This window comes from Ylistrum balloti, unplaced genomic scaffold (assembly GCF_031769215.1).
Source record: "Ylistrum balloti isolate Yb309-2 unplaced genomic scaffold, AGI_CSIRO_Ybal_v1 Utg370800, whole genome shotgun sequence".
Taxonomy (NCBI): domain Eukaryota; kingdom Metazoa; phylum Mollusca; class Bivalvia; order Pectinida; family Pectinidae; genus Ylistrum; species Ylistrum balloti.
Window position 1 is genome coordinate 1,119,053 of NW_026782466.1, and position 120,854 is coordinate 1,239,906.

At 36.5% G+C, this 120,854-nt stretch overlaps 1 protein-coding gene and 1 long non-coding RNA gene across 2 annotated transcripts; one reads left to right on the forward strand and one right to left on the reverse strand.

The window, feature by feature from the left end:
• Positions 1–6,829: 6,829 nt before the first annotated feature.
• LOC132558637 (mRNA-decapping enzyme 1B-like) lies at positions 6,830–106,153 on the reverse strand. The gene is made up of 11 exons (XM_060223235.1): positions 106,034–106,153; positions 93,556–93,596; positions 29,898–30,025; positions 13,974–14,037; positions 12,790–12,946; positions 12,499–12,628; positions 11,981–12,107; positions 10,496–11,003; positions 8,064–8,208; positions 7,425–7,540; positions 6,830–7,120 (listed from the first exon to the last, which is right to left on the reverse strand). Exons 1-11 carry the CDS (start codon positions 106,151–106,153, stop codon positions 7,043–7,045), a joined length of 1,614 nt encoding a protein of 537 aa, XP_060079218.1. The 3' UTR covers positions 6,830–7,042.
• LOC132558629 (uncharacterized) lies at positions 15,204–18,483 on the forward strand. Its single transcript, XR_009554557.1, has 3 exons — positions 15,204–15,437; positions 16,629–16,721; positions 17,440–18,483. It is a non-coding gene; the product is annotated as an uncharacterized LOC132558629 (long non-coding RNA).
• Positions 106,154–120,854: the final 14,701 nt, after the last annotated feature.

Here is a 120,854-nt window from a genome sequence, read left to right on the forward strand (position 1 = left end):
ATTTCATAGAGACAATGGAAGTTTACCATAAATAATACTGTGACAAACACATTTAGGCTGAATATTATATGTATGTATAATATTTATATTTTATTATAAGAATATCAGCCCATTTTCATGCAAAAATTAGTCAAAACAATTATCACTTTGACAGCTTAGAATTAAGTTTATCCCTGTAGCCCTGTTTCTTACACCTCCCCAGTAACCACCTCCCCCTCCCCACACCCAGAAAAAAAGCAGCCCTTATTTTTCTTTTGTAATGTATTAAGTCTATCTTGATATTTTTTTCTAATTTGCATAATAAGATAAACCATCCCCCATCACCAACCCCTTCCCCCCTCCCCAAAAAAAAAACATAAAAAAAAAAAAAAAAACACAAAAAAGCAGCCTTTCATGTTTAAACTGTCCAATTTTAAAAGCTTAATATCAATTTTGTGATTTTAGTTCTACTGCATTCAATTTCAATAATCTTTTTTCAAAAGTCATGACATGTAAATAGCAATATATCACCTCAATAGTTTTACACCATATGTACAAATGCATCAAAACTTAGTATAAGTAGCATTGAAAACTTCAAGGAATAAAAAAAAATGGAAACATTATATTAAAATTGTCAATCAGTTTTAAATGATTATGTTTCCAAAACTTAAAAAATATCTCAAACTCACTGAAAAGTCTGCTAAAAAATCAAATGTTCTATAGTCAATGACGTAAACTCCTACATAGTATATTTCTAACTGGCTGTGATGGGATATAGACTGCCTTCAGCAGTTAAAATCATATTTTAAAAAAAAGTATCAAAAAAGTTCATAATCATAATCATAAAACAGTTTGTAATTAATTATTTAGGATGTTAATTAACAAGATGATTAAATGAACACAATTCCAACCAATTTTCAAAGTATTTTGAATGTCGGAGTAATCTCCCTTGGTACTAAAATGTAAGCGTACTGTAAACACTCATGCAATCTTGTGATTAGATATCTACCAAACATTTTTCCAATATTGTCACAATTTTCCAGCTTTCACATATCTTTCCATCAATGAAATCTCTAAATCTCTTAGCAAATATAAAACTTTTCAGTCTGCACTTACATGTATTACCAACCTACTGTCACATTTTCTAGTCAAATGTAACCATGCCTTTACAACATACAATTAACAAACCACTTTACATCCGTTGGTAGTAAAAACACTTCTCACACCCACCTATCATATACAAAATTATGTACTTCACAGACTCCCTCCCTACTTATCACAAACATCCTCCTGTACAACACAATCCCCCTCCCTACTATCACACACATCCTGTACAAAACAATCCCCCTCCCTACTATCACACACATCCTCCTGTACAACACAATCTCCCTCCCTATTACACACATCCTCCTGTAAAACACAATCCCCCTCCCTATTACACACATCCTCCTGTACAACACAATCTCCCTCCCTACTATCACACACATCCTCCTGTACAACACAATCTCCCTCCCTACTATCACACACATCCTCCTGTACAACACAATCTCCCTCCCTACTATCACACACATCCTCCTGTACAACACAAACTCCCTCCCTTTCATCACACACTTCCTCCTGTACAACACAATCCCCCTCCCTACTATCACACACATCCTCCTGTACAACACAATCCCCCTCCCTACTATCACACACATCCTCCCTCCCTACTATCACACACATCCTCCTGTACAACACAACACTATCACACACTCCTCCTGTACAACACAACTATTCACACACATCCTCCTGTACAACACAATCTCCCTCCCCTATCACACACATCCTCCTGTACAACACTATTACACACATCCTCCTTTCCAACACAATCCCCCTCCCTTTCATCACACACTTCCTCCTGTACAACACAATCTTCCTCCCTACTATCACACACATCCTCCTGTACAACACAATCTCCCTCCCTACTATCACACACATCCTCCTGTACAACACAATCTTCCTCCCTACTATCACACACATCCTCCTGTACAACACAATCCCCCTCCCTACTATTACACACATCCTCCTGTACAACACAATCTTCCTTTGGTCATTCACCAACTAATGGGTACACAGAGAACCATTGTATGTATAGATTAATTTGGAAGCAGTAATACAGTGACTCCACACTTGCAGGAAAAAAAATCTGCTCTACTAAAAATCTACAGCTTACAGAAACATATTACAACATACCACAAGGAAAATAAAAGGTGTTTTGAAATTAAACAGAACTAAATGAATGCTATGATGGACATCTTCCGCCACAGGTAACAATCGTTTATTTACAAATAAATAAGTGTAAGTGTGGCTTGGGGTTGTGGAAGTAAAATTGGTGATGAATTCATATTCGGGAAGATCACTGACTGTGACTAGTACCAATACATAATCAATATATTTGATTACTAAACAACATTATAATGAACACAATATCACCGAGATATAATTCAAATTTTTACCAATCATCCTTTGATACTTTTTGTCTGTAAAACTGATATCATGATTGAGATACAGGTGAAATATCTATAAAACTGTTTACATACACTTAATGTTCAATACACGAAGAAAACTTGTCAAATATAAAAAGATATGTGTTCACTAATCTTACACTCAACAATTCCCAGGATAATTTAAGTGTATTCGGTATGCAGATCTAAATCGTATTCAGAAAAAAGCATGATAGTAATTTATTGTTCCTATTTTCATAACTTTACATGCATGTAGAACAATTTTTAACTTAATTTAAAAAAAAAAAAAAAAAATTTACACACACATTTTTCTCTCAAGTAAATTGGAATATTTTGAAGATTTGGAAAAAAAATTAATTAAAAATATGTACATATCTTCTTCATTCAAGTAAACTGGTAAATTTGGAAGATTTCGAAAAAGAAAAAAAATGTACATGCCTCTTTCTTTCAAGGAAATTGGCAAATTTGGAAGATTATGGTGAAATCATTGGATTATTTGAATAGGAAGACAAAGGTGCTACTATCAGGGTGGGCATGTTGTTAAGATTGAATGCAGTATACACACACATTTCATCATACAATCAGAAACATTTCAGTAAAACATATATTGGACATAATTCAGAACACATCATATGTCATTTGGGCAATACAATTTAGATATGTAGGGAAGCCATGATACTGTCACAGTGTGGTGAAAGCTAAGTAAAATATACCAGTCACAACAACATTGCCACGTCAAGAGCTCAGCTCAATCATCATTTTTAAATGACGTCTGGAGGAGTTATCCCCCTTGTTAAGGATTAAAAGTAGTCATCTGATTGACATGACTGGGAGACCAAACACAACCTTGTCCTCCTGAGACCTCCCATAGGGTAAGGATTATCAGGTTTCACATTGTAGACGTCTTTTTATCTCCACTTTGGGACATAGATGCTAAGAAGTCTGAAAATCTCTTCACCAGTTCAGAATTGATAAATAAACGGACTAGTGTATAATCAGATCTTTGAAATCAATGACAGCTGTAATATTTAAGACTCTCACACTCTCTAATTCAATAATTCCAACTACTGGTAACTTTGATTGCCATCTTTCTGAAATTTGATATGAAGCACAGTGACTGGTGGATCTAATGAATGAAACCATGAAAACAAATGGACACTCAGATATACTCACACACACTTTTGATTTACACTTCAGAGAAAATTTAAATATTAATGAAATAGCACAAGGGACTGAAAAATGATGGAACGAGGAACATACAATAAACACTAAGGTAATACAGTCAAAGGTGATAAAACAACACATGTGACAGATAGATACATCACGGGACATTAACAGGTATCTCCTAGAATAAAACAATGAATATTCAACAACAAAGAAAAAACTTTAATGCTTATTCAAAGATGGAAGGGTTATCTCCCTTCCAGTGACAGCAGCCAAAAAATGCACACCTGTACAACTTATTGCAACTACTTATGTGAAGTATTATCTTGTGGAGTTACCTGTGTGACATAAAAAGACCTATTCCAGTCATTTATAGAAAAGTAATACTTATCCTCTTATCTCTGTAAATTAGCCATAATACATTAAGGTGTTATGTGCTTGTGCAAAGTAACTTCTTGAGTGGTTTTGAGTAGTAATAATGTGTAAAAAAACACCTTTTGTACTTACTAATGTGCAGTAATGTTTTATGCTGTTACTTGTGCAAAGAAACATCCTGAGTGTTTATCTGTTTGATGGAACTAAGTGAAGTTACTTGTGTGCAGCATTACTTAATGATTTGACCTTTGTGTACCATGTGATGCTGACATATTAAACAGATGCAATGTCCAGTTACGGATGTTAAAACTGACCAGAAATGTTAGCGTATGTTATCAAAGACTGGTGCATAATACAGAAAATATTGCACAACTGCTAAGCTTTATTGAATAAGACAAAATTCTATTGATATATATATATCTACTTAACTGATAAACCATGTGTCATAAGTCCTGTTTCTGATCCTTTATAAGCAGTTCCTGTATACAAGGATCCACACAGTTCAACAGTCTGTCATCATGATATCACAGTAAACAAACTTGGGCTGTAACATTAGCAGATTCTGATCATGGATGCAATAAAAACAGATTTTCTCACATATCTCTTATAAAGATCTGTTGTAGCAATGCTCAATGATTGTCCAGCTGATATTCAGAGTAAAGCTTCAACATTATCTGGCCTCAGTGAAGGCCAGAGGATTACAGACCAGTGCACTATCACACAACAAGATATGCAGGAAGATTACACTGTTTCTGTTAAGGATAGTAAGCTAGGTAAGCTAGGTAAACAAGAACAGATGACCACCTTAATGTGGGGTTAATATGAATGAAATTTGTTGAGAGGTTCTCAAGATATTATACCAAATCAAGAAAGGGACATGAGGGGATGGACGGACATGGGTAACACTATATGCTCTCCCTCCCCTTTACGATAGTGAGGGCATAAAAACATGATTTCATTCACAATTACATAATTATTTCTTTAGTTGAAAATGTATTTGATTTAGAAATCCTGCTGATTTGATACTTACACTTTGGTTGGACTAGATATCTGGCAAAGATGTTTAATATACCTCATCTGAACCAGATCCCATTCTAAAGGTACATATTCACCACTGTCGTTGTAACAGATAATATAGAAATAATAAATAACGATTATTATTATGATCTCTGCTGGGTTTACATGAACACATTCATGGCAATACAATGTCAATAATCAGAAGTGCATTTATTTCTGTAGTAGCACCTGTGTGTGGAATACGGCAGACACATGCAAGGACATTGACTAGTAATGTTTAAAACTACAGCTTTTCTCATAACATCATCACATCACCCCCATCCCCTCCCACAAAAAAAAAAAGAGTATATATTACTGTCGTAAAAGTACTATCCCTCAGTCAGTATATAGGGTATTTGTATCTAATACACATTTATGTAGCTTAGTCAATATCATATTACAACTTGTCATTATAGGCGAAAACTGCTACAGATAATGGTATCATCTGCTAATCAGTACATATACTGTTATGTATATGGGGAGCAGTAATTTTTCAGCAGTGCTTAAACTTCTACCCTAATCAGCATATATACCATTATATATATGGGGAGCAGCAATTTTTCAGCAGAGCTGATACCACCACCCTAATCAGTATATATACTGTTATGTATATGGGGAGCAGTAATTTTTCAGCAGTGCTTAAACTTCTACCCTAATCAGCATATATACCATTATATATATGGGGAGCAGCAATTTTTCAGCAGAGCTGATACCACCACCCTAATCAGTATATATACTGTTATGTATATGGGGAGCAGTAATTTTTCAGCAGAGCTGATACCACCACCCTAATCAGTATATATACTGTTATTTATATGGGGAGCAGTAATTTTTTAGCAGTGCTGATACCACCACCCTAATCAGCATATATACTGTTATGTATATGGGGAGCAGTAATTTTTCAGCAGAGCTGATACCACCACCCTAATCAGTATATATACTGTTTTGTATATGGGGAGCAGTAATTTATCAGCAGAGCTGATACCACCTCCCTAATCAGTATATATATACTGTTATACATATGGGGAGCAGTAATTTTTCAGTAGAGCTGATACCACCTCCCTTATCAGTATATATAAGGGAGTTGTGAAGCAATACACTACATCAATTTTAAGCAAGAAGCCATGATAAAAAAAATCACGAAGAGATAAATGGCTTTCAGGAAATACAATAATCACTGGCTGATGACCATCATATCTATAAAACGTTTTTCAATATTTCCAACATCAACAATGCCATAAATATAATCTGATATTTTTTGAGTATTTACACTAGCTACCAATTCAACTCCCAGCTCCTTCCTCCTTCCCGTCATCTGAAGTGGACTCGATTGATAGAGATGGGTCCAACATAGCAGAATACAAGGTGATCAGATCGGTCTGGGCAGTACCACTATATATGGTACAACATGTATTCTTTGGCAAGTCAAAAGTCATACTTTACTGTCATGACACCTGAACAAACATAATATTTATGTGTCTGGGTTGTCTCCCTTCGCACCAATCAAAAACTACATAAATAAAATACACAGCAATATTTTTTCGAGACATCAATATAACAGTTTTCAATAAAAGACAAACATGATGGTATTCTACGACAACCTATTGCCATGATGACTAAGTGTCACATAACATCACATAGCCCTTAGCTAGTCAGGTTAGAACTGCAAAACAGTAAACACTACAAATATCACAAAAATATAGCTGTCAGTAAAACACTTCATAATCACATTATGACTTACAAATGTCCATTAAAAGTCCAGAAGAACGCAAATTAAAAGGTAATTTGCAAACCCCTAATTTGGCCCCTAAAATCGAGTAGATTTGCTGATCGGACCATCAGCTGTCAGTAGCACTTTGTCGTTGCAAACATAGCACCACTTTTTCCACCCAGACTTTATGTTGCTATGCAACACCGATACTAGAATCTGTTCAGGGGAGGTAACTGAGATAACATAATCAGCATCAGGGTCGTGATCCTGCTAACTCTTTGAGGCTGCTGAGGTATCCTTCATGTAGTATGTTGAGAAAATTGGGGTCATTCTGTAAAAATGAAAAATATAATTATTTTTTGGCAGATAATGCAAAACTGATAAAAAACTGTTGGTCAAAACTACTATTTTTAACTTGTTAGAAAGAGTCAAAATTCCTTGCAGGTGTCAGACTTGAAATTAAGAAAAAGCATATATCGAACTTTATATAAACAGACATTAAAAATTAAACATATGCAAATTGTTTTAGTTGGGAAGGCTGTTGGTCAAATCACTGTCTGTTCTACATCCTAATTTCATATATAATGTATAATTCATATAATAATGTATGTCCTTGACCTACTAAAAGTACTGACCTTGAGGAGATACAACATGGCCTGATGAAGCTGTTCCTTGGTAAGAGCTGCCACAGGGACAGACTCAGAGCTACTGGAACCCCCACTTCGATCTAGGGGATTACTTTCATCTGAAGCTGGAACCAAGAGCAGATGGTATAACATGGGTTGGAAGGTATACAGATAGACACAATAATACACCACCAGTTATAACAGGAACTGCTATTTCACAGTGGTACAGCCAAACAGAAAAACATTTTACAGTTTGGAATTAAAATATGACCTCTTCCACTCGTGTAAAAAAATCACCATCACAGTATATAGCCTGTATGATAATATAATGTTAATATTCCTTGTAGTGAAAAGATGTATGATGTCACTGCACTGACTGTGAGATGACTAGAGTCATATTTAATTGAGCTCCAGTGTTTCACTTTGTCATTCATAAGAATCCCAAAAAGACGTCTGTCAAAATGTTTCATAACACTGAACGATTTAACACTATATAATTATGTAATGTCAGTACAGTAAGTACCTGTCCTGACAGACATTCACATTAACCATGTAGACACATATACCTCGTCCTTCTAAATCCATTTACAATTACCACAAAAACCTTCTATTTTCCTTTATTATGATTGTTTGCCAGTAGGTATTCACCTGATGTTGTGTTGAGCGTTGAAGTAGGACCAGGTGATGCCTTTGTCCCTGGGAGTGGTACCGAGGCAAATGCCATGGGTGTGAGTAGAACATCTGACCCCATGGGTGCAACTGGCCCTTGGGGGAGGGCACTGCTGGCTGACCCCTGAAATTTAACACATCAATGATGAAATCTCCTCGTGGAGAACGGTAATATCCGAGGCATCTATATGTGATGTTGTAGCAATAGTTTTCCTTTTACATAGGATCTAGACATGACAAGAGATCTTGTGGGATCTTAGCATCCACTATTGGATGATGTTTCTTCTTGATCACACGAATCATTTCTCTTCTCTCTAAAATCAAGTACACACAATCAAGGGGAACAAATACCAATTGTCAACAATCTGAGAAAGCTGCCTGTCAGCCATGTTTTCTTCAAATCAGTCCAAACATGCAGAATGTTCAAACAGAACGAAATCTACTTCATAAAAAACCCATCCAGAAATTAAGAAATAGCAATAACAAATTTCCATTGTCAAAAGAAATGATAGCCTATTGTAAGTTATTATTTTTTTTTTTTTAAACCTTTTAAGCCTTTTAAGTTCCGAAATAAAAAAGGAATAATTACAGATAAATGGAAGCTTCGTATGAGATTTGAGAAAGATCCATCCAGCATATCTCAAGAAAAAATGATAACAAGATTGGTATAAGGATGGATGAGAGACAAAAGGGTGGGTGGTGCAGCTGTAATGCCTTTTACTTAAATGCTGAAGATTTGATTCAAGGAATGGATGTGAAAAGGTATGGGGTCACCTGTCTGACCAAATGGGTTTTCACCAAGTACTCCAGTTCCCTCCCCCTCCCCAGTAAGACCCCTTACATGCTTCCTTTGGGACCAACAAGAGTGATCAATACGTGTTTCGCAATGGTCATAAAATAAACGAAGTTATTTGAACATTAACCATCTCTGGATCGTGAGCTAAAATAGATTCTTACAAAGACAATGGTTTCCTGTGTAATATATGTAACCCTGACCTCACAAAAAATTTTTAAATAACCACCAGTATACAGTAGTTTGCTCTGAAATAATGCAAAATAGGAGCAAATGATATTCGATCATGTATTTATATGTCTAGTGTGTCTTATATCATCTACAAACATTTTTTTATGGTTTGAATTAAAACTATTTCATGCGAAATACAGGTCACAAAAAAGTGCTCTATATCTCTGATATGTCAACGGGTACAAACACATGTAAAAGATACAACATGCCTGGTGCTCCTCTGTTTACATACATCAAAGTTAATATCGTTAGGTCCTAACGCAAAAATAACAGCCATGTTTACACTAAAAATAGAGATCTATGATACACCACAAGAACAAAGTCGTGGAGGCGTCATAGTTATAATTACATTAGATGGACAGCGTTACAAAATTACTAGGGGAAAATTTAGTACTTTCACTTTTTGCTTGTTTCTTCTTTTTATTTAAATAGTCAAAGAAATTGACTGAACAAATTGCATTCTTTTTAAACAGCACTAGTGAAATACAGTGCATTCAGTCATGTGTCTGTTTTGGGAACATAAATTCTAGTCTGCTGATGATGAGGTGTCTAGCTCCACTCTACAACCTTAAAACACCTCATCAAACACCTAATCCATCTAACTTGTATTAATTTGAAATGCATCTTCCCTAAATATTCAAGGCGTAAAACATAAAACAGATCTTGGTATTAAATAATTCAGAGGTTTTTTATCAATTTATTGGGTTGTGTTCGAGGCATGCTGTGAAACCAGTCATTTAGCACTAGGTGATGAACACAACACATGCCTCAGTTTACACCTAGATGATATGGCCCTTTTACAACATGTTACATCACTATCTCAGCTTTTCATGTTTTTGTCACAGGAGCTTTTGTTTTTTGTGGTATATATATCATAGCCAACATAACTAGTACTTTACCACTCAGAATACTGATATGCTATATATGGTCTCTGAGAAAAGAGACTGCTCAGTCACACAGGTTACATAGACAAATGACCACCCTGTCACACATGGTCACATTAAAACCTGACCAGTCACACTTGGTCACTTAGACAAATAACCAATCACACCTAGTCACTTGGACAAATGACCAGTCACACCTGGTCACTTAGACAAATGACTGGTCAGTGATACATGGTCACTAAGACAAATGACCAGTCAGTGACACATGGTCACTTAGACAAATGACCAGTCAGTGACACATGGTCACTTAGACAAATGACTGGTCAGTGACACACGGTGACCTAGACAAATGACTGGTCAGTGACAAATGGTCACTTACACAAATGACCAGTCAGTGACACTGTCACTTTGACAAATGACCAGTCAGTGACATAAGGTCATCATAATGATAGTAGTATAGTACGTGGTGTAGGAGAAATACAGATTACACAGAGTAGACCTACCACATCTGATAATGATGGGACGCCTGCTGTCTTTTGTTCTAATGCTGCAGGTGTTAAAAGTTCACTACCTAGATGAATGGGAGCAGAATCTGTATCAGCAGAATGTTTGATTCCAGGTGACACAGATTTAGTCTGTCTTTTTGGGGTCTTTGACCCACTAGATAACAACTTTTGGATAACATCCACTGACTGAGCATCTCCATCATCCTGGTATTTGTCTTTGAGATCACTTCTCCCCCCTCGTGGGGACGTTTTGCCCTCCCTTCCATGGGGTTTTGAGCGTTTTGGTTCGCCCCTGCCATCTTGGGCTTTTCGACTGACATTCGGATCCTCAGCTCCAGAAGACACATGTCTAGAGTCAGGTCCTGCAGGATCCACCCACTGTTGACGTTCAATATCCTCTACCATGGAGCTTGATGACATGATCTGGCGCAGAAGTGGGGGAAACGTCTCCCCTGATGATGGCTGACTGGTCATATGTCGCTCAGCATCAGCTACTGACATGGACCTGCTCGGAAAACAGACAGTTAGCAAACATCATAACTTGTGTAAAAATCATCAACTTATGAAAGATCAGATAACTAAGAATATATCCTTACCTTTATTTTAAATCAGATAGCTTTTCATGTTTGGACATTTATAAGAAGAGGTATATTCATATGTAAAGAGTTAACATTTAAGCTTCATGTTCTTATATACAAAATTTACAGCAGATTTAATATTTACAAATAATTAGAGTTTACAAAAGGAACAATGGTTTCTGGTTCGAAAAGTTGTAAAATCAAAAAAATTTTAGGATTTAATTTGAATAAACTTGATGTTTCTTAACATCACGTAATTAAAAGGAAGAAGAAATCTTGTAGTCGGCATTCACTTCTAAATTTATGACCGTGAAAATATTTCAATTTTTCCTTTGGAAAATGTTTATTTCTGGAATATCAAAACAAAAGACCCAATGGACCTGTATTGCTCACCAGGCATTTGATGATTTTCACATAAACATGTAACACGGACATTCAAAGTGCATCAACATCAAAGTCAATTAAAAAATATTTAAACTGTTTACATTACAAGGTGAACATTTGTCTGGAGCTGATGGATCCTTATGTTGATCACATCAGTCAATGTTATTTATAAGCAGGTGAAGCCATCGGAGTGTTTTAACAAATCTGACAAATCATGATTCTAGGCCATTTAGTAATCAAGGAGAATGTTTTGACAAATTAAATCTAAAAGTTTAAAGATCAAAAATTTAACCTGTTGAACTGTAATGATTCTGTGATGTTTTCAGAATTTATTTGTTGAAATGTGATGTTATTGGGATGCTGTCGGTGATGTTTTTAGGATGCGCTCAGAACTTACTTAAGGAAATGTGATATTTTTGGAAAACTGTCAGAAGTTACCTGTAGATAAGTGATGTTTCTGGGAGGCTGTAACAAGTTACCTTTGGAACTGTGATGTTTCTGGGAGGCTGTAATAATTTACCTGTGGAACTGTGATGTTTTTGGGATATTCGGAAGGTCAGCCTGCTGAGTTTGCTGGAGACTGGCCGTCCTGAACAAAGTCTCCAAAGTGAGGGTGGCCGTGGGTGTGGTCGCAAGCTGGCTTTGTTCTGTCAATGTGAATATACTGAACTTAAACACTGGACAGTAAATTGATAGTTTGATACAAGTATTTATATAATATATCTTCTTTACGTAGTGAATACTACTGAATATTTCCATTCTTCCCTTGCCCTAGAGATGAGATAAGACACTCCTATGATCAATGATTGAGACTTTGTTAATAACCTCCCCTGTGATCACACTTACATCAGGGACTAAGAACAAGAAATTATTTGTAATCCTTTTATCTTTTTCTTCCTCCTCCATTCCTGTCCCAGTACTTCATAGCATTGTTATTTATTTTTGTAACCTGTGTCCACCTCTACCGTTTCTGTCCTGTTTTCTGACCTTCTATATCCTTTACCTGTAGTTTTTAGGATTATAACTTATTTTTCTTACCCGTGTCCTCCTCCTCCATTCCTGTTCCAGGAATCTTGAGGGGTTTTGGTTTGATGAGGTTTGAAGCCTTGGTGGCTGAAGCATTTGGATTGTCTATGAATGGTTTCGGATCCCCTCCTGGCACCTTACACTAGAAACAGTCAATGTTAAGATATCATGTAAATGTTTCAATATCTTTGACTATAGACAAAGAATATATCAATCTTGTCATCTGTGAATCTGTCTATGTGTAGGAAAACTGGCTGGTTAAGAGGTATTTTAGGGGAAATGGAAATGACAGAGTTGCCTTACCTTGTCATACTCATGCTGGGCCTTGGACAAAAGCTGCATGATGTCAACATTCCTGTTACCCATGGCGATGGCAGGTGTGGATGACATAGCTTTTGGTGTGGTAGTTTCCAGGGTCTCTTCCTTTGCCTTCTTGCTGTCTATTACCTGCTGTAAGAAGCTGTAACAAGCAGGAGAAGGGAGATAATTCATGCAAGGGAGACAATTAATGTTTCACAGTGAAGTTAGACAACTTGGGACCATCCCATTTATGGGTTTACCCTTCAATAGCTTTGACTTTGCTGTGAATCAGAGGAATTATTTACCACACTTAGGAATGACTGATACATAAAAATAAAATTTTACACTCATAACTTCAGTGATAACTAGAATCTCATTACACATGAATTATTCTATACAGGGTCTATATGGTCATTTTGTGATTTTTATCCTTGAAAAGAGTGAAAATTAGATTACCTTTAAAATAACAGCCTATACAGTATATCACATGACATTATTTTACTTCACAGGCCAGTACAAGGCAAGTAACGACTGCTATTTAGAGTGAAAAGTTAAAGTGAAAGTTAAAGTGAAAAATAAGGAATTGTCATGACACGAATATTCAAATACTAAATCAGATGTATATTCAAATAGTTCACTGGGTACTTTCTATCAAATTCCCTAGAACCTACACATTAAGTTTCAGAATTATACTTCCAGTACTTCTCATGAAATAGCGATAACAACCTTTAAATGCCAAAATCCAAGATGGCCACCTGTTAGCCATTTTGTTTTTCTGATGTGATTTGAACAGGCATATCTAAGGACCAAGGGGAACCTACACATCAAGATTATGAAATACCCTTTGAGTATATCTCAAGAAATAGTGATCACAATTCTATAGTGGAAATTCAAGATCGCCTACAGTTGGCCATGCTTTCTGGATCAGTCTTAAAATTAAATGGGCAAATCTTATGGACCTAGGGGAAGTTTGAGGAATCCAATCTTTCTCAAGAAATAGTGAAAACAAGAATTGTGTACAAATGGATGATGAATGATTGACCACAAACCATGGATGTAGAGTAATTTGAATAACCCACTATCTGATGATGGTGGGTATAAAAAGCCGGGCATTTAACAATTGTTTTCTGAAGGTAGCATAATGGAACCCTCTTGCTATGATTAATAAGTCTATCAACAATATGTACCTGTTCATCAGCTCACCAATCCGAGTACATTCTTCTTTGTCATAAAACCAGATTCCAAATATGGCTGAAAAGTTAAAAAGTACAACAATAAATTAAGATGTAATTAACACCAAAGATTTCTGAAATATATATTCATTGGTAAAATCAAATCAAATTAATTAAGCTCTTCCATGGTTATGTGGATCCTGATCACACTTGATATAACCTTGACTCCTCATTCCTGCTGATATAACCTTGACCCCTCATTCCTGCTGATATAACCTTGACCCCTCCTTCCTGCTGATATAACCTTGACCCCTCATTCCTGCCGAAGTAACCGTGACTCCTCATTTTTCTTGAAAAAAAACTTGACTTCTAAGTCCTCCTGAAATAGTAGCATTGACACCACTTTCCTGCTGAAGTAAACTTGACCCCTCATTCTTACTGAATTAACCTTGACCTCTGTTTTCTGCTGAAATAACCTTGTTCCTTCACTTCTTCTGAAGTAATCTAGACCATTCATTCTTGTTGAAATAACCTTGACCCTTTATTCTTGTTGAAAAAACTTTGACCTTTCATTCTTGTAGATGTAACCTTGACCCTAGTAAAAGAAGATGCAACCTACATCTCATACAATTTTGTAGTACAGCCATGTATTAAGCTGAAGCACTGTTGGAATTCTAATATATGAGCAAACAAATACTTAAAGCCTATTTATTAAGTTGCTATATTATAAAAAAAGAATTTATATCAACCAAATTTTTCTTTATTCAGTCTGAATCTTCTGTAAAATAAATTGTCAAAGCCTTAAATTTTGTTAATTTCCAAATTTTTCTATTATAATTTGGTTTATGAACTTTCCCCAAAGTCAATTTTAATTCCTCGGTTACATAAATGACGTTTTGCTAATGATTTAAGTGGTAATAGAAGGTGCTCTGTCGGCGGGAGGTAGGACAAATCCCCTACATCTAGTACACTCAACCCAAATAGTGCCAAAATTCTCATGTTTTTTGTAGACTTTACGCTACTGTCAACAGTTCTAGGTACACAGGATCAGTCCCAAGCATTATGTAATACTGCCAGCTCCAGCAGACTGGGGAAGTTAATGCTGCAATCAGCTGGATACAGATCTCTAAACCATCATCATCATAGACACTCTAATGAGGCTGCACTACCCATGTTCACTGGCAGCATACCAGATAAAACATCCAGGTCTGTCTTGTTGTCCTTCGATTAACATCCACAAACACATGTACAGATGCAGAAGTGTAAGAAATATTGAGGAATGTAAAAACAACCTGTCACAGGAGAAAAATAACAAAAAAACGCCATGGATAATTCAAAGAAAACATAAAAACAAATTTCCAGTGCTGATTACATATATCTCAAGGTTAATTTATCCTTCAGTTGACTTGTCTGGAGTAGCAACATCAAACATCATTTTAACAAGACTCTGTCTACAGGAAATTACACACAGGTCTAAAGGTAGGATCAAAGATCTAACACTTAATTGCCAGATTCTAATGATCTCATGGCAACATCCCAGATTATTTCTAGATCTTGTTTTCACAGATCTCCTGATCTGTGAAAATACTACAGATCTCTTGGTGAGATCAAAGATCTGACATTTTTACATCCAGATTCTTCAAATCTCTTCGTAAGATGATAGATCTGACATTTCTACCTCCAGATTCTACAAATCTCTGGGTGAGATCATAGATCTGATATTTATACCTCCAGATTCTACAAATCTCTTGGTGAGATCATAGATCTGATATTTATACCTCCAGATTCTACAAATCTCTTGGTGAGATCATAGATCTGATATTTATACCTCCAGAATCAACAGATCTCTTGGTGAGGTCATTGATCTGAGCTTTCTACTTCCAGATTCAACAGATCTCTTGGTGAGGTCATAGATCTGAGCTTTCTACCTCCAGATTCAACAGATCTCTTGGTGAGGTCATAGATCTGAGCTTTCTACTTACAGATTCAACAGATCTCTTGGTGAGGTCATAGATCTGAGCTTTCTACTTCCAGATTCTACAGATCTCTTGGTGTGATCATCGATCTGATATTTATACCTCCAGATTCTACAAATCTCTTGGTGAGATCATAGATCTAAGCTTTCTACCTCCAGACTACTCCAGATGCCTCAGATTCAACAGATCTCTTGGTGAGGTCATAGATTCTACAAATCTCTTGGTGAGATCATAGATTATACCTCCAGATTCTACAAATCTCTTGGTGAGATCATAGATCTGAGCTTTCTGCCTCCAGATTCTACAAATCTCTTGGTGAGATCATAGATCTGAGCTTTCTGCCTCCAGATTCTACAGATCTCTTGGTGAGGTCATAGATCTGATATTTATACCTCCAGATTCTACAAATCTCTTCGTGAGATCATAGATCTAAGCTTTCTACCTCCAGATTCTACAAATCTCTTGGTGTGATCATAGATCTGATGTTATCACTGTAATTGTAAGATATGTGCCAAATCACTTCAATATCAGTTATACAAACATATTACACATATACTGTATTAAACTAAGAAAAGTAAGATTGTCAATGAAACTGATGAATACCTTAGAAAACAACTTTAATGGACACAAAATTTTATCATTTGGTATACTACACATCATCTTATTTATGACCAATGTATACACTATGTTTCAGATCCTTGCTTAACTTTGGGGCAAAGTTATGCTTTGTATATCTCGGAGAGCATAGAAATATGAATAACACATTACTGCTCCAAATCCCAAGCGTGTAAGTATCACCATTTGATTTTTGCAGAAATAGTTTGTTGGGTGGGTGTGTAGGTAAGTGAATGGATGGATGGTTAGATGGATATAGATTTAACTATCTACATGCCCTCCTCTCCCCTAAAATGGTGAAGGTAGGAAAAATCTAGCTTGTAAATCATAACAAGATTCATTTTTATATCAGGGGTGGGGGTTGGGGTGGGGGTTGGGGGTGGGGTTAGGGGGTGATATAGTTCTATATGATCAGTGTGGTAGGATGATGACAGACTAGAACAAATATCATACAGACAAGACACTGTGATATTACATCATACAGCCTCACACGATCAACTCGAGTCTAGAAACAGAGGTGACCCAAATTGACATTTACCATAAAGAAATATAAAATGTTAAGTGGAAAATTATCAGCTACATTCCCCCTATGAATAGAGAGTTGAGGAGAGTTGATTAATGGAATTGTAATTCTGTAGAAATTCCTTTAGAGATGCTATTGTTTATAACAGTACAGCAGCCACGCGCTCTTGTTTGTTGTAATATCAGTCAGCAGGAGCAATATTACTTCTCTAATCTAAGTATGATAATCGTTACCCTGAAAACATGTTTCATTTACCATGCAAAGTCAATATGTGTGTAACCTCAACATGTCTTGAGTAACGGCTATATAATTTTGCTAACAGGAGAGGGACAGTGCACAAGTTGGTTTATTTACTGATTTTTTGTAGGCCTTCACACAGAACCACATATGCAAGACCCATTGCAAGCGCCTTGCCCAAGGATGTAACCCTGTCAACATACTAGTCGTTTTGTCAGCTTCAAGTGAAACACGATCTGCCATGGCTAGGGAGCATCACACTGTACACCTAGGAGATTCACCAGGGGTTATGTAGGCCAGCACTCTACTGACTAAGCTATCAAACCCTCCTCACACAATGCACAAGTGCCAGACTTGGATTCAAACTCGGGACCTCTTATGTTATGGAGATAAGCCAAAAAGTGTACAATATCTACCAATAAATAACCGACTTGGCTACCTGGTCACCAATAGTCAGCCTAACAAGTCCCACATCTGGGATCTCCTTGTCAGAAATCTTCAATTGTGCAGTCTGACAGTCATTTTTATTACTGATGTGTAAAATTGTACTAAATTGGTATGGTATTGTCGGATGTTTCCGAAAACGCTTCTTCAAATTGAACATTGCTCAGTGTCACTCAGATCACAGCAGATATTCCCTTGCAAAATGAAGCACAATATCGCTTTATAAACAATCAGAATTTTTATCGAGTTTAGTAATTACAGACATGGTTACTTTCCTTTCTAGACTTTGCTTTTTTGTGGTTCATACACCTTTTGGGTCCACTTCTTTTCCATTGACTGTATATGGGTAAACATTCGCTCTGGACTTTCTTTCATCCTCAAAGAAAACTTTTCATATACATCCAATCTTAATCTTGCCCATAAGTTTATTAAAGTCATACTTGCAGGTTTTCTAAATCAAACTTCAGCACACAGCTTATTTTTGCTATGTTGATAAAATTGTGTAATAGGAGAAGTGTACCTGTATACAGCATCTCAATTTGTCTCTAATATTGGTTTCCATCAGTAAACTGTACCTGTATACAGTATCTCAATTTGTGTCTAATACTGGTTTCCATCAGTAAACTATACCTGTATACAGTATCTCAATTTGTCTCTAATACTGGTTTCCATCAGTAAACTATACCTGTATACAGTATCTCAATTTGTCTCTAATACTGGTTTCCATCAGTAAACTATACCTGTATACAGTATCTCAATCTCATACTGGTTTTCAGTAAACTATACCTGTATACAGTATCTCAATTTGTCTCTAATACTGGTTTCCATCAGTAAACTGTACCTGTATACAGTATCTCAATTTGTCTCTAATACTGGTTTCCATCAGTAAACTGCTATTATTTATCCCTTTTAGTCTGTTTCCATGGGTCTCCTCATTTAATTCTGTGTGTTTTTGTGTTTGTTTCCAATGTGTCTAATAATGTTATTTTCAACTGTCAAGAACGGAGGCTTCGATTGGCTGTAGTTTGTGTTTTCTTCTCTCTTCTTTCATTGGCTACAGCTTGTGCTGAGTCCCAGAATTCCCTTTTGTTTACAATGGCAACGTGTGTCAGATGAAGTGTCAGCAATAATTAGTGAGTAGTCACCATGGTAAAAGTATTGAAAATCTTTTGAAAACGGTTTATTTCAAGTACTTTTTCAAACAACTGGCCCAAGTTTTCATGTGATATTGAAAATAAAGGACACCTCAAGTGTCTGCTTGAATCAATCCCATTTGAACTGAACAGTATTGTTCTAATTAAAACACCTGCAATGTTGTAGAATAATGTACAAATGCATGATGTACTACAATGTAGCAATCGCTGAATAAAGACAGTTGAATTCTTTTGTGAAAAACACAAAAAGAACTTTACAGGAACATCTCATGGTAAATAAACATATCAGCCAATCAAAATTAAAGGATTGATAGCCCTGACCTGTTGTATTTTCGAAGTGAAGACTAGTGAAAAGTAGAAATACTAGGTCTGACTATATAGTCTATATCCTATCAGCCCCTTCTCTTCACTATCATTCCCCTCCCTATCTAATTAATCCCTTCTCTAATCCATCAGCCCCCTCCCTATCTAATTAATCCCTTCTCTAATCCATCAGCCCCCTCCCTATCTAATTAATCCCTTCTCTAATCCATCAGTCCCCTCCCTATCTAATTAATCCTTTCTCTAATCCATCAGCCCCCTCCCTATCTAATTAATCCCTTCTATAATCCATCTGCGCCCTCCCTATCTAATTAATCCTTTCTCTAATCCATCAGCCCCCTCCCTATCTAATTAATCCCTTCTATAATCCATTAGCCCCCTCCCTATCTAATTAATCCCTTCTCTAATCCATTAGCCCCCTCCCTATCTAATTAATCCCTTCTCTAATCCATCAGCCCCCCCTCCCTATCTACTTAATCCCTTCTCTAATCCATCATTCCCCTCCCTATCTAATTAATCCCTTCTCTAATCCATCATCGCCCTCCCTATCTAATTAATCCCTTCTCTAATCCATCATTCCCCTCCCTATCTAATTAATCCTTTCTCTAATCCATCAGCCCCCTCCCTATCTAATTAATCCCTTCTCTAATCCATCATTCCCCTCCCTATCTAATTAATCTAATAATTCCCCTCCCTATCTAATTAGTCCTTTCTCTAATCCATCAGCCCCCTCCCTATCTAATTAATCCCTTCTCTAATCCATCATTCCCCTCCCTATCTAATTAATCCTTTCTCTAATCCATCAGCCCCCTCCCTATCTAATTAATCCCTTCTCTAATCCATCAGCCCCATCCCTATCTAATTAATCCCTTCTCTAATCCTAATCTAATTATCCCTTCTCTAATCCATCATTCCCCTCCCTATCTAATTAATCCTTTCTCTAATCCATCAGCCCCCTCCCTATCTAATTAATCCCTTCTCTAATCCATCAGCCCCCTCCCTATCTAATTAATCCCTTCTCTAATCCATCATTCCCCTCCCTATCTAATTAATCCCTTCTCTAATCCATCATCGCCCGCCCTATCTAATTAATCCCTTCTCTAATCCATCAGCCCCCTCCCTATCTAATTAATCCTTCTCTAATCTCCCCTCCCTATCTAATTAATCTAATCCATCAGCCCCCTCCCTATCTAATTAATCCTTTCTCTAATCCATCAGCCCCCTCCCTATCTAATTAATCCCTTCTCTAATCCCTCATTCCCCTCCCTATCTAATTAATCCTTTCTCTAATCCATCAGCCCCCTCCCTATCTAATTAATCCCTTCTCTAATCCATCATTCCCCTCCCTATCTAATTATCCTTTCTCTAATCCATAATCCCTTCTAATTAATCCATAATCCATCTGCCCCTCCCTATCTAATTAATCCTTTCTCTAATCCATCATTCCCCTCCCTATCTAATTAATCCTTTCAGCCCCCTCCCTATCTAATTAATCCCTTCTCTAATCCATCAGCCCCCTCCCTATCTAATTAATCCCTTCTCTAATCCATCATTCCCCTCCCTATCTAATTAATCCCTTCTCTAATCCATCAGCCCCCTCCCCCCCTCCCTAGCTCATTAATCCTTTCTCTAATCCATCAGTTCCCCTCCCTATCTAATTAATCCCTTCTCTAATCCATCATTCCCCTCCCTATCTAATTAATCCCTTCTCTAATCCATCAGCCCCCTCCCTATCTAATTAATCCCTTCTCTAATCCATCATTCCCCTCCCTATCTAATTAATCCTTTCTCTAATCCATCAGCCCCCTCCCTATCTAATTAATCCTTTCTCTAATCCATCATTCCCCTCCCTATCTAATTAATCCTTTCTCTAATCCATCAGCCCCCTCCCTATCTAATTAATCCCTTATCTAATTAATCCTTTCCTAATCCATCAGCCCCCTCCCTATCTAATTAAATCCATCAGCCCCCCCTCCCTATCTAATTAATCCCTTCTCTAATCCATCATTCCCCTCCCTATCTAATTAATCCTTTCTCTAATCCATCAGCCCCCTCCCTATCTAATTAATCCCTTCTCTACACTATCAACCCCCTCCCTATCTAATTAATCCTTTCTCTAATCCATCATTCCCCTCCCTATCTAATTAATCCTTTCTCTAATCCATCAGCCCCCTCCCTATCTAATTAATCCTTTCTCTAATCCATCAGCCCCCTCCCTATCTAATTAATCCTTTCTCTAATCCATCAGCCCCCTCCCTATCTAATTAATCCCTTCTCTAATCCATCATTCCCCTCCCTATCTAATTAATCCTTTCTCTAATCCATCAGCCCCCTCCCTATCTAATTAATCCTTTCTCTACACTATCAACCCCCTCCCTATCTAATTAATCCCTTCTCTAATCCATCATCGCCCTCCCTATCTAATTAATCCCTTCTCTAATCCATCATTCCCCTCCCTATCTAATTAATCCTTTCTCTAATCCATCAGTTCCCTCCCTATCTAATTAATCCCTTCTCTAATCCATCATCGCCCTCCCTATCTAATTAATCCCTTCTCTAATCCATAATTCCCCTCCCTATCTAATTAGTCCTTTCTCTAATCCATCAGCCCCCTCCCTATCTAATTAATCCCTTCTCTAATCCAAGCCCCCTCCTTATTAATCATTCCCCTCCCTATCTAATTAATCCCTTCTCTAATCCATCAGCCCCCTCCCTATCTAATTAAGACCTTATTTAATACTTGTTCACAGCCGATATCTAATTAATCCTTTCTCTAATCCATCAGCCCCCTCCCTATCTAATTAATCCCTTCTATAATCCATTAGCCCCCTCCCTATCTAATTAATCCCTTCTCTAATCCATCAGCCCCCTCCCTATCTAATGAATTCCTTCTTTAATCCATCATCCCCCTCCCCATCTAATTAATCCCTCCTCTAATCCATCAGCCCCCTCCCTATCTAATTAATCCCTTTTCTAATCCATCAGCCCCCTCCCTATCTAATTAATCCCTTCTCTAATCCATCAGCCACCTCCCTATCTAATTAATCCCTTCTCTAATCCATCAGCCCCCTCGCTATCCCGTTAGTCATTTTCCTATCCAATCAGCTCCTTCTCTACACTATCAGCCCCTTTTTAACCCATTAGCCCCTACCCTATCCCACTAGCCCCTTCTCTATACTATCAGCCCCTTCTTTAACCCATTAGTCCCTTCCCTATCCCACTAGCCTCTTCCCTATGCTATCAGCCCCTTTTTAACCCATTAGCCCCTACCCCACCATCCCCTTCTCTATGCTATCACCCCCTTCTTTAACCCATCAGCCCCTTCCCCATCCTGTCACCTCCTTTCCTATCAGACCCACCAGTTACACAAATCTGATTAAAATCCGCTCAGTTGTTCCTTCGGGATGCTCAATCAAATTGTCTCAACCAAATCCTTGTCTCTTTGACCACTGTAATGAAAACTTGCTTCGATTTATAGGCTGGCCATTGCAGCTTGTCTAACTCCCTTACTTATGTATTTGTCTTATTTATAGAACATTACCAAGTCAGTGTCAAAACAATTATGGCCCTAAAGAACAAAACACGCAACATTCAAGTATGATTGTCAATGATAGGTGGTACGATGGAGGAAGAAGAGGAGACAATGAATGTCACCAGAGTTGGAGAGATAATTATTTTTACTGCAACTGTGGATTCAAAATAGTGTCACAGAACTCTATTGGGAATCAGAGAAATAGAGGTCATATATGGTAGGCAGAGAGGCAGTACTTGTTCTTGTTTATGTCAAAATTAGACATCGTTGTAAATATGGAAAACACAAACACTTGTACCTACAAACCTGATGACATTTGTGATCTTAAATTCCTTTGTCAGGACCTTAGCTTCTTTACCTACAACTCTGAATTGTCCATGTAGCATCAGACTTAAGGACACTGACCTCTGTACCTACAAATTTGAGGACGTTTGTCCATGTAGCAAATTTGAGGACGTTTGTCCATGTAGCATCTGACTTAAGGACACTGACCTCTGTACCTACAAATTTGAGGACGTTTGTCCATGTAGCATCTGACTTAAGGACACTGACCTCTGTACCTACAAATTTGAAGACGTTTGTCCTTGTAGCATCTGACTTAAGGACACTGACCTCTGTACCTACAAATTTGAGGACGTTTGTCCATGTAGCATCTGACTTAAGGACACTGACCTCTGTACCTACAAATTTGAGGACGTTTGTCCATGTAGCATCTGACTTAAGGACACTGACCTCTGTACCTACAAATTTGAGGACGTTTGTCCATGTAGCATCTGACTTAAGGACACTGTAAATATGGAAAACACAAACACTTGTACCTACAAACCTGATGACATTTGTGATCTTAAATTCCTTTGTCAGGACCTTAGCTTCTTTACCTACAACTCTGAATTGTCCATGTAGCATCAGACTTAAGGACACTGACCTCTGTACCTACAAATTTGAGGACGTTTGTCCTTGTAGCATCTGACTTAAGGACATTGACCTCTGTACCTACAAATTTGAAGACGTTTGTCCTTGTAGCATCTGACTTAAGGACACTGACCTCTGTACCTACAAATTTGAGGACGTTTGTCCATGTAGCATCTGACATTAGGACACTGACCTCTGTACCTACAAATTTGAGGACATTTGTCCTTGTAACATCAAACTTGAGAACACTGACCTCTGTACCTACAAATTTGAGGACATTAGTCCTTGCAGGCAAAGAAAAAAGGAAAGGACTGTTACATACCAAGTGTACTTTTCATTTTTTTCATTTTTTTTTTCATTTGATATCTTAAAGAAAATATTGAAAGAAAAGCCTTATAATCATGGTACACTTGTAATTAGCCACCAATTAAGAACTTTTTCCTTTCTTTACATTATTACTGAGAAGACTAGTTCATGTTTACTTGGCCATTGTTTGAATAGTATTTGTGTTACAGGAGCAGATGTCATCACATATTCACCTCAGGTAGGCAGTACACATTGATACAGTGTGACATCAACAGCCTGTTTCTTGACTATCTCTTATTGCTACACCTGTAATGCTACTTAAACTGTCTCTGCTTAACAGAACAAGCTAGATCTACCTCACTAAAATCATTATTGTGAATGAGGTGTGTAAGTTCAGGCTGCTGGTATCAAGAACTGTTACAGGAAATTCCAACACCAGATAACACCCCAAACCACTTAACAACAAAAGGCCCACATTCAAAGACCTATATATGATACAACAGCATTATTAGTAGGACCAGTTATCAAATGAATAAAACAGTGTGGAATATTTTAGCAGTAAAGGAAAAAAATGCTCCTTATTTCAGTTTCTCAATACTTGTATAAAATTTCAACTTCATGGCACCAGTGGAATTGAGAAGTTTAACAGTGTGTTTTTCAAGATGGCTGCCATGGTGGCCATATTAGATTTTGGACCAACCCAAAAGATAGCAAAAATTGGTTAAGACCATCTCAAGATCATTTCAGGCACATTTCGGCTCAATATCACAGGTAGACAAGGAGACAATGATTGTACAAACATATCACTATAGACTACCATTGCCACCTTATCAAACTTTTCATCAAGGTTTGTCTTCCTTTACATTCTCACCAATTATCAGCTGAATAGCACTAGTGTCACTTGCGAACACATTTAAAATGTATTTTTCAAGGTGGTAGCAACAGTGGCCATATTGGATTTTGGATTGAGCAAAAAAAATTATAGTTTTATCAGGACTATCTCAGGATCATTTCAGGCAAGTTTCAGCTCAATACCAAGGATGGAACTTGAAAAGAAGTTTAAAATTGGTGCTGTTCAGGGAAACCGAGATTGTGCACTCCTGTTAGCAAATGGCTGCAATAGCTCCTGTATTGAACTTTTGATGAGACCATAAAAATTTCAACTTCAGCTTCTTGTTCTTAACATTCCAACCAACTTTATGCTCAATGGCACCAGCAGAATTGGAGAAGTTTAAAATGTGTTTTTCAAGATGACGGTCATGTTGGATTTTGAACTGACCCGAAAAATAACATATGGTTGGTACCATCTCAAGATCATTTAAGGAAGGTTCAGCTCAATCCCAATGGTGGAACTTGAGAACAAGTTTAAAATGTAAAAAGTTAACACATGGTGCACAGAAATGAACAAAACAGGATGGCTGTAATAAATGTGGACAGGCTGTGTAATTGGTTCTTCTCCTGAGGTGGCACACATCATATCTCATCAAGATCTCACTACACCAACACATACATCAAGTCGACCTCAAGTAAACACATATCAATTGTTCTGTGTAAGGGTGATGATGTCTACACCAAATAAATATCTGTTAAACTATATTTTATGGAGATGAATATATAAGGACAAAAGTACTAAAACGCTAAAAATATTCTGAAAATAGCTCAGACAGAAGAGCCAAACAACTTCTTTATGATGGTGAGACAAAAACTTCAAAACACCATCATAACCACCGATTTAGGCCGCACATAGCTTTGATTGACTAAAGACACAATTTCTCAGCTAAGCCTGCTGTGTTTATATCCATTACTCCTTGCAAGTACATCAAAACATCCTGTACATCATACTGTTACATCACATGGTAAATAATTCTACTTAATTCCCGGAGGGGACACAAAATTAGATAATAATAATAACTTCATCAATTTTTTTTATATACACTCCTTACTTTTTGTCAAGCTAAATCAGTCTGACATCCTCCAGTAATCCAATGTTAATAGAATGTGGGATATGGTGCCTTGTATGACATTATTTGATGTGGGATATGGTACCTTGTATGACATTATTTGATGTGGGATATGGTACCTTGTATGACATTACTTGATGTGGGATATGGTACCTTGTATGACATTACTTGATGTGGGATATGGTACCTTGTATGACATTACTTGATGTGGGATATGGTACCTTGTATGACATTACTTGATGTGGGATATGGTACCTTGTATGACATTACTTGATGTGGGATATGGTACCTTGTATGACATTACTTGATGTGGGATATGACACCTTGTAGGACATTACTTGATGTGGGATATAGTACCTTGTATGACATTACTTGATGTGGGATATGGTACCTTGTATGACATTACTTGATGTGGGATATGGTACCTTGTATGACATTACTTGATGTGGGATATGGTACCTTGTATGACATTACTTGATGTGGGATATGGTACCTTGTATGACATTACTTGATGTGGGATATGGTACCTTGTATGACATTACTTGATGTGGGATATGGTACCTTGTATGACATTACTTGATGTGGGATATAGTACCTTGTATGACATTACTTGATGTGGGATATGTAACCTTTTATGACATTACTTGATGTGGGCTATGTTACCTTGTATGACATTACTTGATGTGGGATATGGTACCTTGTTTGACATTACTTGATGTGTGATATGACACCTTGTATGACATTACTTGATGTGGGATATAGTACCTTGTGTGACATTACTTGATGTGGGATATGGTACCTTGTATGACATTACTTGATGTGGGATATGGTACCTTGTATGACATTACTTGATGTGGGATATGGTACCTTGTATGACATTACTTGATGTGGGATATGGTACCTTGTATGACATTACTTGATGTGGGATATGGTACCTTGTATGACATTACTTGATGTGGGATATGGTACCTTGTATGACATTACTTGATGTGGGATATGGTACCTTGTATGACATTACTTGATGTGGGATATGGTACCTTGTGTGACATTACTTGATGTGGGATATGGTACCTTGTATGACATTACTTGATGTGGGATATGGTACCTTGTATGACATTACTTGATGTGGGATATGGTACCTTGTATGACATTACTTGATGTGGGATATGGTACCTTGTATGACATTACTTGATGTGGGATATGGTACCTTGTATGACCTTGATGTGGGATATGGTACCTTGATGACATTACTTGATGTGGGATATATGGTACCTTGTATGACATTACTTGTATGACATTACTTGATGTGGGATATGACACCTTGTAGGACATTACTTGATGTGGGATATGGTACCTTGTATGACATTACTTGATGTGGGATATAGTACCTTGTATGACATTACTTGATGTGGGATATGGTACCTTGTGACATTACTTGATGTGGGATATGGTACCTTGTGACATTACTTGATGTGGGATATGGTACCTTGTATGACATTACTTTAATGTGGGATATGGTACCTTGTAAGACATTACTTGATGTGGGATATGGTACCTTGTGTGACATTACTTGATGTGGGATATGGTACCTTGTATGACATTACTTGATGTGGGATATGGTACCTTGTATGACATTACTTGATGTGGGATATGGTACCTTGTATGACATTACTTGATGTGGGATATGGTACCTTGTATGACATTACTTGATGTGGGATATGGTACCTTGTATGACATTACTTGATGTGGGATATGGTACCTTGTATGACATTACTTGATGTGGGATATGACACCTTGTATGACATTACTTGATGTGGGATATGGTACCTTGTATGACATTACTTGATGTGGGATATGGTACCTTGTATGACATTACTTGATGTGGGATATAGTACCTTGTATGACATTACTTGATGTGGGATATGGTACCTTGTATGACTTTATTTGATGTGGGATATGGTACCTTGTATGACATTAATTGATGTGGGATATGGTACCTTGTATGACATTACTTGATGTGGGATATGGTACCTTGTATGACATTACTTGATGTGGGATATGGTACCTTGTATGACATTACTTGATGTGGGATATGGTACCTTGTATGACATTAATTGATGTGGGATATGGTACCTTGTGACATTACTTGATGTGGGTTTTTGTATGACATTACTTGATGTGGGATATGTCACCTTGTATGACATTACTTGATGTGGGATATGGTACCTTGTATGACATTACTTGATGTGGGATATGGTACCTTGTATGACATTACTTGATGTGGGATATGGTACCTTGTATGACCTTGGGATATGACATTACTTGATGTGGGATATGGTACCTTGTATGACATTACTTGATGTGGGATATGGTACCTATGACATTACTTGATGTGGGATATGGTACCTTGTATGACATTACTTGATGTGGGATATGGTACATTACTTGTATGACATTACTTGATGTGGGATATGGTACCTTGTATGACATTACTTGATGTGGGATATGGTACCTTGTGACATTACTTGATGTGGGATATGGTACCTTGTGTGACATTACTTGATGTGGGATATGGTACCTTGTATGATATTACTTTGATGTGGGATATGACACCTTGTATGACATTAGTTGATGTGGGATATGGTACCTTGTAAGACATTACTTGATGTGTGATATGGTACCTTGTAAGACATTACTTTGATGTGGGATATGACACCTTGTATGACATTACTTGATGTGGGATATGGTACCTTGTATGACATTACTTGATGTGGGATATGGTACCTTGTATGACATTACTTGATGTGGGATATGGTACCTTGTGTGACATTACTTGATGTGGGATATGGTAGCTTTGTACCTTGTGTGTGTGACTTGATGTGGGATATTACCTTGTGTGACATTGATGTGGGATATGGTACCTTGATGTGGGATATGTTGACATTACTTCTTGTGTGACATTACTTGATGTGGGATATGGTACCTTGTGTGACATTACTTGATGTGGGATATGGTACCTTGTGTGACATTACTTGATGTGGGATATGGTAGCTTTTATGACATTACTTGATGTGGGATATGGTACCTTGTGTGCCATTACTTGATGTTGGATATGGTACCTTGTGACATTACTTGATGTGGGATATGGTAGCTTGTAAGACATTACTTGATGTGGGATATGGTACCTTGTGACATTACTTGATGTGGGATATGGTAGCTTTTATGACATTACTTGATGTGGGATATGGTACCTTGTGTGACATTACTTGATGTGGGATATGGTACCTTGTGTGACATTACTTGATGTGGGATATGGTACCTTGTGACATTACTTGATGTGGGATATGGTACCTTGTATGATATTACTTGATGTGGGATATGACACCTTGTATGACATTACTTGATGTGGGATATGGTACCTTGTATGACATTACTTGATGTGGGATATGGTACCTTGTATGACATTACTTGATGTGGGATATGACACCTTGTAGGACATTACTTGATATGGGATATGGTACCTTGTATGACATTATATTAGTACCTTGTATGACATTATGATTGGATTTGGTACCTTGTGCAACATTACATTTTGATAATGGATTTGACACCTATTGTGTGAATTTGGATTTGGTACCTTGTGCAACATTACTTTGATAATGGATTTGACACTTTGTGTGACATTCTCTTCAATCTATTCCCTTTATAACAAATGATAATAATTAACACTATTGTAATAGAACTGTTTTAAAGAAGGGTTTGTAAATTGCTAGATAAATATATGATAATTGTATGTTATGAATGGTTTAGACTTTGTATTGTTGGCATGGTATGGTACCAATATCTTACCTACATAAGACAGCCATACCAAAGTACCAGAGTCACACCTAACCCTCCCCCTTCCAACAATCCCCTCCTCCCCCCTCTCTGCTCCCAATACACACATGGCTATACTTACCTTTGGCATTCCTGTAGAGGAGAAATGGGTCCTGCTGCTGAAACTCTAGATCCTTGCTGATTGGTTCAATGAGATTCTTGAGGCCCAGGCGGTTCAGGATCATGAAGCCATGAATCGGGGCAGCTGACCTACAATATAGCAATGTAGAGGGAACATCATATTAAATATTCATTAATTCAATTTATGTAGAAATAGACGATCTGATCTCAATAAGACCTAAAAATGTAATGATGCAGTACTCCTAAGTACTGATCACCTCTACGACAGACAATTTTACACGAATGCCTGATTCTCACTTATCTCATATCTTCTAATGTTGAAAAATTACAAGACAAACAGGAATCTGGAAACATTATCAATACAATTCTTTGAAACCTGCATTGAGGTTTTAAATATTTAAAAATATGTCTGTCAAATGCACGCAACTGAAAGACTTCTATATCCAGCATCACTTATATCACCCACACAACACTTCCACAATTCAGTTTTTGTGATATCTTATGATTCTCAGTGACAATACATGAGTTTTAAAAAATTTCGTACTATCATTATATTCTCTTATAAGAAAATCCATTATTAAGTTCACGTTCATGAAAATTCAATTACTTTATATTCAATACAATTATTCTATATATACAATATATATATATAAATGAATGATTACACAATTTAATAGATCTCTAGCACTTTTTGTATTATCATTCATAAAGAATGAATTTATGAATGAGGGATCAATATATAATTACTTGTATAACTGTGAGCTAGGCGATTACCAGGTCCATACATAAAAGGAAAAATTACAAACAAGCCAACAGATGTACAACGGATAATCTGATACTTCTTACTTACAAAAAATATCTTATACTAAAACATGATCTAAACGAAGGTCGATTTTTTCTTCATTGTACACTTCCATCAAGACACCTTGTTTTTACGATAGATTTACCTTGTAGTAAGTCAGGTACAGTAGTTGGAATGAATCCAATGTAGCCATATTCATGGGCTACCCAGCGGATTCCTATCATTACAGCTGTTTCACAATTTTATATTTTCTGCATTGTGTAAAACTAACATAACCTAGCACACACAGATACAGGTTCAAACGTGCGGCAACTCCTAATATCTTTCCCAGCAATCAGCATTGAAACTTTTTCTAATTGATTGTCTTAATTGTCTTTAAACCATCAGTAGAGGTAATTTTTAATGCATATACTTAATATCATTTTCTGAATCAATCAATATCCCAACTTCATTTAAACTGCATCTCACATTAAAAGGTTGAATTTTATTGTCAGACCTATTTTGAACTGAGCCCCCTTCCTCACATAAAAACTATCAAACGTCATATCAGACAATACATATGGTAGTGATTTATAACATGGAGAAAACGGCTCTTTTTTAAGTGCTGATCAGCAGACCATTCTGTTTTATGCGAACTTTCTGGAGAGGAAGATGTCCTGAATGCGAGAAGTCTGACACAAGAAACAAGATTGTGACCTCATTAGATATCCCAATATTTTCCATGTTTTTGGAATTGTTTTCTCTCCTCTGTGGTAATATTTGAGCTACTATTGATAAAATAAGGGCCAATATTAAATTCACATCTGTCACTGAGTATACCAATATATACAAAGGGTAAGGTATAAAAATGCTCAGAAAATCAAGTTATGAATGATCACAAATCAAAAGCTTAAATAACCTATATCAATATCTAACTATCAGACCTATAAAGGAAGAAATGATATCAGCGTTTTATTAAAATACAAATGACAAAAAAAGGGTAAAAACTCATAACATTGTCCAAAACTGGAGAATGTAAAAGACCCAATAAACAAAAGACCAGTAAAAGACAATTTCGGAAGAAAGTGCTGCAGGGTTGTTCTTTTTTTTTTTCAAAATCACAGACAAAAAAAAAAAAAAAAAAATCAAGGGGTGTGTGGAAACCAAACTTGAAATTCTGTGTTTGATATACATGTACTTTAAAGAATAGATGTATTTTGTTTTTTCTCTCAACCACAAAGATCATGTAAAAAATTTAAACTGTGTAACATACCACTAAGTACAGGAAAATCTGGACTGCATCACAAAACACAAGAAATATTTGCAATGTTCCACAAGGTACAGAAGCATTATGAACTGTACCACAAAGTACAGAAGCATTATGAAGTGTACCACAATGCACAAAAGCATTATGAATTGTACCACAAAGTACAGAAGCATTATGGTCTGTACCACAAAGTACAGAAGCATTATGGTCTGTACCACAAAGTACAGAAGTATTATGGTCTGTACCACAAAGTACAGAAGTATTATGGTCTGTACCACAAAATACAGAAGCATTATGGTCTGTACCACAAAGTACAGAAGTATTATGGTCTGTACCACAAAGTACAGAAGTATTATAATCTGTACCACAAAGTACAGGAGCATTATGAACTGTACCACAAAGTACAGAAGTATTATGGTCTGAACCACAAAGTACAGAAGTATTATGGTCTGAACCACAAAGTACAGAAGTATTATGGTCTATACCACAAAGTACAGAAGTATTATGGTCTGTACCACAAAATACAGAAGCATTATGGTCTGTACCACAAAGTACAGAAGTATTATGGTCTGTACCACAAAGTACAGAAGTATTATAGTCTGTACCACAAAGTACAGGAGCATTATGAACTGTACCACAAAGTACAGAAGTATTATGGTCTGAACCACAAAGTACAGAAGTATTATGGTCTGTACCACAAAGTACAGAAGTATTATGGTCTGTACCACAAAGTACAGGAGCATTATGGTCTGTACCACAAAGTACAGAAGCATTATGGTCTGTACCACAAAGTACAGAAGCATTATGAACTGTACCACAAAGTACAGAAGTATTATGGTCTGAACCACAAAGTACAGAAGTATTATGGTCTGTACCACAAAGTACAGAAGTATTATGGTCTGTACCACAAAGTACAGGAGCATTATGGTCTGTACCACAAAGTACAGAAGCATTATGGTCTGTACCACTAAGTACAGAAGCATTATGAACTGTACCACAAAGTACAGAAGTATTATGGTCTGTACCACAAAATACAGAAGTATTATGGTCTGTACCACAAAGTACAGAAGTATTATGGTCTGTACCACGAGGTAAAAAAGCATCATGAACTGCTCTACAAAGTGCAGACAGGGTTGGAATGTACAATAAAGTATATGAAGAAACCTTTTTGGGTTTATCACGACATGAACAGCCAAAACATCTTGACTGAACAACAAAGTATAGGATGAAAACAAACATCAAATACAAGGATTTGTATGAATGTTCAACAAAGTACTGAAACACTTGGACTGTACCATAAAGCATAGGAACATATGGACTGTACCATAAAGCACAGGACACGTGTAGTTTACCACGCAGTGTACCACACTGTGTACAAATGTGAATCTACCATTAGAACTGCAGTGTCCTGGGTGAGAAGAGAAATGTAGGAGGAATTTGTCCTACATAACTGAGCTGGTGATCAACTCCACACTCTTGGTAGACAACCACCTCTCCACATTGTGCCTAATTGAAGCAAGTGACGTCCTTACACATAATGACAAGTATTATCTTGGTAACTGTCAGCGTAACACATGTGTTGTACACAGACACTCCCATCATAGGCAATAAACACCCAGGTTTCCCTGATGTCCCATCTTAGCGTCAATACTCATGTTTTTCCCTGGGCACCTCCACCAATTTTATAGAAAAAGTACAGATGATCTCCAGTAATCTCAATCCACAGATTATCTACGGTAATCTGCCATCCACAGATAATCTCCCATAATCCCCATCTATAAATTATCTCTAGTTATCTGCCATCTAAAGATTATCTCTGATGATCTCCATCCACAGATTATCTCTGGCAAGCCCCCAATTTACATATTATCTCTGGCAAGCCCCCATTTACAGATTATCTCTGGTAAGCCCCCAATTTACATATTATCTCTGGCAAGCCCCCATTTACAGATTATCTCTGGCAAGCCCCCAATTTACATATTATCTCTGGCAAGCCCCCATTTACAGATTATCTCTGGTAAGCCCCCAATTTACATATTATCTCTAGCAAGCCCCCATTTACAGATTATCTCCTGTGATCTCAATTCACAGATTATCTCTGGTAATCAACCATTCACATATTATCTGCCCAGGTGATAAACCATAACATCTGATTGAAAGAAGGGCATGGGCTTATCACAGGACAGTGATATACCTTGATGAGTATTTTATTGGACAGCAGTACATATGGGTGGGTTTATAAACCAGACATGTGTTTATGATTTATCTGTTCCCCTTTAAGGCCCCCTACCACAAAATAGTACTTTTATAATGTTTCCTCTGAAGCTCCTTTACATAGAATAAGTGCATCTGATGTATCCATCCTTTGGTGCCTCCCCTCTCTTCACATACTAAGTACTGAGTACGAAGTACTCCAGTACCCCTTTCCCAGTACATACACATGCCCTCTAGTTCCCCCTTCACAGTACATACACATGCCCTCTAGTTCCCCCTTCACAGTACATACCAATGCCCTCTAGTTCCCCCTTCACAGTACATACCAATCCCCTCCAGTGCCCCTTCACAGTACATACCTATCCCTTCCAGTGCCCCCTTCACAGTACATACCCATGCCCTCCATTGCCCCCCTTCACAGTACATACCAACGCACACCAATGCCTCTCTGCAATACATACCAATTCCCTTCACTGTATGTACCAATTCCCTCCAGTGCCCCTTTCACAGTATGTACCAATTCCCTCCAGTGCCCCTTTCACAGTATGTACCAATTCCCTCCAGTGCCCCTTTCACAGTATGTACCAATCCTCTCCAGTGCCCCTTTCACAGTATGTACCAATCCCCTCCAGTGGCCCTTTCACAGTATGTACCAGTCCCCTCCAGTGCCACCTTTCACAGTATGTACCAATCCCCTCCAGGGCCCCCTTCACAGTATGAACCAATTCCCTCCAGGGCCCCCTTCACAGTATGTACCAATCCCCTCCAGTGCCCCCTTCACAGTATGTACCGATCCCCTCCAGTGCCACCTTCACAGTATGCACTTATCCCCTCCAGGGCCCCCTTCACAGTATGTACCGATCCCCTCCAGGGCCCCTTTCACAGTATGTACCGATCCCCTCCAGGGCCCCCTACACAATACATACCAATCCCCTCTAGTGCCCCCTTCACAGTATGTACCAATCCCCTCCAGGTCCCCCTACATAGTACATACCAATCCCCTCCAGTGCCCCCTTCACAGTATGTACCGAACCCCTTCCGGGCCCCCTTCACAGTATGTACTGATCCCCTCCAGGACCCCCTACATAGTACATACCAATCCCCTCCAGGGCCCCCTACATATTACATACCAATTCCCTTCAGTGCCCCCTTCACAGTAGGTACGATCCCCTCCATGGCCCCCTTTATAACATGTACCCATTCCTGAGATGTCATCTTTCTTTGTATGCAGAGTTGTTGTTCTTTCCAATTCTTGTTAAATATTTTTCCTTTTGTTGTAAAGTAATCTATATCAGACTAATGTCAGTATTTTGGATGAGAGAACGCCTGACATTTTCTAAAAAAACACAAAATGTAGAAAAAAAACTAAAACAAAAACTTTTGGATCAAGAATTATAACACTACATTGTATTCATGACAAAATAAGGCAAAGCAAAAAACAGAAAATTTAGATTAAAGGATCAGATTCCAATTACATTTCTGGGAATCCAAATTAAACGAGAATGTCTAGGGCTTACAAGGCACAGGATCTAATTTAACAGTGTCAAATATAAGGAGCATAAAGGACTGAGTTTTCAGTGTTCTCTTTTTTCATACTTCTCTGCTCATTGGCTTTACTTTGGTTCAAAGGAGTTAAAATCAATAAACTTAAGCAAATACAGAGAAAATTCCACAAACTTAAAAACTATATCATTACATAGGTGTGTGTCACTCACCTGGATATTTAAGTCAATAATGCAAAACATTACATTTCTTTAGAAGGAAAACATTTCCCCTGATGGGCCTTACCCCACCAATACAGCTTCAATTTCTTAGGGGTGGGGGCAGAGATAACTTATTAGTTTCTTTATGTCCAGCAATGCTATAAAGTTATCGGATGGTAATTTAAATGGATTCAAAGATATAATCTGTCCAGGGGTGGGACCAGACCCCAGGACAAATCATAAGTTATGATTGTTTTATCTCCTGATGCTCAGCAATGCTATAGTCGTTCAGTGGAGATCACAATTGTTTCAAAGCACCAAAGATCCAAATAAATTGTTGCTAGTGCAAAGCAATGATAAGAAAATCATCTAAATTTACATGGGGGTTAGGTTTTCCCTGTTGGGCCCTGTCCATCTGGCCCCAGGGGGCTAAAACCCATGTTTTATAAAAAAAATCTGGCCCATTGGGCCAGGTGAGCTAAAAATAGATTCCAAGTAAATCAAACATTTTAAACAGCCATTACTTTCTGTCACTTAGGCTAAAGTATTAATGCCTCTTTTTGTTGGTTTTTCTCACTATTTTTTGGCAATTATAAAATATAGCCACACATGAAATGTGCACACTGCCAAGAGTTTCATAATTATTCCTATTTCTGATATTCAAATTTGTCTGATGAATGTGTATATGTAATTTGGTAAGCTATTGTGTGGATATACATAGCAATGACCAAAGAGATAGTGTGATTGGGGAGTACAGAGTGTGTGTTAGATAGGTGAGCTCACTCCCAATGATGTAATTACAGAAAAGATGAAATGTGTGGTAAGTGGAAACACATGCAAATCGGTGGAGTGCTACTGGTTGTTATTTCTGTCACAATGAATGAATAAAGGGGGACTGGGGAATGGCTGTCGATGTCACAACCAACTCTACACCCCATGTACATATACGAACATCCCCCGTAGGCCAGGTGACACTACACTCCGCAGTCACTGATGGGATGAAGCCACTCCTTTTGGTTATTGCGCTCACTAGAGTCGGCATGAAACCGACAGACACAGACAGATGTATAGGAACTGCTAACAAACTAAACCTGTCTACAGGAACCAATAACCCAGCAATCCTGTCTACAAGGACCAATAACCCACCAATTCTGTCAGTAGGGACTGCTAATCAATTAAGCCTGTCCATAAGGACCACTAACTTCTGAATTCTGTCTTCAGGGACCTCAAATCATAAACCCTGTCTATATGTGCTACAAACCATGAACGGTGTCTACCAGGACCATTATCTTATCAAGCCTGTCTACAGGAAAAACTGAACAATAAATCCTGGGTACAAGGCTTTCAAAACCCATCTATATTGTCTACAAGGAACACTTACTCATCAAGTCTACATACTGGGACCACTAATCCATCAAATTTGTCTAAATGGACTGCATCAAAGCTCCCTAATGTGACCTTACTACACAGAAACTCTCTAATCCTCCCTTACTACACACATGTCACAGAGAAACTCTCTAATCCTCCCTTACTACACACATATCACAGAGAAACTCTCTAATCCTCCCTTACTACACACATATCACAGAGAAACTCTCTAATCCTCCCTTACTACACACATATCACACACAAACTCTCTAATCCTCCCTTACTACACACATATCACACACAAACTCTCTAATCCTCCCTTACTACACACATACACACACACAGAAACTCTCTAATCCTCCCTTACTACACACATATCACACACAAACTCTCTAATCCTCCCTTACTACACACATATCACACAGAAACTCTCTAATCCTCCCTTACTACACACATATCACACAGAAACTCTCTAATCCTCCCTTACTACACACATATCACACAGAAACTCTCTAATCCTCCCTTACTACACACATATCACACAGAAACTCTCTAATCCTCCCTTACTACACACATATCACACACAAACTCTCTAATCCTCCCTTACTACACACATATCACACACAAACTCTCTAATCCTCCCTTACTACACACATATCACACACAAACTCTCTAATCCTCCCTTACTACACACATATCACACACAAACTCTCTAATCCTCCCTTACTACACACATATCACACAGAAACTCTCTAATCCTCCCTTACTACACACATATCACACAGAAACTCTCTAATCCTCCCTTACTACACACAAATCACACAGAAACTCTCAAATCCTCCCTTACTACACACATATCACACAGAAACTCTCTAATCCTCCCTTACTACACACATATCACACACAAACTCTCTAATCCTCCCTTACTACACACATATCACACACAAACTCTCTAATCCTCCCTTACTACACACATATCACACAGAAACTCTCTAATCCTCCCTTACTACACACATATCACACAGAAACTCTCTAATCCTCCCTTACTACACACATATCACACACAAACTCTCTAATCCTCCCTTACTACACACATATCACACACAAACTCTCTAATCCTCCCTTACTACACACATATCACACACAAACTCTCTAATCCTCCCTTACTACACACATATCACACACAAACTCTCTAATCCTCCCTTACTACACACATATCACACAGAAACTCTATAATCCTCCCTTACTACACACATATCACACAGAAACTCTCTAATCCTCCCTTACTACACACATATCACACAGAAACTCTCTAATCCTCCCTTACTACACACATATCACACAGAAACTCTCTAATCCTCCCTTACTACACACATATCACACACAAACTCTCTAATCCTCCCTTACTACACACATATCACACACAAACTCTCTAATCCTCCCTTACTACACACATATCACACAGAAACTCTCTAATCCTCCCTTACTACACACATATCACACAGAAACTCTCTAATCCTCCCTTACTACACACATATCACACAGAAACTCTCTAATCCTCCCTTACTACACACATATCACACACAAACTCTCTAATCCTCCCTTACTACACACATATCACACACAAACTCTCTAATCCTCCCTTACTACACACATATCACACACAAACTCTCTAATCCTCCCTTACTACACACATATCACACACAAACTCTCTAATCCTCCCTTACTACACACATATCACACACAAACTCTCTAATCCTCCCTTACTACACACATATCACACAGAAACTCTCTAACACACATATCACACACCTTACTACACACATATCACACACAAACTCTCTAATCCTCCCTTACTACACACATATCACACACAAACTCTCTAATCCTCCCTTACTACACACATATCACACACAAACTCTCTAATCCTCCCTTACTACACACATATCACACACAAACTCTCTAATCCTCCCTTACTACACACATATCACACACAAACTCTCTAATCCTCCCTTACTACACACATATCACACACAAACTCTCTAATCCTCCCTTACTACACACATATCACACACAAACTCTCTAATCCTCCCTTACTACACACATATCACACACAAACTCTCACACTACACACATATCACACACAAACTCTCTAATCCTCCCTTACTACACACATATCACACACAAACTCTCTAATCCTCCCTTACTACACACATATCACACACTCTCTAATCCTCTCTACACACATATCACACACAAACTCTCTAATCCTCCCTTACTACACACATATCACACACAAACTCTCTAATCCTCCCTTACTACACACATATCACACACAAACTCTCTAATCCTCCCTTACTACACACATATCACACACAAACTCTCTAATCCTCCCTTACTACACACATATCACACACAAACTCTCTAATCCTCCCTTACTACACACATATCACAGAGAAACTCTCTAATCCTCCCTTACTACACACATATCACACAGAAACTCTCTAATCCTCCCTTACTACACACATATCACAGAGAAACTCTCTAATCCTCCCTTACTACACACATATCACAGAGAAACTCTCTAATCCCCCTTACTCATACTCTGACCCTGCTTAACTCCCTATCCCACGGGTGTCGATTCTCCAGGATTGGAGTCTGTGCAATACTGCATAAACCCTGTTATATTGAACCATCCATTACATTTTGAAGAGGCGGTATGAGATTGATTTTGGTTATAATTGTGAAGCCCCTCAGGGAATATTCCCATCATTTAAGGTGACCTTATGAATTAGTTTGCACAAACTTCTGGTACAATGGATATTATACATGAGCCATAAAAAACTGTGTCTACAACTGGTTTGATTAAATCCTTCACTGTATCAACATGTACAAACATTCAACTAGACAGTGTTTCAAATCAGAGGCAAGCTCCTCTTAATTATTGGCATATTTATAAACAAATTGTGGTATGATTATTCCTTAACCAGAGACTTCAAAGGTAACAAGTAGTTCAGTTTTCCCACAGAGGATGTCTGAAAACAAAAGTTTATCTCCACAAAGGATGCCTGTAAAAACAAACATTCCACATCAGGGCAGTGTTGACTAATCAAGAATCCCTAGATTTCACATAGTAAATCTCTTAATAAAAAACCTTCCTTCCAAGAAATTCCAAATGTGATAATTTAACATTAACTAACATTGCTTGGAGATGGCTTAATATAAGATTTATAATCTTGTTGCCAGATCCATTTTCAATTTTATAATTTGTGTATGTGTATGTTGTAAATGAAAATCTGAAAATAAAATATTGTTTAAACTAACTAACATTACAACATGGTTAGATCCTTTGAGGAAATGTGTTACTGTATAACTTTCAGGTAATCATAACATTCATTAACTGATCATTTTAAACTACTGCTTGTTAGACGATGTGCGCAAGTGTAAGTATGAATGATGTGTAATGGTGTGAGTGGGTGTTTATCAATAATGTAAAGCTTTATATGTCCTAAAATCATGAAAATAAAACAATTACAAAAACCCCCCAAAAAACTTATAACATGCTGTGTTACTTATATATTACTCTCAGATACTTATTACATTCTGTGTTACTTATTTATTACTCTCAGATACTTATTACATTCTGTGTTACTTATTTATTACTCTCAGACTCTTAGAAACTTATAACATTCTGTGTTACTTATTTTGACTCTCAGATACTTATAACATTCTGCGTTACTTATTTATTACTCTCAGATACTTATAACATTCTGTGTTACTAATTTTGACTCTCAGATACTTATAACATTCTGTGTTACTTATTTATTACTCTCAGATACTTATAACATTTTGTGTTACTTATTTATTACTCTCAGATACTTATAACATTCTGTGTTACTTATTTATTACTCTCAGATACTTATAACATTTTGTGTTACTTATTTGTTACTCTCAGTTACTTATAACATTCAGTGTTACTTATTTGTTACTCTCAGATACTTATAACATTCTGTGTTACTAATTTATAACTCTCAGATACTTATAACATTCTGTGTTACTTATTTATTACTCTTAGATATTTATAACATTATGTGTTACTAATTTTGACTCTCAGATACTTATAACATTCTGTGTTACTAATTTATTACTCTCAGATACTTATAACATTCTGTGTAACTTATTTGTTACTCTCAGATACTTATTACATTCTGTGTTACTTATTTGTTACTCTCAGATACTTATAACATTCTGTGTTACTTATTTATTACTCTCAGATACTTATAACATTCTGTGTTACTTATTTATTACTCTTAGATATTTATAACATTTTGTGTTACTTATTTGTTACTCTCAGTTACTTATAACATTCTGTGTTACTTATTTATTACTCTCAGATACTTATAACATTCTGTGTTACTAATTTATTACTCTCAGATACTTATAACATTTTGTGTTACTTATTTGTTACTCTCAGTTACTTATAACATTCTGTGTTACTTATTTATTACTCTCAGATACTTATAACATTCTGTGTTACTAATTTATTACTCTCAGATACTTATAACATTTTGTGTTACTTATTTGTTACTCTCAGTTACTTATAACATTCTGTGTTACTTATTTATTACTCTCAGATACTTATAACATGCTGTGTTACTTATTTATTACTCTCAGATATTTATTACATTCTGTGTTACTTATTTATTACTCTCAGATACTTATAACATTCTGTGTTACTAATTTTGACTCTCAGATACTTATAACATTCTGTGTTACTTATTTATTACTCTCAGATACTTATAACATTCTGTGTTACTCTCAGATACTTATAACATTCTGTGTTATTTATTACTCTCAGATACTTATAACATTCTGTGTTACTAATTTTGACTCTCAGATACTTATTACATTCTGTGTTACTTATTTATTACTCTCAGATACTTATAACATTCAGTGTTACTAATTTTTACTCTCAGATACTTATAACATTCAGTGTTACTAATTTTTACTCTAAGATACTTATAACATTTTGGACAGTTAAAACAACATCGTTTTCTGACCAATAGTACGCGTTCAGCCCAAGCCGGGTGTCATCAGTCTCCTCATACTCAACGAGTTAACTGTCATTAACCGTTCATTATACAATCAGCCAAGCCTTTCATGCTTGTTAGGTCACCTGGGTAAATTTGTTTACTTAAGGTAATTACAGGTGTTAGGGTCACGCTCATTGTGGTTTCCTAATTATCAATGGATCAGACCACATCAAATGTTTCGTCGCAGTGACCAGTCAATCAATTTTTCTGTAGATTTTTTTTTTTTTTAAATCTGATCTCCAAAAAGTACCTGCGCACTATACGCGAATATTTACGGTACTTATTTATTTTTCCAATATTTTCCAATACTCTTATGTATTCATGCAATATTTCATATAAAGGAAAAATGTTTTGACATCTTGATTTGCATTTTTGACCTATGGTATATCAGTGTTAAGAACTGTTCTTGAATTCTTTGAGTCACACAAAAGAAACACTGTATTTAACCTTCAAAATGTCAGGAGGGCCAACATTTAACCTCTACCCTGAGGTCAGGGTTGGGGTTATTGCAGGACAATAATATAGTATGTATACCAATGAAATGACCTCTTTTGAACAGCAATATCTAAGGGTGGGCTTATTACCAGGTGTGAGCTTACTGCCAGATATCTTTGAAAACATTCTCAAATTTAAGGTAAGTTTCTGAAATAATTTCACATAATTATACCACCATGAAAAAAAACGTGACCAATCTACATATTTTGTATAAACAGAAAAATGTACAGGTGAAGTGTGATGTCAGACTAGACACTTTTCATTATGTCATATTGTAGGTAGAAAGTCAGTGTATAGTCACTCAAGGATTAGCTGTGTAGTATGATTAACAGGACATATCATGTTTATATCAGATAAAGACAGCTCTCCGAAATGCATAAAGAATTTTCAATCTTCGGTCCAGCATTAATTGTTAAAAGAGGCATTCTTACAAAAAGTGGATTTTCAATGGCTGTTATATCAATCCAAACACACAATATTTTCTTGAATATTTCTCAGATAAATTCATTTATACTATACCAAGATAAATTAATTTTTCTCTTTCATTTTTTAATGAAAATTGAATATTTTGGGGCTTTAATTCCTATTAAAACTTTGACCTTTGAGAGTGTTTTTTCTCAAATTTACAAATAAAACAATATTGCAGCATTTATAACATCAGGCGGTGGTGATGGAGGAGAACCTTTAGAGAGAAAGCAACTACATCCCGAAGATCAATTTCTCCTTACTCCACACCTCACAGCATTACATAAAGCTGAGCCTGCTACCTGGCAGACAAAGCCAGGACAATGGACAGCCTACTTGTGTATATACAGTGTTACTTTTGACCTTTACCACTTCTGCAAAGTCAGCCATTATTGGAGCCATTCTCAGAAAGTCCTAGTTCTGAATTTATAACAAAGCTCAAAATAAACTGAGTACACAAAACAGCCTTCTTCAGGAAAGGTCAAACAGTCGGCATCACACACTGCTTACTTTACCTTTAATGCCATCTACTTACAGATATATTGATGGCTTGTATGTTAACTTACAACTTTTGATACAACAGAATCAGACTTTGAAATCTGTAAAATGAGGTAGGGATAGGCTGCGGACATTTCACTATGTCTTTAAATACCATCTTTTCTTCTCTCAACACATCCCCCAAAATGCTTCTTCAAAACTGGCCAGGTTAATGATAGACATGGCTGGATTGTAGAAGGAGGCCTTAGATGTTGAAAGACATGGATTGACCATGGAATGACGCCTAGACCCCCTACAGACATGGCCTGATTATGGAGGAGGCCTAAGCCCCTCAGAGGCATGGCCTGACGAAAGGAGCAGGCTCAGGTCACTGAGAGATAAGGTTTGACTAGAAGGCCAAGGTCACTGAGAGATATGGCCTGACTATAGAAGGATGCCCAATCCACTGAGAGATATGGCCTATCTATAGAAGGATGCCCAATCCACTGAGAGATAAAGTCTGACTATAGAAGGATGCCCAATCCACTGAGAGATATGGCCTGACTATAGAAGGATGCCCAATCCACTGAGAGATATGGCCTGACTATAGAAGGATGCCCAATCCACTGAGAGATATGGCCTGACTATAGAAGGATGCCCAGTCCACTGTGAGATATGATCTGACTATAGAAGGATGCCCAGCTCACTGAGAGATATGGTCTGACTATAGGAGGAGACCCAGTTTGCAGAGAGATATGATCTGACTATAGAAAGAGGCCTAGGTCACTGAGAGACAAGGGCCTGGCTTAGAGGAGGCCCAGGTTGCTGAGAGACAGGTGAACCTAAGTCAAAGGGCCATCTGGAGAAGTGAGACTTTTGGTGAAGACCGTCTAAGCTGGTATTTGTTTGTGCTGTAGTACATGTTGTTAGATTTCTAATGAGGAAACACACAACTACACTGCTAACATAAATACAGTTAATGAACTAGTGCCCCAGCCCCAACATCTAGGTGTATGTTACAGGTAAGCCACCAGCCATTAACCAAATGTTTACTCACAGCTACACGCAGAAGTGTCATATTTTGTTTACAAAACCAAACATATTTTAATGGACGTCATTTGATTTTTTTGCCAACACAATTTCAATTCTTTTAGCACCCACCAAGGTAGATACTACAGTAAACTTTGTTGGCATTCTTACATGTATTTGTGTAATGGATATTCCACTTGTATATGCCAAAAAACATTCAAGTATCTGCAATTTTCTTTCTGACACCTGCCCTGGTATACAGCAGATAGTACCCAGCTTCCCTGTACAACCCATCTATGAAATATTTTTACCACAGCTAGCATGTAATTGTTCTTTATAAAACAATTATTGCTGTTTGCATGTTGATGAGATCTGGCATGAGGACATGGCTATTTATTTTGATAGCAGCAGAACTGAATGGCAGGCATCTCTTCTCTATCAGCAGGCTCTGATTATGGCTGTCAGATCTCTGCTCAAGCCATTTTACCCCGAGCTGATAGAATTAACATGTACATACTCATATCTTCTTCAGATGAAACATAGTTCAAGCAGTTCACAAGACAAATGAGCATTCTATAGGCATAACTTTATGTTTTTCAAGTTGTCAAAATACCCTGTTCTTAGGTTCCTTGTATCATTACTAAGATGATTGTGAGGGTTGTAGTATACACTACCTAGTGCAGACCAAACAGGCATCCTTTATTCACCTGGAGATACACTTACTTCCTCATCATTTGATAGTAAAATGATCTATCTATCATTTTTAGATTTTTCATCTATCATCCACTGTCCTTGATCTTTTAATCAGATGACTTTTCAATTGATTTTTTGTTTGTTAGTTTCACATTGTAAAAATATTAGATAAAAAACAAATACAACCTGAAATTTGCAAAGACATAATTACAGCACATTGAATATCCTCTGTAGGTGATATACAAATACAAGATGCCCATAGGGCCTGTATCGCCCACCTGATTTTGCTTATCTGATTCTTCTTTATTCTAAACTATATGATATTGTTTCAAAAGGAGACAGGTCAAGATGGACCCCCCCCCCTCCACCCACCCCATTTCCTCTCCCCACCTCCCTCCAGGTACTCCGCTTTCCTCCCACAGTAAGACCTCCTGTGCACTTCCGTCTGGGCCAGCCCAACACAGAAGTGACTAATGTAAGCTGATAAGTTGTTTTGCTATTGTTGTAAATAAATAAAGTATATACTTGATACTTTTCGTTTCTGTCAAAATATATACCCTGTTGTACCTGGACAGTGAGGGAAATGTTGGTACTTAAGTCAGCTTATCAACAGACACTTTGGTTGGTAAAGCCCTGTCCAGGGGTTAGGTAAGGTAAAAGAGATGCCGCTGAAGGTCATACAGTGCACAACTATTGAGGGTCTAGCAGTGATTAACCAACTACAAATTGTTAAACACAGATCTTGTCAAAATCTATTAATCTGCCATCCATCAGGTTTCTTAAATAACAGCATGGTACTAGATGAGAAGAGGAAATGAAGCGCTGTGTACTTAACCTATAACTCCAGAACAAATCAATGCAATGATCAAAACACTTCTCAGCAAGACCCAGCATCATTTCAAAACCTAGTATGAGGAAAAGAAATGAAATAGAATGTTTACAGTTTGTAACATTTGGTTCTCATAATGGAAGTTGGTTTGTCTACTACAGCTGGTGTCCTCATGTTTTTCAACTCATTCAGCACTAACAGCCTGGTCAAGACCAACAGCCTAGTCTATTAAACTCAGAAGTACCAACAGCCTAGTCCAGTAAACTCAGAAGTACCAACAGCCTAGTCCAGTCAACTCCAGAGCACCAACAACCTAGTCCAGTAAACTCAGAAGTACCAACAGCCTAGTCCAGTAAACTTTGGAGCACCAACAGCCTAATCCAGTAAACTCAGAAGTACCAACAGCCTAGTCCAGTAAACTCAGAAGTACCAACAGCCTAGTCCAGTAAACTCAGAAGTACCAACAGCCTAGTCCAGTAAACTCAGAAGTACCAACAGCCTAGTCCAGTAAACTTTGGAGCACCAACAGCCTAATCCAGTAAACTCAGAAGAACCAACAGCCTAGTCCAGTAAACTCAGAAGAACCAACAGCCTAGTCCAGTAAACTCAGAAGTACCAACAGCCTAGTCCAGTAAACTCAGAAGTACCAACAGCCTAGTCCAGTAAACTTTGGAGCACCAACAGCCTAGTCCAGTAAACACAGAAGTACCAACAGCCTAGTCCAGTAAACTCAGAAGAACCAACAGCCTAGTCCAGTAAACTCAGAAGAACCAACAGCCTAGTCCAGTAAACTCAGAAGTACCAACAGCCTAGTCCAGTAAACTTTGAAGCACCAACAACCTAGTCCAGTAAACTTTGGAGCACCAACAACCTAGTCCAGTAAACTGAAAAGAACCAACAGCCTAGTCCAGTAAACTTTGGAGCACCAACAGCCTAGTCCAGCAAACTTTGGAGCACCAACAGCCTAGTCCAGTAAACTTTGGAGTACCAACAGCCTAGTCCAGTAAACTTTGGAGCACCAACAGCCTAGTCCAGCAAACTTTGGAGCACCAACAGCCTAGTCCAGTAAACTTTGGAGTACCAACAGCCTAGTCCAGTAAACTTTGGAGCACCAACAGCCTAGTCCAGTAAACTTTGGAGCACCAACAGCCTAGTCCAGTAAACTTTGGAGCACCAACAGCCTAGTCCAGTAAACTCAAAAGTACCACCAACCTTGTCCAGTAAACTCAGAAGTACCAACAACCTATTGCGGTAAACTCAGAAACACCAACAGTCTTCTCCAGTAAACTTTGGAGCACCAACAGCCTAGTCCAGTAAACTTTGGAGCACCAACAGCCTACTCTAGTAAATTTTGGAGCACCAACAGCCTAGTCCAGTAAACTCAGAAGAACCAACAGCCTAGTCCAGTAAACTCAGAAGAACCAACAGCCTAGTCCAGTAAACTCAGAAGTACCAACAGCCTAGTCCAGTAAACTTTGAAGCACCAACAGCCTAGTCCAGTAAACTTTGGAGCACCAACAGCCTACTCTAGTAAATTTTGGAGCACCAACAGCCTAGTCCAGTAAACTCAGAAGTACCAACAGCCTAGTCCAGTAAACTCAGAAGAACCAACAGCCTAGTCCAGTAAACTCAGAAGAACCAACAACCTTTTCCAGTAAACTCAGAAGAACCAACAGCCTAGTCCAGTAAACTCAGAAGAACCAACAGCCTAGTCCAGTAAACTCAGAAGTACCAACAGCCTAGTCCAGTAAACTCAGAAGTACCAACAGCCTAGTCCAGTAAACTCAGAAGAACCAACAGCCTAGTCCAGTAAACACAGAAGTACCAACAGCCTAGTCCAGTAAACTCAGAAGTACCAACAGCCTAGTCCAGTAAACTCAGAAGTACCAACAGCCTAGTCCAGTAAACTCAGAAGAACCAACAGCCTAGTCCAGTAAACTCAGAAGTACCAACAGCCTAGTCCAGTCAACTCAGAAGTACCAACAGCCTAGTCCAGTAAACTTTGGAGCACCAACAGCCTAGTCCAGTAAACTCAAAAGTACCACCAACCTTGTCCAGTAAACTCAGAAGTACCAACAACCTATTGCGGTAAACTCAGAAGTACCAACAACCTATTGCGGTAAACTCAGAAACACCAACAGTCTTCTCCAGTAAACTTTGGAGCACCAACAGCCTAGTCCAGTAAACTTTGGAGCACCAACAGCCTACTCTAGTAAATTTTGGAGCACCAACAGCCTAGTCCAGTAAACTCAGAAGAACCAACAGCCTAGTCCAGTAAACTCAGAAGAACCAACAGCCTAGTCCAGTAAACTCAGAAGTACCAACAGCCTAGTCCAGTAAACTTTGAAGCACCAACAGCCTAGTCCAGTAAACTTTGGAGCACCAACAGCCTACTCTAGTAAATTTTGGAGCACCAACAGCCTAGTCCAGTAAACTCAGAAGTACCAACAGCCTAGTCCAGTAAACTCAGAAGAACAACAGCCTAGTCCAGTAAACTCAGAAGAACCAACAGCCTAGTCCAGTAAACTCAGAAGAACCAACAGCCTAGTCCAGTAAACTCAGAAGAACCAACAACCTTTTCCAGTAAACTCAGAAGAACCAACAGCCTAGTCCAGTAAACTCAGAAGAACCAACAACCTTGTCCAGTAAACTCAGAAGAACCAACAGCCTAGTCCAGTAAACTCAGAAGAACCAACAGCCTAGTCCAGTAAACTCAGAAGTAACAACAGCCTAGTCCAGTAAACTCAGAAGTACCAACAGCCTAGTCCAGTAAACTCAGAAGTACCAACAGCCTAGTCCAGTAAACTCAGAAGTACCAACAGCCTAGTCCAGTAAACTCAGAAGTACCAACAGCCTAGTCCAGTAAACTCAGAAGAACCAACAGCCTAGTCCAGTAAACACAGAAGTACCAACAGCCTAGTCCAGTAAACTCAGAAGTACCAACAGCCTAGTCCAGTAAACTCAGAAGTACCAACAGCCTAGTCCAGTAAACTCAGAAGAACCAACAGCCTAGTCCAGTAAACTCAGAAGTACCAACAGCCTAGTCCAGTCAACTCAGAAGTACCAACAGCCTAGTCCAGTAAACTTTGGAGCACCAACAGCCTAGTCCAGTAAACTCAAAAGTACCACCAACCTTGTCCAGTAAACTCAGAAGTACCAACAACCTATTGTGGTAAACTCAGAAACACCAACAGTCTTCTCCAGTAAACTTTGGAGCACCAACAGCCTAGTCCAGTAAACTTTGGAGCACCAACAGCCTAGTCCAGTAAACTTTGGAGCACCAAAGGAAAGCATACAAAAATCCATCATCATTTTCTATCTGGTGATGATAACAAGTCTTATATTGTCATATCCAGTGATTTTAGAAACTCTGCTGTAAATACATAGGACTCCTCCAGCATATGGGATGTAAATAGTTAATGAAACAGTGTTGTGTTTGTACAAAACAGCTACAATAAAATCTGTCAAAAACACATAGTTAATGGCACCAAATCTACACGAAAATGAATCCCATTTTTATACTGCTATCTTTATTGCTGAATGTTGTCCTATTAAATGAAATAAGGTTCTTGAATTGGTCATGACTAAACTATCAAGGGTCTGGTTAATAAGAGGTGCTATCCACTCTGACATTTACAGGACATCAGGGACATGTACTTTTATCTGATATCATGGCAGCCATCTTGGCCTCCAAATCAAGTTCTATTTAAATCGGAGTCCCTCTCTTCCACATATGACACAACATATCAGGAAACTCTCTTCTACACGAAAAAATACACGTCAAACACCTGTTAAACATTCAGTAAGAGTGGAGATATAGTAGTTTGTAACAGATATCAATTTCAATGCCTCCAATAGGATTCGAACCCGGGACATCTGGCTTACTAGTCTAACACTCAGTCTAAAGAGAAGTTTTATAACCATGTATTATGTACCTGGGTTACATTCGATTCAAGCAAATTGATGTGTTTGACCACACATCTGACACCACAGTTTTTTACTACATTAAAAAATTGTCACCATGTGTACATATATATGTAAGAAAGTCATGGTCAGTCATATTTTCCGAAGCCAAATAAGATCACTATAAATTAGTAGCATAGAAGTTCTTATAACACAACCAGTAGAAGATTAGAGTGTTACGTTTCGATGACTACAGTGCCACCTTAATCAGACAAATGACCAGTGTGTAGCGTACTAGGACTGACATACATAGAGTATGAGATAGTACGGATTCGACCAACTTTTTTGGCTGCACTATGTACACTAAGGTGGAAAATAGTATGACGAGATGGTAAACAGATTATATATAAAAAAAAAATACACCAGATGGTAACAATGTACTGCTATCAATTCGGTTACGCTACGGAAAGTCACACTCTAATCTTCTACTGGTTGCGTTATAAGAATTTCTATTCTATTGACATTACCAACATGAAGAAAATGTTCCAAAAAAAAAAAAAAAAGAAAATTTCGTAGGACTATGCATTTAGACTTCATATCTTTATTCAGTCAGTAATTTGCTGGCAAGCATCTACCAATTTTTGCTGATGTTTTATTTCAAATCTAACATGCACAACATTGGCACTGGTTTCATTTGCAGTACTTTGCACAAGGTTTTGTTTTTTTTAATTTTTTAGTAATAACCTGTATATTGTGATGGTCTAGACAGATGGAAACCTGTATCTTTGTTGTGCTATATATAATTACACTGAGCTCACTTAAGACCATTGTATCTTCCTTATATCAGTGTATTCAAAAGACATGGAAACATTCATCATAAAAACAAACTTATAAATTGTGAAAATCTGTTTTGTAATCTTCACAAAGTATCATGTTTCTGTGCATCAATAAAACGCTGGTTATTTTAACTTCTAAGCAATTTCTGGAGTTGATATTCAGAATTATGATAAATTAACAGAGAGGATTAATAACAATAAAACTTGAAAAATTAATTACATGTTGATGTATGTATGGTCTTCAATCTCAATACCAAACACAACTAAAATATATTCAGTGGAGATTTCCAGGGTGAAACAAACCAAGAAGGCATCAAGCGATTTTCATAGTCAGAAATCATGTCCTCCCTTTGATGCAACCATTTCAGGGATAAGATTCTTTAATGTACTGACACAAAAAGGATTCTATGTACAGAATATACTTTGGCAGTATTTGACATCATACTACACATGGATACAAGTAGCACAGAAGTTTCTTGAATTCTTGAAATGTTGTTCTTTATAAGAAGACCATTTGACATTCAAATAAATACCAAAGCTTGTTTAGGATATTCAAATCAACTAGTGGTGAATTCAAGAGAAGGTATGGTTTTTCTGTGCAAAAGTTGGTTAAACAGGGCTCAGATATCAGAGACCTCAACAGTCATTAAGTGAACTACAAATGTACGCTAGAAAGAGAAAAGCATATTTGTAATTGACAGAACACCTCTTGAATACCAAAGAGGGGAACAATCATGTTCTGCAATATTCATGACCAGATCTTAAGTAAAACTTTTTTTGCTTACATCTAATAGAAGCGAACATTTTAAAACCAGTGAACTATTTGGTAGATAGAGAGTGTGCATTACATTACATCAATCAGTATGAAACCGCAATAGATATCTGCGTTCTGTGTTTGTAAATTTATATATGCAAATAATGTAAGCCACAACTTTCCTGAAAATGTGTTATTGACAATAAAAGCATTTAAAAACTACCAAAACTACACGATTTTTAATTAACAAGCACTGTCCTCCATCACTCTACTGTCACATTACAGATGTAAAGTACAAACAGAAAAAAACATCCAATGTAAATTTAAATGGTGATTAATGTGGTATGTTTTCGAACATCTGGCATTGATGAATTTCTACAAACAAGAACTGATTCTAAACTCTTCTAATAACAGTGGGCCCAATATAAGCCTGAAGCACTCTTGCCAAAAAGTGAGATTCATAATTAGCCGAACATAAACAGAGAGGAGGGGGATTATCAAGACACAGCCAGAACATGTTGGTTTTGTGTAGAACCCCCTCCACACTACTGATAAAATACTGGACCAATTAACTCTCACACCTACCACATCATTTTAGGCCTACTTACACCAGCTTATTTAATCTCATTTTACACATTAAGTTGTTTTGGGGGAGAAATCTTAATTAAAACAGCTTAATTATATACCATCAAGATTTTGAATGTCAGTCAGAATAGATGTATCTCCTTTGAAGCACCTGGATAACCGCTTAACATGTTTAGTATACAAGGAGACTGAGATGTTAAAAAACTAGCAGTGTTTTTCTTGTATAAGTTGGTTACAATTATTTGAATATTTACTGATTTGGGAATGTAACGTTATTTACTGATCAAGATTTATCAGGCAGGTGTTGCAGACGAAGTAGAAAACGCTCACTCTTCTGGAACACTTGGGTCTTAAATTCCTTCGATTTTTCTTGGGATTTCCATATTCATATTTTGCACTAAATTCCTCCAATTTGATTTCAAATTAAGATTCTGTTACCTGGTAGGTATTTTTGCAGGTGTTACTTTAGCTAACTAAAAAAAACATCTGCAATTGGGTTGGATAGATCCTTTAACCTCATCCTTTTTTCCTAATCAAATTATTTTGGGAGTTAATGTATTATGGGGTACATGAAATATCTTGTACACAAGCCTTTAATTTCAAAAGTTCATAGTGACCTTTGAATTTGACCTTGACCAATGTCCATCAGTTTGGTATAGGACTTGCTAATGTGATACTTTGGTGTGAATTTGAATTAAATCTGTCAAGTGGTTCATGAAATATTGTTATATATTCATCCCAAAAGTGGTCGATGGTGACTTTGGACCTCTAACCTTGACTAATGACCACTAAAATCTGATTGGATGCAGTAATTGGTAGAATGAACCTATGGTGATGTTCATGAGATCTCTTTTATTTACACCAGATTTTTATTTGAGGAAGGGTTGAGGTTGACTTTTGAACTTTAACCTTGACAGATGACTACTAAAACCTAATCAGGTGTAGATGATGATGTTCTATGGTGTGCATATGGACTCATGGGTTCAGGAGCTATTTTGTACAGAAGGTTATCCAAGACCCAAGCATGCATGAATGCATGGACACACAAAAAAAAAAGATTACTACACATCCCCATACCTAAGTGAGGGGCATGAGGGGGATGGTCCTTGTTATCAGACATGTAGCTTCTATCCAACAGTTTCTTTGGGTTTGCATATAGATCCACTTCAATCTAAGGGAGAGTTGGGGTATAACCATATACTGCAATTGTATCTTTTTTAGTGGTAATCTTATTTTAGTGCTTTCCCACTGAAAGTATTTCACTATTAAATTGCTTATCTTTATTTCTGTGTATTAATTATATCTAGCAATCACTTATGCTATGTGAATTCAACATTGCGTCTATTTGCAAGAAGTGATAATGTGCAAATATTTGATTGTGCTGAGTGAAGTACATTATTGCATCCGATGTTTTGCAAATATTATCTAGTAAAAATATCTCTCCCATTTGTGTTAATATTGTGAAAACTGTTCAGTACAAGCTTGATGGATAAAGCAAGTACATGGATCCCCTTGCCGTGGCTGCTATTTCCCCGTTTCATTCAGGAGAACAGACAGGACTTAGGAATGCATAAACTTCCCATATCCCTAATGCCCATACTTAATTTAACTGTATAATAAGAATAAGTTGTTAGGTTGAAGATACAAATGCTTCTCTCCACAGCTTTCTCCTTCATTTTCACGAGGGAAAGAAACAAGGTCAGACGGAGATAAAGTAGTGCATGGTACAGCAATTAACACATCATGCATAATAAATGACATTAATGAGAACTACTGACATTTCTAAAGTTAAAGAAGAGGTCAGAGGTTACATTAAATGGGCTGATATTTGCATATCATGTAACTTATCACTTCCAAGGTACAGTATATTAGTAAATTGACAATGTATGCTTCCTCATACTTGAGACTGGGAAATCTCAAATCCTACCAAGTGCTTGATTTTCTGTTAATCTATCTGGATTCTTTACACAAAAATTACTGAAATAAGATCCTTGCGGTACTAACTCGCAAGGAATGTATAATTATCCTATCCATGAATTTGAAATTACCATTTGTAACTATCTATTTCTGCATAACAGTATGACGTACTTGTGTTGTAGGTATAGTAGTAAATTGACAAAACTGTCTCTACAACAGGAAGTTCTGTTACAGGTACAGTAGTAGATTGACAAAACTGTCTCTACCACAGGAAGTTCTGTTACAGGTATATAGAAGTAGATTGACAAAACTGTCTCTACCATAGGAAGTTCTGTTACAGGTACAGTAGTAGATTGGCAAAACTGTCTCTACCACAGGAAGTTCTGTTACAGGTACAGTAGTAGACTGACAAAACTGTTTCTACCACAGAAAGTTCTGTTACAGGTTCAGAAGTAGATTGACAAAACTGTCTCTACCACAGGAAGTTCTGTTACAGGTACAGTAGTAGATTGACAAAACTGTCTCTACCACAGGAAGTTCTGTGACAAGTATAGTAGTAGATTGACAAAACTGTCTCTACCACAGGAAGTTCTGTGACAAGTATAGTAGTAGATTGACAAAACTGTCTCTACCACAGGAAGTTCTGTGACAAGTACAGTAGTAGATTGACAAAACTGTCTCTACCACAGGAAGTTCTGTGACAAGTATAGTAGTAGATTGACAAAACTGTCTACACATCAGAAGATCACGATCTGTAAAAGTACAGGTATACTTGCAACATTTGTTTAATGTGTCAAGTCGTAGCCAGCTGTTACCTTTCATCATCAATTTACATGTTGGACCATAAACATGTAATTGTGCTCCAGTCTTACCACAAATTACATAAGTTTTATGTTCACAAGACAATTTCCCCTGGGGAGTGCCAATTTATACCACCATTGTGCGCTGTTTTAGAAGTGACAGACCAATAAACAAACACTTTATTCTCCAGTAATTTTTGAATAATACAATTACTTTAAAGTTTTTAAACACTTTTTAAAATGTAACATCCACAAAAAGTCTAAGCAGAAGGAACATGAAGGGCAATTCTCTATCTTTACTCCACTAAGGCCGAACTTCTTATTACTGTACCAATTAAACATATCAAAATTGAATTTCAAACCACATAGCTGTTAGATACTTTATTGTACCAGGATCTACTGGAAAGCCGCCCAGGGCGCTTCAATGGAAAATTATGAACATTTTAACAAGAATATGGACAAAATAAGCATCCAGGGCCTTCATGGATGGTTATGTTTTCTTTGATTTTGTTGGCTGGTCATAGGACAAGAGTGTGTCAACATGTGAAGTATACCACAGCATCAGATGTTCAATGTGAAATATCAGATATTCTTATCACTTCCAAGGTGTATAATAAATTGACAATGTATGCATTCACATAGCTTGAGACTGGGAAATTTTATATATAAATTTGATTTTCTGTTAATCTATCTGGATTCTTTACACAAAAATTACTGAAATAAGATCCTTGCGATACTAACTTGCAAGGAATGTATAATTATCCTATCCATGAATTTGAAATTACCATTTGTAACTATCTATTTCTGCATAACAGTATGACGTACTTGTGTTGTAGGTATAGTAGTAAATTGACAAAACTGTCTCTACAACAGGAAGTTCTGTTACAGGTACAGTAGTAGATTGACAAAACTGTCTCTACAACAGGAAGTTCTGTTACAGGTATAGTAGTAGATTGACAAAACTGTCTCTACCACAGGAAGTTCTGTTACAGGTACAGTAGTAGATTGGCAAAACTGTCTCTACCACAGGAAGTTCTGTTACAGGTACAGTAGTAGACTGACAAAACTCTTTCTACCACAGAAAGTTCTGTTACAGGTACAGTAGTAGATTGACAAAACTGTCTCTACCACAGGAAGTTCTGTTACAGGTACAGTAGTAGACTGACAAAACTCTTTCTACCACAGGAAGTTCTGTTACAGGTACAGAAGTAGATTGACAAAACTGTCTCTACCACAGGAAGTTCTGTTAAAGGTACAGTAGTAGATTGACAAAACTGTCTCTACCACAGGAAGTTCTGTGACAAGTATAGTAGTAGATTGACAAAACTGTCTCTACCACAGGAAGTTCTGTGACAAGTATAGTAGTAGATTGACAAAACTGTCTCCACATCAGAAGATCACGATCTGTAAAAGTACAGGTATACTTGCAACATTTGTTTAATGTGTCAAGTCGTAGCCAGCTGTTACCTTTCATCATCAATTTACATGTTGGACCATAAACATGTAATTGTGCTCCAGTCTTACCACAAATTACATAAGTTTTATGTTCACAAGACAATTTCCCCAGGGGAGTGCCAATTTATACCACCATTGTGCGCTGTTTTAGAAGTGACAGACCAATAAACAAACACTTTATTCTCCAGTAATTTTTGAATAATACAATTACTTTAAAGTTTTTAAACACTTTTTAAAATGTAACATCCACAAAAAGTCTAAGCAGAAGGAACATGAAGGGCAATTCTCTATCTTTACTCCACTAAGGCCGAACTTCTTATTACTGTACCAATTAAACATATCAAAATTGAATTTCAAACCACATAGCAGTTGGATACTTTATTGTACCAGGATCTACTGGAAAGCCGCCCAGGACGCTTCAATGGAAAATTATGAACATTTTAACAAGAATATGGACAAAATAAGCATCCAGGACCTTTCTGGATGGTTATGTTTTCTTTGATTTTGTTGACTGGTCCTAGGACAAGAGTGTGTCCACATGTGAAGTATACCACAGCATCAGATGTTCAATGTGAAATATCAGATATTCTTTTTGTGATAATAAAGCCATTATACTTTAACATAGCTGAAATTTCATACATAAATTTCATATTTATTAATCCTGCTATTTTTTCATATATTATGACAGCTATATTTCTCATACCGAATGTCCGATTCCTGTAGACGTAGTTAAGTTACCCTCACCCAATGTTGTCAGAGTTGATTCTCACACCACCTATCTGGGTAAGGTGTGAGGTACCTTGGTAAAGTTATCAGATCCTATATTGTGTGAGGTAAAGCTGTCAGATCCTATATTGTGTGAGGTACCTTGGTGAGGTACCTGGGTATAGCTGTCAGATCCTATATTGTGTGAGGTACCTGGGTAAAGCTGTCAGATCCTATATTGTGTGAGGTAAAGCTGTCAGATCCTATATTGTGTGAGGTACCTGGGTATAGCTGTCAGATCCTATATTGTGTGAGGTACCTGGGTATAGCTGTCAGATCCTATATTGTGTGAGGTAAAGCTGTCAGATCCTATATTGTGTGAGGTAAAGCTGTCAGATCCTATATTGTGTGAGGTAAAGCTGTCAGATCCTATATTGTGTGAGGTAAAGCTGTCAGATCCTATATTGTGTGAGGTAAAGCTATCAGATCCTATATTGTATGAGGTAAAGCTGTCCTATATTGTGTGAGGTACCTGGGTAAAGCTGTCAGATCCTATATTGTGTGAGGTAAAGCTGTCAGATCCTATATTGTGTGAGGTAAAGCTGTCAGATCCTATATTGTGTGAGGTAAAGCTGTCAGATCCTATATTGTGTGAGGTAAAGCTGTCAGATCCTATATTGTGTGAGGTAAAGCTGTCAGATCCTATATTGTGAGAGGTAAAGCTGTCAGATCCTATATTGTGTGAGGTACCTGGGTAAAGCTGTCAGATCCTATATTGTGTGAGGTACCTGGGTAAAGCTGTCAGATCCTATATTGTGTGAGGTACCTGGGTAAAGCTGTCAGATCCTATATTGTGTGAGGTACCTGGGTAAAGCTGTCAGATCCTATATTGTGTGAGGTAAAGCTGTCAGATCCTATATTGTGTGAGGTAAAGCTGTCAGATCCTATATTGTGTGAGGTAAAGCTATCAGATCCTGTTTTGTGTGAGGTAAAGCTATCCTATATTGTGTGAGGTACCTGGGTAAAGCTGTCAGATCCTATATTGTGTGAGGTACCTGGGTAAAGCTGTCAGATCCTATATTGTGTGAGGTACCTGGGTAAAGCTGTCAGATCCTATATTGTGTGAGGTAAAGCTGTCAGATCCTATATTGTGTGAGGTAAAGCTGTCAGATCCTATATTGTGTGAGGTACCTGGGTAAAGCTGTCAGATCCTATATTGTGTGAGGTACCTGGGTAAAGCTGTCAGATCCTATATTGTGTGAGGTAAAGCTGTCAGATCCTATATTGTGTGAGGTACCTGGGTAAAGCTGTCAGATCCTATATTGTGTGAGGTACCTGGGTAAAGCTGTCAGATCCTATATTGTGTGAGGTAAAGCGTTCAGATCCTTTATTGTGTGAGGTAAAGCTGTCAGATCCTATATTGTGTGAGGTACCTGGGTAAAGCTGTCAGATCCTATATTGTGTGAGGTACCTGGGTAAAGCTGTCAGATCCTATATTGTGTGAGGTACCTGGGTATAGCTGTCAGATCCTATATTGTGTGAGGTAAAGCTGTCAGATCCTATATTGTGTGAGGTAAAGCTGTCAGATCCTATATTGTGTGAGGTACCTGGGTAAAGCTGTCAGATCCTATATTGTGTGAGGTACCTGGGTAAAGCTGTCAGATCCTGGGTAAAGCTGTCAGATCCTATATTGTGTGAGGTACCTGGGTAAAGCTGTCAGATCCTATATTGTATGAGGTACCTGGGTAAAGCTGTCAGATCCTATATTGTGTGAGGTACCTGGGTAAAGCTGTCAGATCCTATATTGTGTGAGGTACCTGGGTAAAGCTGTCAGATCCTATATTGTGTGAGGTAAAGCTGTCAGATCCTATATTGTGTGAGGTAAAGCTGTCAGATCCTATATTGTGTGAGGTACCTGGGTAAAGCTGTCAGATCCTATATTGTGTGAGGTACCTGGGTATAGCTGTCAGATCCTATATTGTGTGAGGTACCTGGGTAAAGCTGTCAGATCCTATATTGTGTGAGGTAAAGCTGTCAGATCCTATATTGTGTGAGGTAAAGCTGTCAGATCCTATATTGTGTGAGGTATAGCTGTCAGATCCTATATTGTGTGAGGTACCTGGGTATAGCTGTCAGATCCTATATTGTGTGAGGTACCTGGGTATAGCTGTCAGATCCTATATTGTGTGAGGTACCTAGGTTTAGCTGTCAGATCTTATATTATGTGAAGTACATATATCTGATTATAGCTGTCAGGTCCTGTAATGTGTAAAGTACCATTCCATAATTTGGGATATGTTGCTACATCTTTAAAAAAAATGTACTACTGATGTTAGTTATGGCATAAATGTTGTGGAATTCAATTATCTCTGTGTCAAACTTTAAACAAGGTGAGGAAAATACCCCCACAAGTCACATCTTATGATGTGCATTCCTCTGTCAATTACTTTTACTGATACAATTCTCACTTAATTGGCAAAAAACTGGTCCAAATTACATTGTAATCATTTAATGTTTTAATTTGACCATAAATCTAAAATTTGAAGTATCAGTGCAAGTAGTTAAGTACACACACAATCATGAATGTGAATCCCAGAAAATAAACAATCCACACACCAAAATATGTCAAAATAGCAATGGTGGTTGAGAACTGATGACTTGAGAATCTGGAAGCTGGTAGAGAGTAAAACAAGTCAGCTGTTTTAAAATTGATAATGTATTTAACTCTTAGTGAAATACAGCAAATATTGATTAGGAGCTGAACACACTGTTTCTCACTACAATGGGAAGAATTACATACCTCCAATATACACAGAGATCACCTGGTCTCGACTTACCTGTCTGGACGATGTTGTGGTTATATAGGTAAACTCACAGGTACATAATCTAAAGTGAAAGTACCTGCTCTAGTCTGGTCAGAGCCTGCTGACCATTGGTCAGACTTTTAATGAGGAGGACTAGGGAGGTGATAGCTTTGGAGGGGGCTGTGTGTCCCCACCCTGCCTGTGATATTGTATCAGTGTTCAATACTGGGTTGGAGTGTAGCTGCTATGCCTGTATAGTGGAGTGGTGAGCCAGCATTCTCTCACTGCTGTACTTACCTACGTGTGCACCAGGACCATCTACATACAGATTTCCTTTACTGCAACCATTTTCATCTTGTAATTGGAATTACTATCCTTGGAGCTGTAGTCGTGTGCTTTGTATGGGAATTAAACAAGAGATCTCCAACGAGTTCCTGGATTATCTAAGTAGTGTGTTACGACTAGACAACAACACCGCAAAGTTTCCAACCAGTGCAACTTGAACCTGCTGTTACAACAGCTCTGTACAAATCCACAGTTCACCTTTACACACACAGGAAAAGTCATAGTGGAGAAAAAAAATAAAAAACCAAAATGGGATTACGATCACTAACTATTCTTTCCTCTCTAAGGTAAGTTAAGTTACAGTGAGGCTGAGAAATAATACCTGGCTCTGTCCACCACAACAGCAGACTTCTATCATTCTTTTTATCTGCAGATTTTTTTTTCCCCGCAGTGTATAAAAGTCTGCTTTATCAAGGAAAGGAAAGGACAACCTGTCACTTGTCAGGAGATTTGAAGGCATGTTAATGGTTGTAGAGTATATATCATTAAAAAGCCCAGTATCGCCCAGGCCACTGTCAAATGTCCTAGGTACCCACAATTGTTAATCCAGTGACAGCTGGGCCCAGTCTAATCTAGATCAATATCTCACTCGTTTAGAGTTTAATCTATACCTACAATTCAGTATAGAGAATACCTATCCCTGCAAACATCACACTATAGCTGTGTTTACACACCCAACCATCTCCAATCAATTGTTCAAAAATTTATCAGGTGTAAAAATGAAAAAATCCATGACAAATTGTCTCAATCTGGTGGCAGATCTTTTACTTGGAAGAAAATGTTTTTGCCTCAATGTTACATTTACGAGAGATGTTCATCAGATAGAAAGTTGATTATTTGTGTCAGATGTTTGATTCCCCCCTTGCTACTTGTCTACCATTCCCCCTCCCAGAATCAGCGCTGTATGGTAGATCCATTTGGAGGCTTTGATATCCCCCGCCCCACATTTGAGTTTGATTATGTAGACCATATTTCTAGGTATTATTGCACACTTTTGGCAAACTACAGTAAAAAGTGTAAACCGTTATTGCTGTAATAATTGATCATTGTTCCCTAGACCAATATGTGTGGATACACCCTGTAATACACACTGAAGGCTTTACCAATGTCACTGTTGGGTACTATGTGCTGTGTCTTTTATCCCTGTGCTTATCAATATAGAAACTACACACACATTTTCCTATCACCGTTGCAGCACCTTAAAGCAGCACATAAGTTTCTCCATGCTAATTATAACATGTTGGTACACCTGTGCTACATTCTGTAGTTAAGACCAGGCTTTATAATACAGCAATGTCTATGTCATACCTAATATTAATTACTATGGTTGGCCCAGATTGAAGTGCTTCAGGGCTCTTAATGTGTTAGGAAACTCAAGCACTTTGAGAAAATCCACGTGGTTGGGCAGGTGACCCCTTCCCTTTTCGTGTGCCATCAAGAATCGAACTCTGGTCACACAGGTGAAAGGCATGAGTGTTACCACTGATCCACCTGACCACTCTTTGATAATGTCTGTACAGCACAGTGGAGGTCATGGAATTAAACTCCAACTTGTTTCTTGAAATTTAAAAAAAAAATGCTTTGTCCAACTCTAGCGAGACCACGGCTACAAGACTTTGACCTAAAGCTTGACCAAGGATATAATGAATGGTCAGGTTTGCACGATCCTGACCAAAGATCAAACCTTAAAACTTGTGAATGCAAAATTGAGACCACAGAAGTCAAAGGTCTAGGTTGAAAAAAAAGTAATGCAACAAAGATTAAAACTTAAAACCTAAATACAAAATTGAAATTAAAGTCAGAAGCCAAAGGTCAAGGTTGAAAAAAAAGTAATGCAACAAAGATAAAAACTTAAAACCTAAATACAAAATTGAAATTAAAGACACAAAGGCCAAAGGTCAAGGCTAAAAAAATGTCATGCAACATACTCTCCTTGTAGAATCAATGAGGATGTAGAGTTGCTTGGTCCATATTTATAATTGACCTTAAGGAAATTTAGGGTTAACAAATCAGACCGATACACCATACAAGTGTACCACTTCATGGCAGGGCATACTATATGAAGATTTTCAAGCATGAGGTGTTATTTCTTCTAAAAATAACATATTTTCTCCGTTTTGTTTGGGGGGAGGGGTTGCATTGGCAAGAAATGAAATTTGTGTACTGTGGAGACACAATGCCCTTGTGCAGGAGGTGAAACTTTAAGGATGAAAGACTGCAAATATTCAACATTGAAACAGTATCATTATACAGATATTCTCTACACAGGAATTGTCTATGTGTACACAGAAAGTTTGTATACACTACACACACAGGAACACTTGATGCTGATTGCAGCTCTCTATACAGTGTGCAGTTTTAATGTAGATGTTCTCTGTATTGAATACAAGGACTCCCAGTGGAGGATATATGCATTCTATTTATAAAGTACAAGAATTTTTCATATCTATATAGCACTCAACAGAGTATTCTCTTTACACAGTACAGGGATTGCATGTATCTACACGAGATCTCTAAAAATAATGTGATATGGATCCTACACGTGCAAAGAAAATTTTCCATAAAAAGCACCAAAACCCTGTAGAACAGTGTAACATGTATAGTACAATTTTAATGAATAAATAAAACAGGCCTTTCATGTAAGAATTTTATTACAGTGTACAACCATTTTGCTAAACAACCTTGAATTCTTTTTTTTTTTCAAAACTGAAATCTCACCATGAACAGTCTAAGCCCTTAGCATATGCTGTTATGCAATTTCTAAATTAGCAATCTTCTTTTTGCATGAGAAGTGACTATTAGGCTTCTTTGATTTGTAGATATGCTTTACACAATCTAACTTTTTAATAACAAAAGACAGATAGTGATCACCTTTTTATAGGCCTATATAGGATATTGTATCTAAGAACGGCCCAGGTGAAGATGAATGTCTTTTTATCTGGCTGATACATGCGACTGAGATCCACAAGCTGGTACCATGCCAACACAGGGACGTCATTAACACCAATCTTTCATTCTGCAATGCTTCTCTTCCCTATCCCCTCCTTTAATTTACACATTTGTTTGGGCTCAATGACAATGCAATCTAGATTTATCCCGATCTGTGTTGTATTTGTACTGAGTAGGTATTTGTTATCAAAAAGTTAGCTGATAAATCAATGTGTATGGGTTTTGGAACCCATGATTATAAATTGTATAATTTTTTGTTACAAAGGTTTTCGTACATGTACCAATTGTACATGCAAACCATTAGTTCTCTGGTAAGTCAATGTCATGCAAGTGTTTGTTCCTATGATAATTGTGTAGATTAATTACAAGTCGTAGTGCAAATCTAGGTGGTGTTGATGCTTTAGTATAAGTTATCAGGCATATGGTATTGTGCCATAGATCAAGTGAGTTGTATGGTATAGATATTTTTAAACAGGAAGTTTCAGAGTAATCTGAGTAAAGTAGATGTTTGTTACCTGTAAGTTGTTTGGCTTTAATTTGATGAATAAATCTGTGTGCTGTACAAGTTTCTTATCCATAAATTGTCTGATGAGTGAGCATGATACAGGACTTGGTTAAATTATCTATTTTACGACAATCCCGAAGCAAGGTTTTACCGACTTATATTAATCACTCTTGTTTGCTCGGATGGAAGCGTGCAGGAAACCGGAGTACCCAGGGAAAACCCACGTGTCGGGCAGGAGACCCCATGCCTTTTCACATCCATTCCAGGAATTGAACCCCAGACGGCTAGGTGAAAGGCGAGTGCATTACCATTGCACCACCTGACCACCCTACATCTGGTGCAGACATGTCCTTAAGTTGCTTGAGTAAGGACACCTCTAGGACTTACTCTGGTATTCTGACCAAGGCTTTAGAATCAATTATCCATTAAATCAAACAGACTTCACACAAATTCTTGTGCTCCTTTATTGTTTGATGTAAGACTATTATCCTGGGTAAAACGTCAGGTTATATTTAGTACGTTGGTATGACAAATTGAACCATACATTATGGATGGAAGCACACCAAACAGAAACATCCATTTATCGGGAATGAATCTAAAGCTCCAGTTAGTTAGAACAATTCCTTTTAGTGTTCTCTACAGAAATGAAAATTCTATCCCTACTTAATTTTGTTCCAGTATAAAACTATTGGATAAAGTGAATGTTACTTTAAATCCGTAAAACAAAGAACAACTGACAAACAGAGGTAAACCTGTCTTGGTCTAATATGTTTTTGTATATCTTGTGCAATATTTTTCAAAGGATCACTTTCTGTCTATCCAAGTTAAATCTATGTACAGTATTCATGAAATGTGAGGATATTGTCTGTCCTACACCAGTGAGGATCCAGTTCATTCTAGCCCAGTGGCAATCTACTCTGTCCCTGACCGAGTGAGAAACCAGTCTGCCCTGCCGAAGTGGGAATCCACTCTTTGTGTCTAACCTGAATGAAGATCCCGTTTGCTTTACTCGAGTGAGAATCCAGTCTGCCCTGCTGAAGTGGGAATCCAGTCTTTGTGACTAATCTGAATGAAGATCCCGTTTGCCCTACTCGAGTGGAAATCTAGTCTGCCTACCAAAGTGAAAAACCCACTCTTTGTGACCAACCTGAATGAAGATCCTGTTTGCCCTACTCAAGTGGAAATCTGGTCTGTCCTACCTGTATGAAAATCCAGTCTGTCCTACCAAAGTGAGATTTTAATCTGTCCTATCTGTGTCAGAATCCAGTCATTGGTCATTGCTTTCATGAGATATTAGAGTAGACAAGATTGACAAGATATTAGCATGCATCAAGAATATTTCAATGCAATCTGCATTAAACAAAGTACAATAAATATTGTTTTGACTTGACAACAGTACATTGAAATGCAGCGAACAATATCTTATTCTTCTGAATACAAAATTTTTTTCATTGAATGCAAAACAGACCGAATAAAATTGTCCATCTCTTATCATAGTATATGTCCAGTCATTAGGATCAATATGAAACTTGACCATCCCTAGGACCAATCTGGCCGGAAATATCACAGCGTCTTACAAGTGAGACTAATTGGACAATTGTAGCTTGTAGATATGAGTTATCAACACTTGTACGATATAGAATACCTCTTACTGACAACCGGATATTATATATCTCTCTTCCATCTGAATTCCACTAACTAGTGTACTTCTGACCATCAGATATACTCTCTTGTATTTAACAGATGAACCCACAAGTTTATCAATCACTTTCAGAACATCAGAAATTTACCACAAACTTAACACACAAAATGAGAAATTCAACATAAACTTCACACAAAATGAGAAACTCACCACAAACTTAACATACAAATTGAGAAACTCACCACAAACTTAACATACAAAATGAGAAACTCACCACAAACTTAACATACAAAATGAGAAACTCACCACAAACTTAACATACAAATTGAGAAACTCACCACAAACTTAACATACAAATTGAGAAATTCACCACAAACTTAACACACAAAATGAGAAATTCAACATAAATTCAACAAACTTAACATACAAATTGAGAAACTCACCACAAACACACAAATTGAGAAACTCACCACAAACACATACAAATTTCACCACAAACACACAAATTGAGAAATTCACCACAAACTTAACACACAAAATGAGAAATTCAACATAAACTTCACACAAAATGAGAAACTCACCACAAACTTAACATACAAATTGAGAAACTCACCACAAACTTAACATACAAATTGAGAAATTCACCACAAACTTAACACACAAAATGAGAAATTCACCGAAAACTTTTCACACGAAATGAGAAATTTATCATAAAATTTCCACACATCTTGAGAAATTTACCTTGAACTTATCAAAACAGTAAAATTTTGATAGCCTTTTTTTATAAAGAAGAAGTTTTTTCTACTGAGTCTCCACATTCCGATTAAACATTCAGTTTCTGGAAAAAGTCCATAATTTTATCAGAATACATCATAGGTCATTCATATCACTCTGTTACTGGGAGGAGGCAAGGATAATATACACAGGTATGTGTGTATTAAGACGATGTCTATCTTTATATTCATATTCTTTATATACAATATGAATTGTTTTTCAATGAAAATAATCCACATGTAATTTTTCCTGCAGGAAGTATGGCTGATAGAAACATAAAACAGCATCCTTATCAACATTCATCATTATGTTTCATTAAACATTGAATCATTGTGGAGGTGGCTGTGTCTAGATGATCTAGGAAGGGCAGACAATGTGTGGGTACCTATCCCTGTGGCGCCATCACATATGTACCGTTTGACGACACACAGTAATTACACCCTGATGTTTCCATAGCGCACAGAGCATTTTTTTTATCAGGATAAGTTATCATACATACATATATATATGACATGATGAGTTCTTTATCATAGCTTTCAATGCTATTATACACAATTCTCTACACTTCAGCATCAATCACTGACTTCTCCATTACTTCTCAAGTACCAACACTATACTAAAACTGCCCCCTCCATTACCCCTCAAGTACCAACACTATACTAAAACTGGCCCCTCCATTACTCCTCAAGTACCAACACTATATAACACAGCCCCCTTCATTATCCCTCAAAGTACCAACACTACACTAACACAGCCCCCTTCATTACCCCTCAAGTACTGACACTATACTAACATTGCCCCCTCCATTACCCCAAAGGTACAGAGACACCATGCTATCAAATCCCCTCCATTACCCTTAAGGTACAGCGACACCATACTATCACAGCCTCTCCATTACCCCTAAGGTACAGCGACACCATACTATCACAGCCTCTCCATTACCCCTAAGGTACAGAGACACCATACTATCACAGCCTCTCCATTACCCCTAAGGTACAGACACCATACTATCACAGCCCCTCCATTACCCCTAAGGTACATACACCATACTATCACAGCCCCTCCATTACCCCTAAGGTACAGAGACACCATACTATCACAGCCCCTCCATTACCCCTAAGGTACAGACACCATACTATCACAGCCCCTCCATTACCCCTAAGGTACAGAGACACCATACTATCACAGTACAGAGACACCATACTATCACAGCCCCTCCATTAACCCTAAGGTACAGAGACACCATACTATCATAGCCCCTTTGTTACCCCTAAGGTACATACACCATACTATCACAGCCCCTCCATTACCCCTAAGGTACACACACCATACTATCACAGCCCCTTCATTGCCCCTAAGGTACAGAGACACCATACTATCACAGCCCCTTTGTTACCCCTAAGGTACAGAGACACCATACTATCATAGCCCCTCCATTACCCTCAGGTACACATGTTTTATCAACGAACTTTGGTCAACATAGGGGATATCACATCATAAGAAAGGGTGTGGCTTATATTCCAATGAGTCTTATATGTCAGTCAAATAATAAAAGTCGTTAAAACCCAGCCCTGGGGCTTATACTAAGGTGCGGTTTATAGCCTGGAAAATACGGTACTATGGCAATGACTGATTGTCATATTTACTTATGATATATTCATCATGGATATCATGACAGTATAAATGACATTTGACAGAGTTGATCACAGTTATGGACATGATAATCACTGAAACATTGAATGAAGCTTCACTAAGATTCTGATTATGATATTGTGGATAACCAATGTATCATTATGGATAATGTGGATATGACAGGTTACCTTGGATACCGTGGACAAGATTGTGTGACACTAGTGTGAGATCTTGTTTGGTTTGACCTTTACAGAATCAACCATTTTGGTACCTGCATGTTGTCAGGCTATTTTTAGATACCTAACAGAAGATGTATGGCAGTCACTTATCTGACAATGGACTTGGTCACGTTTTTCAGTGTGAATAAGTGAGTGAGATTACATAAGCCTGATCAATTTGTTTAAGATCTGACAAATGGTTGTTACATTGTGCATTATAATCACATACAATTTAACTACATAATGAAGCAAGGTTTCGATGAATACATCCTGCAGTTCTTTTAATGAAGGTTTCTTGGGATTTTTTTTAACCTCTGTGACAGCAACTCTGACTTTTAACTGGCTACACTGACACACTTTCTAATCTGACCATCCTGACTACACTGACACACTTTCTAATCTGACCATCCTGGCTATACTGACACTTTCTAATCTGACCATCCTGGCTACACTGACACACTTTCTAATCTGACCATCCTGGCTACACTGACACACTTTCTAATCTGACCATCCTGGCTACACTGACACACTTTCTAATCTGACCATCCTGGCTACACTGACACACTTTCTAATCCGACCATCCTGGCTATACTGACACTTTCTTATCTGACCATCCTGGCTACACTGACACACTTTCTAATCTGACCATCCTGGCTACACTGACACACTTTCTAATCTGACCATCCTGACTTGATCTATTGTTCTACTGTCTGAACTGACCAGATCTGGAGTTTGAGAAATAGGAGCATAAATGTAAATATGATAAAACCTACATCTAAAATGGATTTAAAGTAAGAATTCCTGAGAATGCTACTTACGTATTGAAAGCATTTCTTGCAAAAGACATTTCTTTTGAAGTCTAGTTACTGTTTCCTTATTGTCCAATAAATGCCTGTTTTGTTAAAGTGAGCATAATATCAGCACATCTTGATCAGTATAAATTTTCCTTTGAAAGACATATGGATTTCATTGACCTTGTATTTGGTGAGTAATTGTATCAGTGTTCTGTCAGGTGTCCTTAATTGGCAGTATACAGTATATACATGTAAGGGTTGTGGTGTCCTGACAGTTCAGTGACAGTACACAAGCAGCTGCTCCAGTCTCTGAAGATGGGCAATCCCTGTAATTGTCTCCAGATTCAATCCTGGCTCCACATGTTACTGGTAAATCAGCATCCTCATACAAACCAATGTACAGTCATACCCTTACACCCTTGCCTTAAGACTGTCGTTCCCTCTGGAAGCCTTTTTAGGGGTTCTGATATGACCTCAGTACAAGAGGGTATCTTAGCAGGCCAATGTAATTGGTACAAAACCTTCAAAAACCCAATTATGCTCTGGCAAAATTCTACCATAAGCATTGTTAAAATGAAATCTCTTGATTACAGTTGGCAAATGGGCTACAGAACAATGATATCACTTATTGGCATGTCTTAAGATCTGAAGTGGTTAGAGGTAGACATGGTCAACCAACTACTAGAAAAATATTGTATGATGCCTCCAAATTCCTGCACTGTCATGCTTTATTTTCACAAATTTAAGGCAAATGCAGTACTACAGTGAAAATAATGCTTTATAAAAAGATTTGCTTTTGAATCTTTCCAGGCACATCTTGCACACATGTTTTAATGGAATTTGTCCTCTTTTTTCAATATTTCATGTAAAAAAAAAATTGCAATAGGCAATTTGTAAAAAGTTGACAAGGGTGAAAACAAAATGTGTGTTTGACTATTTCTCATATTCTAACTTGCATTTTCTGAAAACATGCGAAAAGCATATTTATTTCATCTTTTCTAAACCAGACAAATTTCCTTTCTTGGATACATAACATATATCAGAACAAAACCTTATCTACAGACATCATGTATGACCCATGTCAGAACCTATTTCACTAAATTCACAAAAATGACCCTTTTCTGAAATCTCCCAACTAATAGTGCATTCTACAACAGAACAGGATCCTTATTTGGAATTCTATATCAAACCTCCTTCAGATAAACTTTCATTAAAATGGACACATTACATAACTCAGTGTGAAGGAAAATGGCATTTATCACACCATAAATACCATTTCATATGGCATTATTTTCCACTAATTAAATGTACAAACTACATGGGTGGTTCACTTCCAATTCAGCCCATCTGTGAATAATCAACAGTGTATAACACCAATGTAAGAATACAGTGATGATTGCTTAAATACAGCCATCAATAGCTCCAACTTGCTGCAAAGTCAAAATACAACTTTTTTGTATATAATCGTATGACGTCAATGATGTATAAATCTAATCAAGCTTACATTATCAATTATATTCTCATGAAGACTTAAAATCTTTAGTTTTATGGAATAAATTGTACAATTTCCCTGGTTCCAGCCTGTCTCTGTCTATGAAGTCTGCATTGCCAGCAGAATGCACATCAGACTGGATCTGTCAGACCAAGTGTTACACATCTCTGTGCATATCACTTTACCACAGACTTCGACATTTACAGCAGTAAATATTGTGATGAGCTTTCAACTGTTGATGTAGTGTTAAAAGAGATTTATCAACTCTTAAGATTGCAACAGGTTCCATCAGAAGAGCATTCCATAACGATATTTCACTTTTTATAAATGCATGTCTCCAGTTTATTTCGATGTTTCTACGATGTTTCTGCAATGTTTCTACGGACAATTTTCCTTGTGATACAATTGTGTGCATAAGAAGGCAGTAACAGCTATGTGATTTATTTTGTTATTCAGACTCTGCCAAGAAGAGGGATGAAACTGCCTCTTATAATATCAATTGTATTGCATTTTCTTAAGTAATGATGGCATAACGTTAGACCAGGCACCTTGACCTAACCCTCACTAAAGTAAATGGAAAGCAATGGAACATATGCCACAATAAATGATATATTTTTACTTAATTTTGACGTAAAACATATGATAGTATATTTAATGTGGTAAAAAAAAAAGAAAACCGAAAAACATGATGTCCTTTCCTTTTGATATGGTTGTTTTATAAAATGCCATGGAATTTAACTGTTGGGTTGCTCTGCAGTGTAATTTTGGCGTAGATTGAGGGAAATTTGGTTATCTGGAATCTACTTTCATCTGGCGTTTTTAAAGTTCAAATAAGTTCAAACAGGAAGTATGAAACAAAAATAAGATATGAGGTCCACATTATTGTACTGGCACAGGAATAGATGCATGGATTTAATGAGGTCATCTCTCTTTGGCATGTTTGGTAGGAAGATCATGCACTAGGCCTAAGGCTTGTGATCCCTGCGACCTATTGCCATATCTATTTAGTTATAAAACATTCTCCTTTAACTTCTTACACAGTTATCTACATAATATGCACTGATATAATCTCTTTTTAAATATAATGTATCATCACTCATCAGTGATTTTTTTTTTCACTGAAAGATCGTCTTTTCCTTCCTATGTGTCTAAATTAACATTCCTGATTCGTTATCAATGTAATATGAAAAAAGTAAAATTTTGTTTACATTTCAAAATTCCAAAACAAAAACAACTAACTAATTTCTTCTCAAAAAGAATGCTAAAAGAACAGAGATTTTTCATATTTTCACATGATTATAACCAAGTCTAATAGCAGGCACTACAGCTGAGTCTCTATGTCTAATAGCTCGCACTACAGTGGAGTCTCTATGTCTTATAGCTGGCACTACAGCTGAGTCTCTATGTCTAATAGGTGGCACTACAGCTGAGTCTCTATGTCTTATAGCTGGCACTACAGCTGAGTCTCTATGTCTAATAGGTGGCACTACAGCGGAGTCTCTATGTCTTATAGCTGGCACTACAGCTGAGTCTCTATGTCTAATAGCTGGCACTACAGCCGAGTCTCTATGTCTTATAGCTGGCACTACAGCTGAGTCTCTATGTCTAATAGGTGGCACTACAGCGGAGTCTCTATGTCTTATAGCTGGCACTACAGCTGAGTCTCTATGTCTAATAGCTGGCACTACAGCCGAGTCTCTATGTCTTATAGCTGGCACTACAGCTGAGTCTCTATGTCTAATAGCTGGCACTACAGCTGAGTCTCTATGTCTAATAGCTGGCACTACAGCTGAGTCTCTATGTCTAATAGTTTATGCTACAGCTGAGTCTCTATGTCTAACAGCTGGCACTACAACCAAGTCTCTATATCTAATAGTTTATGCTACAGCCGAGTCTTTATGTCTAACAGCTGGCACTACAACCAAGTCTCTATATCTAATAGCTGGCACTACAGCTGAGTCTCTATGACTAATAGCAGAGTTTCCATATCAGAAAGCTGGTGTTACAGCAGAGTTTCCATATCAGATAGCTGGTGTTACAGCAGAGTTTCCATATCAGATAGCTGGTGTTACAGCAGAGTTTCCATATCAGATAGCTGGTGTTACAGCAGAGTTTCCATATGAGATAGCTGTAGCTACTGCCAAGTTCCAATGTCTCGTTGCTATGCCTGTTTTACCCAAATTTTCACTTTTATCAAACAAACTTAAAATCCTTTCAATTTTGTATTATTTATTTATTTTTTTTTCTATACACAACATCTTGTAAAATGTCCTATAAGCTGCTAGAAGCATTTGGCCTGAGGAAAAAAAGCTTTGATAATCTAGTATCTATTATCATCAACAAACTCCTTACTAAACAGACAAGGCCATTCTGGATAACTCATCGAGATAGAAAGTGAAGTCAAATGTAGATTTTAGAAGATTATACAGACTAGGGGAGTAATTTGCTTTGGAGATGAAGTCCTGGTGATAATCTAGATGTAAACAGACATGTATTAGGTAGGACCGCTGATGTGCCAAAAAATATTTATAATAACGATCAAAAAAATTGAAACGGAAAGTAAGTCCTAATACCTAACACTTATTTGAAGTAGACATTACCTGTAAAGTACAGGATATCATGTCTATGGAATCCATGCAAATGAAGGTTTGATTCTACCTGGAAGGATTGGCTTTTTATATACCTCCTAGAGAGAGCAACATCAGAATTTGTTCTTGGCAATAGAATATTACATATTCTAAAACAATCCTGTATAACTAGATGGGAAGTCTACATCTATCTGCCCCCTGTAGTCTAGTCACTGTACTAAACACAGTCTACATCACTCTGCCCCCTGTAGTCTAGCCACTGTACTAGACACAGTCTATATCACTCTGCCCCCTGTAGTCTAGCTACTGTACTAAACACAGTCTACATCACTCTGCCCCCTGTAGTCTAGCCACTGTACTAGACACAGTCTATATCACTCTGCCCCCTGTAGTCTAGCTACTGTACTAAACACAGTCTACATCACTCTGCCCCCTGTAGTCTAGCCACTGTACTAGACACAGTCTACATCACTCTGCCCCCTGTAGTCTAGCCACTGTACTAGACACAGTCTATATCACTCTGCCCCCTGTAGTCTAGCTACTGTACTAAACACAGTCTACATCACTCTGCCCCCTGTAGTCTAGCCACTGTACTAGACACAGTCTATATCACTCTGCCCCCTGTAGTCTAGCTACTGTACTAAACACAGTCTACATCACTCTGCCCCCTGTAGTCTAGCCACTGTACTAGACACAGTCTACATCACTCTGCCCCCTGTAGTCTAGCTACTGTACTAAACACAGTCTATATCACTCTGCCCCCTGTAGTCTAGCTACTGTACTAAACACAGTCTACATCACTCTGCCCCCTGTAGTCTAGCTACTGTACTAAACACAGTCTATATCACTCTGCCCCCTGTAGTCTAGCTACTGTACTAAACACAGTCTATATCACTCTGCCCCTGTAGTCTAGCCACTGTACTAGACACAGTCTATATCATTCTGCCCCCTGTAGTTTAGCCACTGGTCAGTATACTAGACACAATCTATATCACTGTGCCCTTTATAGTCTGGTCAGTATACTAGACACAATCTATATCACTGTGCCCTTTACAGTCTGGTCAGTATACTAGACACAATCTATATGTGCCCTTTATAGTCTGGTCAGTATACTAGACACAATCTAATCACTGTGCCCTTTATAGTCTGGTCAGTATACTAGACACAATCTATATCACTGTGCCCTTTATAGTCTGGTCAGTATACTAGACACAATCTATATCACTGTGCCCTTTATAGTCTGGTCAGTATGCTAGACACAATCTATATCACTGTGCCCTTTATAGTCTGGTCAGTATACTAGACACAATCTATATCACTGTGCCCTTTATAGTCTGGTCAGTATACTAGACACAATCTATATCACTGTGCCCTTTATAGTCTGGTCAGTATACTAGACACAATCTATATCATTGTGCCCTTTATAGTCTGGTCAGTATACTAGACACAATCTATATCACTGTGCCCTTTATAGTCTGGTCAGTATACTAGACACAATCTATATCACTGTGCCCTTTATAGTCTGGTCAGTATACTAGACACAATCTATATCACTGTGCCCTTTATAGTCTGGTCAGTATACTGTCTATATAGCCTATATAATGTACAATTCTACACTGTCTGTCCCCTGTTGTGGTCGTACCAGGATTGGGGTCAGGTGTGTCTGTGATCCTCTCTCACATCTCTGGTTTTTGATTAATTGTGTTGACCACCTCTGTACACAGACTAAATATCTATCATCATTGATTGAATCACAGGCGTGGAGTGTCCAATCCATTGGTCAGATTCTCGGGCCTATGACCTCCACTCAGCTAAGGCTGGGTAATGGTGAAACAGAAATATTGTTTACAATCACAATTATACAAAGAATCATCACATATGAACTGTGCGTTTATATTGAATTTGTATCTAAAAGTTTATCAATTATCTAAATATGTGTAGTCTTAAATAGTTAGATTTTGTACTACCAAAAGAGACATCATTCCTCCAACGGTTTCGTCATCCAAATGTTTGCATAATACAAGGCTGGTATTAGTGTTTTTTTTTTTCTGTGCAAGCCTTAATGTTCATGCTCAGTAAAGATAACTTTCCACTGGCGACAAATCAGCGGGTCAGCACAGTAATATCCTGTTTGATTAGGATTGAATCATTATAGCAAATCACAGTAGTCCGTGGTTTCATTTAGTATAACTTAAATGGTAAGAACAATCTCATGCGAGACAATTTAATTGTCATTTTGGCATTCAACTTAGAGAGAAAGCAGAAGAATTCGGAATATTCTAAATTCCTTTGTATGGTATTGGTTAAGAGAAGATCAGAAGTTAGATTAGGTGGTATTTGATTTTTTCCTGAAATTCAATAAGAAAAAAAAATGGTTGAAGTATAAAATTAACATCTGAGTGAAACCAAATCGACTTCCAATGAATTCACTCTAGTTTAAGATTTGATTTCCAATATACACAAAGCAGATTAGACAAAAGACAGATACAAACACAGAATAAGACAGAGTAGAACCAGATAGTGAATTTGCATCAAGGTCTTCTAGGTAGTAAGGGTCTAAATTTTGAAACCTAGAGGGTGAATGAGGAAAACAGCTGATGGAAAGAAACGCCAAAATTTAGCCTCAAACTAAGGAATTAGGCTGTATGTATGGAAAAAAATTATGAACTTTATCATTTAATTGGTTTTTATCGACAGAAAAAACTTACCAGTATACAAGGAAGTGTCTGCCCACTGCTGGTAACATGTCATTGTTATGTAGTTACCACAATGACCAACAGGGGTGGGAATAGTATATCCCATTAAAGAAATGAAGAAAATAAACAGATTTCATAAGTAGGAAAATAAAAGGATAAATTAACATTCAATGCATGAAAGAAAAGACAAAACTGTAATTAAAGAATCAGTATATGATGTTGGAAGGGTTAAATCTTAATGTGAAATAAATCTGATGAGTGGGGAAGAAGGGAGTTGAGGAGGAAAAGAGGACTGAGAATGACTGTATGTGGAGAGGAAGGAAGCTGGGAAGGAGAAGAAGGTTGAAAATTACTGTGTGGAGGAGAACGGAGCTAGGGAGGAGGGGAAGGTTGAGAGTAACTGTGGAGGAGAACTGAGCTAGGGAGGAGGGGAAGGTTGAGAGTAACTGTGGAGGAAAACTGAGCTAGGGAGGAGGGGAAGGTTGCGAGTGATTGTGTGGAGGAAAACTGAGCTAGGGAGGAGGGGAAGGTTGAGAATGACTGCGTGGAGGAAAACTGAGCTGGGGGGGGGGAGAGAGCTGAAAATGACTCTATCTGACAGAGGACGAGGTGTAGGTAACACACAATCACCATACACTTACATACTGGGTATAAAGGGAATGATCCAGAAAATGTCTGACATGTGTTTTGTATATGTGGGTTATATATCTTTATCTAAGAGGATACAGGTGTTGTCAGAGGTATGTGATCATAGCAGTCATATAATGGTATTGGGTGGGACATTGTAGGATCCTGGTATAGAGGGATGTCTGGCCTGGCAATGGTGTCAGGAGGGACAATATAGGGTACAACTCAATGATTAACATTATATATCTAGACTGATGGATCCTTTTACTCTTAGGCATGTTTGACCCCTCCTTAATCAAAAGAAGTGGATTTGAGCATTTTAAAAAAATTGACCTGGAACAAAATTCAAGGTCATTCATTTCTTTTTTGCAAACTCTTTAAAGCTTCATCCCAGGAATCTGCAAGCAAAATATTATGATTCTTTTTCTTATGTTTTAGAGATGGAGTTATTTAAATTCAAAAGTTTGACAGCTGCCGTACAAGAAACACTGCAGCATGGCATTAAGCCCATTTGGCCCTTGAAGCAAATAACCTGAACTTTGATACAAATCATGGATACATTTTGCAATTTAGCGCATAACCTTACTGCTCTCACAATGACAGACATTATCATATCTACAGTTGTGTATGCTTTCACTGGTAACGAGTCTGCTTAATAGAACAGAGTGTTGATGTAGTTTGATATACACCACATCTGTGGCAACTTGTCCATATTTAAATACTCACCAGGGAGACAAAAGACTCACCAGTGTGGGATTTTAGAAGGACTGCATGACAAGGCCAATTTAATGAAATATTAATGTGCCAATGTAGTGTTGATTTAAATGAATTCCCCAGCCATAACAACCATGACACTGCTGACAATATTCAGGATACATACAAATAAACAAAGCCCAGCAAACCTTCACCAATACAACTCAATACATAGCCGTAGAATTATTGAAATCTATCCCAGGAAAACATGAATGTTTAAATCAATGATTATTAAAAAAGTACAAAGCAAAGACTACAAATGAAAGTATAAAAACGATAATTATGTCAAAAGCACCGGACACATACATTTTATGATACTAGTTCACAGACACAGGTTTCAGGTTGGAAAATGGCAAAAAGCACAAATATACAACCTAGAGACGGCCAAAACAGAAATTAAGTACAGCAGCTTCCAAAACAGTAATCACATATAAAACATGACAGAAATAATTGAAGACAAACTGTTATAATGAGGCTGAGGGTGGCAGACAAGTGCCATTGAAGGAGGTATACATCAGAAGAGTGAACACTTACTACAACCCTGTCCCAGTTCTATATGTTTGTGTTCCTTCTACAGTGTTGATTGCATGGTGGTCTAGTGTATTTCTAATCTTCTATGTATCTCAGTATAAATCATCAATGTCTATATGAAACATCAAACAGAACCAAGTACTATGTGTGAATGAAGAGACTATCTCCCACATTACTTTGTATACAATATTATGTGTAGTAGTGAAAATCTTCACTATTCCTAAATCAACCAGTATTTCATGTTGAGATACTGAAGAATCCCATTATTCTTAAATCAACCAGTATTTCATGTTGAGATACAGAAGGTTTCCAATATTCCTAAATCATACAGTATTTCATGTTGAGATACTGAAGGTTTCCAATATTCCTAAATCATACAGTATTTCATGTTGAGATACTGAAGAATCCCATTATTCTTAAATCAACCAGTATTTCATGTTGAGATACAGAAGGTTTCCAATATTCCTAAATCATACAGTATTTCATGTTGAGATACAGAAGGTTTCCAATATTCCTAAATCATACAGTATTTCATGTTGAGATACAGAAGAATCCCACTTTCCTACACCATATGGTTTTTCATGATAATCAGGTAGAGAACATTCACATAATTCCTATCATTCAGTAATTTTCGTTGAGGTAAAAACAATCTCCATTTTCAAGTAAAGAAAACCATATTATTCCTATAATACAGTGTTATGTGTTGTGGTAAAGGACATTATCCTTTTCCTAATATTAATTCAAGATAATCCGAAACTTTTCGTATCGTGATATTTCACCATGTGTAGATAAACAATTTCCTTGACATTTATTACTGCTGATAGTAACAGTTTTAAGAGCATTGTTTCCCCAAGAATCTCTCATTCAAACAGCAAATCTGAAAGTTTCTTGTTGAAAGTAGCTTGCCAAGTCTGTTCTTCACAGCTAAGCATCAGCTTATCCTCAGTTGATAAACTAAATGTCAATCTTGACAATAATAAATGATTAAAAGAAGATGGGTGGTAAATCGTAATGAAGATTTATTTTCTCCGAGCCTTGCATCAATGAAAGGCAAAGAAATAACACTTTGTTTTATCTGACGACAATTCCAGTATTGATTTTACTAACCTGACAAATGAAACTGAAATTTCTTAATTATAATTTTCGTCGTCTTCCCTGCTTTTCCTTCAACATATCTGCATAAATCTACCCTTAAAATGTCCCTGTGTGTGTCACTATCCCTGTACTAAATACCGAGCCACCATCCTGATCCTGATTCAGTTGGACAGGTTGTTACAGCTATATCTCAAAGGAATCAGAAACAGCCAATGTGACATTACAAGATCTTTATTTTGGTTTGGAGACTTGTAAAGCACTTGCTTCAAATGTCTGTATAAGAGAGAAGTCTTGGTTAACCATCACAATAACATTTCCATCAGAGCCAGTTCAGGTGTTAGTATGACCCTTACATTAAACATTCAGCCTCTTTTCCCTTCAACAATCACAGCTTCACTGCACTGTTGTCCTAGGTATACCACTGCACCATACTGAGAAAGTTATACCACAACATGAGAGTTTACCATCATATACCACTGTATGTGTACCACATTACCACAGAAAGTTTACCCCTGTACAACACTGTAGGTGTACCACATTACCATAGAAAGTTTACCACTGTACACCACCGTGGAGAGTGTATCACATTACCACAGAAAGTTTACCACTATACAACACTGTGGAAAGTGTACCACAATATCATAAAAGTTTACAATCATATACCACTGTAGGTGTACCACATTACCATAGAATGTTTACCACTGTACAACACTGTGGAAAGTGTATCACAATATCATAGAAAGTTTACCATCATATACCACTGTAAGTGTACCACATTACCATAGAAAGTTTACCACTGTACAACACTGTAGGTGTACCACATTACCATAGAAAGTTTACCACTGTACAACACTGTAGGTGTACCACATTACCATAGAAAGTTTACCACTGTACAACACTGTGGAAAGTGTATCACAATATCATAGAAAGTTTACCATCATATACCACTGTAAGTGTACCACATTACCATAGAATGTTTACCACTGTACAACACTGTAGGTGTACCACATTACCATAGAAAGTTTACCACTGTACAACACTGTGGAAAGTGTATCACAATATCATAGAAAGTTTACCATCATATACCACTGTAAGTGTACCACATTACCATAGAAAGTTTACCACTGTACAACACTGTAGGTGTACCACATTACCATAGAAAGTTTACCACTGTACAACACTGTGGAAAGTGTATCACAATATCATAGAAAGTTTACCATCATATACCACTGTAAGTGTACCACATTACCATAGAAAGTTTACCACTGTACAACACTGTAGGTGTACCACATTACCATAGAAAGTTTACCACTGTACAACACTGTGGAAAGTGTATCACAATATCATAGAAAGTTTACCATCATATACCACTGTAAGTGTACCACATTACCATAGAAAGTTTACCACTGTACAACACCGTGGAGAGTGTATCACATTACCACAGAAAATTTACCACTGTACAACACTGTGGAAAGTGTATCACAATATCATAGAAAGTTTACCATCATATACCACTGTAAGTGTACCACATTACCACAGAAAATTTACCACTGTACAACACTGTGGAAAGTGTACCACATTACCATAGAATGTTTACCACTGTACAACACTGTAGGTGTACCACATTACCATAGAAAGTTTACCACTGTACAACACCGTGGAGAGTGTATCACATTACCACAGAAAATTTACCACTGTACAACACTGTGGAAAGTGTACCACAATATCATAGAAAGTTTACCATCATATACCACTGTAAGTGTACCAAATTACCATAGAATGTTTACCACTGTACAACACTGTAGGTGTACCACATTACCATAGAAAGTTTACCACTGTACAACACTGTAGGTGTACCACATGCCCATAGAAAGTTTACCAATATACAACACTGTAGAAAGGGTACCACAATACCATATTAAGTTTACAATTATATACCAATGAAGAACTTGTACCACAATTCTATAAAGTTTACCACTATACACCATTGTTGACAGTGTTAACCACATGCAAAGACAAAGCAAGTTTATCACCATATGCATTCTGTTTTCCATGGATGAAACCCAGAAGTTTCTTTAAGTTTATTTAGGTTAAAAATCTGTGACAACAATATGGCATCAAAATTTAAGCAGCTGCTGATATTTTACTTGTAAATTGAGCAAAAATGTTAATGAACGCATAAAATCTTGAAAAACCAAAAAAAAAAAAAAATGCACATGCACACACACACACGCACACACACACACACACACACACACACACACAGAGATTAACTGATGACAATCTTCGAAGATGCAACTTAAACATATCTGTGTAAGACTTAAGTTCCACTCCCTGTGATGCAAGTGACAGTAATGACAGTTCTAAGTACCATTTCACACTACTGTAAAGCAGGTTTAGGGGTTGGAGGAAGACTGTAACAAGAAGAAAGATTCAAACAAAAATTATCAAAAGGGTTTCAGCGTTAAATGAAGGGATTTCAAAAAAAAAATAAAAAAGAAAGAAACTGATGACATGTAGACAAAATATTGCTTGGATTTTTCATATTTGATAGCACCTTTACTTGTAAACTGATCATACAATGGCCAAAAAGAGTGAAATCACAGTTTTTTTTTGTTTCAAATGTTTTTCTTTTATAACCACATACATACTTTTTCAAAAATCATTGACTTGGAGTGACTGGTAAAAAAATTCAAATAGGATTTGAATGACTGAATTGGTATACATGTTATGAGCTAAGTGGTTTGAGAAATGTTTCCAAAGCCTTGCTATATATATATTTAGTGGTCTTTCTCAGCCATTTCATTCCTTGAAGGTTAGATCTAGGTGAGGTCTTCATTAGATGTTGGTGTCTCAAAATGTCGCTTGAATACAAACTATGTACAGTATACATGCTACACTGTCACACTGCTAAGGTAAACGTATTCTAATATACCAGACGACTGTTTCCTTCATATATGAAATATGATGGGGAGACATTCACAACACACTTATAACTGCGTGTTCATTACACAACTGCATGTGCATCTTGACAGAACAGTACTAGTACAGCAAACAGATTTGGCAATAAGCTCAGTGTAGACTTACTGGTCTTCCCTGAAATGAAGACTTTGGTAACACGGTGTTAGTGGCTGCTGTAGACAGTTGATGCCAGTCAAGATATAATTAGCAAGGTGATGACAAACTAGACTGAACTGTTGGACATGAGCAGGTGCCCCAGGGTCTTGTTAGTTCAATGTCTCTTACCAGCCACACAACAAGCATGTGGAAGGCAATGTGATTTAGAATTAAGATTCAGTCTCCACCTTTTACACAGCAAGCACACAATGTCACAAAAATCATGTCACATCCAAAACAACCTATCAGGCATTTCCCTAATCACAGTCAAAGGCAGATGAATAAGATCTGTCGACAGTATGGCAAATCTTTCAATCCAAATGTCACACAATATGACAATGGTGTCTGGCAGGTCATTAGTGTAATTGTTTATAATGATACATCTGAAAACATGTTCCTTATAGGAACTTTGAGAAAATGGAAAGGCTTTTCAGTACAGTAAGTAACATCCAGTGTATTCTTTATTAATCTAATTCCTTTGATATGTTTAACACCCTTTGTGCATGTTATAAAAAGAAATACATCCCTAGATACTGTGCTCAAACATGAGTCGATCATAGTGATAATTACCAATGGTTAACTACAATACCAAAGACAGCGATAGATGTGAAACAGGCAATGAAGAGACTACAGTAGGTCATACTTTTTGGCTTTGGAATTTGCAAGCTGAGGTGAAAATGGGAGTTATGTGGTTCAAAACCCTACATCCAAGGTAGTTTGTGTTTTTTAGGGAACTGATATCACGAAATGTCCTGTGCAGTTCCAGTTGTGCCTTTAGGTAAGACACTTAGCTGAATATCTTTCTGATAACATATGGTGGGCCTCCTGCTTGTTGTTCACTGATATAGCTACCAGCTAATACTAGGAGACCCTGCCTCGAAATGTGGTTGTAAAAAAACCTATGAGCTTTCTTTATTTTCTGTTTGCAAAACATTTTCAGCTATCAGCTAATATAAATTGAAAACTAACGTATGCTTTTTCACATGGCTGTACATGAAGTAAATAAGAAAAAAACCCAGAGAACAAACAAATAAACTTTGTGAACCTGGCAAGTAACAATTACAGGTTATTTTTTTTTTAATTTAGACGTAAATATGTCTATTTTTTTACATCATTTTTTTGGTTCTCTGGACTTGAAATGAAATCAAAGGGATTTCATAATTTAAATGAAAAATATCTCAAAGAAATTCTTCAAAAAGATGAGATCGTTTTCAGAATTAGGAATTTCACATCTTGAAATGTTCATTTTTTTTGTTTGTTTGATTCATTATTTGCAATTTCGACCATCGTATCACTGAAGCTTATTGTAAACCAATTGAGAGCCAGCACTGAGTAGAATTGCTAACTGCACTGATACATGACCAGTGAGGCCTCTACTGTTGCATGTGGTAGCTGTATATGTCACACAAAATAGGTACACTGACAGATGGGGTGGAAGACCATTAGCCTAACACAGCATATCTACACCACAGAGCAGTGGGTCCTTACATCTTATGTAACACCCTACAAAATAAAACACATGTTCAAATGCCTTGGCTATAAATACACCAGACGTTGAGAAGGCTCTGTGTAATACACACATGTTGAAACTTACAGCATAATACACACAGTAATGCAACAAAAAGATTTATCTCACCTCTTAATGGAAATGGTCATGGTCAAAGGGTCAAAGGGTCAAAGGTCATGCCTTACCATATTTATATTTTTTTCTCTATCTTTATTTTTTTTTAATTTGTCTTTTTCTGTTTTCTTGTTTCTTCGGTAATGAGGGTCATAAGATCTAAGGAAAATTGAATGCTTATTCTAGCATACATACATCAGTCCAAAGACAAATGAATGCTTGATAAATCATATCTTTGTATATCAAGAACTGTATCGTTAATATGACAAGGTAGATATAGAATATTGTAATACATATGTATTGGATAGTGATGCTACATGTAATTGGCTTAATATATCTTCTTTATTTTACTTAAACTACAGCTTATGTTTTATATCAAGATCTCTGCAATGCTTTGATCAAGAATTAAAGGAATGATCCTTGAGTCGTATTGTAACCACAGTTCCTGTATATAATACAATGTTCCGATCAGAATGACCTGTGGTAAGGTTCCGCAGTGGTAACGCACTCGTCTTTCACCTAGCCATCCGAGGTTCAATTCGCAGAATGGATGTGGAAAGGTATGGGGTCACCTTCCCAACCACATGGGCTCTGCCTGGGTACTCTGGATTCCTCTCACAGTAAGACCCCTCGCGCGCCTTCATCCAGGACAACAAGAGCGATTAATGCAAGCTGGAAAAACTTGCTTTGCAATTGTTGTAAAATAATAAAGTTTATTATTAGAATGACCTTTTACATATTGGATCTTACATTGAAAATTCAACAAAGTTGAATGCATTAACTCTGTGAGTTATGCCTTTTGTAAATTGTTTCATAATTTTTTTATGTTGCTAATATGGTAGCTGTGATGAAAGGAAACATGTTGGTGATATATTGCATGCTGTCCTTTAAAAACCAAAGAAATGATAACTGCACCTTGCACATCAGTTCTCTTGCCCTTCAAACCACCATTTATTTGTGGGAATAAGAGTAAAACTTGCAATCCAGAAATAAAACACAAAACATTCACTATTGCTGGCTTTATTCTAATCAAACACAAAAGCCTGCATGGAAGTAAGTTATAGCCATGGCAATCATTTTCAAAAATGTCAACATAATTGTTAACAAAGGCCTGAGGTCAATGTCAGATGGCTTTTATACACAATCACATGCTTAAGGACATCATTTACTTTGCAAATTGGCCATTTTGAAACCTGGTAATACAGAGATGAAGCTTTGTAGGTTATTTCGCTACAGGTCCATTTTCGCACGGATATGGTGACCTATCTTAGCCTATGGCTGGAATAAAAGTACCGTGATCACGGGTAATTACTACAGCGAGCTTACCAATTGTTTTATGAGTAGTGAAGGGGTTAATTGATATCATACGCATGCCACAACAAAACTGTGGCATTGTGTCCAAAATGGCAGCCACATGTAATCAGATAATACATCGTCTGGTGTTTCGGAGGTGTCATCTAGTGTATTAACTGTACATCTGGCCCTCTACCTTTAATTTCATACATGTCAACTGTCCCTGGCTGTCATTACACTTAATTTCACTTAAGGTTTTAATAATCTAGTTAAGGGGGTTACCTACACTTAACATGGTGTTAGAACACTCATATGTTTACCAATTATACTACTGGCAAAGTTTAGCATCCTGTAATGAATTCTCGTAAAGCACATATCCCCTTGAAAATGCAGTCCTAAGCAACTGCCAACAGCATATAATATCTATGCATAAAAACCTCTCGGTGTACGGTTTATAGTATGGTATAAAGAGGGCCCAAAACCATGACTTTCTGTGTATGATTTAGTGTATGGTGTACAGAATGTTCAAAGAGGTGACTTTCTGTGTATGATTTAGTGTATGGTATACAGAATGTTCAAAGAGGTGACTTTCTGTGTATGATTTAGTGTATGGTATACAGAATGTTCAAAGAGGTGACTTTCTGTCTATGATTTAGAGTATGGTATACAGAATGTTCAAAGAGGTGACTTTCTGTGTATGATTTAGTGTATGGTATACAGAATGTTCAAAGAGGTGACTTTCTGTGTATGATTTAGAGTATGGTATACAGAATGTTCAAAGAGGTGACTTTCTGTGTATGATTAAGAGTAGGGTATACAGAATGTTCAAAGAAGTGACTTTCTGTGTATGATTTAGTGTATGGTATACAGAATGTTCAAAGAGGTGACTTTCTGTGTATGATTTAGAGTATGGTATACAGAATGTTCAAAGAAGTGACTTTCTGTCTATGATTTAGAGTATGGTATACAGAATGTTCAAAGAGGTGACTTTCTGTGTATGATTTAGTGTATGGTATACAGAATGTTCAAAGAGGTGACATTCTGTGTATGATTTAGTGTATGGTAAATAGAATGTTCAAAGAGGTGACTTTCTGTGTATGATTTTATGTATGGTATACAGAATGTTCAAAGAGGTGACTTTCTGTGTATGATTTAACCAATGGTAAATTGAGGGTCTAAAATGATGAATCTCAATCTGTGAATGATTCATTTGTAGGGTACATAGAGGGACCACACCAGTGACTTTTTGTGTATGATTGCATTTTTCCAATGTAAAATTTGCCCGTTGGTTACAGACAACATACACAAAACTGGAATCACACATGAATAATTAACGATGGAATTAACTTGTGAAAGAGATTGATTTCTCCTCATTGAATAATTTACAGGATGCCCGGTTCCTACACTCAGAGCTATGTACCAACAGGAAGTAGGGACCAGCTATCTGAATCCGTAGCAGGCTAAGCTATTAAATGTGCTTTTTCTAACAGACACAATATATAACTGAATAGAGAATTTACTGCTTATATAAGAATTTATGACAAGGCACAGGATTTGTTAATGACCCACCTTTCTCTAAGACCATTATTCTACATACAAATTACCCTGAAGGCATCTTCCTTGCTGATGTCACAAGTTGAAAGATGGAACTTATGTTCATAACAAGTTTTCCAAGAGAGAAAAGGTTTATGTTAATTGCTTAAATCTACACTGTATACTTTTATAAGTTTCTCTTCTCTTTTTATCAAAATTGAAAAATTCAGTCCAGAACCTGATACCTGATTCTTTCAATTTTTTTAAGCCTGGTTCTCTAAGACATGAAACTCAGCTTAGAAAAGTTAACATTATAGAGAGTACAAAATTGAACAAAAATAGGAATGAAATTTCTTTTCTTAACAAATGTGATGTATTTCTCCAGTATTCATAAGACATGTGTAAAAAGAAAGATATAAATGTTTTTTTTCCCTACACATCCATCAGACTGTGAAGGTATCTCATTAGTTGGCAGGCTAAGAGATTGCAGGTAGATGCTGGGGTGAGTGAAGATACTATCACAATACTTATTGTGTTGTATGTGCTAGTCCCAACACAGACAGGTGTACAATGTACTGTCTGGGGGAGAGTGAACCACTAGGGGTGGTAGGGCTGATACGTATCTACATTACCTACCTTACCAATCAGTGTCAGAACCCTTAACCTTGGTAAAGGAGAGAGAATGACATAGCACCTCCTCACACCTTCCATTGTCTATCTCAGATTAGTACATGACACCAAATCCTAGTTCAAGTTAGTGCTCCATGTTAGACCGAGCACGCTGCTGTCAGCCAAACTTTACTATTACAATAGAGGATTTACCAATTCTTACATACAACAGTTGAATTTCACTTTACCATAATTCATTGAGGTAAACAATTAATGACAATACAATGGTGAAACTTCTTAAGAGTAGCTCTCTTGTCTTCGGACTGTTCCAGGATGTCTTGGCCAAGTGTTGCAAAAGTATTTTTTTTTCTCTCAATTTTTTCATATAGTTCAAATTTCCTTTATGTCAACAAAACATATAACTACATATCACAAAAATTATGAAATTGACTATGGTTTTCTGTAATCGTCTAATTTCATTCAATCCATTTTTCTCTTTTCTCAATTTTGGGATAAGAACATATCAACATGGTTGAGTTTTTTGATAGATGCATTTGATGGATTAGTAATATTCTATGACAACTATGCAAATATATTATTTTGGACATATGACTTGTCATCCTGTGATTTTAATTGTAAATACAGAATAGATGTAAATGAAGATGTAAACTACCTCTGACATTGAGATGTCATTCCTCTGAATTTGTCAAACCTAGTTTTTTTGGACAACCAGAACATAATGCTAGACAAAAAGCACTGCCCAAGAAACTGCCTGGAAGTGAAAGACAAGGCAGAGATACCTACAATCACATCAGGATGTGAAGCGTGAGGTCAGCAACCTTAAAGTGGACAATAATAACGCAATAGAATGTCTGAGGTCACTGTGGCCCCTTCGGCAGTGATGCATACTTGCTTCGTTGCAATCGAAAAGACATAATCACGAGCACTGGATGACCAGAGATGAGATGTTCTACATAGCCAAGAGTTACATCTCAAGTCTAGATGCTGGGGCTTCTACTGAGAGTGAAATCTCATCTTTACAGGTAAAATATACATCATGGCTGTTAATTGCAGGGCACCGAGGTAGGAATGCTATCAATTACAGCACTAATTACCAGGTATTTAAGCTGGGGGGTTGGGGGTGTAAGGGGGGGGGATAGGGTGGGAGTGGGGTTGTAAGGGGGATGGGGTGGGAGGAGGGAGAGAAGGGGGCAAGGGGAAGATAGGGGAGGTGTTTGGGGGAGGTACTTACCTATCTAAGCATTGTTTGTATCAGAGTAAACAGTTCAGACCTAATTATTGATACTAGTTCCCCATAACACTAACAGCAGTTAAGTGGTACCTTCCAAAACCAATTGGGTCAGTTTGTATACAGTCCATCATGTCAACAATGTAATAGACATAATTGAGGAGAAAAGGCGATGGAATCATTCCTAAACTGCTTACATGTGATGTCATTATTACTGTTGGATCATTGCCCTTTACAGTGTGATGAAAAATGTATGTCTAAGTGTCATCATGACACCCCAGTATAAACCAAGTGGTCACCCTATGTGTGACCTGACTGGAAGGGGACTACATACACATTATGGTATTAACATTAACATTAGTATTAAAAGATATAGAAACAAGGCAAACAGTATCTTCAGCATCATGTTCACAGAGGAAGCCACCATGGCCAATAGATACAAGGTGACTTTGAATTTTTAAAAACTTTTAAAATGACCCCGGCTATTTTTTCTTTTATTTTAATTTTGTTTTCTTCGCGGTTTAAGGGAATATTACAGCCATTGCAAATTTTCTGTCTGTTCTGTACATTTTAAGAAATCATTCTAATGACTTTTAAAACTATTGTTAGCATCAAAATATCTCTCCTGTGTATGTGTATGCTGTTCACTTAAATTTCTGCTGGGATTTTCTTACTTAATCAGGCTTATTTTCTGTTGATTTTTATAACTTACACAAATGTTTATTCTGTTCAGCTTATAATAAAGCACACCTATGATAACGGAATCAAGGCTACGTGAAAGTTTGTAAATCAATTTATCTAGATCTATATAGAATTTCCAAAAAGTTAAATATCATGTTTGATGAGGAGTGTGGAAAACATATATAGCTGATTTTGTACAGATTTCTTCAAAAGCATCCCAATCCGAAATTGTGCAGAGTATCCCTTTAAACAATAAAACAAAGTCAGTGTTTTGACATTTCCTGGAATCAAATAAATGTACTTTGAGAAAAACAATGTATGAAATCCAAGAAACAAGAATGGATTTATCAGTAGATTAATACACAAGAGACAACACAACCTACTTCTAAATGTTTCCATGTCAGAAATACCGCTAAGTATAGTGTCAGGAATATAAAGGTACACATTTGTATGTCAGAGACAGGCTCCTTATCTTCAAAACCTACACTTGTACTGGACTCATCAGTGACCCCAAGGATCCCAACCTTTACCAGTTTCACTCCAGAGCTCTGTCAATTGGTAATGGAGCAATTGAAGCCAGCTGTCTGGCACCTCTCAGCTTTCTATCATAGTCAACAGAGTGTATCATGTAGTCATTAGTTTGTATGGTCAATTCTTTATACTTCTACAGAACTCTAGAGCTGTCACATTTTCTTCTCTTTATATTGAGCATTTCAACAAGGATGGAATGGAATAGACTGGAGTCATGGTACAGCTACTGGAATCCTAACTATCTGTAGAAGTACACAAATTATAGCTGTGTAATATGTCTTCTCATCATACTGTATACAAATGATAGCTGTGTAATATGTCTTATCATCATACTGTTGCTAGTGGACACCATTCATTTAAATAAACGCAGTGTCTATCTTACAATATGTTCAGGGACCTATAAATGGCTCAAGTAAAAAGGTGGCCTTCATCTTGGACAATGGTATACCATGTTTATACTGAAACTGAAACAGCTGTGTACAGTGTCTATCTTACAATTATCAGGGACCTATATATGACTCAAGTAAAAAGCTGGCCTTAATCCTGGACAATGGTATACCATGTTTATACTGAAACTGAAACAGCTGTGTACAGGTTTGATTTCAAGAAACTTATAAATATTGTTTCTGTTACTGTAAATTTGATTTCTGTTGTTGTAAAAACCTGATCCAAGTGATCAGAATGGTTTTCGTGTTTCTTTTTGGTACAAGCATGGTTCTAGAAATATAGATATGACCTGATGGAAAACATAACACTACAGTACAGCACTTTGAAAGACCAGGTCATTTACTTGATTCTTGGGTTTTTTCAGAAGATCTAAAAATCATTTGAAAAGCACAGCTCCTATTCTACGTTAGTAAAATCAGATCCAACAGAATGGAGTTATATTAAACAAAATATAATATTCATGAGGCTGATGACATTTTGATCCAAACCTAATTTAGCCAGAGAGTGTGTAATGCTGTGGGTGATCTCCCTTGGTATTTTGACCACCAGGTACATAAGCCTGGTGTGGTATGGACAAAGACAGCAGGCTTCAGTGATGAATTATTTAGACCAAGAAGAAAATCTCATTTGGCCACGGAGACCTAACCCCCATGTCAAAGCCCTGTGTCCCCCATCTAGCCAACCTTGACATCCGCAGATTAAATCAGCGTTCATGAATGACAACTTGCTTCAAGTGTCATCGACAGTCCTGATCAAATTTGTCTCCACAATATGTCCGTTTTTGCAGCTGATTTCCTATTCCTGTAATCATGACCTGCAATCAGTTTAAACCTTGGAGGAATTTGTCCTTAGGCTGGTGATTGGACTAGTTCTGTCTACACTTGGCTCCAGTCGTACCAACAATATTAACACAAACCATCAATCAATTTTGATTGATTTTTTTTTTTTTAATGGAATTTCTTTTTCAAGTTATTTTTAGTCATTTTCCTTGATAGTTCTATTGGATATCCCTTTGGTACCGTGGCTGTTGGCCTGATCAGGCCTTCAATGAATACTATGATCTACAAAGTCATTATGTTGACACTTGGCACAACTAAATACACTTGATTGATTTACCAGTGACTTTTATTACACAAATTGTGTTCTATAGTAGATATTGAAAGGGTAAACATTCAATGCACTACACAGGTTGTGACCCCTAGCTTCGACCCAGAGCTGCTTCCTGTCAGAGACCAAAGGCTGCATAGAAGAGTTGGTCTAACAGAAATATTGCATTCGAACTGAGTGAACTTCCTGATAAAATATAGATGAAACAACATGATATATTATCAAAAGGATACCTTAGGCTATAACAAGTAAATTACTGGTAGAGAGAGGCATAACGCCTTAACCAAGAAACATTTCATTCACATAATAATACAGTGACGTTCAGATATGTTGTATTATTATTTATTGCTAATATCATCTTTATTGAAGTTTATTTGTAGTTGAAATTCCTATACAACTTATCAGTGTCACAAACAGTATAGACAAAAACCTTGTTCTATAATCGTGTTTGAAATAATGAAATGCTATTCACAGGTGTCGAAATCTACATTTTACCTAGACAGTGATTTATTAAGTATAACATACATACATAAAAACGAACTATTGTATGTAAATTTATATATATATACATACACACACATAAGTTTATATATATATATATATATATATATATGTACAACATGTAATCTCATTGTACCGATCATGACCTCATCTGTTCACTTTCTGTTATGTATTACATCACTGACAACTTCGGATCAATATCTTTTAAAGCCAGGGTATAGTAATATCTAAGGGTGTGCACCTGTTTTGCAGCCAGCATCACATTACACACCATCTGTGTACCTGTTCACACATGCAGCCACCCTTTCAAACTAACACAAAACTGTCTTTGTACCTGCTTACAGCCAGTGTGTCATACTGAAACTAAAAACTCAGAATAACCTGTTTATCACACTGACAACTCCAGATGTCAACATGTTTACAGCCAGTGTGTCATGTTGACAATTCAGGTTAGCCAGTTTATCACACTGACAACTCGGTATTATACCTGTTTACACCCAATGTGTCATACTGACAAATCAGTATTATACCTGTTTACACTCAGTGTGTCATACTGACAAATCAGTATTTATACCTGTTTACTCTCAGTGTGTCATACTGACAAATCAGTATTTATACCTGTTTACACCTAGTTTGTCACAATGGCAAATCAGATAAGCCAGTTTATCACATTGACAACTAAGGACGTTGACATCTTAACAACCAGTGTATCACACTGACAACTCAGTATTTCATACCTGTTAATTCACAACTCAGTGTATCACATTGACAACTCAGTGTATCACATTGACAACTCAGTGTATCACACTGACAACTCAGTACCTGGGTATTTCATACCTGTTAATTCACAATCAGTGTATCACATTGACAACTCAGTATCCATACCTGTTTATTTACATCCAGAGTGTTACACTGACAATGCAGGATAACTAGTGTATCACACCTGAGGATATATACCTCGTACCATGGACACAACCTGTGCTCAGGAACAGGTTGGTATTGAATTGTATTGTGATGCTCACTTCATACCTCTATACAACTCATTGATCATGAGTTGGTGAGAAAATCTTAAACAAAAGACCTGCGTTATTATGCTTCATTCTGACAGAAGTTCTACGAAACAAGCTATAAACCAACACAGTAGTCACTTGTGCTTCACATTGTTCTACCCAGGAACATAATTGATGTTTCCGCCATGGTACTCACACTCAACTTGTGAATGTGTGGCTGACATTCCTTTCTTAACACTGAACATTTCCTCTGTAATTTTGTGATTTTAACAGGGTGAAACAGCTTAGAATAAATCATTGTTGGTGGACATTGTTCGTTGTAAAAGTCAACAGAGTCGGGATATAATCAACCATGTATAACCAATTTCACATCAAGCATGAGGGGTATATGTACCTCGTTAGAATAAAAAATTATATTCCGAAAAACTACTGCAAAATCATATATATTCATTGGGTTGAATTTTTGTGGTTTTTTTTCCAAAAGTCATTATTTTATTGGCACTTTACTTTGTGCATAAATACAGCAAAAAGATAATCTTATGTGGCTTTTAATGGATATTGAAAAGCCTAGACCGGATCAACAGAACAAATATCATGGTTCTTAGTCTCATGGTTCTGAAGAAGATATTTACAGCCAAAAAATCATCGACGAAGAAATGATGGTCATCGCAGGGCAATGAAAATTTTTGATCTCAAGCCCAATTTTATTTTTTTTTTTTTTAAACATTTCCTTTTCCAAAATCAGATCAGACAATGGTCTACTGGGTAAGTGAAATTTATAGTGATAGGTGTGCTGTTCTCTTCAATTTGATTAATATCACATTGTGCATCATGATTGAGGACCAAAACCTGTACAAACTTTTAAGAAAGCAGTTACTTTATTTATCACCCTCTCTAGGGATAATGAATGGACAAAATAAAATGGAAAAGCATTTGTTTAACGGTCCAAGCAAGAGAAAATTGGTACCTTATGTATGCCACAGTAATCAATCAGGCAGAGGAATAATCCACTCTTCCTGTCTTTACAACAATCTATTTTGAGGTAAAGAGGTTTAGGTTGACTTCAAATGAAACAATTAGTGGGATGCAAAAAGAAGTAAATGAATGGGATCTAGCTATCTAAAAGACGAAATAAATACTACTCACCTTTGGTACAAAAACAAGGAACCTTCAATAGAGGTCTTCTCCTGAAAATAAAAAGTGGGATAATTTAAGAACATAAAACACCTTGTTTTACATCACGGCCATGTATTATTCACTGGCCTATTGACCTATGCTGAGAGATCCAAGTGTAGCCCCTCTCTACCCCTACACTACCACATCACCAGGATTGTATCATACTGACAACTTGCACTGCTGCACAGACTCTGAAACCATGCACCTGACATTGAAGACTTGCAGAATGGGCCATCTACACTAAAGGTCTTTGTAATTCATTCTGAAAATTGTCTGAAATGATGGTGATAATCTATAAATGTGTTTGATGCTTTTTCTGAAACAATAAATCTTTTCTCTTTGAAAATACCTAAAAAAGTGGAAAAAAATAAAAGACTCTATCTGTCTTTTGTGATACTCAACATCTGACAAATATACCTTATTAGACTAATTCAATCATTCTTATATAAAACATTATGTTTGAACAATCAAGCAGGCATTGTAAAGTATATTTAACCAATCAAAGCTAGTTTCCATGGTATATTATGCTTGGCCAATCAAAGAAGGCTTTTGTTGTGCTAGACCAATTAAAGTGGGCTTGACAATTCATTCTGTTCAACCAATCAAAACTGTCTCTAGGATACATTCTGTTTGACCAATGAAAATGGAGTTTTATGATATATTGTGTTTGATCAATCAAAACAAGTTTTTCTGATCTATCAGGTTTCACCACAGAAGGATCGTTTTAACTTCTGCTTCGAATTGGAACTCACTTTCTGTATGACTAGTATCAAAGATTACTTTTAATTTTGCTATAAGAATAGAGGATTTTGATCAACATAACTAATTAATTCAACCACTAAATATTTAACACTACTGTACAGCCTGATTTGTGTCTACACCAGAATTGGTCTCATCAATTAATATTACTTGCAAAAATTATATGATTTTCATATGCACCCATGAAGTAGTTAAATCATTTCTGGACTTGGAAGAACAAAATCACATGACCTTTGACCCCTTACCACGACCTTGATATAACAAATAGACCACTGTGTGTAATATATGTTAAATCGATACTTTTCTTGAAATTAAAGAATAGTTCCAATCTGATAACGAGAAAACATGACTAACAAATAATACTCAAATGCTTATTTCTTTCTGTAACTTGAAAAACTTCAAACCTGTACATTGCATTTAATAAAGACTTCTTCTCAAATGAAGAGATATGTAAAATAGACAGAACCTGTCATGTCCAATCTGGAAGTATTTTATGTGTATATTTGTGAGACAGGTAATGAGTAAAGACTGTGTAACAGCCACACTGGCAAACACAGACTCATGTGTATATATATAATTGCAAATGGGTTTTCAGACCAACATTCCATGCTTAATATACTAATATACCATTTTTTTCTATTAAATTACACCCTCATTTTATTTACTTTTGATAAGAAAAATAACAAGCCCCTCCCCCCCCACCTTCGCCTCACCCTAACACACCAACATCTGGAATTTCCTATTGTCTCTTCGGCATTATTCACCTAAAAGAAGCCTTGTCCCCACTTCAGTTATTTTCAGATTCCATTACAATAAATGGTACTTGTCTATGAAAGTCTGAAGCCTCCCTGAATGAATTCTCATTTCATATGCATAACTCCTGAAGTTTGTTCTTTAAATCATGAAGGTATAAATTATAACCCTAAGAATATATATGTTTTAGAATATTCTCATAGCATTTGACTCATAATCCTCATTTATCAAATGTTATATAGGTAGAGACAGCATAAGATCCAATGTCCAGTAACTAGTCCACAGTTAGGTTAGTATGTGATTCTGATTGTAAGTAAGGGGCTGTGATAACTTAATTAGAAGTGTGTTGTCCTACACAACCTCAGGTGAAGACCCAAGGTGCCTGGTGATTGTTTTTCAGAAAGCTGAGAAAAGGAAAAGTCTCAGATGTAATGGGTGTGTCCTTGGACCAGATACTTTCATATAATTGCTCTAGATAGCATGTGATGGGCCTCCTGCATGTTGTTCACTTAAGGTAGCCAAAATCTACTACAAAGTAACCCTGGCTGTTACCTGAGCATTAAACCCAGCAGACATCGACATAAAATCAAGTTTCAGGGAAAATCAATTAGTGGTACAAAGACCTAGAGTAGTCTTGAAATTAACTAGAGAATAAACAATGAAGCAATTCCTGAACCCAGGCAAAAAATGTTGCCATTTGATGTCAAAAGATTGGAAAATCACTGTTTACCCTTGTCATATTTTTGCCACAAAAGAGCAAGAAATGAAATACTTTAACTTTGTATCTATATAAATCGACCAGTGCAATACATATATACCTGTGCAATCTTGTTGAAAAAAGAAAAAAAAAGAAGAAAAACCAAGAGGGCCAGCCATGGTTCGTAAAGGTCAGTTGATATCATTGTGACTCCCTAATAATATCCAAGACCAAATTTGAGCCAAATCCACCAAGGAATTAAGAATGGCGTAATTTCCTCTTTAATTTCAGAATTAATTGCCTAACCCGAATAATGTTTCAGCCAAATTTAAATGAATTTCATTAAAGCATTAAGGAAAAGTAGTGTTTTGAAGGAAAATATTCTCGAACTTTTACATTTTTGACCCCGCCCCCAAGGTCACTAGAAGTAAAATCAACTTTCTGAATTTAAGAAATGATTTCCCACTCACTAGGATGATTAAGACCAAATTTGGTTGGAAGTGAGCCCAGCATTAAGAAGGAGTAGCATTCTTATGCAAAAACTTGCCTAACTTCATCCATTAAGGGCCTCGTCCCTAAGTCCTTAGGGGTCCAATAAACTTTCTGAAATTAGCAATAATTCCCCTCCAGAATGATGATCCAGGCCAAATTTGGTTGAAATCTGCTCAGGCGTTAAGCAGAAGCAGTGTTTTAATGGAAAAGTTTACGGAACAAAAGATAGCATATGACAACTGACGATAGGATATCACGACCCTTATGGTCAGATGACCTAAAATCCCAGTTATGCAGTAATTTTATCCAATGAGGCAAAAGAAAAGGAAACTTTATTGAACAGAGGCCTTATGATAAAGAAGTACCAAACAGAGGTCAAACAATCCCTTGTGACAAAATATTATAATATTATAATTCTGAATTCAACCTTTTGCTTGTAAGGATTTCTGATTTGATAAACGAGATAAAGCTGTTCCAACAATACATATATGAAAATTGATATCAGTTACTGAGCCAGGGTACACTACACATCCACGACCATCCTGATAGGTCTTCGTGGTTTACACGTGTGTAAGAAATGGGGTAAGTGTGGCCCACCGGTATGTGTGTATATACAGTATCTATTTTTTGCAGAGATGAAAGACTCCGCACCTAAAGAAACCTAATGATATTATATACAGCTAACTGAGACACACTCTCTTTGACTTTGTTGTGATTGTTTGGAAACAGGAAAAATATGCCAGTTAAAAAGACCAGCAGATGTTGGCTTAACAGCAAAGGTTTACTCCATTATCTCCAGAATAGATTGGCTCTATAGCATAAGGTGATGTAACCAGTGCCAAGGTATACAGGGATATGGAGACATCCTACAGGAACCAGGCCTAGGAAGATCTCATCTTTATACATAATAATAAATTCCCATCAAAATATTTTGGCTGTCTACATAGACCAGCTGGTACATGGCTGAAAAGATATTGAAGAGAGTACGGTTTAATTTTCCGAAAGCACACAAAACTGAAGCTAAATTTTTCTGCTGTTTAGCTGCTATACAAGGTAACAGCCATATCAACCTTGAAAATATTTGTCTTCAATTTCCAAGAAGCACATGTGAAATATAGTTGGTTGGTGATGTGTTTTTTTTTACTCTTTCTATCACTAGGCAGTGTCTCACTAATAAACATAGGTATTCTGGTGGTACTATGAGGCAACCTGCATTCTTGATTTTTAGAACCATTTGTACATCAGTGGAAATATTGAGTGGTTTTGGAATTTGGTTCCCCAGTCATGATGGTGTGTTATCCTTATAATTACTGCAAGCTGTCGGTAGCCTTGACATATCCACATACTGAGGGTGCCAGGCAAGGGAGTTGAATGGGCAAAGTCTTAACAATGTGATGGATTTTCTATGAATCTTGATTTCCACATTAAAATCAATCAAGGTTAGTTAGCTTAAGAGATTAGACTGGCATTCTTTTCTATGATAATTAGTAATATCATCCATCTGACCATATCAAAACTTGAAAAATCAGTCTTTCATATCTACATATCGTGTATGACTAGTTCTGTGGACTATACAACCTTCAGCAGTGTGACGTCATATCTACATATCATGTATGACAGAACCAAGGGCAATATACCCTGAATGACATGTGGTGTCAAACTGACATGTCATGTATGACCATTTTGATGCCACATCTACATGTCATGTATGACCATTTTGATGCCACATCTACATGTCATGTATGACCATTTTGATGCCACATCCACATGTCATGTATGACTAGTACTTTGTCTCATATCTATGTAACGTATGACCTGAACCATGTAAGATTTAACTATGAATGGCATATGATGTCATACATATGTTGTGTATGACAAGTAATGTGGACTATATCATACTCAGCAGAATGATGTTATATGTCATGTATGACCAGTACCATGGATTATATAACCCCTATCAACAGTGTGATGCCATTTTTATCCTGACACTATGACTGTATGATAGGATGGTGATGTTTCAATGCTAAGTCTTCTATGTCACAAGACACAACTTTATTAAAGGAAGGATAAAATCTGTGTATCCTCTGCCCTCTTTCTACAAACTAGCACATCCATGTATCACCAGGGATAAATTTCAAGGCTAAATCTACAACAAAATAGCACATCCATGTATCACCAGGGATAAATTTCAACGCTAAGTCTACAACAAAATAGCACATCCATGTATCACCAGGGATAAATTTCTAAGCTAAATCTACCACAAACTAGCACATCAATGTATCACAAGGGATGCATATCAAGGCTAAATCTACAACAAAATAGCGCAGCCATGTATCACAAGGGATAAATTTGTAAGCTAAATCTACCATAAAATAGCACATCCATGTATCACAGGGGATAAATATCTTAGCAAAGTTGCACAATGTCAGCTTTCACTGTAGGGCCTAGAAATGTGTGAAGGGAAGTAACTCTATCAAAACGAAAACTCATACAATAGATGAGAACCATTCCAACAGGCAGAACCTATTTACTGAATTATAATGATAATTCACTGTATTTAATCAAATACTTCAATCCAAATGCAGCAATTTAATAATAAAGACACTTAACAAATATTAGCACTTCAGAAGACATATAACACAAGAAAGATAACTCCTGATGCCCTCCTTTTATTTTTCCTTCCATTTGATGCCTTCTACCTACTCTTGGTTTTTTCAAGTACTGATAGATTATTTAAAGTGATAAGTACTTTAACTGGAAATGAAAATTCATATTTAATTCTTAATTCTGTGACCTTCACTGTTTAAATTCAGAGAGCATGTGACAATCTAGATCATTAGATCACAAAGTGTTAAGTTCCCTCACATATATTTGGTGCAGAACTGACAGAGAATTTAATATGCATTTTTATACATATGTAGCTAAAAAGAAGAAGAAACAAATGCAAATCTGTATCATTGTGGTACATTTTAAAGTTAGTTAGATATATATGATAAAATGATGAAACCATGAGATGATCCACATGGTAGTATGACTTCTCTAACATGTAAAATAAAAAGTAATAGAAACAGAATGTGTGTTCATATGACATCAATTAGACCTGCATCAGGAAATTCTTGCTTGTCAAGCATAAAGATATACATGCACCACAAAACAATGCCTTTAGGCTTATGTGTGATTATGAAAAAATAAATAGTATTCATGAAGATAGGTTAATAAATTATGACACTTGCTTTAAACATAATTATATTTTGAATAATTTATACCTTCAATACTAAACTATTACTTCTATTAAAGTAGGATAAATCAAGGTAATTGTCTGTGTGCTAATAACATGTACCACACTCTGCTTACTGGTTAGCATTAGGAAAATCAACTTTAATGGACAAAGTCCATGAGAGTATTTGAAGATTTCCAAAAATGTATACCAGTATATGTTTCAATTGTAAGATATTGAATTAAAACCCATACTTTAAGTATCCCTGTGTAAACTAAAATAATTATAATGGATTCTATGAATAAATTCACAAATAACCACAAGATGACACAGGTAACATAAGTTCTAATTATCTCCCCTTGACCACAAACTTTCTACAATGACTTGTTGCTTGACTATAGCCAGTGTGAAAATAAAAATAGTTCTCTATGTTTTTCTCTCTTTACATATTAACATTCATTTGTGATGGCATAATCAAGATGGAAAAATTTCAATAATTTTCGAAAAATACAGTAGGCCAAGATTTACGAAATAGAAATGATTAGATGTTTCACATATTTTAACAATAATTTGGTAAACAATCTTTAAATTAACAATCTATTTTCTTCCTAGTACTTACACTTGGCTATATCAAAAGCAACAGCTGCTTATATCAAATATTTAAATCCTTATATTAGTAATCGAAAGTAGAGAGTTACTCACTGTTACAGTTTATGGTACATAAACATTATTAGAATCCTGATGCATACTGATACATACAGCACATAAATGAAATATATGACAACATTTGGCATCTGTTTAACTGTTAGTGCTCATTCATCCAAAGGAGGTAATAATGCTGAAATCATACAGGAATTTCAAGTATTTTGTGTCTCCATTAATTATTTGGCTTCAATTCAACTAGGTAACTGTGCTGAGTACACCGAGTCACAGCTGACTTTTTGAAAGTTTCTCTATCATAGCGTTAATACTGAATCTGAAATAATCTTCTTCCTCAGTGGGATACAGTGCTGTGGGATAACTATATTAACTTTCAAAATGTGAACATTACAATACTGTAAACAAGTCTGTTTAGTTGCAATCAATTTTTTGTGAAATATCAATTATGTACAAAAGAGATTAATTCATGCATTTGTAACGATTGCTATAAATTACAACGTACAAAAACTACAGTTAGCACAATCATAATTTAGCACATCTCTAGTGTGAAAAGTGCTGAAATAAGCAAACTGCTAAAATACGTATCTTCTACTAACAGCTTATTTTTTCACTACGTCACTCATCCATATGCTAAAAACTGCCAACAATAATACTTTCAAATTCTATATTAAGAAGAGATAACTTATATTTAAATTCTATCGGTGAATACTTGTAACTTGGATCAATATTTTATACATCACTAGATTTATCATGACTGAAGTTATGTATTTTCACCTACAATGGGACTTACAATTCAGGAAAACATCTGCCACAGATCAGATATAGCAGCCTAGTCTGTTATCTGGTATAATAAGAGGTTATATTAGGCTATACGTCTACAGTAATTTCATCCATGACTGAAATCAAATCAAACACTTTATAAAGTACCTCTGTACTTTGTCTGATGGCCACAACACAAAGTCGTCCTTATCTATCAAAACCTATGTATAACTACTAAAGGATCAAAACTAATACCATTGAGAGCATTCTAGACATAAAGATGGCCAAAAAGTACCCATTATGTAAAAAGTGAAATAAAATCTAGCTCATATTGGGACACTTAACACTTGCATAGTTTGATTTTCTTTACACGAATATTTGTCAAACAACCTTTTGAACCTCTAATTTATCTGTATCTTATTTTGCTTTATAGATGTTTCTTCAAAATTAAGCTTAAATAGGGATATGTAATTTTGATATTAAAATTCAATTAAAGCTATCTACCATTCTACTTGTCAGTGTTGATGCCTGTAAACACCTGTTGTTGAGTGAGGTGTAACACAGGTGGTTACATATGATTCACATGATGAGGTGATCTTTTCCATTTTATGTTGGTCTTCTTCTCTACATGTTGAGGTGCTCTCAATGACCCCAACTTGTATACTTATCCTTAAATCTAAACATTTTCTCCCAGCTATTAACAATCACAGATTGAGACAGATGTTCAATAGAGTAGTCACTCAGGATTGACGATCAATTATGATAAAAATAGGTATGAAAAGACATATTGTGACAATTGATTATGAAAATCTTCTAATTGTGATTAGCTGTACATCCCTCTGTCAGTCTAAACATTACTATTGCCTTCCTTTTACTGATATTTTCTAATATTTACATTAATAGTTTCAATGAAAACACTATCAATTTGGAGATTAGATAATCATTTTGTTTTCTTGGATTCAGCAAAACTTTGAAAAGTATTGTATAGTTTACTTGGAGCTTGAATCAGTGTCAATCTATACTTGTAAAATTACCCACTCAGTGCAGTATTTTATCAAGGAAATAGACAAACGCACCACAAACGATTTAGGAAACATGTTTGACCCCCTACAGAAATGTTTTAGTATTAGAAGTAAAATTGTCCTTATTCTGATCTAGAGATGTAAAGAAATCAAGATCCTAGAACATTTACCAATCTATATACAAGGTAACTTTTGATAGAACTGTCAAGATGTAACGGGAGGTAAAGACAACATCAGTTCTGAGTGTGTTGGTTAATCAGCGGGGTGCCCTATGTTTGGTATGGATACCAAAAGGTATGCAGGACAACAAAATGAAATATGAAAATTACTCCAAGTACTTTTAATCACAACACACCCAAGCATCACCAGTAAATTGGCTATTTATTGGTTCACTAGTTTCGCCTCCATATGTGAGGATTCATCAGGACCAGCACTTATATCTTACTACAAGTGGCAATTAACAGTCCTTAAGATGTTCTCTATCAACCTTATACAGTTAAACTTTGTGAATATATATGCATGATGCATTGGAAATCTAATTCATCTGCGTATACTCTACCTGATCAGTACAGCAAAATCATTGGTAAGTTAATACTAGTTGAGGAAACTTTTGGAAGGAAAAGTAAAAAAAATAGTTATCTAAAATTGTTTACATACTGATTAACTAATTTAAAACTAATATTGAATATTAAAATCAACTGCAAAAAATCCAGTAAATAAGAACTGACAAAATGAGTTTGTCTCAACTGTACATCCTTGAAACTCCAGAGGTTACGATCACTTTCCTTTTCTGCATCACTTAAACATGTCATGGCAAAAATTAAGGCACAAAGCAATTTGATTGGTTCCAGGAGAAAAAAACTGACCAATCACAGATTGATATGCTCCATTTAAACTTCAATGTCAACGATATACAGTTATGCAACCTTGAAATTCATTTGATGTACATCAAAAGATTAAACAAGCGTTTTCGTCCTGTCAACAAGGAGTCTGTCGCACATGAATCCTTCAATTTTGCCATGACATCCAGGGGTGCAGAGAGTGAAAGTAATTGTAAATCAAGATGCTCACCTATATTGTTCAATGTATTTTATCTCAATGCGAAGTATGTTTATTTAATGTTTGGCGACTGAAATATGATTTATGTGGAATGTATGGGCTAGCAGTAACCTACAGACACTCAGATATTATCCAAACAAACATCTGGATTTTGGATTTTTTAAATTGTTGATATTGTACTTGTTCATGTGAAGCAAAATATGTTTGATTTGTTCTGGAATCCTAAATAAAACATAGCATATCTGCTACGAGAACCAAAATAATGTGGTACGATACCATACCATCGCAATTCAATACCTCATGTAATTTTTAACCTGTTTATTCATATGTTAATACAGCATATCCTGTTGTAACAATGAAATGATAGTTGATATTCCCTTTACAAAATCAATACCACCTAAAGTAACAAGGGATTTATCAGGTGTTTATAGAGTCTGGAATTCTACACCATTCCTTAATGAAACTAGCACCTGTCTTTAAAATTTTAATCAGAAGTAAATTAAATCTGATACATCATTACACATAAACTTGGCAAATCCTTAGTCCAACATAAAGCTTTTCTGGCTATTAAAGATAGCTTCTCTTTTGCTGAATAGGTATTATTGTGATGAAGGAAGAGTCATTACTCTTCTTTGTATCTTGTGCAATGGAGTTTAAAAAAACTTCAATCTCATTAATATACTGCGAGATTTTGAGAAGGAAATGAAAGAAAAAAATCTTTTTAATTTTATTTCAACTTCTACAAATATTTTCATAATGAAAATCCCCAATGCTAACAGACAGTAAAGTTTAAATCACATAAACTGAAAAAAAAAAACACTTAATCAAACATTTGTCACTTCATTATTTTCCTCAATTAATTGGATACAGGTGAAAATGATACATTGATAATACTGAGATTAAAGAACAGCACTGGCTAAGAATTTGACAATTGCCACCTTGCTTGGTTGTTGAAAGGTTTACTCCAATGACATGTCTGAAATCATATCCATTTCAAAAGAGTTCATAATCATGATCATGTTGAATACAAGATTAGTAGACCAGAGTTTCCAGGTTTGATCCCTAGTAAAGGCAAACAAATAATTACAATGGCGCCTGTTTAGGAACACATGCCACTGACGTATTTATGCTCAAGTAGTGATCTATTTGTAATACATGATATTTTGATTCAGATCAATACACTCATAGACAAATTTGTCTACAGTTTTATCAAATAAAATAGGAATAATGTGTATTTTGTATACAAATGAATTGCTTCAGCATACTGGACATGTGATTGTCATGGTCCCCTTGACTTTCCCACATTATAAGTTATTGACATAATGAAAGTCTGGTAACAAAACTAGCAAATGATGATGATTATCTAAATAACTGAATATCACATTACAATATTCTATAGAGCCTGACTGCAGTTTAATTATAGTTCTTAGAAATTGATTTAAAAGTGAAAAGAGCTGGAGGTATGTTTTGCTGCCATTATGACTAAGTCGTCAATAAAATGAATCAATTCAAGACATCATGATCAATATAAATAAGAATTTGTGCTAATATTAGTTGTTACAAAATGCAATTGTCCAATAATATTATCTTGTTTTTTTTTTCATCTCTATTTCTGTCTTTAAGTTCAGGTTGGACTATTATAGTGGTATCACTTTTCATTAATGCAGCCTAAAACGGTTTGCTTGGTTATTACGGTGACTGTGTCACCAACTCATCTCATTTTGTCAAGTAAACCTATGATGTCCAAATCATGACCTTTTCAAATCGTAAAAAAAAAAAAATGCTGGAACCACTTGAGCCAAGCTCTTCATGTGCTGAAGGCATCCAAGCAAAGCCATGTACCGGTAACATGTACCAAATATTTGTCTTTACAACATGTAGTGATGAAACAATAAAAAATTCTTCTGGAATGATATGGGACATAGGTGTTCCACAGAACATGAGGCTATTGTTACTGAAAAATTTCATGACAGCATTTTCACATTCCTGAATTCATTTGATTTTATTTTTTATATGAATGAAATTGGCATGAATTAAAATTTCTTTTTTCCTCTAAGTACCTTACATATAAGGGTCAACCAATATCATGTCAACATATACGCACTCACACACAAAACATCCCAATAATTAATCAACCACAAGCTGTAGTATGCCAAATTCTCTTCATTTCTTAAAGCACTAACCAGTTAATGGAAACTAAAATTTATCAGTGTTTCATAATCTAGATAATTCCAATTGCGAATGCCATCATGGCATGTAAATTTTGCTCTTTCCAGTCACTGACTGACTCCTTTTATATCTTTTACTTTTGATCAGTAGGTAAAAATTGAAATTTTGGATCTAATATATTCAAACTAATGTTGAACATTGTCTAAATGCCAAGAAATGTGACCACTTTACAATAGCATTGATTTCGAGGCCTTTTTGCTTAATTACCTTATAAAACACCCTGTACCCCCTGCTTTTTCATTTTGAAAGCCATAGTCTGGATTTATTTGACAAGAGGTTGATGACACTGTTATTATTATTTTATTATTTTGTAAAACTGAATATCTTAATAAGCAGGTTTTACTATACTCTGTACTAAAACACTAGCCCTAGCTTAACATCTGTCCATAAGGCAATCTTAATATATGAAATACTGTTTAACTCCTGAGAAAATCGTGGAACACATAAGCATTTTCAAGTCACTAATTTATAAAAAGAAATCCAGGAGTTGTTCTCTCCTACATTACTTTTAGTAAGCGAAAGAGAGGGAGAGAACACTCATCCTTTGAATGCGGTGATCCAGTAGCAAAATTGAAGCTTTTCTTGTGGCACAGTTTCTATTCTTTATCTGTGTGGTCGTGGTGAAATGCTAAACAAGTATGTAGAATGTAAGGCTAGTGACCGTAGAGTGCACAATGAACACTGAACAAGCTTACATGACGGAGACGCCACACTGCTGACAAAATAAAACTGAAAACACCTAGAGTTTTCACTTAGACCAGGGTCTCGACAACCTTATACACATGAAAGATAGATACTTACCCATTCATTAGCTACAGAGCTGAATGAATAAAGGGCTACTTGTGATGCTGTATCGAGAATTTCTGTAATATACGGATCTCTCTGCTGCAGAGCAGCAAGATTCATCCGGCCTTCCGCCATATTCCAGAAATCGAATAGCTCCGCACTAAAGAGTATGCGGAGCTACAGAACGAAAATTGATAACATTATAAAATACATGGTTACAGTAATAACTATGTATTATTTAAAATAGATCCAAATCAATACTTGAAATAGGGTAAACAAGTCGTGTTTTTATATGAACCAATATTTTATGAAGCGAGCTAAAAATAGTACAGGTGCACTGAAAACCGGTCAAGCGACACGGTTTCTTTCACGGTGAGCCGACGTCTATGTGATCGAGTCTACTGTGCATCGTTTACACACACGACGAGGATGAGAGCGGAGTGACCACTAAAGGAAATTATCGTTATCGTTTGGATTGTAAAACTATTCAATAAAATGAGGAAAATCTGGAATTTACGAGCAAGATGCCCGGATGCAGCATCATGAGCAGCAAGCAAAAATGGACGAAATTTGTGTATTGTAGCGAGAAATTAATCGGACTTTCCCCTCCAAATTAAGTCTACAATGGCCTCTCAAGGCCCAGGTAAGCAGTTTTCTTAGACAGATATTATAATTGTCTGTTGGAATGATGTGTATTTTTTCTTGTAAACGACATAATTGTCGTCTGCTGCTGTTGATCGAGCAACAGTCCAGTGCCACGATAAGAAGAAAAATTAAATATGGCTTCGTCTATCGTGAACAAAATTGTTGCTGAAGCAGAATTATGATGATGATGCCCGATTTCGATATTTTCGTATATTTGGTTTTCTCTGCATGCGTGTCAGAAAATAGTGCGCTGCTTTTCGATTTTCTTTTTTATTCTGTAAATTATGATTTTGGTAAATGCCATTTACTTAGTGAAAACTATACCCCGTTGAGAGACCGGTTGCAATAATGCGAGTGGAAATTCGTTAACAATACTATTTCGTCCTTCTGATCGCTACATATATATGTGTTGAGAGCATTTATCAAATTTGTCTATCTATTAACTTACATTCTTAACTCACCTGTAGTGCATAAATAATTTAATACAGGCTATGTAGTGTTTGCTATTTAAGCAATGTGGTATTTTCTCTCAAAATCGTATTTAGATATTACAGAAGTCATTTAACTTAAGATATGAAATAAACACTGCTTAAAAGTGAGCTCTCAAAATAACATTTTTTTGCTACTAGGCCAAGTGCTTTCTTCATTTTCACCTGAGACCTGAATAAGATGCATGCTAATAAATATAGATCATTTTGAACTGCTTAGGCCTTGTCTTATTTCATGCAAATTTGTGGTTTCACACAAGCCGTTTTATCATATCATATTATGTGCATGGAATGTAAACAAATGGTGTTCTTCATTGTTGTGGTAGTTGATTGTTATCCCTGTTAGTTTTAACTATATTTTTTTTCAAAATATTGACATCATATTTGAAATTATTGATTTCAATATTTAAATTTATATCAAGGATTGAGGGCTTGAAGTATATTTTAATTCCTTTGTAAAAGCTAAAAGGTTAATGTGTAGATCTATGTATTTTTCCAATAAATTATAATCACTAGGTCCAAGTTCTTAGTAGAAAGTTTTGATATCATAAACCTTTCACCAACATTTATCAAAATATTTATTCTTTATTTTGTCAATTCCACACTTGTGAAAATACATGGGTAAAAAAATGGATTTATGGAAAGAATATTTATAGAACACACTATTATAACACTTTCTATATCAAGTCTAAGATAACAGCAAATTGGAGATAAAGTAGACAGGGTATCAAGTTGTACTATATACATTGTTCTCCATATATTTTGTATTTCTTAACTTTTTGTTCAACATTAAGAAAATGCGTAAAGTAACAAACTCCTGGCTTTTTACTTATAATGCTATGACAACATTCAGTTGAGTATTCTATATGTGTTTGAAATGACAAAATTAACTTCTAGCCTGAAGGTTTATGTTGATTTGACAAACATTGAAATACCTGTGTCCAGGTGAACGGACATTGAGGGTGTATATAGTCCAGTCAGCTGGTTATAGGTTGGTGTTAGTTGTGGACCGTATACTGTTGTAAAGATATGTGTTGTGAAATCATATTTACGGTAGATATGTACAATGACTATACACTTTCTTATTGGTTATTTCTTCTATGATTGATATATTTACAGGTAATTTTCAAATTGCAAAGTCTACATATACAAGACTAAATACTGGATTTACACAAAGTAATGTAATACCAAAGATTTTGAGACTAGCTCATTTAAACAAACTGTTGATTTGAAAATATAATGCAACAATTGTTTTGTAATGTAGATCTCTGTACACATGTGCTGTAGTAGTTACATGTACATGTGATATGCTCATGTGTACAGTATTACAATACAAAGCTATGTAGCTAATTCTAGCTGTACATTGGGAACAAGAGATGGCCATGGGTATAGTCACAAATATTTGTGGTACACCCCTTGCTTCACACTGTCTGACATAAGGTGATGGGTAATGCATCCTCTTGGTATATTATTATCAGTCTATGTTCCCTAGTGCCAGGGGAGAGGGTGCCTTATGTAATTGAAGACAGACATGGGTTCATATTCCCTCTTGAGCTACTGTGCTGAAGAATGACATAGATATCCACTGTGTCTGTATTGACAACAGTTGTTGGTTTTGATTTCATATAATTAGTTATATGGATGTTGCCCTCGATTGCAATATTGATACCATATTTGATGTAATAAGGATGGTGGCTATGTAAGAGTAAACTACAAGAGACATTTTAAATATTTTCCCTGCTCAACGAATGGTATTTTTCACCAGGATAGAGAAATCATTCTTGTGCCTAAACGAAAAAGCAAGAAAGCACATGATAACATTGGTAACATACAGTCTATTAGCAGAATATGGTACATGGTAGCTTGATTTTCATTTAATATTGTCATCACATCATTGATACTAGAATTATAAATTGTTGTAGGGGACCCAGTGGGCCAATATTTCGTAAACATTATTGTACATGACTTACATTGTTAATAACAGATGTTTATATCAATGCACACTGGGGATTCTTAATAAGGAATTAACTCTATACTTATTGTACATGTTTGTAGTATACATGTTATATACTGATCCAGTGTGATCATCATACAAGAGATGGGAATCACTGTAGATGAAATTTATCAGTGATTTCTGTCATTGATTTACACTGTCTGCAATATGAATAGCATTGATTGTTGGTTGCACATACATACACCAGATTCATTAGGATAATTATATCATTTTCTATATTACATTATTGATTGATTTTTTCTAGGTTATACTGTCTGTGGCAAGATTATTTGAAAGTGAAATTATTATTATCATGAATTGCATATGATTATGCTCAGTGGTGTTTAGAAGACCTAACTGTTGTTGAAGGTTTACCTAGGTCTAGCTTTACAGTATATAGGTTTAAGTTTTAAATTCATATCTGGCTCATAATATTGTTGTACAATATAGAAAGATTGACCCAAAGAAAGATATTTAATTAGCGTGATATATATATATTCCTCTCAGAATATTGTATAGTTTGCTTTGATTTCTAAGGCTAGGTGATATTAATTATCAGTTTTTGCTTTAATTGCTGCAATGATGAAAGACTAGATTTTTTTTTCTTCAAGTTTCAGACAGTTTAATTACCAATGCAAAAAGTATGGTTTATGTTGTATGAAGTTATGTAATAATTCTTCATAAACAACCATATAAGCAAATTCTTTCTGTGTAGACATGTTGATGGTTGTATTTCATGGTTGTATGATATTCTATGAGATATTCAACTGATGTTCAATTCCAGCTCCTCCCATTTACATTTGTATTGCTATTTATAATAAATTTTAAACATTTTACAAAAATATTATTTTTGTTGTTGTGTTAAAGCCACAGCAGGATTTAATTCACTATATATTACTTCTTCTTTTGTGTTGTTCAAAAACAGCAAATGTGTTGTGATTTTCATGTCTCAAGTGTGATTTGCAACTCCCATTTGTAGTTCAGATTCCGCTGTCTAAATCATCACAAGATATCCTCAGTTACAAATGTCTCATGTTCTGATTAAAACTTGGCAAATTTTATACTTCTTATGAGTAATATATATGAATTCTTGATAATTAACAGTCTGCTAGTATATACATTGTACACACATGTATTATATATAGTTTGTATTTCCTTATAATTCCTCATAATTATAGGGTATGTAATATGTAACCCCTGTAGGTGTGAATTTTGCTGGATGCCAGTACATAGTGTTTGCTAACTAGCTTATATTATGTATCTGGTATGAGCTTGATGAATTTTACAGGTGTTGCAGGTTAAAATTTTGCCTTGGGCTACAGATATTAATATGTAATAGAAAGTAGACCACTTCTGAATTATAATGTTCTACACATGATCCAGGTACTATATAGAGTATACATGTGTATAGCTTCTAAGATTCAAATGGTACTTGTAATATACTGTATGTTGTGTTGAAAATCTGGTATTTTCACGATATGAATATTGTTCTCATGATGGTTACTTTATATATAGTGAGTTTTACCAAGTTAAAATAGTTAAATTGACTTAACTAAGTTGCAGGGTACAAAATAACCCCATTGTATTGATATTTATACTGTGGAAACATGGTATATATAAGTAATACTACTCAGGATTAGGATTTTTCACAAGCAGACTGCAACCTTGTGTGATATTTGGCCATCATATTGTTATGAGCAGAACCCTAAACATTGTCTTGAAGTTGTGTAAAAATACTTAAAACCCATGCAGTATCTCACTTTTACCGTAGGGTCATTCTGCTGAAGTCCTTATATTTATTATTTACATAGGATTCCACTCTAAATTAGCTGATTTTCTATTTGGTTAAGATGTCAGTTTGCAAAATTTATCTGCCTAAAGAAGGCAACACAAAGTTTTGAGTTTGATATTTTGAAATACTTCAAAATGAATAACACTTTCTTGTATTTTGATTAGTGTATTCAATGATTCAAGTGTGAGACACTATACACAGTGCAATAAATTAAAAAAAAGAAGCATGTCAAATTGTTGATAATGTTACAGAAGGGTATTTAACTTGTATAGAATGGAATATAAAACATCACTGGATTGCTCTATCATACATTACATGTTACTATATTTGATGATAAATGATTTGGCTTGGCTGTAGATAGTGTGAAATCTTTAATATGTTAGACGATCAAAAGCTAACAAGAAATATTTCATCTTTTAGGTATATACTCCAGCTGTTAGTCATTTGGGATAACAAAAGGATCAGATTCCTTATAAGAAACAATGCACTACTGGTGCTGTTGGAACAATAGAATTTTTCTTGTACTAGGATGATTCTCTTATTGTCAAACAAAATGTGAGAATCAGGACTGAATATGTGCAGAGAATTTAAGACGTTTTTCATTCAAATATCCCATATGATGAGTAATTGTTAGCCACATGCATGACGTAAACTGATTCCCACATCCAGGATTGTGCCCAACCTACGTCAATTGATGATACATAACCGTGCCTATAACAGTAAACTGCATTTGTTTGTTTTAGCAATGTTTTCATTTTGGGTTGATATTACAATGAAATTTAACTTAACAGAGTAAAGAAGCTTTGCAAGGTTATTTTGCATTATGACCTTCAGGTTGGTAATGTCGGTAGAATAAAATTTCTTCGCAGGCTAGTACTTTTCACTCTGGTCATTTGTCAGATGATGATGAATGTATAGTCATCAAAATGTCACACTGAAATTTCTACTTTTTTTTTTTTTTTTTTCAAACATTTTATTGACCAAGACAAGACATACATAATATTACAAATGTGTCCTCACACAGGAGGCTTTCATACTTACACACTTCTCATATTCCAGACTATTAAACATATGTACACACACCTACACACACACTTTTAGTCTTAAATGTTCCTTCTGCTGGTCTTTTCTAGCTTTACAAGTTAAATTTTTCTTTGAAGATATATATATGCATGGAGTTGGAAGTATTGTTATAACATGGACAAGTTACTGATCATCCAGATATGGTAAATGTGTTTGACTATACAGTATCATAAAAATGATGACACAAGCTATTCACACACTGCTTGTTCTAAGTCTACCTGCAAACTCCTGATCAGCTGTTACTGATTGTTATGACCAGACTATATGTATATAATACTGAAGTCACTTCATTGTCCTCACTATTGATTATTGATGGAATAGTAATTTACTGATGTAAACATCGATAACGAACATCCATACTGATTGCATTGTGTGCCTCGTGTTAGCGCTGTCCACAATCCTATTGGCTGAGACCGTTGATCCAATAAAAACAGATTGAATCAATCTGTGTGTGTTAAGTCGTTCACATAGATATCTTGACCCAACTTTTCCTGTACAGCATACTAAACAGAAATCTGTCAAAACTACACGACCAAATCAAAATGTTTGTCTGTTTATAAGATCACAGAACTGCCATCCCTGACAGATTTTGTGGATGTCAGATTCATAAATCTGTAATCAATGAAAACATGTGAAAAACAAGAATGATAAATCAAGAAATGTTGACATCTACCAACCTTGAATCAGAATTGAAAAGAAAAGATAACAATAGCAATCAACAGACACAGTCCATAGATACATTTTGTTTTATATGGCTACAATTTGTCTGTCAATACCGTTAAATCCATCTTTTAAAGTATTAAGTAGTTTTCCCTAAAATTTCCATCAGGAACTCCAAACTGAATATTGAAAAAAAGGGAATTATTCTTAGTATTCCATAATATTAGGTCACATTCAGCTGTATATGATATAAAATGAAAAGTATAAGTGTAATTGATATTTAGCATCCTCACACAGTGAGTATTGGGGATGGGATGTAGAGATGTTCCCATATACATGTAACTTTAGAAATGTACATATACAAGAGGAGGGGGATGAATTTTGTAGGCATGAGCCAATTCTTTGGAATCTTTTCTGCTAAGAATGTAAGAATGACAGAAGTTTGTCAAAATTGGGACTGTAACATTCTTAGGTGAAGGAGACTAATTTTGTATAAGTGATGGGTTTGATTCCTTAGAGGCAAAGGGGGCGGGGCCTAATAATAAAAAAAAAGGAATGGCTTTAAAATCTTTCTGATGATAGGATTGAAGGATTTTGATCATCACCAAGTTTGGTCTGAAGCATCTTTGGGTGGAAAGGATTAAATTTTGTATGAACTGAGGGTTTGCATGATTCCAGGAGACAGAGACGTCAATTGGTGGGTCCCAGTAGGAAAAAATAAAAGTAAATCTTAAAAAATAATTCATCTGCAGGAAAGAAGGGCCCAAAAATTATCGAAAGCATCTTGGGGTAGAGGGGATTCACCTTTTTGGAAACTAAATGTCTGATCCAGGGATATTTGGAATTGCTTTTGTTTATAGGATTCTAATGATATGATATAAAAAAATCATTGCAGTGATGGAAGATAAGACCTGTATTGTAGATATCTAAAGTAGGTAAAATGTGTCGTAAAGGTGATTTGTTATTTTTTACTACAAAAGACACTTTAATGCAAATGTAATATTCTCACATGATGTTATGGTTCAAATATAAGATATATATTTATCATTATACCATTGTTAACATTTTTTTGATGACTACAGGGCTTGCAAAATATACAATACTCGATTGTATGGCTTTGTCCATGGGTATGTAGGTAGACACTTTGTTCAGGCTAATGCACACAACAGCTGGTGTTAGACAAGGCACTTCTAACAATGCAACTTACTTTGTAATGTGAGACAAGACCTTGCTTAAAAAACTGAATTTGGTATGAAAGTAAGCAACAAGGACAGATCATGATAGTAATGTTTAGTGCTAGAGTTTTTAGATGACTTCTGTTACAAACCTGTAAGATAGTGAAACTACTGAAAGTAATATAACCAGATACTTGACATAAAACCAAACTGACTGTTTAGTAAGTGTTGATTTTAATAATCATAAGATATCTGTTATCCTGTAAGGAATCCTGTTTGATGTACCATATTTTCTGGGTTATAAACAGCAATGGAATATATTCAGCGGGGCCAGATTTTAGTTTTTTTTTTGTTTTATCCACATATGAGCCGCACAGTAATATAAGTGGCACCATTTCTTACGATATGGTGACCACTACTGTTGATGTTTGATATCCTGGTAACAGATAATGGAAGGCAGTTCTTTCGAGGTGGTAACTGTTACCTTGACCAAAGTTTGTTGATATAACAGACTATGTAGGGCAATTTTTCATGATCATCAGTGAAACATTTGATAAAGTTTGCAAATAAATTATACACAGATCCACGGTTAATAAAGGTTATTGTTAACTTCCGCTATGGCTTTGAAGTAATTGCGAAAGTCCAGATGATATTATTGTAATTTATATTAAAAGGTATGATTAATTAAACCCGCAAGCATGTTTTTTTTATTTCAATCTTCAAATCATCCTGTATACGATTGCAAATGACAGTTCAAAACAATCTGTTTCATTCACAAACGCGTAACGGTCATGTACTCATAAAACTCGGTACCGTTTCGTACTGGTGTACTGGTACCCCCTTTTTTTTCATCCTGCTGGTTTTTTTTGTCCACATATAAGTAGTACTGGTATGTAAACAGCACACCCCAACGAACAATGAAAATAGGTGTGGCTTTTAATCCGGAAAAATGATATTGTATTTTATCAAAAAAGCATATTAATAAAAATGAGCTGAAGCATTTTCATGCCATTGTCTATTTACACTCATGTAGCACTTGATAAATTTGTGATACATGATATTTTCAGTCAGATCAATACACTCATAGATGAATTAGTTTGAGAGTTAATCAAATAAAATAAGAAAATTATGTATTTTTTTTTGTACACAAACTTCAGTTTTTAATTTCTAGGGCAGCATGGCTCACAGGACGTATGCTTGTTATGTGATGGGTGTGCTTTTCATGTAACAGAAAAGTATGGATGTTTATGAGAGCCAGATAACAAAGGTTTTCTTTGTAAATCTGACAAATAGTGATAATTAATAGTATATATGTAAATGATACTGAATTGCCTCATATGATCTGATCTGCATGCAGTTAAACTTTTAGTTCTTAAAAACAGAATTAAACGTAAAAGTAGAAATTACTTGCAAACCAATATGGCAGTACATGGGACGATCCAATATATATATGTAGCAGGGCATCAATATTACTTCTTAACAATGTTGAAGCTATTTGTTAAGAAATGTGATTGTCCACAAACTTTATCTTGGTTTTGCTATGCAGCTTGTGGGATAGTCTTTAGTTACACCAGCAACTCATGCCAACTTGCAGGCTTAGTCATGATGAATCAGTTGAAATATTGGTGTAATACAAACATTCTCTGTTGAATCGAAAGTAAAAACTATATACAGAAATAGATAAGAAAACTTTCCAGATTTTGAGGCCATCTTCCAGGTGAGTAATAGTGCAATGCTGATTGCATCAATTAAATATCAATGTATTACAAGCTTTCATAGTCAAACTGATGTGAAATATAATTCACAGCAATAGATCTGCAGGTTTTCCAGATTATTGAATTTACCGGCAATGATTTAATTCCTAGAGCAATTGATTGACATACATAGTCACAAATAAGCTTGCTCTTTTGGAAATTTTGGCATTTCTCTGATTTATTGTATGAATGATAACTCATCAACCTTTCAGTAATGTGTAACAGTTATTTGTCCTTCAATATGTCTCGCATAACATTGCAAAGAGTCTGATAAAACTACAAAATAGTGCCTTACAATAAACTTTATAACATGCATCATCTACATTACATCATAATGCATTTTCATGTTGTAAAGATGTCAACTTAAATAGATATGTTGTCTGCATATAATGGTTTCTTTTCTGTTTGCCAGTACAGGGCTCTCGATCTGCCAGATTTTATATCAGCCCCATTCCCAATGCAAAAAAAGTATCTTTTTTTCCCAATTTAGACCCCAAGTTTTCTCAATTCTAAGGAAAACGCTGCTATTTTTCCCAATTCTAAGGGCCCAGGGCCCCAGTCCCAAAATGGGGTGTGAGAGCCCTGCAGTAACTTTAAAAAATAATGTACATGTTGTGTGAACCATTATATTGTAAAGTTTTCCATGACAATGAGATGTGGACATGCCTCAAACCAAACAATGTCAAAAAGTCATCCAAAGAACAGGTTTAGCAGCTCAGCTATATAATTATATAACTGCTTACACTTGTTTTCATTTCTGGTCAATGAATGAAGCTGTTTGTGAAACCACACCTTGATTTTTGAGAAGCTAGCACTTGTTGGTCATCCCTATTTTCATTAAGTGATAGATTTGAATCATTCATTAGTTTCACTTCCAGGTCATATGGCTGAGTTACGGATAGCTTGCTTGATTGTTATAGATTTTTGTCAGGGAAAGTAGTTTAATACTGGTGGGTTCCACTGTATATAAAGCCTTGTTCTGCAGTGTAATACTGTTGGGTTCCACTGTATATGAACAGGGTTTTCCATAATTTTGTTAGTAGTAGGCTGTGTAGTGAAAGTAGGAGGCTGGCCTGCCGTGTACGTGTAGTCGTGTACGGAACATTATTACAAAACTGGATTGGTGTAGGTGGCCAAATGATCAAAGTAGCCGGTCAAATTGGCCGGCGACTGGCTCTTATGGAAAACCCTGTATGAAGCCTTGCTCTGAAGTGTAATACTGTTGGGTTCCACTGTATATGAAGCCCTGCTCTGAAGTGTTATACTAGTAGGTTTCACTGTATATGAAGCCCTTCTCCAAAGTATAATATGATGGGATGCACTGTTTATGAAGCCCTGCTCATAGGTATATTACTAGTAGGTTCAACCTTATATATGAGGCCCTGTTTAGAAATGCAATACTGGTGGGATAGACTGTATTTAAGGCCCTGCTCAGAAGCTTCAGAAGTTTGGTACAAGACATGGTTCTGTTCATGAGTATGAGAAAATACTGTTCTAAGAAGGCTGTGACCATTACTTCGTGGCCGAAGGAAATTTTGACATTTGTGATGAGACCTGTTCACAGCATTCATAACAACTAGCATCATCAGTAGCTAGCAAGTTGAGCTGCAAGTGATCCCAATTAATCATGATCAGTTACTCTGGAAGATTTCTCAACTGAAATTTAACTGCTTTGGCAACTTTTGAAAATTTTCAAGTTGTGCAAATGAGAAAGTTTTATTGCTCAATGTTGATACTTTGTGGGGATTCTTTCTATTTCTAAAACAAGTTGGTTCTTCCATTCTGTAAATAGAATTTTTGTGAAACCTTTTGATCATCCTTGGTCAGCTTTGCTGTAGGTAGCCAGATACACTGATGTCTCTTTATCTGTAGATTCAGCTGAACAATTGAAGTGCTAAGTCATACATATTATTAGGCAAATCATAGTGTTTCATCTGTTTCCAGTCATAGCCTCCTAGCGATGAGGTTCATTTGTGATCAACAGTTCTGTGTGTGGAAAGATTGAAAATCTGAATAATGCTTGTAGTGTTCAAAGGATTTTTCAAAGGCATTGTTTTGATGAGTCTTTTGTTCTACAAATACAGAATTAAATAATTCTATGAAACACATCATCAGAGTGTTAAGGGAAACAAGGTTAAAGGCCTGACATGTGTTGTAAATATCAGTATGAATCTCTGACTTTAATGAGAAACAATCTACCAACCTAGAAGTTCCAAAAACCTACCAAAGTCATATTACTGTTTGATGTAGTGTCTCAATTAGAAACAACCTGATGAAGCCCACCTCAGACCAGTTTGGCTTTGCCTATTTGTAATGTATTCTGGGAATAAGGGAATAGATGCTGTGAATGGAAATAGATATTGTCAACAAAGGAACATTTGAGATAAGGCATATTTAAGTAAAAGGGAAAAGATACTGGAAACAAGGGAGCAGATAGTGTGATCAAGGGAACAGATACTGGGGGCAAAGGACAGATACTGGGGACAAAGGACAGATACTGGGGACAAGGAAACAGATACTGGGGACAAGGAAACAGATACTGTGATCAAGGGAGCAGATAGTGTGATCAAGGGAACAGATACTGGGGACAAAGGAACAGATACTGGGGGCAAAGGAACAGATACTGGGGGCAAAGGACAGATACTGGGGACAAAGGACAGATACTGGGGACAAGGGAGCAGATACTGGGGACAAGGAAACAGATACTGTGGTGAAGGGAGCAGATACTGGGGACAAGGGAACAGATACTGGGGACAAGGGAGCAGATACTGGGGACAAAGGAAACAGATAGTGTGATCAAGGGAGCAGATACTGGGGACAAGGGAACAGATACTGTGGACAAGGGAACAGATAGTGTGATCAAGGGAGCAGATACTGGGGACAAGGGAACAGATACTGGGGACAAAGGAAACAGATAGTGTGATCAAGGGAACAGTGTGATCAAGGGAGCAGATACTGGGGACAAGGGAGCAGATAGTGGGGACAAAGGAAACAGATAGTGTGATAAAGGGAGCAGATACTGGGGACAAGGGAACAGATACTGGGGACAAAGGAAACAGATAATGTGATCAAGGGAGCAGATACTGGGGACAAGGGAACAGATACTGTGATGAAGGGAGCAGATAGTGTGATCAACAGAGCAGATTTTGGGGACAAGATAGCTAGTATTGGAGACAAAGGAACAAATATTTGGGACAAGGGAACGTATTTGAGGAACAAGAGAACAAATATTTGGGACAAGTGAACATATTCTAAGCACAAGAGAACACAAATTTTGGACATGGGAATAGATACCAGGAACAAGAGAACATACACTGGGAAAAAAGATAACAGATTCTGATTCTGAGAACAAGGGCATTGAAACCGAAAACAAGGAAACAGATATTGGTGACAAAGTTAGCACCACTAACAATACCAGCTCTGAGGGTTGAGGCTGCAGCTATTAATGAAAATCATTGACTAGAGCTGTAAAGTTCCTGATATAGGAGTAATAAACAGACTATCACCCAAAATAACCAGCTGATAGATGTCATAATTTTGTTTTTGACAAAGTCTTACAATTTCAGCATCCTCATGGTTGGCAAAAATTATAAACAGCTGTTGCCAGCTCTATCCTACATTCTCTGAGGTATAATAAAAACTACTCCTAGTGTTTGTGATGATATCAGATGAATTGTATGGGAATGATCATGTTGACAGTTGATACTCTATAGACGCTGAATACATCCAAATTGTTTTGTTGCAATTAATATTCCTAACCACAGATAATTAATCCTATCAAAGGAAGCTTGGCACGACCAAAACAGTATGTTGACAATTAAGTGTGTGTTCTGACTACCTGAAAAATGTACATGCTTGGAGTTGATGACAGTTGAAATTTTATTACTATTGTAACATAGATGTTTTTGTTTATAAAAACGTGTATTGCGTATGAGACATGAAAGCGAGCTATGTCACTGTTTATTCCTGCTTTTGTGATTCAAAGCTTACAGAACTACATATGATACTGATTCTTTTTTGTTTTGTTGATATTTGTTTCCTTTGCTGTCACTACTGATGTACGCTTGATTCATATATTGTAGTGCAATCAAGTTGATGCTTTAGAAACATTGAATGGCATGATGCTCCAATTTATGAACATACATATCATGTAGCTGTTTTTATAGCCCACCATCATCAGTCCTTTTGTCCATAGTTTGTAATCCAAGCTTAAATAACTAGTTTACAAGTGGCCATCTTGATTTTGACAGTTGAAGCTTTTTACTATCATCAGAAAGTGTTGTCTTGGCTGTTCAATTTGCCTTCTTTCCATTGTCCATTACTGTATTTTCCAGGTTACAAGTTGCACTGGTATATAAGCCTCAGAGCCAGTTTGAATGATTTTTTTCTATTTGATCCACATATAAGCCGCATCCTTTCTGACGATGTGGTAACTGTTATGTTGACCAACCTATATACTGTTGCTAATGGCAGTTCTAGATGATTTGTTTCAGTCACTAATGGGTGACGGACAGGTACTTGAAAAAAAAACTTGGAACCGATGTCTCAACTGTTGTGCTGGTTATCCTTGATTTAAATCGTTATTTTTTATTCTTTCTGGAATCATGACATGATACAGCAACAAAAATTATCAGGTCAATAAAGCATGTGATACTCCTCAACAAAATGGCCATTCTGATAAATATTATGGTTCGACCGCCGAGGGAAAAAAATCTGGCTTATAATCCAGAACATACTGTATATCTAGGTTTGTTTTTTTTTTGTCCTTCTAGGACTGGTCAGTGATGCTGCATCGTACATCTGGTTAGTCCTTCTAGGACTGGTCAGTGGTGCTGCATCATACAGCTGATTAGTCCTAGGACCTGTCAGTGATGCTGCGCATCATACATCTGATTTGTCCTTCTAGGACTGGTCAGTGATGCTGTATCATACATCTGATTTGTCCTTCTAGGACTCGTCAGTGTGCTGCATCATAAATCTGATTTGTCTTTCTAGGACTGGTCAGTGATGCTGCATCATACATCTGATTTGTCCTTCTAGGACTCGTCAGTGTGCTGCATCATAAATCTAGGACATCTAAAACATCTGTTTTGCCCTTTTAGCACTCATCAATGACTTGAGAGCCTTAATTTTGAAGCCTTGGTGATGAATAAGAGAAACCAAAACCAAATGAAAAGACAAAATTTAGATGGGCAGATGCACTGGTCCCTTAATTCCAATGATTTCAAAAAGAATGTCTAGTGCAT

What these genes read in the sequence shown, in the direction of transcription:
- LOC132558637 (XM_060223235.1), bottom strand. Translation starts at nt 106,153, where the DNA reads ATGGCGGAAGGCCGGATGAATCTTGCTGCTCTGCAGCAGAGAGATCCG. An exon ending in TCCTTGTTTTTGTACCAAAG is followed by an intron (nt 30,026 to 93,555) that starts GTGAGTAGTATT and finishes GCTATATTGTAG; the next exon opens with GTCAGCTGCCCCGATTCATG. An exon ending in ATTGGTGAGCTGATGAACAG is followed by an intron (nt 12,947 to 13,973) that starts GTACATATTGTT and finishes TGCTTGTTACAG; the next exon opens with CTTCTTACAGCAGGTAATAG.